The sequence below is a fragment of the Python bivittatus genome, unplaced genomic scaffold (genome assembly GCF_059951505.1).
Source record: "Python bivittatus isolate LINGU-HERP-01145 unplaced genomic scaffold, Pbiv_v1 ctg000350_np1212, whole genome shotgun sequence".
NCBI lineage: Eukaryota > Metazoa > Chordata > Lepidosauria > Squamata > Pythonidae > Python > Python bivittatus.
In genome coordinates this window covers 6,016,250-6,160,428 of record NW_028277074.1, presented here as the reverse complement: position 1 = coordinate 6,160,428, position 144,179 = coordinate 6,016,250, and the positions used below count along the sequence as shown (strand labels likewise).

The window sequence follows — 144,179 nt, the reverse complement described above, 5'->3', positions numbered from 1 at the left end:
AGGAAATTGCAAGTTATAGTCATGTGATGTTGCACTTAACAACCATGGGTGATTCATTTAATGACCACAGCCAGAACTGACAAACTGATGTCATAAGTTGGGCATGATCACATGATTTTTCACTTTATGACCATGTCGCTTAGTGATGGAGTTGCTGGCCCCAATTGTGTCTGGTAAGTGAGGACTACCTGTACATGATTTCTGATTGGAATTTCTGATTGGGACTCATTGGGACCTTTTTTGTGAAAATAATCCACATGCTCAAAATGTCAAGTGTAAACACAGCTTTTTCTTCAGAGGATGAATATGAACTATAGAGTTTTGTACTTTGTTCAAGTTAGATGATCAAGCAAGTTACAATTTTCTTATGGTCATAATTCTATCCCAACCCCCATCTAACATCCAATTCAGTGAACTGGTCATTTATATCGAGTCCAGTAAGCATACTATTCATCTAATCAGATTATTTTAAAAATAATTCTAGTCAAATAGACTATTTTCTACCCAAATAGGATTTCAAATATGATTAGAAGAATTGCAGCCTTAAACCTGATGAGTGGGAAAGGCCAAAGGGCATCTGATTTAGAAATTCATGTGTGACCTATCTTACCAACCAAGCAGAGATCCATGTTTGCCACTTAGACCTCAGTGGGACTCCAGATTAAAAATTATATTACCAAAGAACTTCCATTTCCCAACAAATTACAGTCAAAGATTAAGTCCTAAATTTTCTCAGTAATAGTGGTTGGATTAGACTTCAATTAAATTCATTACTGAAGATAAAGATTTTAAAGTAGGAAGTAGTTTTAAAAAGTTGGCAACTTGAATCCTGATGAATATTCTGTTCTTTTTTATATCTAACATGGGGAGCTCCCAAATGTGCTAAACATTTCTGTATATTTCTTTTATTTTTAGATTGAGCCACCAAAATGTTAATTTTCTCAGTAATTGACTAAAAATTATCTTTTTATCACCCTCCATAGAAAGCTTTGACAGCCAGACTCTTAGGATCAAACTAAAATAATTCAGATAAATTAAAAACAGCAACAGACACTTGTGGAAAGTTGGAATAAGAACTCAGGTTAAATTAATAATGTGAACCCATAACAAAGTAATATGCTTGCTCATATTTATAGAATTATATTTTTCTTTTGTTGTATCTCTTATGTAATATTTCTTAGGAATCGTTAAAAATTGTATTTTTATTATTGTGCCAATTTGTGCCTGTTAGGAATTCATACCTTCAAAGAAAGCAGAAGATTCAAGTATGCATACTGCTGTGTTTCCTTATTTCTGTTTCTGCAATAGAGTACAGTACATACAGCTTGTTAGAATACAGTTAGAGCCTTGGTACAACTTGTACATCAGACCTACAATGTTGCCTTTCAAGAAACATGTCTGTAATGTTCTCACACCATGCAGTATAATTGGGTCTCCACTTTCATTACCTTGTATCCTTATCAGTTATAGAAGGGATCTTTTATTAATGCTCAAGCTATCTTTAGATCAACATACTATATTGGATTGATGTAACATTGTAGCCTTTGCTCTCACGTCTTCTGGAGACCAGTAACTCATTGTAACCCACTAGCTTTGGAACTAATAAATGATCATTTGAATCCTCTACAGTTGTTGGTTTTGTTGAGTGAGTTTTTCACCACATACTGGAGGCAGAGATGATAAGGAAAGAGTATGTTCTTGCCCATCCAGTTCTTTATCATCTCTGAGACAGCTTTTTAAATACGTACTATATATATATATATATATATATATATATATATATATGTATATATTGTGTGTGTGTGTGTGTGTGTGTGTGTGTGTAGTCTCATCTAATTTAACCCTTACAGTTGCCTAGCTAAGAATTTCCTATGTCACCCTAATGCAATTTAAAAATGAAATATAATCTTTGAGATCAGACCCAAAGAACAAATGGCAAAAGAAATCATGCAACTCCCCACCCCCACCCCCTTCTGCCATGAATGGCAGTTCTGAAGCTGGCAAACATTTGCAGGACTCCATCCCACTTGGGGATTAGGAAATGAAAGAGAAAAGATGTAATTCTTGACTTGTGTCTTGTTACTTACTGGACAATCCATTCATCTTAATAGGTCTGTTGTTTGTTTATTTAAAAAATTTGTGGGAGGGGCAAGACTAGGTTCATCCACTGCTTTTATCAACAGTGTTCCAAGTTTTGGCAAAATAATAATGATGCAGTTAATGATCAAAAGATTTTGTGTCTGTTTTGCCTAACTCACTCAGCATCCCCCAACTGAACTGCTAAGCAGGTTGGCTAATGTATTGCCTCTTGGGATCTGCATTTCAAGGTCCATGATCCTCCAGCCAGCCCTCCAACACAGGATGGATACTACGTAAGTCAGGGAATACTGATCTAATCCCAAGATACCTTCAGAAATTCTTTAGTATGAGATCCAATCTCTTACAGTTAAGAAAACTTGGAGAAATAGTGCTGCCAATTTTTACAACATGGTTTAAATATATGAGCCTTAAACCAACAGATTGGATAGATTGGCTGAAGTCACATTTGCACTAAGTTATGGTTTCTTTAACCATGGTATAGTGAATAAATCACCACTGGCAGAGTTTGCACAATATATTAAGCCATAAACCATGGATGACAAACTATCATGGCAGGGTTCATATAAGAAGCTAAGCTGAAAATAAAATTACATTTTGGCATACCATGAACTCAGCAATGAATGGCGAAACAGGGAGAAAGATAGCTCTTTCTTCCCAGTATCCTGAAACCTATCAGATAAACATCCCTTGAAATCTGATCAGTCAGAATGCAAGAAAATGGATAATGGCTTTACTAAGGAAGATGAAAAATGTGACCTTATTTATATCAGTGGTTTGGAAGATATCCAATAACAAAGCCTCCAATATATGACAGAAAAAAGTAGTAGAATATGCATGTTATACCAGCCCAATGATTTTAGTGCAGCAGTGAGTAAATATGCTCTTTGGGAGTAGTCTAACAGCATGAGTCAAAATGTTAATTTTAAAGTATGCCACTTCCTCAAATGCACAGACTGTCTTTTAGCATTTAGATGCTACAGAACAGATGCCTGCTCTGGGGATTTAGAGAAAAGGAACCTCTGCCACAGTTGTAAGGTTCCAAGTGATTGTATCATCATTCCAATTGAGTGGGACCTTCCTAAGCTAGAAATTACAAGAATTTGGACTAAGGTGCATAACAAAGAAAGGGGGGAACCTCTTCTGTCTTGTTTGTCTGCTTTATAAGCTGTAAAGTATCTATATTTCAGCAGTCAGCAGCATCTATGGCCACATGAACATGGAAATAACAGTGTTAAAGATTATTACTTATGATTTCTTGAAACACAAACTAAATTTGGATAGTTTTCCACCAAGGCTGACATTGTTGCCCTTTCTGCCAATGTTCATCAAACCTGCCCACCACAGTAGTTTCAGCCCAACTGTCATCTAAACAAAAGCAGATATGAGAAATTTCATCTGCACCAAACCCCACAAATTCATCCAGGGAATCTGAAAGTGCCATGTCTCAACTATACTTCCCCAAAAAGGCTCCGGGTAATTCTAAAAAGGGCTTTGCAAACCCAATAAATGTGAAAAGGAACTGCTTCAACATTTTTATTGCCAAGGTTTGAAAATGAGCCCTTACTAGTGCTTGGTCATGTCCACTTCTGCTTTATTTCACTGTCACTCCAGGTGTCTTTTCAGCTGCTTCATTTCCCTTTGCTCCTCAGTTACCTGGAAACAGTACCTGACAATATGGTTCCTGTAATTTACTTCTTCCTATTGGCCATGTCACCTCTAGTGCCGGGCACAAATGGCGATAGAGTTTTCCACCAAATTCACAGGCATTTCGGTGGATGATTGTTGGAAAATTTCTTCTTCCACTATTCAACGTCTCAAAGTCAAGAAATTTCCCTTTAGTGCAGATAGTATAATCACTACTGAAATAGACCAATGGGAGGACTCTCTCATAATTTAATTGAAGCATATGAAGATAGAGAGACTGTAGACAACTGGAGTGACAGTTTACAGTGAAGACAGACAACTTAATCTTAGGAGCACCTCATTTCACAGATGAGAATTGTGATACATATGACATTGTAGTACAAGAACACATGAGAATTTCTACCTATTTACTCCTTTGAAAGAAGTTCTAAAGCAAATTATCTTGTATTAAATTGAATGAAAAATTGTAGAAAAAAATACAGACAAAATATTGCTTGGTAATAGCTTATGTCTCCACACGTCCGGTGGGTGCCAAATTGGGGAAAGCTATTTGACAGTCACCAAGAAAGCATTAGGTTAATGTCAGTTTTGACTGGGTAACAAGTTTCATGACATAATACAGCAATACTTAGAGAAATAATAATGAAAGAAAGATGAGAAGAAGAAGAAGAAGAAGAAGAAGAAGAAGAAGAAGAAGAAGAAGAAGAAGAAGAAGAAGAAGAAGAAGAAGAAGAAGAAGAAGAAGAAGAAGAAGAAGAAGAAGAAGAAGAAGAAAGTCTTGATTGTAGACCACCAGAAAGGAAACATAACTGAACTTAGGTGGGAAAGAGACATAAGTTTGTCAGGAACATCAGAAAATATGAAGGAAAATATGAAGGAAGAACATCAGAAAATATGAAGGAAACAAGCATTTGTCATATCCACTGAGAAAAGAAGTACTGTGTTTAGAAGTAAAGAATATACATTCAGATAGAATTTAACCTAAAGAAGGATGATGTTCCAAGGATTAATTTTTTTTAGAATACTGCCAAATGGCAGTAGGTGATTTCAGAATCTTTTCCTTCAAAATGACCCAACTCATTAGCAATTATGTAAGTGTGGAAGCAAAGCCCAGCAATAAAGATATTACCAGTCAGTTACAGATTTCTTATACCAAGAGAAGAGAATATATATAGCTCAGGGTTGAACTGTGGGATCCTTGGTGCTCTCTGACCTTGGTTGCTTGCTTGCTTGCTTCATTACCCAACTAGATAACATCATCAGTGTGAGCGAGTGTGGGGCTTGCTCCCTGTTTATATCCAGTAACTATCCAAAGAACTTACAAAATATCTTAGACATCTCACAGAAGATAGTGAATATTCTAACAACTCCCCACTACAGTACATCCAGCAAATCAAAGACCTAAAAATAGAAGATAATGAAATTATGGTTTCATTCAATAACACTCTTTACGTCCATAGATCTAGCAAAAACTAGCAAAAAAATCCATGGCAGCAATACTACACAACACACCCAACCTAGCCAAATACACTAAGATTAAAATACCCAGAATCATGTACCTCATCAACCTCTGCCTCACTACCTATTATCAGTTCGATGGACAAATATACCAACAAATTAGAGGAACACCCATGGGATCACCACTCTCAGGACTCATAGCAGAGACCATAATGTAGCATCTAGAAACTATAGCACTCCCACACATACAACAAAAAGTATGGATCTGGTATGTAGATGACAAATTATCTTGTTTTGACTTTCTATCAGAGTGTTAGACTTTTAGAATATGAAACAGAAATGTGGCCATCTATGATGCAATTCATACTAACAGCAAGGTGAGATGATAAACTTTTCCTAATTAGTACCATTTTAGACTGATCTTAACATGCGGTGGGGACATGTCAAAGCATGAACATTCTCCATTTACTAATTAGGTCATTAGAAAGAAGAACTGCCTCGCTTTATTCATAATATGATAGATTTTATATGAACAAAGGTTTTACCTTAAGCACAGCCACTTGTCAAATCAGCTTTCAGCCTTAGTACATTATACATACCTAATCAGATTTCTAATTGAAATGTTTGTAAATTGCCTCAAGCCTAACTTTAGCATCTAAATGTGGGTAAAAAAGTTAAAATCATAAAACATTGGGAGAAAATGTGAGGAATAATGGAGAAAGTGCAGGTATACGTTTAATATCCCTACAAATTCTATAATGGTCTAAACTCAGCCCATGCTATTCTTTTTGTTTAAAGGCAGACAGAAACATTAGTGGAATTAGACTTTCTGGCTGAATTAAGCTGAATATTAGTCAAGGTAGTAGCTTATAGTGGAATGTATATATATATGTCTCTCTCTGTGTATGTACAGTATGTGTGTGTGTGTGTGTGTGTGTGTATATATATATATATATATATATATATACACACACACACACACATACACACACACAAACACATACACAGAGAGAGAGAGAGAAAAAGAATTTAAGTCTACATAATACCACAAGATGAAGAGGCAACCATATTCCTCACCTATGTCACTTTAGGCTACATTCCACTGAGAATAGTTTGTAGTTCATTTTGTTGCTGTATTATACTTAAAGTACAACAAAGGTACTAAAAGTAGAAAAAATTGCTTAGCCTAGCCCTGATACAACCCAACAGCTAAAGTAAGTAAAAACAATACTCTACCTGAGACTTAATAATCTGTCTAAATATTTTCAGCTGAGTAAAAACAGTCCAACAGAGACTAGTCCAACATAAAATAGACATAACAGGTCCAACAAAAGCAATTATTTACTGGAAGAAGGATATAGTAAAAGCAATTAAGAAGCACAATATTAAGAACTGAGTCAATTTTTAAAATGTTGGTGAGCCATAAAGAGATGAAGACACAAGGAAGCCTTTAGAAACTGACCTTCTATCCTCTTACGCTATCAATTCTCTGGTTAATTATCTGGTAATCATCAACTACATTCATCTGTAAAATGAATACCCCATGTAAATTTAAATCTGCATGTAAATAGAGTAAGAGTTAATTAACATAACAGTAAACCACCCAGCCATCTGAGTATTCTGAAGACTACACTCACCATTAACAAGAAGATTCTATTAGTACTCAGTGCTCTCTGATTGAAATATCCTAGTCTAATGCATTTGTAGCAAAGGGAAATTATCACCATCACGAGCCAAGGAGTAAGTGGGTCAATTATCAAGTAACTCAGGCAAATGTAGGTCTTCCATTAATGAAACGTGAGTGTACTCTTATTCACCAAGCACTTAAACACTTAATTTTAAAATCTGTACTAATAACTGCAGTTACCTCAGTCAGATTTAAGGATATTCTTAAGTGTTTTACAAATAATTCTCTTTGCTAAGGCAATAGAAGATTCTCTTCTCCCTGGTTTTCTTATGTGAGTCTCTATAGAATTGAAAGTTGTTAACTAAGAAATAGCAGCTGAAGGCTTCATGGCTAAAGTTAGGTTTCCCCTAATGAGCATTAGCTGGCTTCTGATTGCCCTTCCAAAGATGAAAGTTATCCTAGAGGGAAGGGAATCAATAAAACAGTACCTTCATATATCATATTTTGATAAACTCATCATTTTCATATGGCACAACACTGTACCTAAAACATCTGGTTAGTTGACCTATGCTGTGAGGCCTAAATAGACAACATTCATTTTACCTTTTCACCACCAAAATCTAATCTCATATAATGTTTTTTATACCGTGGAATGACTGGTTAAAAACTATTTTAGTGTTCTTCAACCAAAAATCATTAGGATCAGATCCCAGCAGCTAGAGAATTTTCTGATTTGCTGTCTGGATCCATGACATCAGAAATGAAACATTTTGCTTAACTGAGCAGAGCAACAGTCAGAAAAGCTAGGACTGGCTTTTACTTATCCTCTTTTCTATAAAACTAAGAGCAATTTCCAGTAGTAATGTATGGCTGTGAGAGCTGGACCATAAAAAAGGCCGAGCGCCGAAGAATTGATGCCTTTGAACTGTGGTGCTGGAGAAGACTCTTGAGAGTCCCCTGGACTGCTAGGAGGTCAAACCAGTCAATCTTAAAGGAAATCAACCCTGATTGCTCATTGGAAGGATCGATAATGAAGCTCAAGCTCAGATATTTTGGTCACCTAATGCGAAGAGAGATCTCTTTGGAGAAGACCCTGATGCTGGGAAAGATTGAAGGCAAAAGGAGAAGAGGACGGCAGAGGATGAGATGGTTAGATAGCATCACTGAAGCAATGAGCATGAAACTGAGCAAACTCAGGGAGGCAGTGAAGGACAGGAAGGCCTGGCGCAATATGGTTCATGGGGTCACGAAGAGTCGGACACGACTTAACGACTAAACAACAACAACAACAAAGAGCAATGCTCAAGGAAAGAAATACAGTAGCAGCAAGGAGGACCTGCCAAATAACTTCTGAAGACCAGACAATCTCCTTCCAACCATCTTTTCTCCAATGGATTTGGAATGTGAACTGAAACCCAAAACCCTATTCAACCAGATAATAAATAATTCATTTAGCTAGGCTGACCTACATTGATTTTAGCTGGAATTCTGTATGGATGATTGCTGCCCTCCCTTATTTTTCCAACATTTCTCCTTTCCCAATAAACTTGGTCTTATATTAAGAATTTGGCTTCACTGAATTACAAAGGAATTGTCTCAATAAAACCTTCTCAACCTGGAAGACTGCTTGATTGTATAGCTCACCCCTTGTGTTTCAGGAAAGGCAGAAAGCTTGTTAAGTTCTGAACTGCTAGCTTTGGGCAGAAAGAGTCGAAGCGCTTTCATTTCAAATTTCCTAGAATTGGACCAAAGGAAAACGTCATTGGTAGAAGGACTAAGAACACCCCAGTAGACAAGCCTGATTTGAGGAAGCCTATCATAATTATCTTTTATTGGGGAAACCTTGAAGAAAACTTGAAAAAAGTGTCTGCTAATGGGGTTTAAACTAATTGTTTTTTTTTTAAATCAAAGTCACCCTTACAAATGAACATGGTAATCATGGTTTGCTTAGTCAATTCCTGGTTTGTTTACTTCTTTTTCAGTTTTTCTTGTATCTCTGTGATACATTTAAAAGCTTGGCTTTTAAATTAGAAATATATCAAGACCCACCCACCTCACCCAAAGAACCACCACTCAACCTATACATCTCTGCTCATTAATCACATTAATCTGTTATTTGTGTTTATATAATGTAGTTCGCTATTCCAAAAGCAAACTACATTATAGTTTAATGTGATGTGTGAACACAAACTAAAAGTGAAACCATATTTTAACATAACACACTTTCTGGAATTACAAGTCAAGCAATCTACTTTCTATGCCTTCTGCAAATCAGACCTTCCCTTAAAAGTCCTTATTGAGAAAACCCCTACACTTCTATTTTACAGTGTACTATTTAAAAAAAAAACATTAATACAAAAAAAAAGTCCTCCACTTTGTTTTATCAGACTGAAGCAAAGAAAACGTATTTAGTGATATTCTTACATCTGATGAAAGTAAATGCAGTTGAGATCACTTGTTCAAAATTAATGACTAAAAGGTAAGAGTATGCTCAGTATAAATTTTACCTAGAACCATGATCAGAAATCAAGAATGCATGGCTGGGAGTGAAAGTTAACTCCTTTTGCTAGTTCAACTACAACTTAAATGACAGTACAATATTTCTATTTGCTTTGTGAAGGAGAGAAATTCAAATCACACCATCCACAGCTCCTTTTAATGTTATTTAAGACTTACACAACATCTTGTTGCATACTTATATATTGTAAACCTCAACTAATATTGCAGAGTCTACAACCTACCTGCTCTAAAGGATTTATTGATGCCCCTGATTGTTCATTTGTGAACCAAATATAAGAGGGGATTAATTATAGGAATTTATAGAGAATAATCAGTGGATGGGAGAGAGTGATTTTATCTTTACAACAATTTTTGAGCTACATTCAACAACTGTTTTGTGAATGGCTTTTTGTGAATACCCTTATGGGTAAGTTTGACTACCTGCACCTCTTACATTTAATTTCTCTCTAATCTTTTCTTTTTTAAATAATTCCCTACTTCCATAGATTTATATCTAACACTCTGAAAAGGACTCTGTAATCCCAACAGCTGATTCTATGATATGCTACTTGATCTTTCAGGCAGGGATTGAGCATTGTTGGCAAGCCAAAAAAAAAATTTTTTTTTAAAGCCAAATGGTCTGAGATTTCAGCAGAACATATGTGTTTGTATTCATACATAAACACACACATACCGGAATACTGCAGGCATGTTACAAAACCTTACTCCAAAGGAAAACATTAATGCTCACAACATTTCTCTCCCTCAGCAGCCTGGGGACAGAACTTGCATCAGTCCTGCTTATTTTTGTGAGATTTTGATTGATGCTTCTTCTAGATAAATAAACTTTCTTATCAATCTGGAACATCTGCTTTCTCAGCTAACATGAAGGCTGATGCAATCTCTCCAGTATTGTTCCCATCTTTGCCCTTGCATCAACCCTCCCGCTACGCTGCTTATTCCTTCAGTAATCCTCTCTCCGAATTCCTGCCTCTGGTAACATTATCTAACTCAATTGCATGCCCCACTTCATTAAGCCTGTAATCCAGTGGTTGGATGGTTTCTTACTTGTATCTGTTTGCAATTTAAAGTAGGCACTTGCTTTAGATCAAAGCAGTGGCAGCAACAGCGGGAGGAGAAATTAGAATCTCCTGGCATTTCCATTTGATTTCATTGCCATTGCTTGTCTCATTTATTAGCAAGAGAAGGAAATCTCCTGCATTCAGGCATTCTCTGTCTTTTATCCTGTGGCCTCTGCACGATGCATTTTTGCCATATTTAACACAGATTGGTCATGGCCCTTGTCTTCTAAATTGGACAAAACTCCATACGCCAGTATTAAAGCTCCGTCAGAGGGACACAGTGCAGCCCCCAACACCCCCCCCCCCACCTCTTTAGTGTCTTTCCATCTGACTGGGTGTTATTACCAGTTCAGTCCCATGTGCTTTTAAACAAATTAACAAGCCTTTTCTCTGACTGAAGCTTCATGCTCAAATGTCAGCTTTAGAGACCACAGTGCTCACCGTCTTCCTTTTATTCTTTTTATCTGCATAAATGCAGCATTGTATCTGTCAGCTGGCTTTGTTGCTCTTTCTTGCTGTTGGCCTGCAGGAATCCCTTCTGACCAGAGGCAGTCTAAATCACTCCATTTAGGCTGCTTCTTCCATCTAATTCAGTGCTACCAACACCAATTTTATGGTGCTCACCCTGCCGTTAGGGGGAGCAAGGTGACCACCCTGCAACAGTTGATTTTTGTCACAAAGAGGCAGTAAATGGTTATTTAATAAATGATCATTACTGCAGAGGGCCAAGGAAGTTATTTGTGATATATTTCCTCCTCCCCCCCAGTACCTCAAATCAAATCTATATTACAGACATAGACCAGCATATCCCCAGGTACCTTAATTCCTGCTCAGGCAAGAGAATATCTTGGGCTTGATCCTTATCAGACCTGAAAGAACACCTCACCATCAGTAACATAATTGCATTGCAATTATACTAGAACAAGAGGCTGCAGTAAAAGGTTGCAATATCTTCCTACCATAACACTGGTGCCCTTTCCCAGCATGGTATAAAGGATGACAACATTCTACTTTCCAGCTCCAAATAGATAAATTCAGTTGCCAGCTACTTATTGCTAGTCATTTGGGTATCGAAGAAAATATTAACCCATTTTAGAGACTCATATTTCTCTCTTTTTCTCTCTTGGCACATCCATACACAGTCTTCTTTCCCTGTTTGAGGATGCCACACAACCCTTCCCTGAATATGTGTCTGCATGTCCCAGCCTGCACCCTGAGGTCAGCCAGAGGCTGAGGCGGTGTAAGGACAGACTCAGGTGAGCCGCTACTCAGTGGTGTCTTTCATCTGATCAGGGCTTGAGTCACACCATGCAACAACCTGGGTCTCACTGTTGTGAGTAGGAGAGGCACCTGCTGTGATGTATTCTGCATCAGTGATTGGGGTGCTCTGATTCGCCTTGTCACAGTAGTTCTGGACAGCCTCTCCTTCCAGGCCCTGGCCCTGGCCCTGGCCCATTTTTTGTTTGCCTGTGTAGAACACTGGACTATTGTGCCATTCTCCTTTTTTTCCAATATGATATTTTGAATGAGCAGTCCATGGGTTGACCGCTCAACCCTATGGGCTGTGCAATTGAAAATAATTCCCCAAAAATAAAATGGAAAAGCTGTCCAAACACCAATTGACAATAACCTTATGCAAGGCAGTGAATATCAGGTGGGGCTTAGAAACCAACTGTCAATCACATCCCTGGGACTTATGCACACTATGGATGTATGGGCAGCTACACTGAACACACTTGCTCCAGGTACGCAGCATATGTGCACTGTGGGGTCAGCCAAATTTAGGGCATGTTGGGTTCCTGCCGTCTCTGGCATGGGATGACAACAGGGCTACCTAGCTCTGGGGACTCACTCCCCTCTTCTCTCTCTTTCTCTTAACTTTCTCTTTCACACCCTCTCACGTGCTCTCACACACAGTCAATGTTCAGTCACTCAAAGAGACACAAGCCTAGGTCTCTTAAACTGAAACTAAAAGTAAAGCATCTAGATAACATATTTGCACATAAATAAATGCATAAATATCTCCTCTTTCTCACACAGTTATATATTTACTCACGTGCTTTCAATACATGCTTTCTCACATATATACCCACACATGCATCTGTATGAGAAGCTTACAGATCTGACCCAGAGACTCTTCTTCTTTTGTTCTCCCAGTCTCCACTCAGCAGATACCAGGCACACTTTTGCAGTTTCGCCCCAGTGTGGGAACTGTGCAACAAATAGGAGGTTGAACTAGATGGCACTGAAGATCCTTTCCAACTCTATAATTTTATGAAACAAAATTGAAATTGAAAGGCCAATATCACACATTATTTTCCTTTTAAAGAAGCACCCCTAATCTGGCAGAGAGCTCCCAAAAAGTACGGCCTGATCAAAATGTATCAGGTTGATAACCTCAGTTTTCGCACAAGTAAATGAGGACTTGTGTGAAAGTCATTAGCCAATCATCAGTCTGCAGCAGTCTTCTCCCTGTCAGATATTTTGGGATATAATTTCCAAAATTCCCACCTAAAATTGACAATAGCTGAGAATTCTGTGAACTGCAACCTAGGAATTTTAGGAGTTGTATACCTAATGCATCTGGAAGAAAAGTGAAGCAACATCCTTCCCATGACCTACTATGTTATGTCAATATTTAGGATATTGACCCCGTTCAGTAAGATTGGAGGGTATGTAATAGAACATCAGAGTTACTTAAGCAACGAGAATAGATGCCGGATTTCACCTATTCATTAAAAGTATGTTCTAGAATGCGGGATACTGTTATAGTTACAGCTGAAGTTCAGGCAGTGCAGCCAAAGCAATGACAAAGGAAGTAAAAGCTAAAGCCCCAAAGAAAAACAACAGAAGAGAACAGAGATACCTCCACACGAAGCAAAAGTCTCCCACTGATTTTGATAATTGCTGAAAATTAGACTCAGTCAAAGCAAACTTGTGAAGCTAATTTGTGCTGACCAAGAATCAGACAAAGGATCTGAAGAATAAAAGGCTGCAGAGTTCCAAATTAAAATTAGCAAAATAGGTATCCCCAGAATCTGGCCTAACAGTGTAAAGTTGTCTGCAAGAGAGTGAAAGAAATTTACAGCTATTCCTTTTAAAATGATGCTTGGAGTATATCTGTATGTCCTGAAAAATATATCTTTGTACTATATAACAGGATTTTATGGAAGACACAAAGATATAACGACATGAGTGCATGCTGCAGTTTGACAAATAAAAGCTGAGTAAACCAAAAGGATACAATTTAAGAGCTACTGAGAAGAAATTTCTGCAGTAAGAATGTCAGTCCCTATAAAAGCTATTACAAATAGTCAAAATGTATCAAAGGACTTGAGCACAAAAGAAAAATATTCCAGTAAAGTAATCCAACCTGTGGTTGACGCCAAACAAACAAGGACATGTCAGAAGCAACTAGCAATCAAAAAACACAGAAAACTACTTCAGGCAGGAATGGGTCCCTGAAATACAACATATCACTAGCAAGGCAAGCTAAGACACTTAGAATATGGTTTCTGAAGAAAAAGAGAAACGGTTAAATAATAATAAACAAAATGATCCAAACCGAAACAAGTAATAATGTCCAAAATAAAGTATAAAAATATTTAAGTAGTAATTAGCGGCTGGGGGAAGAAAGGGAGGGAGGGAGAAAGAAAGAGAGGGGGGCTACCAGAACTCCCTTTTACATTTTAAAAAATCTTTTAAAACTTTGCTTGCTTTGTTTTTTTAAATTTTTAAAAAATCTTTCACAACTATCATTTATGTAGGTATATGTATCTTTTTTCTTTGTTTTTGCTTTTTTGTTGCAGGTTTTCCTTAACTAATAAAAAAAAGTTTAAAAATGCTAAAAAATTCAGTATATTTTAGATGATGTCATTTTCAGCCAGAAAAATATTTTAGAAATGACCTTATTGCATTTATATAGAAAGGGTCTGAATAAATAACTATGTTGTTGGAGGTGAAGTGAAGTGAATACTTTATTTAATTAAGCTTCTACAGTGTCCAACAATTGTTCCATTTGGGAAATAAGTTATCACATACATTAACTCAAGTTGGAGATGCAATATTTCAGATGTCTGTATTCTTTTGAAGTTTATCCCTATCACATCGGAGTTGACATCTGGACAAAAAAATTGATTTTTTTGTACCTTACTTATAGCTGAAAACTTATTGTTCAGAATTGAAAAGACAAACATATGGCTTCAACTATTCAGTGGTCTGCAGAATTGATCAGTATATGTAGATTAGCTAGGGATGACTGAAATGAATTATGGCTTCCATTTATTGAAATATTTATTGAATATGATTTTTTGTATTATTTTCTTTTTTTAAATTTAGTTAATAACAATAAATGGAAAAAAGAACAGAAAACTACTACTGAGCAAGGAGGAATTTTAAAAGGATGATAGAAAATATATACTGTAGAAAAGTTGAAGGAATCTCATTATAGGGAAAAATCTGATACAAATTGGGAAAAGAAAATTATTTTGCACAGGTATGCATTGCAGAAAGAAACCTGAGATATGTCATAAATTCCAAGCAGGAGGCAACAAACAGAAGTGCAAGAAAGTGACAAAAACATCACAAGACTTTGCAACTTTGCAACATTAAAAAAATGGCTTCTTGCCCAAGGCTCTTTTACCAATCATCTTGATGGCATATGATGCAGCCAGTCTAATCTGGCTTCCTGACATTTCAAAGCCAATCACATTTACCTACATGGTGATATCACAAAATCAATTGAGAATGAGTGGACATTTTTTGCTCTATTTTTCAACATGCCCTTGATAAGGAACGACATTTTGCAGGAGATAATACCTCTGCAGGAATGGAGATGATTATATCAAAGCTTTTGCACATATATATGCATTGACAGAGGCACTTACAGTATTCCTGCAGACTATTGCATTCTAGACATAGCCATCAGAAAGCACTGTTAGTTGATGAATGCAGTGTCAGGGTTCTTACTACTGAGTGCCACCCCACATATCCTCATGTAAAAACTTCTGAATGGACCTAATTTTTCATGAAAATGCTCTCTTCGCTGTTTTGATTCAACCCAGTTTACTGTTGACTGAATAAATAATCACTAATAAGCCAGAAGGCAAAACAAAATAAAAAATTCTTGTGATTTAAGAAACGTTTTAGGGTATAAATATCATAGGACTCCGTGGGGCTTCTAAGGCATAAGATGGCTTTATTAAACAAAAGCAACTACTTTTAAAAAGTAGTAGAATTCAAGAATTTAGTAATATGTTGAACTCGTCAGGTAGCATAAAGCTGCCACTAACCTGGGTTACTTCCCTTGCCTGTTAGTGGCATTCCATTCTGTGTCCTACTGAAGAAAATAAAGTTTGAAAAGTTTGGAATATGTACAGCATTGAATGGCCTCGTCCATCAGTCCATTTCTTTAGTCTTAAGACCACTGGGTTCTCCATCTATGTGTTGCTACTGTGGTTGAAAAGAACTGGTGACATTTTCCCAGCTACTACATTTGAAGTCTCATTGTCTTTCAGGTGTATTTTTCCCTTGCAAACTAGCATGGGCAAGAACAGGAAAACAGTTATCATAATAAAGAAAAGGACAAAAGGGAAAAACAGAATAAAGTGCATTTGTCCACGTAGTCTCCAGGAGTCAAGAGTGACTCAAAGGATGGATGGAGGAATGGATACTACAGATAGAAAGGAAGACAGTGAGAGTGTATATATTTTGAAAAATAAATTTAACCTATTTGATTAAATCCAAGGCCACTCTCTTGTTCTTCAGATTTGCTGGCATTGTTTAGTTAGAACCTTTACAGATTCTTCTTCTGTTGCTTGCTATATTTCTGTAGATATTCCAGTAATTCCTGTGGCCTTCCAACTAGGTAATAACTGGAGCGCTGTTCTAACTTCATATTCTGGATTTCATATTACAAAGGTTCTTGTAAATAAGAATTTTTTGTAAGGTATCTTGGATGTTGACATCTCCACTGAGCAGAATTTCAGTATACTACTTCTATTTTGGTTTGATCTTCTTTGAATCGATTACTATCTGTCAATTGGCATCCTTTAGCATACAAATTTCAGGTTGGAAATCTTCTGAATTCAGAAATCTTTTGGAAGATTTTTTGTTTTTCCATGTCTATTTCCAGTTTCAGTGTGTTTACAGATGTTGTAATACTGCTTGTTCCTTCTATCACCTGAAAATTCCTTATTAAGTTATTTCCTGAGACTTTTCTCTTTCTTGGCTTTGGTTTCTCTTCCTAGCAATTTCCATAGTTTGTTCTGACATCCAGTTTGTTTTCTTCTGTTTCTTGATCTTTGGCACTCTCTTTTCATATTCATTTTTAACTTATTTGATTTCATTCCACAGTTCCTTTGGTTCCTTATCAATACGGTTCTAAACAATTCCTGATGCTCTTCTTGAAAATGGGGGGTATATGCTCAAGATCATATTGTAGAAACTGGTTGGCTTTGTTGTCCCACTTTAGCTTGACTTAGAATTTGCACATGAGCAGCTTGTGATCTGTTGCACAGTTAGCCCTTGGCCATGTCTTTACTGTTATAACTAAGCTCTTCCACTTCCTTCTACGAATAATGTGGTCAATTTAATTTCTGTATGCTCCATCTAGTCAGGCTCAAGTATTTAGGTATCACTTTGATGTTTGAAAACTTGGTGAGCAATAAAGAAAGCATTGGTTTGGCAGAAACTGGTAAATAATTGTCCTGCTTCATTTCAGTTTCCTACACCATACAGTCCAACTACATTTTCCTCCTTACTATTTTCAACTTTGGCATTCTAGTCTCCAACCACACACAGCATATTTTGCATGCATGTTCTGTCACGTTCAGATTGAACTTCAGCATAAAATTTGTCAACCTCCTTTTCTTCTTTATAAATGGTTGTAGGCTGTGGATAACCATCATATTAAAAGGCTACAAAGTTTTCTTGGTAAAATACAGGAGTGGTTTACCATTGCCTTCTTCTACACAATATGAAATGTTGCCTTTGCTGTTGTCACTAAAGTTATCATCTGCCTCCAGCACCTTCCTGCATGGCTGCTGTCCAATATAGGTGCTTTGATACTTTAGCTGGACAGTTGGGATGACCTAGACCATATGTAATGGTATGTGGAAATTAAACTGGGAGACAGGGCAAAGAGACATAACCAAGGGAATGATCAGGTAAAAGGCAGCTGAGCCTGAAGCAGGAATGTGGGCAGGGCAAGAGGCTCAGAAAAAACCCTCCCTAATTTCTTGGGCTGTAAAGGGGATGGGGACAGGGATTGGGGGAGAGATGTAGACTTGCAAGATTCTTTCAGACTTGCAAGATTCTGTTAATGTAGATTTACGATAATGTAGAATTAGCTCATCTTTCCTGCCTGATCTACCTCATAAGGCCGACGTTATATAGGCCCTTGATTGTTGAGTTCTGCAGTGCTTGACTCTCTTTCCTTTGCTATTTAGTATATGCCTGAAGCTCTTAGGAGAGGTTATCTGTTGATGAGGGGTCAGTATGCTGGTGATACTCAGTTGCACAGCTTGGCTCCAGACTGGAAAGAAGATGTGGTCAAGTGCTGCCCCCGTGCCTGGAGGCTATTAGGGTCTAGTTGAAAAGCAATAGACTCAGGCTCAATTCCACAAGATGGAGTAGCTCTGGCTTTAGATGCCAACTGTGTCTGGGGATATTCCATCATTGATTCAATTCTTTGTTTGGAACTGGATGGTTATCTAGGATCCACCTGGAATCACTCCTGCTTGATGAGTAGGTAGCATCTATGGCCAAGAACACTTTTGCACAACTAACTTTGTGCATTAGATACAGCCTTTTCTTGATCGGGAGACCTTGTGCACTTATCTTTAGGCTGGAATCTTGCAATGCATTCTACATAGGTCTGCCTTTGAAGACCATTTAGAAAATATATCTGGTCCAGAATGTAGCTCCTTGAATAGTTATGGGTGATTCTACTTTTGCCCATGTAACACCACTACTTTGAGTGCTGCACTTGGGTTTCTGGGTATGTTTCAAGATGTTGGTTGTCATCTTTAAAGCCCTATGTACATAGGAACTGGTATTTGTTTGTTTGTTTCCAGGCAAACTGCTTATAGCAGCATGTTATATAGTATGACCCAGTAAGATTGGAAAGCTGGGATCTCTTGGGTTCCCTCCTGCAAGAGGATGCCATCGCTATGCCATCTCTGTTGCCCCACTTCTATAGTATAGCATTCATTGCACAAGCAGAATAGCTCCAAATCTTATGGAATTCAGGAAACCATTAAGGCTTGGTTGTTCTGGAAGCCTTGGGGGAGGAAATGTAGATGTTCCCCTTGAAGGTGATGCTTGTTTTACTAGGAGATTATTTTCATGGCACATCAAGAAGTGAATTATTAAGTTTATTTTCTTATGCTTTATTACAAAAGCAGAATACTTGCTGCTCAGAATCAGCTACAATTGAAGTGCCTACAGCCAGAATAAATAGATACAGTAGATGATAGATAGATAGATAGATAGATAGATAGATAGATAGATAGATAGATAGATAGATATAATTACAATGTTTAACCCTTCCTGCATTCCAAGAACCTGGTTCACCATAGTAGTCATAGTAGTAATATCTAAGCAATAAGGAATTACAAGTGAATTTACCATAACATCTGTACGAAAGTTCCTTCAAATAAATTATATCACCTGAATATACAAGGGAGATTTGTAGATGTGTATGATTAGAATTATAACCTTAATCTGATCTACCAGCCAAATAATACATCATCATTTTTGGCAATCGTCCTTTCCTTTTTTAAACTGTCTCTTCTGCTTTTTGTTCACATTTTCTAATGTGACACAAGCATGGTTTCAGCAAAGGGTATAGAACTGCAGCAGCTAGAGTTTGGTATTGAATCTGCCAAGTATCAAGAAACCTGCTACTCAGGGATTCAACTCTGTTTAGCTGTCTCTGCTGAGAAGTGAAAGGCACTGCCCATCTGCTGCCCTGAAATGTGTCATTAAATTTGAAGCTCAACTTTGCTGGCTCATCTAGGTGATGAACTCTGAGCATCCTGAAATGAGCATGGGCTGGGGAGAGTTTTACAGTCTATATTGGCCTACAGAGAGTTCTCAGTCCTGCCCTTAGTGGCAAAGTAGCCTATGTCTTCTATATTAATATACAAAGGCTGTTTCCACTATTGAATGTTTTACAAATAACACTGCACTTTGTTTTGCTGGTTCTGAATATTTGGATGAGACATTGTAATCTAAAGAGTGTTTACAGCTCTTGCTCATATAACATTGTTTGTGAATCATTTGTAAAATTATTTACTTTTTGGTCTACCAGACAATTAGTCCATAACTTATCTTGACAGTGTTGACAGAAGTAAAAGAAAAATAAGTAATGTAGTGGCATGCTTTGTGCAAAAGTTCATAGAAAAGCACTCATATATTTTCTTCTTCCACTTATTCTTTTAAAAATCTCAAGCTGAGAGTGATTACAAATAAGGCCTTTGCAGTACAGCCTTCTCAGAAAAAAAAAATTCTCAAGAACAATCTTGCCTTCCAAGCAATGACTAGAAGCTGAAATAGCTTAGGGAATCCTTGTAACAAGAATAAATTTTATCTAACTCTAGGCACACATAAAATTAGATGTAAATTTAAATTGTAGGAAGTTTCCTTTTCGTTCACCATCTGATGTTTTGTATTTAATAATCTAACATGAATTAATTCTGGTGGAGTAACCAGACTTTTTTTTTTTAATGATGCTGAGCCTGTTGGGTGTCTGCAGAGGGGATTTAGGATGTTGTGAATGGTTGGTGGGATGTTTGATTGGAAGTTGCTCAGTTGTTCCGGGAGCTGGAAACCAGAGCTGTGGTGGCCAGTGGTTGCAAAGTCCAGAAAAAACATGGTGCTTCTAGGATAGCCTCCTGGAGGATCAAGGAGGTAGAACTGTCTGGTGGCTTGAAGGAGATCAAGAGCTGGCCAGGTCTGGGATTTGAAGAAGGTGATGGTGGCAGGAATGGTACAGAACTCTTTGGATGAGCTGTGCTTGCAGCCATTGGAGTTCATTTTGTTAGAAGGTGCAGCAACAGTAGATTTGGTGCTACTTCCCCAGACAGCAGCAGAGGCACTTGCAGTGAGCTTGATGAGGTCTGACCTAGCTTTCTGGTGGTCTTTGATCTCTAAGATTTGGCAAGGGATGGCAGTGGGAGTGGGAGCAGGCTGGTGGTCTTGACCACGTGGGCAGGGACTATTTTGTCAGTTTCATCTAATCTGCCAGTTTCATCCATCTTGTCAGACTGATATAGCAACTAGCTTACCAGACTGTTCTAACAACTAACTCCAAGGCTTTTCTTCCCTTGCATCTGCAGGGCTAATAATTATGGCATGTTGGACTTGCAGTTCTTGGACTGAAGGGTTTGTGGTGAGAGTAATTGGTAGGTAGATGCTAATCCAGGGCATTGCCATTGTTTTTCCTTGAGTGAGAGACAGGGGTTGCAGGGATACAAAATGGATTACTCTTGCCATGTAGATTGATTTGGTTTCTGACCCCATCCCAATAACAGCAGGATGGTTTGGGGTGGTGTGATATGGTGCTAAAGTGGGTTGGTGGGGTTGATATGTTGTCGGAAAAAGAGGGAGGCACATTAGCAGGCAACCTAAGTGATACTGAGTGCAAGACAGAAGCACCTAAGGCCAGTGCCCTCCCTCTGATGGTATGGCTGGAAATCTAGGTAGTTTGGGGCCCTTTGGCTGGGTGAAGAGCAGATTGCTTTGGGGAAACTGGGGTAGTGGGGGAAGGAGGGCAGTAAGGCCATTATGGTGTGATGGGCAGAAAGAAATATGGTGGTAGACTGTTTAGTGCCAATGTTGCCTTCCAGCTCCCAGTGCTGTGCTTCAAGACCTGAAAACTAGAGCTCATGGGTTCTGGCTGCTGCTGTTTAAGCTCTGTAATAAAGCTTGTTTTATCCATGACCTCATTGTGAATGAGGGAGATGACCCTGTTTGCATTAACAAAACCTGGCTGGGTCTTGGGGCAGGGGGAAGTTTCTCTTTTCAGAAATGGGCCCAAATGGGTTTCGTGTGGCATCAGCTACCAGTCCAGAGTTAGGGTGGAGTTTTTTATTATTATTATTATTATTATTATTATTATTATTATTATTATTATTATTATTACTTGAGAAACACTAATGGCCTTCAGGATAGGCTGTTGTGAGTCCCAGTTTCTGAAAGTGGGCTATATGGACGAGAGGAGACCGTTGCTTGTACCATTGCACAGCAACCTTCATGCAAGAGATACTTGAGACTACGGCTAGGCTGGTGGTGGAATTCCCCAGGGGTACTTCAGTCTGCTGTCTTTGGACATGGACTCAGTGGCAGTTCAGGAGTTCATGGCCACCAAGGCCCTGACCCAAGTTATCTCTGGCCAACTCATAGTGGGGGGTGCCACATATTAGACCTGGTTTTTATCTTAGGGTACTGGCAACATGATCTGGAATTTGGGGATATTACTATTAGTCCCATGTCATAGCTTTGGAGATGGTTTTGGAGTTCTCAGGTGCTGTAACTCACCACTGGGAGGCAGAGTAGAGGGTATAGGGAATTGCCCTGAATAAATGTTTTAGATGGGGCCCTTCCTAATTCACACAAAGATAAAGGGAGGGAGGGGGAAGCACATTCGGACTTGCAATATCCTGTTACTATAGCTGTTACAACAAAAGTAGTCATGACCTACAGTATATGGCATTGGTTCCTTAATATGATCTACCTCATAGGACTCCCAGATGGACCTATTTGATCAGTTGGCCCCAGGTACTTGTTGGACCCTATCAGGTTTTAAAATTCATAGAAGCATCTCAGACAGGTTAGATGACCATCCTTAGAAGCCAGCACTTAAGCCTTACTGGCTATCAAAATTTTCCACAAAGGCGAGGCCATTTTAAAGGAAGTTTCATTCAGTGTGGCACTAAACTAGCATTTAAAGCCTAAAGCCTAAACCCTACTGAATGCCTGGTCACACATTATACAAAGCAATAACAGGGTTAGTCTGATTTAAGCTTAGCCTGATTAGGGCCATTAGAGATTGTAAACCCTGTTTTATGGTTTAGCATGATGTGTGACCAGGCCATCACTGGTCACAAATTAAACTAAGACTTATTAGTTGTTGGAGCAACATGTAAGCAAAGCTTGACTAGCTCCTAGCTCTAATCTTACTGGAAGTGATTCCTGATTTCATCCACAGAATCTGGAGCAGCATTGTCCTGTAAATCTTTATCATTTTCTTTAGCTTTTTAGAGGCCCCCTCCACCCCCCAATTGCCTCTTTTAGGTTTTTCTGTCATCCTCTGTGGCCCTTCTCAAAAGAAATGACAAAAATGGAGAAATGAAAACCCACTAAGTTAATTAACTGAGTACAATTGCCAAATTTTCCTTTTGCTTTGAACAGGCCTGCTGCCACAGAAACTGAAATACCCAAAGAACTGAGCAGCTGCTTCATATTATATGCACAGTCTGTCAGTGTGCAGCTCTGCAAAACCCACTATCTACTCTCAGTGGACCCCAAAGTCATAGGATGAGTCATTTCAAAAATGCTAGAGCATTTCCACAGCAGTAATTTTGTTTCTTGTGGGTGGCTTTTCATTTCCCCTGTTCTCTTAGGTTACTACAAGCACAGGGTCAGCTTTCGAAGTGGAGTGTAAAGTTATATTTGCTTGATCAATGCTCCTTTGGTAACATTACCATGTAGCTTACTTTGATATTGACATGTGACCCCCATATGCAATAAATATAAGGTAATATATCCCATGGTCATTTCTAAGACGAATGCTTTCTTAATATTCTGAAGAGCATATTGTTGTATTCTTCCCATTCTTCTCATTTTCAGTATTGTGTAGTAGAATTCATATCCTGATGTTTTTTGCAAACTTAGGTCATTGTCATGCTGCCTTATGGTATTTAAAGTTACAAGGTTGCATAAATAGGAAATTTATGGATGTTTTTCACTATTTTGCAAAATGTTTGTTTACAAGAATAAATGCAGTGAGTACAGTCTCTCAAGTATATCATAAAAAGGTATCCATGCTAAACTATGTTACACAATACTTGTATTGTGAGAATATTGACTGTTTTGGACTTTTGAAGTTAAAATCTCAGGTACATTGAACAAAAATATTGACAGTGAATTCCTCTCAGATTGGGTTGATAATTTTACTTTTATTACCTCATTAAGCCAAGACCCAAAGGGAATCAAGCAATACTTGTGCCATAGCTGCTAAGGTCTCCCATAAGATCAGCTAAAATCTTTTGAAAATAATTTAAGATATATTTTATGGTCTATGCCAAATCATCCAGAAGTTAGCTTTGTGTCACTTGTGATGCATTTTTTATTATTAATATTATTTAGATTACTTTTCCATTAAGGGCACACGTTGCCCAAAAGATGAATATCTTCAAAATAGACTTCAAGTATGCTTGAATAAACAAATAAGTGAATAAAATAAATAAGTGGCACTGAATGAACTGAAGTTTACTTGTAAACAGATATAGCTTAGGATATATCTCTAAAAGATATTTGCCATGCATTTCTGTCAAAGATTAGTCAAAATGGAGCACCAGAACATGGATGGCAGTGCAGACAGAAGCTTTACAGTACCAGTCTTTCTCTGTGGAGTCCTTAGGGTTCTCTGAGCTTGGTTTTTTTCTTGCAAACATTTCATTACCTGGCTAGGTAACATCTTCAGTGCTAGAAGGGGGTTTGCTCTCTATTTATGTGCTATGGCATGCCCTGCCAGTGTTGGTGGGGGTGGGGGTTTTGTTTTGTTTGTCTGGTAGTTCCTTGATTAGGGTATTTTTCACTGCTTGATCGTGTGCCTGGTGGTAACCTCTGATTATCTGGGTGATGATTGCTGGTGAGGAGATGTTCTGGTCTTTTGTTTTCTTTTCTATTGTCTCTTTTGAATAGTGTGTAGATGCTGTTTATCTCTATGTGTCTGTTAATTGCTGCCTTGTCTGAATACCAAGTTTCCAAGAATTCCCTTGCATTTTTGGATTTAGCTTGGTCTAAAATCCTGACAGTTTCCCAGTTAAAACTATGGTTAAGTCTGTCCAAGTGTTGTGAGACTAAGGAATTTTCATCATGTCTTCTGACTGCTAGTTGGTGTTCATGGATGCGCTCTGCCAGCCTTCTGCCTGTCTGTCCTACATAATGATTGTTGCAGTCCTTATACTGTATGTTGTAGATGACTCCTTTTTTTCTTCTTGTGCTACTGGGTCTTTTGGTTTGCTTAAGATATTTTGGAGGGCTTTAGTTGGTTTGTGTGCTTCAGAGATGGCATGTGGTTGTAATGGTGGTTTCGGAGACATTTCTGATGTATGGCAATGTGATCCTTTTCATAGCTTGTGTTAGTTATGTTGTAGTAGTTTGAGTGGTCAGGCACTTTTTGATAAAGTTGCGTGGATATCTATTTTGTTGGAAGATGTTGTATAGGTGGTCTGTTTCCTTTTTCTGCTGTTCTGGGTTGCTGCAATGCGTTTGTGCTCACTTGAATAATGTTCTTACACAGCTTCTCTTATGGGAGGTTGGGTTGTTATTTTAGTAATGGAGTACTTGATTAGTGTGGGTTGTCTTCTGATAAACTTGGGTTTCTAATTTACTGTTGTTTCCTTTACTGATGAGGATATCCAGGAAGGGTAGCATGTTGTTGTTTTCTTCCTCTCTGGTGAATTTTATTCACCAGGAATTTTATTCCTTTGAAGATGTTGTTGTGTCTTCTCTAGTTGTTCCTTTTTATTATAACAAAAGTGTCATCTACATACCGGATCCATACTTTAGGTTGTATGTGTGGAAGTGCTATAGTTTCTAGGTGTTGCATTACAATCTCTGCTATGAGACCTGGCAGTGGTGATCCCATGGATGTGCCTCTGATTTGTTAGTATATTTGTCCATCAAACTGAAAATAGGTGGTGAGGCAGAGGTTGATGAGGTCCATGATTCTGGGTATTTTGATCTGGGTATATTTGGTTAGGTCGGGTGTGTTGTGTAGTACTGCTGATATGGATTCTTTCACTAGTTCTGGGTTTATGGATGTAAAGAGAGCTGTGACATCAAATGAGAGCATAATTTCATCTTCATCTATGCGTACATCTTTGATTTTCTGCAGGCATTGTAGTGAGGAGTTGATAGAATAGTCACTCTTCTCTGTGAGATGTCCAAGCTTTGTTGTTGGTTCTTTCACTATGTTTTATGTTGGAGTCCCCGGTAAAGATACAGTTGGTTGGATGGGTATGTCAGGTTTGTGTATTTTTGGTCATCCATAGAAGCGTGGGAGGATGGCACACGATCAAGCAGTGAACAATACCCTAGTCAAGGAACTACCAGAGGAAAAAACAAAACCCCACCCCCACCAACACTGGCAAGGCATGCCACAGTATGTAAACAGAGAGCAAACCCCATCCCATTCCAGCACTGAAGATGTTACCTAGCTGGGTAATGAAACGTTTGCAAGAAAAGAACCAAACTCAGAGAACCCCAAGGACTCCACAGTTCAACCCTGAGCTACACATATTCACCTCTATTAGTCTTTCTCTGGTCAAATATCTGCAGAAAGTGGTCATTTATTTCTAAGTGAGTGAGTGAGTGAATTCATTATATGTCATCATGTAAGGCTTGCCCCCTTGGAAATTACATTACAAATGTTTACCATCTACATCTACTCATACCAACTTACAGCTCTTCCAAGGACAGGCCTATAATTTCTTTGAACTTGTTTATTTATCTTATCCATTATTGTCATCATCTTTTACCTCCCTCAGTCTTACCAAGCATTTTTTCCAGGACATCATCCATTTGCATCATACATCTAAAGTAACAGAGTTTCTGTTTGCTGATTATCACCTCAAGGAAGCTATTTGGTTCAGGATGGGTTGTTTTTCTTGTGTTCTGTGTTACTTTCAGCAAGAATCTGTGCAACCATAATTTGAAGAAGTCTATTTCTATTGCTCTTTCTCAATGTCCTGTTTTCACAGCTGTATATGCTTTAACTATTCTGATTTTTGCTATTATAACAATATCCATAGCCTTCAAGTTCTTGTCCAAGTTTATTACCACCTTGCTTCCTAGAATTAATCTAGTACCCTGTAATGCTAACCAGCATACTTAAGTTCACTAAGCATGCTGGTTAGCATTACCTTTGTTTTCTTATTATTTAACATTAATCAGGATTTTCCATTTTTACTTTCCTAATGAAGTCTTCTTTTGGCTAACAAAGTGGTATTATCACCATATCTCAAATTATTAGTGGTCCTATTTTGATTCCAACCATAGTCTCTTGAAATCTTGCCAGGCTGATAATGCACTGTTGTATACTTTAAACAGGTAATTGAAGGAGAACAATTCCCCATGACCCAATTTACAAGTGCAGACCACACAGTCTGCTTGACCCAAGTTTATACCAACAGCACTGGGGACAGACCATGAGGTTCTGTCCACTTAAGGAGGGTACAAATAACCTTTATATAGTTGTATAATAAATGCTGACCAGTAATGATGTCAAATGCCAATCATCTTATTTTTTATAACTTGGGTTAGATTTTCCACTTATAATGAGAGTACACCATTAATGAAATACAGGTTAGTCAACTTTTGTGGTTAGTCACTACTTAGTTCTCATTTAAAAATAGAAGTGCTGATTTAAGATAATTCATGAGTCAGCATCCACAAAAGCCTAAGCAAGCTATTAAGGTGGCTTACTTCAGTTCAGGGGCCTTGGTAGTTTGGAGGTTTTGGTTCAGGTATTTCTTTTACTCTTTCATAATGGGGCAACATGCATCTTTACAATTGTCAACCATTCCGTTTCTTCAAATTGTGCTTTACAGTAACTTATTGTTCATTTTTAAAAATAATAAGAATAAAAGAATAATCAAATGTTCTGGCATATTTGTTAGCTTTAATAAATTTTCCACTGGCATGGTCTGCACAACTAAGGGCTTTGCTGTAGCTAATAAAACAAAGGTAAACTTCCTTATTTTCACTTGCCTTCCCCATTATCTTTCTTGTATTAGCTGTCTGATCCCACATACTTCTGCATTTTCTGAAAGCTGCCTTGTGTAAAATTTTAACAAAACTATACTATGTTCGGATGAGTAATTAGTGCAATGGTTTGATAACTGCCATCTTTTCATGCCCTCTCTTCTCCCCAATCACTTAATATTCTGTTGTCATTGCTGAGTCTTTGTTGAAATGTATTGTGTGCATGGCTATGTATACGTGTCCATTTAGTATACTCCCCACCACCAAGCCACAGTATTTATACTTCTGGTTTTGAATCCTTCTGAGAATACTGATAGTTCTTTCTTATACTGTGATGGTTGACTTTGGTTGCAGCCTAGTCAACACATCCAGATTATTTTGCAGTTGAAAGGACTTAGAGTTGCATGTAAAAGTTCAGGTCTGCTGGTGATATCGAACATTTCAATGAATCCCTAAGTGAACAGAAGCTGAAATAACCTCTACATAGAACAAAATTATATGTAACATCTTAAAATATGCATTCAAGAAAGTATGCATAAGTAGTAAGTATGCTTTTAAATTTTCAGAAAGATGTCATATTTAACTTCGTACCATTAAGTTGAATATTAAAATTAAATTAATTTTATTAATAATTATAATTATAATTAATTATAAAAATTAAATGTTAAAAAATTAACATTAAGGTTGTGCTAGCCTTTATTTTGTATGCAACTGTGTTTGGTTTAATGTATGATATTCAGAAGTTAGAGGCTTTTTCTCCTTATTCCAAAGCCCATAATCCATTCCCTTGCTTTGGGACACTTGTTGTTCTTGTTTTGGTGCAATCTGCTTTATTTTTACCCACCATTTTAAAATAAATTTGCACAGTTATTTCCATCCATCCATTTATTTATTTATTGTATATATTCTCACAATTCTTAAATTCATTTAAATTCATAAAAACGTCTGAGAGTGATTTTGCCTACAGAATGTGAGCGGCTCTGGCAAATTTTGAATGAATACATTTGCCCCACATAACAGCAGGCTACAATCTATCAGTTATGAACGTTAGTTTTACACTTGATGGCAAAAGCCACATTTTATCAGTCACTCCCAACTCTGTATTATGTATAGAAAAAAATAACCTAGCTTGATTGACCTTAAGACTTCATATTTATACTGATGCCGGATGGATGGTATTTTCTGTTTCAGAAGCCTTACAGCTCTATGTGCCTTTGTCTGTCAGTTCCACCTGACTTATCACAAGAATATGCTTGTCGTTGCTTTGTTGCTGCCCTAGAAGATTTCTCATGCTAGCTCTTGCCTCACTGTAATTTTGGAAGGATAAGGCCAAGTAATGATCAGTACTAACCACCACCCCATCATGATGGAGCCAACCCACACAGAACTATGGATATTTTGGGTTTCCACCGAGCAGCTTAAGGGGCATTCTTTTCCATTCGGAGCCGAATCTTTGACAGCAGGTTTATTCATATTCAATTTTTTATCTGCAGAAATAAAAATAAATACACACAGTGAACATACAAGTTCAACTGACTGAACCATGAAGTTGAATGAAGGAGTTGTCTCAGATCACAGGCAATTTGGCAGCTTGTTGGAGTGTTATTAAATCATTCATAAGTTGCTTTGTTTTTTGTTTTTGTTTTCCCTCTCTCTGCCAGGTATGGGAGAAGTATCTGTGGGTTTTCTCAGTGTAATATACCAAGATAATGTAGATGATTTTAAGTACCATGAAGCATAATTTGTATCTTGAGGACTAACTATTTTCTACTTTGTTTCAGCAAAATACATTTGGCCACCCCTGGATATTTATCTAGTGATACATCCATTGCAAACATTTTCAGTATGGATGGCCCAAGGAAAATGAAGGGGCTAAAATGCTTTATGAAATACTGGACAACAAGATAAGCATTTGTTCACTGCTGCTAAAAGCACCCATCCCATCCCATCCCATCCCATCCTTACCCCCATGGTCTTCCTAGAAACACTGAAATCGTCACTTAGTCCTAGTGCACGGGTAAGGAACTTAGGGTCCCTCAGGTATGGTAGGACTGTAGCTCTCAGGATTCCTCACCACTGGCCATGCCCGCTAAGACTCATGGGAATGAATTCAAGCACATCGGGGGAGCTGCACATTGTCCTTTTCTGGCACAGCCAGTGAAGTTGTGTATATTGGGCATATGATGACATTAATTCCAGTCCAAGAAGCAGAGTTAACTTTCCTCCAAATTGAGCATGATGACTGAGTGTTTCATGAGGGATGCATAGCCTGATTTAGCCCACTGTGTCTTTTGATATATAGAATGAGGGTTGGATAGGTGAAATAAAGAAGAAATGAACAGATTATATTAAAATGATCTGATGTGGGAATTATAGATGAATAAATCCTCTAAACTTCTGCAACAAATCAAAATGGAATAGAATAATGGAATAAAACAGTGCCTTTGTTTTCTCATATCAGTGTTAATTGTCAGCATAAAAAGAGGAATATATTCTTGTCAAAGATGTATTTCTGAAGCATTTTTCCATCAACTTTCCAGTATGTTGGGAGGAAAGGCATCTATAGTTCTAGATGCTACAGCTAATAGCAACACTCATTTATTGCTTACCTCCCCAAAATTATCATCATACTGAACCTGGTTCATCAATAACACAGAACAGAAATCCTGCATAATTGTTTTCCATTGAGAAATATTTGTTGAATCTTTTTATATGTAACTTTAAACTGTGTTGTTCCAATCCAGAAATGCATTAAAATGCATTAAAAAGCATTTCGTTAAGTGTATATAGTGCTTTAAGCACTTTATATTTCAAAACTAGAATGTTGATAAATACACTAAATGCACGAATATACAAAACTGATGTATTGCTACCCTGATGTCACAAGACAGAGAATTTTATCACAGAAGTCAATCAGGGGAACTCATAGCCCACCATTATACAAATAAATTTTTAAAAAAAAAAAAAAGGCCATTATCTAGGCCTCCCTTTCACCCTAGTATAAAATTTGATGTGAGCTACAGAAGTCATCAACATCAGTGCATAGATATAGAAGCCACTGTCTGTTTGGTTATGGATTTGATGTTCTTTCCATCTTGGGCTGAAATTTGGTATGATTTTTCTTAATGCTAAACGTCAACTGTGTCACAGCAAAGCTGTCTAAAAACAAGCAAGACATTCTCAACTAGCTTTCCTTTTCTTCTCCCCCCTCCTCCCAAGTTTGGCTCAGGATCACATTCAGTCCAGAGCAGGGCATGGAATAGCTCAGCTCTAGCAAATGCAACAATGAAATAATAGACATCACCATGCATTCTTTCTCCACTATTTTCAGTCACTGCTTGAATTATATGGATGTGCTTCACAAGTATCTGCTTCCCTGGTCCTCCTAAACTGATGTTTTTTATATCTGTATCTGACCATGACAACTATTATGTTCTCTTGTGTATAAGGCTTACTTTCTCTTTCATAATTTTCCTGAATTTGATATGACAGGACCCCAGAGCAACAGAATTTTTCAAATATTTTTCTTTTTAAGAAAAACCAGACCCTACTGAGTAGCTGATTATGTAGAGAGGAGTTAATGATCTGGTGAATGGAGAGTCCAGGTTAATTTATACATAAGGCTTTTTTTAATCACTTCAGCTATGTGCAAATAAGTTTTTTGTTATAAAATTTAGTCACCTTTTAAACTTCCTGACTTTATCAGTGAGTATAGAAAAGTTGGAATCATAAAATAAACTAATGTTTGTGGGAGACACATAAACAGTTCTCCCACAGATTCTTTACCAGCTGCTACTGTACATTTTCTATAAAAGGCACATAAATTAGTTTAAGAAAAGTTTACCTCGGCGTTTAACGGTCAGTGATATTCTACTTGTCTGTTTCTGGACAATATCTTTCCAAGTTCCATCAGGATCTTGAATCCACTCCACTGCTTCACAGTACACTTCCCCTTGATCTGAATGTTGAAGTTTGACAATGGAAAATTTATATTCAGTGTCCCCAATTTTCACTAGCCTGATGTCTCCTGAGGCGAACCTCTCAATGTAGGAAGGGCCTGGAAGCATAACACAATCTTTGGACAGGGAAAGGATCTTCTGGGCATCTCTGTCCCCTCCTTCTGGTATAATATACCAAGCAACAGAAATGTGGGTGTGTTGTGCTGTTGCCACTGATACTTGGCAAATGAGATCTAAAGAATCTCCTTCATTCTGGATGAGAATCTGTGTCTTCATGGTGACAGAGAATGTGTCCGGAATTACTAAACAGAAAGGAAGACAAATTGCAATTTAAATTCCTTCTGTGAGAAACCCCTTGTTGTAGAGGGCATTGTGGTGTACTACCCAAAGACAAGGATAACAATATACTGTTCCTGAGGGGATTGTGACACTTGGATTCAAACAACTGTGGTTGAGATGAATGAGGAGGAAATGCTAGCATGCTTAGATAATACTTGGTGCTTCTGGCCCTCATGTTTTCTGAAAGGAAACATGGGAAAAACCAACAGTTACGAGTAGATTTTGTTTAATGAGAAAAGGGGGAAGAAGCAAGATGAGCTCTAGGAGGTATATACTTGGAAGTTTGTTTCTAAGTAGTTAAACAAGAGTGAATGGAGGCCAAAACACAGGTGAACATTTGGTGCAGTTTCTCACTGAACAACTTTTTTTTTTCTTCCTAGCATTTTTTCCCACATCTGCAGGGTTTGGTTTTTTTCAGATCAAACTAATGTTGATCCGTTGGTTGTGACAGGAATTGAATTCTCACTGAACTCAGTGAATTCAGTGAACTCAGTGAATTCTCACTGAACAACTGTGGGGTGCAAATTTACATCTCAGATTCTGTCATTTGACAGTAGTGACTAAATGATACTTTTTGAGCACAGAAAATGGCTGCTGCTTTTCCCTCTACAGCTTTCTCTAGATTATTTCCTTTTTTACCACCTTCCTTTTTGTACTTTCTTTAGTCTGTTCTCTCTCAAATTTTTAAATTCCCTTTCAAATCTCTTACATCCCCCCCCCCACAAATCTGCTTCAAGAGCACTTAAAGATAAAAAAATATATTTTGCTGGCTGGGGAATTCTGGGAGTTGAAGTTCACATGCCTTAAAGTTGCCAAGGTTGAGAAACGCTGGCCTACAAACACAGATTTAGTACAGGTAGTCCTTAGGTTATGATAGTAAATAGGACTGGAATTTCCATCACTAAGCAATGCGGTTGTAAAGGGGAGAGGGAGGGTGGGGGGATCTGAAGTGTCCCTCAGGTTGTGTGGGCAGGCTGCCAAGTGCCCAAATTTTGATCACGTGACCATGGGGGCACTGCAACAGCTGTAACTTCAGGGACCATGTATAAGTAACATTCATTCAGAGCTGCTGTAACTTCAAATGGTCACTAAACAAATGATCATTAAGCAAGGATTACCTGTATAATCATTGAAGCATTTGGAACAGCACATTGCTTGCATGTGCAGAAGCTGGTTATATATCTTTTGGGTCATTTATAGGAGATGCTATTTAGTGTTTCTATGACTGATCTGGTTCAATAACTCAGCTCTTCTGGTATTGTGCAGTTCCAATGATATTAAGCCTGTACAAAAAAGAGTCACATCCAAATTCTAATACAAATTCTGAATGAACTGTGGATGTGGCTTTGGGATAATTTCTTCCAGCCTAACCTGTGCGTGACCATGGCTTTTTGGAGAAAGGGCAAGATTGAAGTTATTGGTCAATTTCAATGAAGTACAATCAATCATTCCAATTGTATGACCAAGGCACCCCCACATTGTGTCTTTTCCCAGGTAAAGTTGAAACAGAATTAATTCTTTAACTTTGTCTGAAAGTTAGAGGGTCTAGTTAAAGGTGATTAAGTGTTGACCACTAGTCTGATTGTAAACTAGCCAGATAGCAATGTATAGGGTCCTACAAATAGTAATTGGTTGTAGAAGTCATTGATAGTACCCCACATATAAAGTTGACACTGAAGTGGAACTAATTACCTAGTTTGATCTGAAAATTGGTGCATCTGTTATAGGTTTGAACGACTTTTGATCACTAAGCTGAACCTAGCTAAGCAGACATGTATAGTGTCTCACAAGTAGTTTTGTACATTTCTCTCTTCATGTGGATTAGAAAAATCTAGTAGAGTAAATCAAACATCTGGCAGAGAAGAGTTGTGAAGGGCTGTGTAGGCTTATAAGTGAACAGGGATCCCATGCTTCATCATACCTGAGAGGTTTGTTTTGGCGCCATAGGTCCCCAAGTAAATGTCTTCTGTGTTGGGTGTGTAGCATTCATATGTGCCAGCATCATTCTCCTTGAGATCTGTGATATGCAGGAGGACAGAATCTTCCTTGATCCTTTCGATGTAGATTTCCCCACTACTGATACGGCTGGAGTAGAAAGCATAAGAGTAGGTGCTATCTCTAGTGCTGATGATCTGCATCTGTGTGTGTGGAGCTGATGGCAGATAAACGGACCACATAAAATTCTGCTCCATTGACTTCTGGTAGCCACTGATGTTACACCAAATAGTGATGTGTGTGCCTCTTACTCGGTAAAGAGGTCCTTTCTGAATGGACACCATTCTTTCTCCCACATAGAGGTCTATATACAAATCATTAAAAGGTAGTAGAATTAGTCCAGATTATAAAAAAGAAGTTGTCCAGAGCCTTGAAGTGGTGGATGAGAGCAAGACAGTTTGCACTTTCCAACAACTATTGTAAGACAGTAATAATCAAATGCAAAATAGAACATTTTTGATATTCAAAAATCTTGCATTAGAATTCACAAACACTATGAATTCTGCTTTAGTTTTATTAAATAAATCCTATTATTCTGATGTATTTGTATTGTGCTTTAATTTTGTTCCATATATTCGGTCTGTTTCTTTCTGTGCACAATCAAGCAACATTTTAGCTTTTGAAATGTGATGTTATCATGTTTACAACCAGTAGTAAGATATACTGAAATAATGATTTAAAAATTAATATTTATAAGAAATAATGTAATTAAAGCTAATATTCTAGAAATTTGTAATTATTATGAAAGGCAATGTGCATAGTTTCTTTCTAGAATCCAACCAAGCACTTCTTATTAATTTTGTGAAAACAAATTCATTCTAATTCAGGAAAAAAAAAAGGAAAGTGAATTAAAACAAAGTACTGTACATCATTTTAGGATAGTTATATGTAATACAGAATAAGGAATGTGACAATTCTCATTAATATCGATCAAGATTGGTTTTATTTCCAAGGAAACAAAAAAATCAACAAAAATTCTAAGCTTCATACAAGAACGAACAATTGGATTGAATTATATTGACTAAGAGAAAATGTTTCAGGACCTGAAACTCATTAATTACAAAAAACTCACAAGCTACTTTGCATATATATTTCTGTAAAATTGACTGTGAAAAATATGTTTAAATATTTGTGGCCCTTAATGTGATAAAAATATGGCATTCTTTTTCCTGTTGCATTGTTTAAGCCAGGAGCACAACATTGTTTCAAGATCAAGGGCTTCAGTCCCATAATAGTGGATGAGATCAATAAAAACATTGATTTGTTTGGCTATCATAACTGATATTTTGACATATATTATGGCACTAGCTGCACATCTCATGTAATCAGATGTCCTGAGCTGTCACCCTAACCTATGCAAAGGGCTTCCTTTGGCAGCTGAAAGGTATGTAGATACAAGTAGATACCATGGCCACTTCGACGATGTTCTGAGAGTTAGGGCAGCTAGAATTTAATGAGCACGCCCCCTTCTATTATCAGTTTTATTGGGAACTCAACCGAGTCCTAATTATTCTGCTTCTGAATAATATTACAGATTTACCACCCAACAATATGCAGAGTTCCCACTATTTCACACCAATCCTGAGACATTGTTAACACAGCTAGTGTGTGGTGGCATATAATAAGGTTCATAGTAACTAAAAACAGCTGAAGCCACTTAAACAGCTGCATAGGACTAACTCCTAGATCTAAGACTAGGACTGATGTTTTATTAAACAACATTTATTGCATTGTTAAAATTACTTTTTTATACTTACCATCTCTCATGTCATTTAACTTTTTTAGCTTTATCTTTAGGCCTAGTGTTATATTTGTTTTGTTGGGTCTTATTAAAAATTATTAAAACATCAAAACAACTTGTAAGCTCCTGGAGGCTGTTCTCACATAATAAACCTTTGATTTATCTCCCGTAATTGTAAATTTAATTTAATTTCAGAACTGGAAAAAGAAGCAACTTCTGTAAAAGATTTTAGACGGTATGAACAATCTGTAGGCCCTGAATCAGTCTGTTGTTTTTCCAGGAATCCATTCTGATCGAGCCACTAAGCACTGATGCATTTTCTGCTTATATTGATCTGGGAAATATGCAAAAACTAGTATAAGTCCTAAAGTCAAAGAACAGTCTCCCATTTATTTATTTTTTTAAAATGGTCCCACCTGCATGTACTTAATCTATCCTTAATCTGATTGTGAACTTCAGCATCTCTAAAACATTGTTTGGTTACTACTAATTTAAGAGAAGAAAGCACAAGATCAATAATCAGCAAAGAATAGGATTCATTAAATATTAAGAGTATAGACTCATCCTGATAGCATAAACACATAAGCCATTATAGATAGGATATGAAGTGCAGATAATAGTGGTGCCTGCGCTTTCCTAAAATTGTGAAATAACTGAAGAGATCTCTTCAAACACTACATAAATTTTATTTTTTAAATGTTTTTTATATGTTAACTGTTTTATAGTCTTATTGTACGCTGCCCAGAGTCATTTTTTAGTGAGTTGGGCAGCCATATAAATTTGATAAATAAATAAAAAATAAATAACTAATCTTAAACGGAAAGAGACCTGTATACATAAGTTAATTACTACCTCTTAGGATCATTAAATGCAACTTTTATAGACAGATGTGATATTCCCTGAATATCAGAAACTGGAGATTGGGGAAAAACAATAACTTTTGTACCTTTAGGGGAGTATACAAAGATATCTGGTTGACTGATACTAGAATAGACTTACATTGGCCTGAAATAGTGAAGCTGAACTTAGAATTCTATGAAAAGAAACCACGCTACATGACACTCACCAAGCAGCAAGAGTAGCACAGCTGGCAAGTACAAAGGAGGTCCCATGAGTACTAAGGTCAGCCTTCCTTCTCCTGCAAGGAACATATATGTCTTTAACTGCTGAGCTCCGGCAATCAGATGTACCTAATAATGATGGGGAAACTACCACCTCTTTTTTGTGGTTTCTCAATCTCACCGTGGAAATACAGAAGAAAGAGTTTTTCTCAGAAAAGCTGGAGAGGTCACAGACAACAAATACTGTAGACAAATACAATGGTGGTTTATTAACAAGGCAGTCCCACTGAATCCCAACCCTCTATATACAACAGTCTCCAGGCTTTATTATTCTCAGTAACCATAAGCATTTTTTCCCCCTTCACTCATTCAGTGATGTATTATAGTTGCTCAGATATGTGACATGAAAACTAACACTAAAACTTCAGAGACAAATAGTCTTTCAGAATATAAGATGTCAAATGTGTTTGTGCCTTCATATATCTTGATGCTTTCTTATTCCTTCTTAGTTCTTTCTTTCTTGATAACTTCAATCTTTATCCAAATCTCAGTTTTTCTTGGCCTGTGGAAGAGATGGTCCAGTTTTCCTTCACAGTGATGATCTGATGATGATACAACAGTTCTGAAGTCCATATAGTACATTTTCTTCTTCATGAAGAGTAATATGGAAAGAATTTCTCATATTTTTCTAATAATAGAATGCAAAGCAATACATTTGCAATTATGAAAAATTTTATATCATGTGTTTATTTAAAATAAGTGGAATTGATGCATGTATATGTGCATCATGACACAATAGAAAAACTTTGATGTATCAGTCAATTGGTAATTCAAAAGTCCTGTACAGTCTGATTACCCAGAAATAGTTCTATAAATTGGGAGGACTGAGTAATGAGCACAGCTAAACATCTTACTTTTTTTTTCTTTGAAGAATTAAGTATTCTTACCTAACAGAGTTACACCGCAGGTCTAAACCTGTAGTGCTAAAATATCTAGCTGCTCATGAATGACAAAATGAATTTACATAATTAGAGTCCCCCATAATCTGAAATGTAAAGGATGGGAGGGACATAGGTCAATGGTTAAGAGCATACTTTCCATGCATGATGATGATCTTGGGATCAGTTCCAGACAGCTCCATCTATAAAGGATCAGGTAGCAGGTGTAGGGAAACAACTTTAGCTAAAATCCAGAAAACCTACAGGGAGTCAGAGTAGATATTACATAAGGTAATATTTAAGAACTTAGGGGAAAAACTACTGGATCAGTTCAAAGGTATTCTGTGTCATACAGGGGCTGGCTAGCTGCATCTTCGAAGCTCACAAACATGAAGGTGTCAGCCTTTTTCCATTGTTGATCCCTAACAAATTGCCATTTGGGATATATTACCTTGGATTTAGTTAGATGGCTGGATTAATTCATTTTATTTACTAGGTTTATATGTTGTTCCAATTGCTGACCACCTTTGAGCAGCTTACAATCCCATTATGCATAAACCATGGTTGGTAGCCATTGACAGAATTACAAAAATGAATTTAAAATGTTTTATATTGATGGCTGTAAATCCCAGTTTATATTCTATAAAGAAGTATTATTCATATATCTGTTTTTGTGCCTCAGTTTTGACTTCTGGTGACTGCCTAGACTAGTCCCTGCAGTTTTCTTGCAAGGTTTTTTAGAAGTGGTTTGCCATTGCCTTCTTCCTAGGCTGAGAGAGTGTGACTGGCCCAAGGTCCCTCAGCATCTGGTTTCTAGTTTGATGCCTTAACCACAACACAATATAGCTTGGTTTTATATCCATGATTTTATGTTTCTGTTGGAACTCTGCTTACCTTTCTTTGAAGCTAAAAGGCTTCACATGCTATTTTTTAACTTGTTAGGGAGTTGGTCTCTCCCACAAAGAATTTTACCTTTTCTTCACCCCTTCAGTAGTGCCCAGAATTGTATGTAATTATAAACGTTATTTCAAATATCGTTACACCAAAGATTTATGTAAGCAAATTATATCAGATTTATTTTTAATCCCTTGTCAAGGGTTTCTAGAATGCAGTTAACCTTCTGTACGACTTCCACATACTAGGTTCATATTTTCATTATAAGTAGTGACTTAGATGGACAAATATCATTATGGATGTAAATGAAACTTTGTACATTCTTATGATAAAATAGCATAAAGATTGTGACCCACTTATAGGTAGTCCTCGCTTAATGATGCTAATTGGGAGCAGAAACTCCACTGTTAAGTGATGCAGTTGTAAGTCGAAAAACCATGTGACCATGCTGCTTAGCAACTGCAGTTCCAGAAATCCCAGTTGCTGTCATTAAGGAAGGACCACGCAGGTCATTAAGCAAGGACCTCATGTGACCATGACTTGTCTTTCTGCTGGCTTCCCCATTGACTTTGCTTTGCCCCAGAAGCCAGCAGAAGAGGTTACAAAACACAATTATGTGATTGCAGAGACACTGCAATGGCTGTAAGTATGAGGACCTGCTGTAAGTTCAAACAGTCACTGAACAAATGGTCATTAAATGAGGACCACCTGTATTTTTCAGGCTGAAGAGGCTACCATACTTGATCTCAATATCAAATTAGTAATGAAAAGCACCCCCCACTCCAGAGCTCACATGGAAGAACCATTTTATTTCTTACAATGAATAAGTCCAGGAAAATTACAAGCATGATTGGCTGATTATTAGTCTAGTCCTGTACGGACTATTAGAAGCTAATTATCATTTTGACACATGCTTACACAATATATTGCATATATATTACATTGGCTTTTAGTGGTTGCAGGTAAGGCCACCTTCAGAACATATCACTGCTTTTGATCTTGACATACTCTGGATTCTAGAACAATTTTTATAGCATGGGCTATCCATTGTACTTCTCCTCTTACACAGAATCAAAACTACTGTTCCACATAGAGAACAGTCAAGCAAGGAGTTTTAATAGAAAAGCAGAGAGCCTGCCCTGTAGTATCTATTACCTCATTAGAGTCCATGTTCCACAAATAGGCTTTGGATTCAATTAACTTTTATGGCTATGCTGTCTGAATTTCTCAACTGGCCTCTTATTTGATAAGCTTTTGGGACTCCTTTGCTGAAAGAGCAGTAACGCTAAAGTATAGAATAGCATAAAGAGGTCCTTTGCATGTATGTATGTATGCATGTGTATATACACATATACACACAAAGGACACTCCTATTCTATTCTGCCTTCTGAACTTATATACATATACGTATCTGTCTGTTTCCACAAATGAGATTGGGGAAAATAATCACTCCTTTCTATGTTTTATAGAGATTTAGCAAGCAGGAAAGATGGGCATATAGTGATACTTAACCTGCAGTAGCGGAGCTGTAATTACAATTATGGACAGTCATATTAGGGCTTTCTGGGAACTGAATGCTGCTTCTGTGTTAATTTAACAAGCAAATCTAGAGTGTAACATTCTCCCTTACCTCTCTCTGTAGTAATTTCCTGTCTCTCTGAATTGCTTCTGGTTACTAGTCACGCATATTGGTCCAAAAAACAAAATGAAACAAAACTGAATGGCATCAAATGGGTTGTTTAACCCTGGGAACTATTATAATACTCTTTTCAGCCTAACAACTCTGTGATTAACATGCACATATGGTTTGAATTAGATGGATTAATGAAAACAAAAACAATGTGTTAAATGACAGTGATCAACCCCACCCCCCGCAAAAAACCCAAGGCTTGCTTCACCTGCATAATTCCACAGTGTTACACAACTTCTAGCTGGAAGGGGAAATCCTTTAAATAACTCAAAACTGGAACACAGCTTGTAAGTGAAGTCTATTTTCTGAATTTCGTCAAAAGAAAAATGTATCAAAGCACAAAAACAAGTATTTGTAGAGACTTTAAAACTGAGCTTTGCCACATGGTTTGAAAATTAAAATGAGGATTAGGTGAAGAGACGTGGCTTCAATAGCACAATGCTATTCCAGAAAATTCTACAACAAAATCCTACCAGAATAGAAGTATAGCTAGAATGTATGCAATATATTTAACTGTGGATGACACTGGAAAACTGAAGACAGAGAAATTTATCTTCCTCTCACATCTATTGAAGCTGAACATGAGACTAAGAAAAAGAAGTACTTCTTTATTCAATATATGAGGTACGGCATTTGGTGCTTTCTGATGTGATACTGACATTGGCTACTAATTTAGAAGGGAGCAGGACTGTCGGTGACTACTAACCTTGATGTTACTTTATTTAGTCTGAAGCCAAGGCAGCATATCAATACCAGTTGCTAAAGAGTGGAAGGGAATGATGAACTTGTGACTTTCCTGCATGTATCTGATCATCCACGATGATGTGACAGAGAATGCAGGGCTACCTAGGCCTTTTGTCTGATATAGGAGGGCTGTCACTGACAATATATTCCTGGTTGATTTGCTAATTTCCACATACACAAATCTAGTAGCTGTAAATGTATTTGGATTTGGGGGTGCTGAGTGCATTTTAATATTCTCTTGGCATTCCGTCACAAACTTGACAAGGATCTGCCTGCCAATTCCAAGCTCTGCCATGGAAATGTTGGTAATTGATAACATTTATTAAAAGTTAAAACTTTCATTCTCCAATAATAGGTTGTGAGTTACCATCTGCCATTCAGTCTTGTAATCTTACCCCAAGATTTTGCATTTGTGTATATTGCCTCACAGTAGAAAATATAGAACTAATAACTTTTTATGACAGAATCATATATTTGTATGGTGCTTCAGGAGCACAACCAAATTATAATGCGTCTGATGATTTTGAATTTGTGCACTTACTTATATCCATTGAATTCCTGAGTGACAATTATGAACCTTATTGATGTATGAAGCCATTTTAAAAGGTTCATTGTTGGAAACTATTATAGTTTTAAACTACGATTGCTTTTTCTGATGTTTCATTGTTGGAAACTCTTGACCTTAAAGATCTAAGTTGTGATCCACTTTCCAATAAAATGATTATATGCCTTTACCTTCTCCTCATGAAACAATACATAGTCATATTCAGGTGACTTGTTGCTGGTCAGTCTGGCACAGCTCTATGACCTTGTTTTGTATTTAGTTCTGTAGCTTAGCTTAATGGCTTCTGTCTTTCCCAGGTGCATGAGTTCCTGTTTTGTCCAATGTTATTTACTGCCCCATAGAATAATGTAAGCTATACGTCTTCTTGTGGTTTTGCTTCTGTATGCTTCATCTGTTTATTTTTGGCTATTTTTATTTAGATTTAGGGCTACAGTTTCATTTTCTCCATGTGATTGACAGCACATACACAACAGTGAAAGGTTTTATCATTACTATATTGAGGTTATAGAAATAGAAACAACTACAACAGTAGCATTATATATATGTCATTATAGTGAGAAAAGAACATACATCCATTGTGATTTAAATAAATACCCCCCCCCAAAAAAAGAAATGGAAGGAAAAAAATAACTGAAGAAAAATAATTAAAAAGGGAAAAGATCCGTATGATATCCATTTAGTATCAATATAGGATTAATTAAATTATTAAGCTTATCATTAAACCTAGACCATATGATGACTTGTTGCTTCAGCTTCATAAAGAGTTTTAAAAAATAGATAATGCTCATATCCTGAATCCATCCCTTAATTTTAGGAGTATAAGTTTCTTTCCATTTATTATAAGATTATCCTCTTTGCTAAGCCCCAAGTTCAATAGAACCAAAGCTCTAAATATAATGAAAAATTCCATATTTGAGAACACAGTTTAACATCATATTTACATATTTAACTATTATATTTCTTTTCAACTTTATATTAACATATGCTGTGATTTGAAACCAAAACAAAGCTATTGATGGACAAGACTAAATCTTATGAATTAAAAAACTCAAATGTCTTTCAATGCCAGAAGTCCGACCCTTTTTAAACACTTTTTGAGAGGTCCAATATGTATGAAATAATATTTTCTTATGAATTAATTTCATTCTTAAATCATAGGTTTGTTTTGTTTCCTACAAACCTGAATCTATTGATTTTTCAAGACTGGACATTCCAATTCTGCATTCCATAGTTCATTTAACTACAGTAAGGCTAACCTTAATTCTGTTTTTTAATTCCTAACAAAATTGAATCATTGGTTTCACTTCAAGTGTTTCATGTTTTAAGGATCTTAGGATTGCAGGTATTTCTGCCAAAGCAGCTGGACACTGCTTAGTCAACTTTATATATTGCCAAGCTGACATTATATGTAAATCATTTTTAGAAGTCAATCTCTCAAAGTTTTTAAAATAGCCATTATCAACTAACTGATTTAAGATATTTATCCCTTGTTTGGCCTCAGTGTTCCAGTAGAACATCTTTCAATAGAAAATCTTCAAATCTGGGTTATTCCACAGCATCAGTTTCCTCTGGGCAAAAAGTGCTGAAATATTTCTTAAGTCCAGAATAATGAGATAACATTTGAAAGCAGCTCAGGCAGAAATCTCCCTAATTCACTGAATTATTAGCAAGAGGAGGTATAGTACAGATATGCACCATTCTGTTATTATAGCCAATTTCAATAAAAGAAGTTTTAGCCTACCTGTGGAGCTGATTTCCTGGTCTGGTCTACCTAGTGGGGCTGACATGACATAATTATCCATATGCCATAAAAAATGCCATATTTATATTCAGTCAAATGCCACCACAGCCTTAACAACTTTAGACTGCCCAATAAAAGAAGGTAAGAATTCAAGGACCAAATTAAAGATTAAGGAAGACAAGGCCCATTCTTGATGAGTGCCAAATAATATAATTTGATGGATAAAGAAACAAATCCATTTGTGATGTATCCAGCCATATCTTCTTAGAACACAGTTCAAATATTCAATTTGAACCATATCAGAGGTATTTTCACATCCAACAAAATTAAATCATATGGTTCTAATTTAACTGCCATGATGTTTAAAATATCAGTCACCCAATGGAATTTATCAGATGCTTATCTATTTTTTTATAAATCCAGACTGAGATGGGTGAATTATCAGTGGTAATTTGATGTGTGGACAGTCTACATATAACATAGAGTAGTACAGTAAAGAAGTGTGATAAATTCCTAGTTTTTAGTATGGCACAATAGTAGCCTTTGAAATGTCTGATAAATTCATCTCAAAGGAAGTGACCTTAGTCTCCCAACTTCTTAGCTAAAGATTCAGAAGACATTGAATAAATACTTAACTTTTATCAACATCCTACTGCTTCATTGTGGTAAGTTGGAGTTGGGTGGCCAGTAAATTTAAATAAATAAAATAAAATAAAATAAAAGTGGGCCCTTACTTTGCTGAATTATTGGTGCTATTGGATTTTAACCTCCAACAGAAGAGGGACATCCTTAATAGAAAGGCTAAAAACTCCCCAGCAGATAGTCTGGGGGTATCAAATTGTTCAGTCTGACTAGCAGCAGCCAATCAGGTAAACAGGTAACTGTGGATTACTGTGGCAAAATCTGCTTTCTCCAAAAAATCAAATTTAATTTTAGTTTGTATATCAATCGAGATTAAATAAAAGTGTCCCTCCTGGTCCCAGCACCATGTGCTTCTGTAAATTTAGAATGTATATAGCCAATTGAAAAATATATCTAAAAATAATTACATACTTATTTTATTTGTAGCTCAGGTTATGTGAACAAATTAGAAGCACTAATGAGGGAAAGAGCAGGACGCTTGTATGCTTACACAGATTTGGAGAAGAAAAAATTCTGGCAGATATTAGTTGTTTTGCAAGTTTAAAATATTCACAAATGCTGAATTTCTTCTCTCAACACTGCTAAAGGGACAGGAGCTTTTTTGTTTTTCTCATCTGGACCTTTCAGCAGGAAATAACTCGACCAGCCAGATCTGGAATGCAAAACCTAAGCAACTACTAGATGGTAGCAAAGAGATGGAGGGAACCCTGGTTCTCTTCTGCCATCTTATGACCATTGGTTTTTGTTGCCCATATTTGACAGCTCTAGAAATAAGAAACAGAGCAGGAATTGAGCAGCCACACAAAAACTGTGCCACATTATTAAATGACCTCTCAAGAGTATTATGTGACTTAACATTGCTTATTTGAACTCTAGTTTTTTAAAAAAAAAAAATCCAAAAGCAAAAATCAATCAAACAAACTACCCTCCCCCAACACACACAACTACAGTAAAGTAGTGCTAACTTACAAGCATTACTCTAGCACCCTCTAGGGGTATACGAATTTATTCTTAACACCAAACTGTTCATTAAAAAATAAATCATGAAACCTTTCAATACAACAATTGGCTAAATTTGAGAATTCTAAAATGAGACAAATTATATAAAAATATTGGGAAATGCTGCTTGCACCCGAGAAGCAGCATGAAACGCTGGGTGCTCTACAGATTTAAAAGCACCTCTGTCTTTTCCAACAAGAAATGTTCAGCTCTTTTGTGTAGGTTATACGTAGTTTTGGTTATAATGTAAACCTTATTAGAGATGAGCCTGCTAATGGGGCAAAGTATAGACTGGTAGCTGCACTGCTAATACAGTGGTACCTCAGGTTACGAACTTAATTCGTTCCGTGACTCTGGTCGCGACCCGAATTGGTCGCAACCCGAAGCAAATTCAGTTTCTTTGGAGCCATGCTAACAAGCACACCAAAAACCTTCCAAAACGCCACGAAACACACCACAAGCCTCACCAAACATCTCCTTGCTACCGCGATCTTGCCCACAGGAAGCCGCAACCGCGTGTCAGCAGGGAAAATGGCCACGTATCCTGTTCGTACCCCGAGGTGGAGTTCGCAAACCGAAGCAAAATTTTGCAGCCGGAGCTGGTTGTAACCCGAAAAGTTCGTTAATAGAAACGTTCGTAACCTGAGGTTCCACTGTATCTGCAATTTGCCCCAAGTGGATGCTCTGCAGACTGTAATCCCAGAATTCCCAGAGGAAAGCTAGGCAGTCTGAAAATTTTGGGATTGTGGTCTCAGAACATTTGGAGGATACCAAATTCAGAAAAGGGAAAAAAGAGGTAGGCTTTATCTATTCCAATAGCATCTTAACTTCCTTTTTAATAGGGTTATCCCACCATACAGTACTGTTTTAATAGTATATGGTGCTGCTTTTCACACCAGATCTGTATGTTTTCTTCTGCCATGTGGAAATATTCCACACCCATATGATTATGGAAAGAATATAAACAATCATCTTCTTTGTCATGAACTTGCTAGGTGCCCTTAGGCAAACAGCTCTGTCTCAGACTTAATCCCCACAACTGCAGTAGGAGAACAATAATGCTGATGTATTTTATAGGACTGTAATTAAAAAATGCACCTGAAAACACTATATATAGTGAACACTAGTAGTCACAGCTTCAGCCACAGCAGTTGCAGCAGAACATTATATGTTCAAGAACTGCTACTTGGCTAGCTATAAAACTCTGTGGGACGTACATCCTTTGTTGCTCTATATGGTGACACTTCTGTATTTGCATAAATTTGCCTGTTTGCCCCAATTGAGGAAGTGTACCAACAGCTGGCATTTCTGGGCAATGACTCAAGATCTTCAAGTTCCTAGGAGAAGCTCAGGGTTATTCCTCTTCCTCTACTTTCTGGAAATGCCTTCTCAGACTTAAGAAGAGTGAGGAAAAGGTGGTAGGAAGCTTTGGTGTTGTAAGTGCAGAATTTAGGCAGAGAAGTCAAGACTCCACCTAGCAGGAAGACAAGCAGAAAGTATTGGATTGTGTTTACAATTACATTTCAAAGTTAATTATATTACATATATTACTTTAAAGGAGGGGAGACACCATAAATCAATTGGCCCAACTTTTCACAAGGGAAATCCAATGATGCAAAAAGCATGACCAAAACCATGACTGCCATCAAATATTAATTCCACGTGGTTTTGTCATTATTCTACATGGATGTTCCCAGTTGCTATGATCAAACTGTTGGCGATTCACTTCATGGCAACTAACCAGATCTTCTGCCCCATGGAACTTCATAGAATTTGATGAATTCCTGAGTATTGTTGATTTTTTAAAATTAAAGCTATAATAACAAATTCCCTATAATAACAAATTACTGTGAAATAATGAGATAATAATCCCATAATAATGGGATGAGATAGACTATTGTTATAATAGTTTCTGAATACCCTCACGATGGATAACTGGTAGATCATAACTGACATAGAATTTGATGTGAGACCTGGCTGACCATATATTAGAGCACATAATCATGCCACAGTGTGGTTGTGAGAACAGGAAAGGAAGCATACTGTGTTGATTTCATAATATCCTTGAGTATTCATCCAATGGAACTCTCCCTTGCCTTTTATTTTTACAGGATTACCTAGCACCCTGCAAAAACATTATTTTCCAGCATTCAGAAATCTGTTAGGACACATAAACAGGCACTTCAAGGATAAAATTGCTTCTCTCTCTTTCAACCCATTGCTACAGACCCTAACGAGACTGGCCAATTTTGTAAGATCAAGTTTCAGCTTCAGTGACATAAGAATGGGAAAAGAAGCTTGTGGCAATTTGTTCCACCAATTCTTCTCTTCACCTTTTCTTATGACTGATTTCAGTTGGCCACCACTAACAGGCTCATTAAGGTACAGTGAATGCATCACTATGTGAACAGGTGGTGGTCCCTTAGGAAAGAAGTGATACCATCACTTCAAGAAATTCAAAGGATTCAGAGAATTATAACAACTAATAACTTGCTTATTTGCCAAGATGTTCAAGACACTGGCATTAGTCCAGCCATAAGTGCTCTTACAAGATACTAATTATATAGATCAATTTCAATCTGATTTCTCATTTTAATAATCTTCTTTGACCTAGCCTTGAAATGGTAGGTAAAGAGACATAAGAAATAACAGTAATAAAATGCTGCTGTTTATTCATAGAACCAAGATGTTCAGCTGCTTTTTTTTTTTTTTTTTTTAACATGGCAGTGAAAACAGCAGCGTTTGGAAAGTAACATTCTGTATAGCTGTATAATCTATTCCAGGCCTTCAAGGCCTCTTTTAAAAGCTGAACTGTCAAGTGTACACACTTGGAGCTAAATTAAAAAAATCTGTTTTTCATCTTGTATTAAAGTCCAAACCTTTAAAACAATCCAGGACAGATCAGTTATTGAACAAACACTGAATAATTGTTTGAATCCAGCTCTGGAACTCTCTATCTTGACCTCTTCTCTATGAGCTCCATGGAAGCAACTCAACAGGATAAAAGGTATGAGAAAGAATGCATTACTTACCTGCCACTGAAGTTCTATGAATTTTCACATATACACCACAGTACCATTTGGAAACTTCAGAACTGTTTGATGGGAGTTCTGGTCTTGCACCTGCCACACAACCAGCCCAAACCCTTCACTTTCTAAAATTGACATAGCAGATCTAAAGAAAGAAGGAGATGTGAGAATAGATTATAGAAAAGTCTGGCCTTTATATGAGCATTGGAAAGCTAGGAATAATCATCTCTTCCAGTGCTGCAAAAAACAGGCAAAACTAAAAGCATGCCAGATACTCAAAGAATTCATCAATGTTTTTAATTATGTTGAGAGCTGGGGGAAAAGGTAGGAAGTATAATTTCTTAGTTCAAATGGAAAGCTGAGACTGACTTTGGGAGATGAGCGAAGTAATCACAGGGCAATTTGGCATCAAGGTTACCATACTGAATCTGAGGCAAGATTCAGTATGGTAACCTTGTGAAATAGTGGTTTGTTGTGGAAGCCCACATAACTTGAAGGCGAACCAGATAATCTCCAAATGGCTTATATGAAGTAATATCTAACTCAGAAATGCTACTTGGTGTTTTGGGTTGGCATCTACAGTTCTGTGGTGTATATGTAGTTAGTGCTGATGTTCAGTGAGAGCCCCTAGACATCAGAATCGCAAAAAAAAAAAAAAAGATTGGTGGCCTTTAGTTGAGACATACCTAGGATAATGTATTGGTTATTTATCTACTTAATCAGCAACATATAGGCCAACTCAATCACAATCAGTAAAGTTGCTGCAGCAAAAAAAGTCATATCAAGAAAGTAGAGTTTATATTTGCAGTTTATATTTGCATGAGTGCATGGTTTTCTTAGGGCTGTACCATTGCTGACAGCTAATTTAAAGCCATCACTGGCAGCTATTATATGAACCAAAATGAAATGAAGGCACAAAATGTACAAAGCATTTTGATATTATGAGAATTGATACAAAGACCACTTTTTGAGATGTTTTGAAAAAGCTGTTGCCTTCACTGGACAAATATACCAACAAATCAGAGGAACACCATCTTCTTTCCTTGTGAATTTTATTCCTTTGAGCATGTTGTTGATAGTTCCATGTGTATTCTCTAGTTGTTCCTTTTTTATTATGATGGTGTCATCTACATACCAGATCCATACTTCTGGTTATATGCATGGGCATGAAATAGTTTCTAGATGCTGCATTACAGTCTCTGCTATGTGTTCTGAGAATGGTGATTCCATGGGTGTACCTCTGATTTGTTGGTATATTTGTCCAACAGCTAAAAAAGCTAAGAAGGAAACAAAAAGACCAGAACACCTTTCCAGCAGCCAACACCCAGATATGCAGGGATTAACACCAGACAATCAATCAAGCAGAAAACAATACTCTAATCAAGGAACCACCAAGGAGAAAGGCACACCCCCACCAACACTGGCATATTAACAGGGAGCAAACTCCACACTCACAAGCACTGATGACATTACCTAGTCAGATAATGAACCATCTGCAATCAAACAACCAAGCTCAGAGAGCAGTAAGGACTCCACAGTTCAGCCCTGAGCTACATATATTCTCTTCTATTGGTACAGAATGTAATAGCAGGATATCTGCAATGGCTTATTTACATATAAGTAAATTGTTACTTTTAAAGTTACAATAATCAAGTAAGGAATTTGCAAATACAAACAAGTCCTGCTGATCTTTTAAAAATAATATTCCTTTCTATCAATATCACATTAATAGGATACTTCTATGAGCAATTCGTTTTACTCTTTAAATATTGCATTATTATTTCCTTAAACTTATATTTTGCCATTTCTCTTGCCTTAAGTTGGTGTCCATAGAATTTTCTCCCCATTTTATTTCCAGATCACCAGTGACGAGAGTTATGCAGTAAACCTGAATGTGCATCTCCTCACAACTGGTCTAATATCTGAACCACTATACCATAGAGTTCTCATTTAGGTTGTTAATAAAGAAACTTTATCTTTTGTTGCTGCTTTGTATTTTTAAATGTAGTTTAGTTAGGCAAGATTTTCATAGAGGACTGTTTCCATTTCACAAGGTCTGTATGATTCAGAACAGTTTGGATGAAAACCCTGGATGTTTTTCCTTCTGAAAATGATACTATTGATTGCATAAACTCATGGATGCAGTTTCTGAAAGGAGACCAATTTGGGGGGGAAGGGATGAAGGGAGGAAAACACAGCTTTCAGCTGCATAATCAGACATGTAATAGTATAGAATTTAAATCTCATCTGAAATAATGTTTTATACAATGTTCAAACAATGTTTGAAGCAGAGCCTTCAATATATACCATAGCTTCTTCACTCCATAGTACAACTAAATTTCACTAGAGTTTATTTCAGACCCTCCCAAAAGTTGAGAATGACTTAAGAGTCAAAAGTTTAGTGGAACAGAAGTTTCTTTGTTCCTCTTCTGCCCCCAACTCTGCTTGGCATCTGACTATATTTAGCCATATTTTCAATAGTGTCAATAAGTTATACTGAAAGGGGGCTTTGAAAAGCTCAGAACTCTGAGAAAATCCTACATTGCAGTTATCTAAAAAATTATATAGCAGCATATGATCAAGCATAAATATTAGGTTCCAAATAACCTTACAGTGCACATTCAGCTGCAATAACCATTTGTATTGTAGGGTCTAGTGAACATCTTAATAATATGGGGTGGAGGAATAGAATAGCCTCCCAACCACAAAAGTTTTATAGGTTTAGCTTCCTTATCACAAGAAAAGCCAAAGCCTATAATTGGACTTCAGCATCATTCCATCTTAGGAACTCATAATTTACTATTTACCCATGAAGAGAATTTATTTCAATTCATGTGGCTGCCAAAACTTAGAAAACAGGCTTCTAGATCAGTTTATTGGTGCCATGATTAATTTATAAGACTTAATGGCATAAGAGAGTTCTCTGCACAAACATAAGGAAGGAAGGCAGGCAGGCAGGCAGGCAGGCAGTTCTAGACTGCACACATAGGGATTATTCCTTCTTGGTAAGGAAATACCATTGCAGTGTTATTAACATAATTAATAGAGGGTTAGGACTATTAATAAATTTTTAGCACAATCCTAAGTACTCCACAGGAAGAAATGCACCTCAGTAGCAAAAACACTTCTTTTAAATCTATCATTTTGAATTAAAATAGCTATAAAACATAATTCAGATAATCTGTAGTTCAACACAATAACCACAGAAATAGATTTTATAAAAAGACCATTTATTTTCATATAAAAAACACACATTACACAGCATCATTATAACTGTCCAATTCTTATTCTTCAAAGCTGTTCTGAAAACATTTTAAAAATCATCCAGAACTGTGCTTGAACCTTACTTTTTAAAATGAACAAAAGATATTCCATTTCCTTTATGCAAGATACTTCGGAAAACAAGTCCATTTCACATTCCAAATGTCCTCAGTTTCCAACTGTAAGTTGAAAACACCAAAAATGACAAACAATATCAACGGAAGCCCTTAGGATACTTGACTATTCAACCCATGACTACAGCTTTGACAAATATAATGAACATTTAATTGAGTCCCAAACAATTCTTTACCCATCAAGAAACAGAGTAAGTGATCATAACATAGGAGCAAAACAATTATTTTGGAGATAAAAAATCTGCTTGAGGAATAATATAAAACTGGCACAGTTGGAAAAAGACTGTACTACTTCAAGGTGTAGTTAAGAACAGGGCATGAAGCATCACCTCAAATCCAAAGGGAACAACTATGTCCTATTGGTCAATTTATATTTGGAAGGAACTGCCTTCTTTTTCCGGTCCAGAAGAATGGGCAAAACTAGAGAGACAGGGAATCTGCAATGAATGACAAGAAATCCCTGATCCAAAACAACCCTGAGTTTCTTTCCACAGAGAGACAATGTTTATGTGCAACAAGTGCTTGAGTAAATTCAAGCACTTTCTTGGGCTCAACTATTCCATAATTATTGCATTTAAACATGTTTTTGTTTCTTCCTCAAAATGTGAGAACAAAAAGACACAGGAAATAAAAATATGCATGAAAGTATCATTTGTGCTTAACATAAGAGTTTCCTTACTCTAGAATTTTTAGAGTAAGGAAACAATTCGTACTCTAGAAATACGATGTTTCAATGTGGGGGTGGAAAACAATCTCAAAAATTATCTTGTAATATGAAACGTTAAAGACACAGAGGGTTGTCAAGTGGTGTGGTTTGTCAATTTAATTAATATCTAGGGTCATGTCCTAAATGTCAACCGTGAAGCAGTTTGTTATGAAGAAGCCTTTCTGAAAGGAAGATTAGTCAGCTAGCCAAATAATTTGCTAAGTCTCCTAAATAGCTCCAAACTCCAACCATAATGACTCTATATACTGCAAGTCACAGATTTACAGAGAGATCTTAAAAGTCTCGAGGTGTAAATCCTTCCAGGAGCATCCATTTGGATATCCCAAAATTACAGCTGCAATCTTATGCCCACTTGATTAGGACTGGGCAGTGCAAATCAGGACCATAACATAGCAAAGAGCAACCAAATCAATCTCCAGATGATATTGTGTAGTTAAAATGGGACAGTTCTAATACTGCTTGAAGCTCCCATGAGAGATGTTTCCAATTAGACTTAGCCTGAAGCTCTAATACCTGTGTTTAAAACCATAAGTGGATTTTCAAAAAATTATAAATATGCACCAAAGTCAATGCAAGCTGAGTGGGTATTTATGCACAATGAGTGATCTGTACACATTCTCCCATGTTTTAGAGGAATGTACAGAAAGGACAACAATATTCATTGTTCAATCTATATGCATGTCTTCAACATGTGTACAATGTCCATTCAACTCACATTATACCAGTATATTTGGAAGATAACTAACATTTGATATTCAACTTGAAGCATTTTTTTAAAAAAATGGTTCATATGTCTTTACTTCAGTATAATCATTTAACTTGATTCAAATCATGTTTTGTTTAAAGCATAATGTTTTTCTTATACTTTTATTCAGACTTATTGCTTAAAAATACTAGCTGTGCTTGAAGATGGACTGTCCTAAATTACAGACAACTTCATGGAACTGGGATAACAGTATGTGGAAGACAAGACCTAGGTCTCTCTGTACTACAGCACCAAGAAAAGCTCCATGGAAAAAATTTTAACCATCCTAGTGAGTACACAAAGGATACACTGAAGGGCACAGCCCTTGGCATTGTGTCATGCATAAAGAAACATCTGGGAAATAGGCATTTTCCCTTACGCCTATCCAATCCTTTTCATCCATCCTTTTCATCCTTACCCTGAATTCAAGTTGCAGTGTCAGAGTCTGGCTGAAGCGACAACCTGGGAATCTGATCATTTGTTTGCTGACCAAAAAGGATCCATGGCAGGGTGTCCTTGACTTTATTACAGTTCATTCCACATTACTGTTGTGATCAATCAGGTTTTTTGCCTCAAATTAACCATGTGTGGATAAAGAGGATTTCTAGACATTTGGGCCACAGAAATAGACAACAATATAGTTTTCATAAGAACATTTAGCAGTCCCCATCCAGTTTCTGAGGTGTAAGTACACATTATGTAAAACCCACCAGCACAGTGAGAAGAAACAGGAATTCTGATGGTACTCTTTCTAGAGACTTAAGATGCAGGGCAGTAAGCCTGAAGCATATCCAACTGACAGAGAAGAACAATTGTGCTATAAATCAGAACGGAGTGGACACTGTAAGAGCAGGTTTGTACAACAGTACATTTTCTAAGAAATCAGTCTGTAAGGCTGCTAAAGCAGCATCATTTTTTAAAAAATAAAAAAAGCTGAATTCCAACCTCACCTGTAAGGGACAAGAGGGATTTTCCATTAGATATATCTAAACCACAGAAACATTTCCTTCCTTCTCTAGAGATGTTAGCTAGAGGTCACTTAGTTATAAGGCAGACTTTTTAATTTATGCAATTTCAATTCCACCCTCCTATTAAACAAGAAAAGTTTTTTGTTTTAAATCACAACTCTTGGTAGTAAATCTTGTTTAAATAACTGCTGGAAAAGAATCTGTGCAACAGTTTTCTTTTGAAATAGCTATCCCCATAAAAAGTGCCATTAGAAAAAGAGCTAAATGCTGACAAACACAACATGTGTTCTCAATGTGAAACATTGGTAGAAAAAGCAGATCCAGATCCAGAACAAGATCAGATGGTTCTGTTGTCAGGGCATTTTGGTTCAGCACACTCAAGTCTGAGTAATTCTGGGCCTCCCAAAATCCCTCCCTTCCAAAAATAAGGCCATCCGTCTTTCCTGTTTGTTCAGTCCATTTCCATAGACATAAGGCGCCGGCGCTCCCGCCTAGTTTCTTGAACTTCCTTCTTGCAACACCAACGGGAACTGCAATAGCCAATTAGACAGGATAAAAGTCCAATAATTGTAGATAGGCCAATACCAATCAATAGTGGAAACTTGAAAGCATTCAGCACTGAGAGTGAGAGAAGGAGAAAAAAGTAACGTTATAGACAAATCATGTGGACCAACATTTGTTTTTGTATGAAAAGAAAAGGAAGATATTTCTAATGTAATAAGAATTTGATTTTTTGTATTATTTGTTGAAAGGATCTCTCTTTATTTCTTCTTTTATTATTTATCTAGACTAAGGCCGTGAGGAACATTCATAAGGGTATTAATAGAGTTTAGCTTTTAGCTAAAAATGCTGTCAGTTATCCATCCTTACTTAAAGCCTGTGACAAAACCTTAAAGCAAGATTCAAAGAAACTTTCTTCCAATTGAGCCCTTGGATACTTCCAAATGCCATGAAGAAAAGCATAAACAGGTCAGTTAAAATTAACAGGCTACAATGTCTATAATGAAAATTTATTTAGAAAATGGAATATGCACTGCTCTAGATATTTCATATTCAATATGACTGAACAGCTGTTTACTGCAGACTAATTATGAAATTATCAAGCAAGAGATATACAATGACAGTATTTGTAACATTGGCCATCTACCACTAAGAATGAAAACTGTATACCACCATACGACCAGCTCTATCTAAAACTGTGGAAATGTCTATTCCATTTGTTTTGTTCTGTAAAAGAGGCTTCTGTTTTTCTATGTCACCTGGGGGAGTTTTTGAATTAATTTCTGTAGTATTTTTGAAGTTATTTTATTATTACAAGATACTGTGGAGGGTACTGATATTGCTATTATTTCTCTTACACATCTGTCCCGGATTCTTTATCACACCTCCCTACTTCCCAATTTGAATAGTCTTATGGTAGAAATTGTATACTGCCTTGGAATTTTACTGAGTTATGGGAAATCATGGACACTGGATACTTATTAGTGGAGAGATGATTGCACAAGGAAAGGCACATATAGCTTGTCTACCTTGCAAATAAAGATTGAGGGTAGGGAATTCTTAATAAAAAGATAAGAATTCTGCCCCTCATGTAACCACACTCAATCGTTTTTCTTCTTAGAAAAAAAAATAGGCATTTTTTCTTTATCTAATTGCAAAATATAGTAAAACAAAAACATAGAGGAAAGTTCTGACATGGCCTTCTTTCTACTAGATCATATTTGTTTCTGCTACATGAAGAAGAAAATCGTGGCAGAAAATTAAGGATACATTTTCAGTGAGAACCCTTACCATCCATCTTCACAGTTACAAGAATTGGTTTAGATTTGATTTCCTTCTCCCGTTGCCAAACACCTGCAGCTGACCGCACCCAAGGAGTTACCAAGCAGAAGTGGTTGCCAAAATCATTGTCTTCACAGCCATGGACTCTAAGCCGGAACTCCAGAAGGGAAATTCTCTCTAAGCTGATATCACTGCTCCCATTTCTTCTTGCCTGCATCACTAACCCTTTCCGATCTAATGAAGCTAGGAAAACAGGTTCTTTGTCCATTGCAAAAGAGCGCGTGGCAAACCAGGAGACATCAAATGACATGTCATCTGGAATTGAAAATACAAAAGCAAACCCCAAAATAAGAGCAGATATAGTAGCCCCAGTTCTTAACTGAATTCTTATACAATTTTAGGAAGGTACAGACATTCCTTTTTTTTCTTTCAAAGAGCTAACTCTACTGAATTGTACAAGCTTAGTTGAATTCAGTGTATGGTAGACAATCTGTAGGGTCTTTTAAGCAATAACCTCAATTCTAAACTTCCTGCATATAGAATAAAGGATTAAGATGATTTGTATAAAGAACTCTTTCAGGACCAATGTTTTTAGGCAAAGTATCATAGAGAATAGCATCTGAGCCATTATTTCATAACTAAATTTCACTGCACTTATTGCTCCACCACACAAAAGTCAACTTGATGTCACCACCACCACAATTACTTTGTTCCTGCCCCTTGAAAGGTTAGGCCCTTTCCTCAACATTCCAGTAGACTGTATAGTTTCTATTATGATCTTTCCCTACTACCCTTATTACTACCCTTTTTTCTTGTAGGATAAAAATATTAGGAGATGACAGAACAATCTGTAAGTAGTTAAAGATAGCATGTCCACACCATGAGCAAGAATTTAACTCAAGCTGGTTCATCAGAAGCTAAACCCTGTATGAAGGGTACTTTAGTAAGACCTTAATATTTGTATAACACTTTCAAATGTTTAAAGTGTTTCACATGCACTATCTAGCTAGAATCCTTACAGCCAATCTGTAAGGTAAGTAAGTTTCATTATCCACCTGTGCAGATGTGTCAGGAATGGGACTAAGAGAGTTGGCTTATCAAAGGCTACCAATTAAACTGATGATATTTGAATTGGTAAATTCAAAGACCCACACTTCAATATATTCAGGATAAAATATATTACTTCTTGCAATTTAAGAAGTCAGTTTCCACATCCAATGTTGTTGTATAATGTTGTTTATCCTCCAAAGCCATTGGTTTAAGTTACCTGTAAGAACACCTTATTTCATATGTACCTGTCCAAACTTCTTCAGAGGCTTTACCAAGAACGTTCTACCAAATGTACTGAAGTGCATGTGGTTTTGGAAAAGTCTTTCCAGAGGTACACCTGGAATTGTCTTTGTAATTTTTTCAGCATCAAGTAAAAACCTTTTGTTAAGTCAGTGGTTTTAAATTACTGTGTTTGAAATCTCAATTTTAATATTTAGAGTTTTTTTTTAATGTATCTTTATGAGTTCTATTTTTTATATTTCTGCTGCTCCTGACTTTGTGCTTATTTTTAATAAATATTTATAATTTATTTATAATTTATAAATTTTAATAAATTTTTTATTATATTAATTAAAATTTATAATTTTATTATATTAAATATATATTTATTTGAATATATATTTTAAAAAATATATATTTTTTATTTTTAAAATGTGTTATTTTTAAAATGTATTGTTTTTATAAGAACCCATGCAAAATATATGTAACTCAGAGGTATACAAATGTCATAAATACATCATTTCAGTGACAGAGTATTTTCTCCATAAATTAGCACTTTAGTTACTTGCTTGATCATCAAAAACAGAAGCAGCCTTCTCCTTAAATGAAGGTTATTTCAGAGTTAGCATGTCCCATTATGCACTAATAGCTTCCTGTACCATTGACCCAGTTCAGATAACCTTTTACTTTCATATGTACATAAAGTATGTGTCACTATATATGCCAATTTTACTATGGAATAAGCTCCCAGGAGTCTACACTGACTTCTACCTCTAACATAGGATGACAGCTAGTCAGAACCCATCAGTTTCTTGTATTTTCAATATGAAATATTTTAACAAATCCACAAGCAGATCTGTACTTTCAACTTCATTAGGCTGGTAGCCTGTTGCTGGCAGTTTAATTGTTGCATTCAATGTAGAATATCTTGGTGCATCCCACTGTAAGGTGGAAATCAAATGTGGGAGTTATTCTGAACAGATTTGCCACACTCATTCCTACAGCATTTGTAACACTGTCTTAGAGCTTAGAGGTCATTATCACAATTTGTGAATACAAAGATGTGGATTGGATATGTCCTTGACAGCAGAACGGCTTCAACTGCATTTGATCCATTGTGTATGTGAGAGCCTTATCAGGAATATACTGAAATTGCATGTTATTCAAATACTTTAAAAGCTCCTCAATAGGTGAAGGGTGCTTAATGCTTATTTTATTTTTATTAAATTTCCTACTTTTTCATCCTTCAAGTGGCTAACTACAAATTATATAGTATACTATTAAAAATAACTTTAAAATGCAGTATAACAATTAGGACTATGCAATATTTTGGTTTTGACAGGGAAAAGGTCTTTTGCAATGTGCAGCACTGTAAATGCAGTACAGCTCATTAAAGCAGCCAAACCTGTTTCCAGCATTGTGAGGATGTTTTAATGAGTCACAAGCACAGGCTGTGCTCCCACAGCTGTGTGTTCCAAAGCAGCACTTCCCAACTGAATTTGGAGAACTGCACAGCCTAATAACTATCAAATAAGAGCAGTTACAAGAAGGGATTAATTCCATTTGTACAGTATTAAAGTGCAGGGGAGTAGGTTTACTGAAAATATAAAACTTCCTCTATCCTAAGAACATGCTTTCAGAAGTGCTCTTACTCTAGACGGCTGTACTAAAAGATCCCCAATTAGAAATTCCTCCATTCACTTGGAGAACCAGGAATTATTTAGTTATTTAATGATCTAGTTGCAATTATAGCATATTTGTTCACAAAGAATAACAAAGACCACAGATGAAGTTTTTATGAACTACGTAAGGATTATGGAGATAGACAGACAAGACAGATATCAAAGAAGAAACCTGGACCTAAGATATTCACATAGTTTACACTGCTTGATTCCCCCCCACCAACCTCATGATATTCCCACAAACAAACAAAAACCTTTTAGTCTTATTCTATGTTTAGTACAAATTGATGTTAGATGTTCTTTCATTCTATGAAACACTGCAATTGGTCCTATGCAATATTGGCATAGTATATGGTAATTATGCCATCTGCCACTGATCAAAAAACGTATAAAGATTCCCAGTGCTTCCATTCCAATCAAACCATAGGACCCAGTTATTTGAGTGACCGCCTGTCTCCAATTTCTTCTGCCTATCTGGTGCAATCAGGCAGAGTGGTGTGCTCCAGGTCCCACTGCTTAAGCAGTGTCATCTTGTGGGGCCCAGGAAGCATGCCTTCTTTGTCACATTACCTGCCCTCTGGAATAATATCCCCTCAGAGATCTGGATGGCTCCCACCCTGATAATGTTCAGGAAACTATTAAAGATCTAGTTATTCTCTGGTTGAGCCCCTGTAGGATGGACTTTCTTTGGCTTTATGTTGTTTATGGGGCTGTTCATGACTTTTTATTTTTTATTTTTTATTTTTAATTCTAAGCTGCCCAGAGTGATTGGGTTTCAAGTGGCCTATAAATTTATGAATAAATATTGTAATACATGAAAACTGAGTTAATATTAATTCATTATTGTACTACAATGCAGTCTTATGCATATCTGCTTGGGAATAAGGTTCTTGACTATACTAGGATTTAACTCTAAGTAAACATGAATATCATTGTGTTGCAAGAATTTATGCTGGTAAAGGATCTTGAAAGTGTGATGTGAGAGTACAATCAGGCTAAGATTTCAATGTATCTGCAACTGTTTCTGGCAAACCTCCTAGATATTTATTTATGCCACTTTAAACATAACTGACTAAGTGGTGGATAGTCAAGAAGATACGTAATAAACAGATAATACAGTAACAATAAAACAACTGATTGTAATAAACTCAACAACAACAACATTAATGGTGTTACATCTTACCCAGATGAACACTTCTGTTTACATAAGGCCTTCTGGAATAATAATTTTTAAACATTTTTAACAAAAGACTGTAAAGGAAGGAGCCACTCTCATCTCTGGAAACAAGCTATTCCATAGGACAGGAGACTCTCCAGATAATAAATGCTTCCATGCCCCCCTCCTGCTGGATATTCCAATAAGGACAGACCCTTAGCAGGCATTCTTTGTACTGTGCATTGGACAGCAAATTGTACACAGAACAGGTGGCCTCTAGATACCCAAGGCACAAGCCATATTGGGCTTTGTGGGTGATAACCACCATTTGAATTTCACTCAGAAAGAAACTAATAGCCAGCTCCGCCCCTGTAATAGTGATATAATACAGCAATAGTGGGCCTGGTCTGTTATTATTTTGAAGCTGATGTTTCCGGTGCTCTTCCAGACAGCTCCATGTAAAGCAAATGATACTGCAATCCAGTTTAGAGGTGACAAGGCATGACTGACTGACTGTATTCAGCACTTCCTTTTCCTGTAATGGCTACATATGGTCCACCAGCTGAATCTGGGTAAAGGCTTTCCCAGCCATGGCATCCATCTGGTCTTTCAGACTCAGCCCATTCTTTAAGAAGGAATGCAACCCCTCCCGAGCCCAAGTTGTAAAGTCCAAGGATTAGCAAATGTGAAAAACTTAAGTACAAGGAACTTTTACAAATAATGGGCAAGTGGAACAAAGTATTTTCCAGCATGAATACAAGAGATACTTTAAAAGTAGCCTTCAAAATACCTGTCTTTATCAGAATTATCTCAACAGGTATTTGAATTTACCATTTTCAGTTGCAGCCTGTACTGCCTCATAAAGCAGAATTTATCAGAGATGTGTCTAAGCCACACTCTCCACTAACCACATCCTTGTATTAACAACCCCCCCCCCCCCTTAAGAATAGAGGATTAGAATGGCAGGGTTTTTTTTAGGTTAAAAATCCTTCAAATATTTATTATACAGCCATATAGTTTTTATGACATTTTCATACATTTTGTAGGCATCCGGAAATGTAGACATAATAAAAACAGATGCAACAATAAAAACATAAATCAAAACAAGATGTAACGAGTATTCAGGAAAGGACTTGCTGTATTTGATATAATTCTTATACTAATGGACTTTGAAAGAGATGGCTAGAGCAGTTTCTATTTTAAGATGTTCAAGTCTGTAATACTCTGGAACTGCTCTTGCTAATGTGTTGCTAAAGACAAAGGAAAAGTGTCATATGCAACCATTTAAGTCTCAAAATGATATGTATAGGACAAACTATAGTACTAGAAAGCTTCTTTATGTAAGGGACACTGGAGTGATCAATGGAAAGCATATGTTTATTTAACATGCAAATTTAAACTTCCTAGTCAGGCTTTATAATTATGAGGCCCATTTCCATTAGCACCTTGCACATTCTAGTTGTCACTGCTGAATCATAATATGGAGATCATTTACATTTCAACATTAAAGGATGTATCAATGTTTTATATAAGACGTCTGATGGAAAGCAAATGAGGAAAAAAAGAATTGATTCTCTTGTACAAATTGCTCCTGCAGTAGATTAAATTCCTAAATATGGTTTAAACCGCTGCAATCAATGGAAACAACTATTTGATGTCCAAGTATAACAGGGCCATATAAAAATGTTTTATAAGGTCCGGAACAGATAATTCTAGTCACCAAATAGTATTAAAAAAAACAGATGAAAACTCAATCCTACTGTTTCAGGAGATCAATCCTCAGAATAAAAGGACAGATGAATAGTGGATACATATAGACTACAAAGGCTAAAGGTGAAGGGCAGTCAAACCATGCTATCTGTGAACTCATTTGTTGGGGTCACACATCTACATATGCCAGATCAGACTCCCAACCTGTTTCTCTTCAGGCATGATGCAAATACAACCAGTACAGGAATTGTAATCCCAGCACAGGAACTGTAGTCCCAACGCATCAAAGGAAAATTCAGTGGCTCAGACTAAAGAGTGAGCTCAAATTTAGTTAACTACATCTTTTGTGCCTTTTGTCAACTTTGTGCTTACATGTGTGTGAGTGGGTATATATACACATGTACACACACACATAACAAGCACATGTACAAATATAGTGGTACCTCGGGTTACGAAAGCCTCTGTTAACGAACTTTTCGGGTTACGACCAGCTCCGGCTGCAAAAATTTACGTCGGTTTGCGAACTCTGCCCCGGGTTACGAACTGGATCTGCGGCCATTTTCCCTCCCATGACACATGGTCCGCAGCCATTTTCCCGCCCCTGACACGTGGTCCGCGGCCATTTTTCCACCCCTGACACGTGGTCCGCGGCCATTTTTCCGCCCCTGACACGTGGTCTGCGGCCATTTTTCCGCCTGACACGTGGTCCGCGGCCATTTTCCGCCCCTGACACGTGGTCCGCGGCCATTTTTCCGCCCCTGACACGTGGTCCGCGGCCATTTTTCCGCCCGACACATGGTCCGCGGCCATTTTTCCGCCCCTGACACGTGGTCCGCAGCCATTTTTCCGCCCCTGACACGTGGTCCGCGGCCATTTTTCCGCCCGACACATGGTCCGCGGCCATTTTCCACCCCTGACACGTGGTCGTAGGGAGGGGGACTCTCCCTCCAAGCAATAACCGCCTCCCTGTCCTCCACACCAGAACGGATTAACGGTAATTACATTGAACCTTATGGGGAAATTTGCTTCGGGTTGCAACCAATTCGGGCTGCGACCAGAGTCACGGAACGAATTAAGTTCGTAACCCGAGGTACCACTGTATATTGTTTTGAAAGAAAATGCTGTATATTATGCTGTTTTTTAAAAACAAGATAAAATCCAAGAATGGAAAAAGTCTGCTAAGCCATTAATACTCTCAAATGAATCAAGAAAATTAGACATTGATGAACACCATGTTTAACATATTAATGTGAATTTTATGTAGATTATTAAAAATACAGATACAATGGTACTTAAAAGTTTGTGAACCATACTGAATTTTCAATATTTCTGCATAAATATGACCTAAAATGTGATCTGTTCTCCACACAACTCCTGAAACTAGATAAAGAGAAGACAATTAAATACATGAGTCAAAAACATTATACTTGTTCATTTATTTATTCAAAAGGGTTCACAAAGTTTTAAGCACCACTGTAGATATGGAAAGAAGATGGAGTGGATATCTGGGAAAACACATGTGAACCTGATATGAACCACTGACCTTGGCTGATCTCACAAAAGCTAAGCAGGGTCAGACTTGGCTAATAGTAGGATGGTAGAGCACGAGGAAATCCTAGTGCTATGGGCTTGATTGTGATGTTGGAAAAACAACCCAGAAGACGGCAATAGCAAAAACCCTTCTGTATTGTTGCCAAGAAATCAACATGGATGTGTCTATATAGTCACCAGAAGTCAAGCTTGATTCAAGAGAGACTTTAAATAGGTAAAGGCAATCACATTTAGTGCAGAGCTTTAAATTTAATTATCAAATTGTAGATTTTTGCACTTTATTAATTACACTAATATTTATTACTTTTATTAGACATTAACAGCGGAATTAATTTACTAATTTTGCTGCAAACTGAACTAGGCTTATCAACTGTATGTACTGACCTCAACATTTCAGGAACGGCTCACATACAAAAGAGCATTTCAATTCTCTCAACACAGCAAGATTTTTGAAAATTTTCAGTGAAGCAAATATTAAGGATTAAGGAAGAATAGTTAGATTGTCCAAGATGTGTCCTCAACATACTGCAAAACATATCCAATTTGTAGAGATGAGCAATATAGCTTATACTAAAATAGCTAAGCCCATATTTGTGTGTTGAACACCTACTAGAACTAGACAGTTCATTCAGAGAAACATCCTCTGAAGTATACTGAATTTTGCATGATCACAAGTATGATGATGATTAAAGAAAAACCTTAAAGTTTAAACCCTTTAAACCCTTATATAGAAAAATGTAAATTTTTATATTGGACTTGGTATTGGATTTTTATAATGGACTTGGTATTCAGGAAAACTGTACTAATTAAAGTAATATTTTGTGTCCAGATGCAGTGTTCAGCTAGATTATATATTCAAAACTCACTGAACAGTTACTCTGAGAAGTCCCATACTAACAGAAAAATATTACTTCAATTGGTCCTCTCACAGTAAAGTAAAACTTTAGCTTTTTGATTTAGTTGTAAAACTGATACTCCACCTACCACTACTAGTTTGCACAAACAGCTTCTGATTACAGTCCAATGTGAACCACAAGACACTTGGTTATGGGATATAGGCTAGAAAATATTCCACAAAATTTCCTGATAAAGAAATCAACTGTTTAAAAATGCAAAAGAGATTCAAATCATACCTGGATCAAGTACTGTTGTTTCAATGGTGATGATGCAAAGCAAATTTACCAGTTCACCTCGATAAATGGTTGGACTATCTGAATGCACCGAAACATTAAAAACAGGTCCTAGAAAGAAGAAGAAGAAAAAAAACCCCAAGTATTTAACATACTTTGCTATGGAATTTTTAATGTGTTATATTTTGTACATGCAAACTTGTAAAAATTCTTTGGAATCAAATACGGACATAAAAGTTACGTCTGATCAAAAGCTCACAGAAACAGTTCTTCATGCTTAATAACAAAGTATATTTTATGCTGATGATAAACAAGCACTGCCTAGAAGATTTCTGAGCCTTCAAACAGAAATAGCTGCGGGTTTTCTAGACATTAATAAACAAAGGTATCTATTCCTATTACAGATACTTCAGGCTGGCTGCAGTGGGGCATGGAAACAAAGGGGGCAGAAAAAGATGCTCTGGAGAACAAATCTTCGATAAAGAAGAAATATGTAGCAAAGAGTTGTTAGCCCAGGAACAAGAGGCAGCAGGTTGGGGAGGGGCAGGACCAATTAATGAATTAGGTACAATAGGCACAGTGCCTTGGGCCCACAAAAATGTTTAATCAGAAAGAATAAAAATGAAGTACAAATTTTATTTTCATGCCTTTAATAAAAAACAGGCAAGAAATGCACAAAATGTGAACATCAAATTGATGAATTTCTCTGTGAAAATATGAATGAAATATTGAAAATTATATGAAGTATAATTTTTAGCACTATTCTTTTTATGGAGGATGGGGCCTATGAAGGCAAAAGTACCTAGGGCCCACAAAAACTACAGTGCAAACCCAGGAGGTGGAGAATGGAAGGAGAGAGATGGAAATATTTGGGGCAACATGTAACTTTTAAACGGCTGCTTATTGTGATGAAGTAAATGTCATGGGCAGAGATATACAGTATCAGGATATAAGTGAGTGAGTTAAGGATGCAAGATTCTGAAGGACTGAGCCAAATCTGGGACTGGACAGGAAACTAATGTTAGAATTTAAGAGTATGTATCAGGAAGTCGAGAGAATAACATTGACTTAAGAGTTCTAGACAGTGATGTAAAACCAAATGTAAAACAGTGAAAAATCAGTGAGGAGAATGTAACAGTAATCAAAGATTTATAATCAGTATTTTTGCTGAGGACAAAGAAGAGACATATATAAATGAAGTTTTGTATACAGAAATGTGAAAATCATCTTGTGATATACCAAAATTAGAAGGAGAGAAGAATGGGGCAAAGAAAAACTAAAAAGTATCATGCCTGTTCAGTAGGGCAGATGGTATTTTCAACTGCTAAAAAGTGCACAGGGAAAATAAAATTTGAGAGAAAAAGTAAGATGTGCAGCCTTAGAAAGATAACTGATATGGCCTTTGGCATGCAATGAAACACCATAAAGTTAAGATTTTATGCAAATTCTCAGATAGGTGTGCCAGACACTAATCACCTTGATTCAGTCATTTTTCATTATAGAATCATCATTACTATGTTTGGCATAAAAGGATACCACTCAGTTTTAGTTCATCTTCTTTAAGAAACCTCTGTTCCATTAATTAACATTTTAATAGGAATGCATAGAGGACATGATTAAAAATTATTGTCTATAATTTCCCACATGGAGCAGGAAACATATATAGGACATGGTTTGAAAATTTGAGTGGAAAAGTGTTTGACAATAGGAAAAAGTCCAACCCACTTGAAACTACATCACTCTTACAATTCACAGTCTCCTAAGTAGCTATTGGTTAAAGAAAGAAAAACGAAGACAAGAAGTTTGCTTTTTATTTTCAATAAAAATAAATCTTGGTAATCTCTTTACGCCAACCCCTTTATGCCATCCCTTTACGCTGCCTGTCTTTCTCCTTAGGGAACCGCAGTCTAAAATAGTGGGAGGACAACTGCTGCTCTTAGCTCCTTCATGCTTCACAAGTTGGGGTTTCTGCTATAGCCGAGTCAAGTCAGTATTCTCAGAGGACACATTCAGGGACAGAGCAAGTTTCTATTAAGAATGTTATTGGTTTGCAAACTACATTACTTTTTTTGGTCAATGCTGAATCAGCTCCAGGAATCAAGCCTATGTATTGCAAAGTGAAGTGTAGCTGTGTTTTTTTAAACAAAAAAAAAAAAACAAGAAAAAAAAAACAAGGAAAATTTAATGCACATTTTCCTCTCACCTACAAAGACACTGTACAGTCCTATGACTAAATTTGACTACAGTGGAAACAATTACTGCCAAATTATTACTACCAAATAATTCCTATTCAAAATTAACATTTAATATTTTTTTGTCTTAATTGCATATTTATAAGGTAGGGTATGAGACTTTCTAAGCAGCTAGGGTGAGAGATAAGGAGGATACAAAACAAAAGATCCAGAATGTTTTTTGTTCTTTGCTTTTAGAAAATAAAATCACAAAATGAACATAGGATACAGCAAATAATCAGAATTATTTCATTCATTCACATATCTATAAGAGATGGACATCTCTCCTTTAGTGTAGCTGAAATGTCTGTACAGATTTAGCAACTCCTACACAAGCAGAGTATCACAATAAATATGTATATAAATTAAAATTGTTCTATGTACTCTCTAGTTCACTTAAAAATAGTTCTATTTAAATTAATCCTGTATTAAGTTCAGAGGGAATTACTGCATTTTCCAATGCCTTACTAGCCTATAAATGGAGATGAGGAAAACCAAATGTAAGGTCCTGATAAGAGTATTTCCCCAGAGGTTACTGGCAATATTTAAAGCAAGACTGATGGAATTTGTCTTTCCTATTCAGTATCACTTGTACTTAGAACCTCTTACACATAAACCTCTTAGTTCTGCAAATGTACAAACAGGAGAAAGTGGAAAGTATAATGAATAACTATTACAAAAATGTTTTAAAAAGGAGAAAGAATAACCATAGCACTATCAGTTTAACAGGCATTTGCTAATATCTGGTTCTTAAATACGAACCATCTGTTACCTTCCAAATTGACAGATGTATGTGTCAATTTAATTATCAATTATATGAATTTTAGAAAGATCATTTGGGTTTTTCTTCGGAACTCACTTTGGACAGATACAGTAATCTTGGGGTTGATGGCCATGCAGCCATTTTCCTTAAGGAAAAATAATAACAGATCACCTGGCAGTGATGGCTGGTTCAAATCCCAAAGTAGGTAGTTTCTTTTCCTTTTACTATCAAACCCTCCCCACAGCAATTTGTCCAACATCTTAAAAAGGTATACTTTCCATCTATAACCTCATTTCCCACCTTGCTCTATATAATCTCCTTCTTCCTATCATCTTTTAGGTGATTAACCTTTTGAGCAATGAGAATGAGAGGATGAATGTTGTCTTCTCCCAGCCTAACTGGGAAGGAAAAGTGGAGGGAAGGCTGTAAAGTTCAGTAGTGGGAGGTGAACTTTAGTGGTCAGGTGGTCAGGCTTCCCAGGAAACCTCTAACTATTCCAGGCCTGTTTAGGTGTCCCTAACCTTCCAAAACAGAAGCACAATTATTAACCTTCAGTAAATTATCAGTTTTGGAAGAATATTTTATCTTTCAGTCAAATCCTTATCTTAGAGCAGTAGGGATGGGAAGCTTTTTAAAAAAAAAAAAATCCAAGGGCCGTGTTCCAACAGAACCAATCTGTTGTGGGTACATAAAGGATGATGATAAAGAAATTGATGGGGCCAGAATAAAAAATGAATGAGACGCCTACTTTGATTCCCTTTTATTTCCTATACTTTCCCTTCATTATTTTCTGTTTCTGCCTCTCCGAAGATTTTAGAAATCTTTATTGTCATTGTACTTACTTGTACAACGAAATTAAATGCCACCCAGTGCAGCAGGGAAGAGATAGTGTCTTACCTGAGATCTGATAAAGTCTGGGGACCAAATGAAGTTAGGACCCCAAGTTGCCCACCCTGAAACCGGCAGAGTTTATTAGAATAGTAGGTAACAATATAAAACAATAAAGGAGTTTAAGGAACTGGAAAGTTTGATATTTTGGCACTTTGGTGCTACATGTATAACAAGTAATACAACATATATTCATCCTGCTAAATATCAGGCTGCTTTAACTGTTTGTCCCCAGTTAGTTTGCCACTTTATTATAGTATATGTTCTAAATATATATTTTTTTAGCTTATAAAAAAAACCTGATTTATAAAGGACAGCAAAACTCTTTTAATAGGAACAAATTTTTCTAATATTCAAAAACCTAAAAACAGTTCTGATGGCTATGTAACAACTCATTCATTTGGCTCAGGAAATATGTTTTACCCAAAGAAAAAAGAGTGTCACTGAAGGTAAAGCATTGCAACTACTGTAATCCTTTAGTGCTAGAGTGGATTAGATAGCCTAAAAGACTTCCTCCAGCTCTGGTTTTAATAAGGTTGTTCTAAACTTTGTCAATAACTATTTATGTTTTTTTTTAAACATAAAAATGAAAGTTCAAGGATTGTGTGATAATGTTTCACTCTACAAATCTTCCTACAAATCAAAAATAAAACATAAATTACGTCTATATTCAAAAATTTGTCACAGATTGATGTGTAATGCATTATTGCTTATAGGCAAAGCCTAACATACTCGTCAGTCTGAGTTCAGGGACAGTGAACTCTCCAATAACTCCTCTTGTAAGACTTACTGAAAAGAAGGAAATGCTGCAAGGGAAACATCTTGTCACACATTGTAAATCAAATGAAAGAAGGACATACAGATATGACCCATCCAACTATCTCCTCAAAGGAAGAAAATAATGAAAGCCCAGGGTAAATAAAAATTTGTTGCATTTTTAAAAATAAAAATTGCCTTAAAGACATTGAAATATTTTATTAAATAATTTGAATATAATTAGTTAATTTGAATATAAGCATGATAACCCTACAGTCAACCACTTAGACATTCGGAGCCATTGTAGAGCTTATTCTGTATATAAAAACTATTTAATCACTTATCAGTTGTGAATAGTTACTCTCTATCGAACATAAAGATAGTTCATTTTCGCAAAAATAAACTCCTCTATACTGTATATGTCTAGCAGCAAGTCATAATTAAAGTAACAAAAAAGCAATACTAGAAAAAAAGGAGACAAAATTACAGTCACTAGGAGTCAGACAGCACATAAATTTAATAAATAATTATTAAAATTGATGATTGTATAAATTCAGATATCACTCCACAGACTACAAGGGTTTGTTAAGAATCACCATATACTGAAACATTTTAAAGATTTTTTTTTTCACTAAAGAAACAAGACTGAGATAGAGAAAGAAAGAAGTGTGTGTGTTGGGGGGAACTATGCAAACTATGCACAGTGTCACAGAGGGAGGCCTAGTTAGCAATAAACAATATAAATGAAATGTTTGCAAGAGAAGCCAATAGAGAGAAAGAGCCTTTCCTTTAGCTTTGCTAAAGGCCAGCTCCAGCTTCTTTTTTAGCTGAACACTGTAAGAATGAATTATTTTTAGAATTCATGCTTATGTATGCTCCCCTCCCTTTTTTTTTTTTAGTTTTAAGCTTATCTTCCATAGTTTTAAGCAAACCTTCCATTTCCTTCCTTCTTTCCTTCCTTCCTTCCGCAAAAAACCTCACCCCTATTTAATTGCAAATCAATATGATTTAGAAGCCAGATTTACAACATTGTTTAGGAAATAAAGTATTAGTATAAACCAAATAAGGGAAATATGGCAGTGATATCTATCTGTCTATTATATGTTATAGTGAAATTTAACAAAAATAAGAAGTTTGATTTGGCTAATTTGGCTGGGTAGGCAGGCATCCTAAATCATCCTCATTGTCACATGCATACTTCCAAAGCTCTGCAGAAGATGGAAGTGGACACCGATGTTTAGTCAAAGATACAGAATCTCAAAACAAATTCAAAATCAAGAAACAAATTAAATATTGCTTCCAGTGGGACATACATAAGTATCCTGACAATTTATTGCTAAAGATACTTGCAGTTGGCATCTATCTGAACATACCACATTCATAAGAATGTGACTTGTAATGCTTCACTTAATGGAATATAACCATCTGTCTTTCCTATGGCTGCTGTTAATCTACATGCCTTCCCCAATCCATAATATTTATCTTGGTATCAGGCTTTGAAATGTAAAAATGAAGCAATTAGCATCTTGTCATTTAATATATCCATGATCCTTTTTTTTTACGTGATTCCATCAATAACTGTTTTTTGTGCATGCATTGTTTTTATTCAACATTAATCATACCACCAGGGGGGACGTGGTGGTACAGTGGCTTAATGACGCTGAAAGTTGCCGGCCAGAAATGGTTGACACTTCAGCGGTTCGAGCACAGCTCCGTGCGGTAGAGTGAGTTCCTGTCTCATCCCCAGCTTCTGCCAACCCAGCAGCTCGAAAGCATCCGCAAGTAGATAAATGGGTACTCTCACCCCGGTGGGAGGAAAAACGGTGGCGGTGCCTTGCATGGGAGACGGGACTGGTTGCCGGTAACACGGAAGCCGCATACACCCAAAAAAGGCGCAAAGCAATGGAAACCCCGCCTCCTGCGCTTGCCAGCTGGGCTCCGCTCTAGGAAGGAGGCAATGGCAAACCACTTCCGAAACACTTGCCTTGAAATCTTCAGGGACTTGTCCAGGCAGTCACCACAGAATCGCCCACGATTGAGTGCGGATAAAAAGAAAAAAAATCCTACCACCAAACATTATTTTAAAAATGTCTGTGCTTTAACTGTGGTCATCAGCTGACAAAGGGCCATATAAAAATTACTGAAGCACCCTCTGTCTAAAGGGTAAGAAAGTAGAGATAGTTTTTAATGTTTTGACTCAAGAGGAGGAGGAAAACAGCAAAAGAACAGTCTTGTGAACATAACACCAGGCAAGGCTTGCCTATGTAGTTCAGCAACATATACTTTGCCAGAGAGGCCATACAGATGGCGGAGGACCAAAACATGTAACCAACTTCTCTCTCAGCAACTACTACTCACAACATATGTTGCCCTGAACCACGGAGCTGCAATATAATCATAATAGGATTTTCTTATAAAAATAAACTCACTTTATACAACTGCCTTACCTAGTGACTATCACCTCATCTTATGGGTAAAAACATGTTTACTACATATGTTGAAATACTTTCCTTGTTACTGCAGGGGTAACTCGGGGAAGGGGCACATTTGTAATATTAAAAGTAAGTTCCAGGAGCTTTGGCCAAATGTGTAATGTGAGACCTGCATGTTCATAAAAGAGTTGACATGGAGACATAACCAATTACAAATCGGTAATTTGTACCAACCCTCCCTAGCCATCTGCAGACCTTTGGCCTATTCTGTGAAGCTAAAATGTGAGAAGCCTGCCATTATCATGGCTTTGGTGATGGCTGGTCATGTATACTCACATCATAGAGACTCTGAAGGAACCAATGGAAGAAAGGAGGGTAGCCCAAATTGTACTCTGCTTTGCTAATAAAATGCTGGGAACAGATGGTAGTTAACTTCTCATAGGAAATGAGACATGGGACTTCTCATAGTTCTTATAGGAGAAGGAAGGGCAGTTATGGAACGGGCAAAAAAAAAAATGGTAAAGTCTTAAATGCTGTGAAGATTGGAAAGGATTCTGGGAAGAAGTAGCTAAGTAATGGAAAATCTGGCTGGGAGCTAAAAGTGCCACAGCAGATAATATGGATTAGATAGTTCCAGTGGGAGTTAAAGGGAACTGAAGGTTGTTGGTTTCTATGTAGAATAATGCTAGCTTATAAAACATGCTAAGCAATGATTTATAAATTGTAGTGCTTAGATATACATAGCAAGGCAAACTGAAACCAAAGAACCTACATCATGCTTAATACAGCGTCTGAATACAAAAAGTTCACGTATCGTCTTACCTTTTAATTACAGTACTAAAAAACCAAAATCTTTTAATAAAAATTATAAAGTTCAACAAAAAATGTCAGTTTGAAATCAAATTTGTTCTCTTTCCTCATCTCATCTTCATTTACACCTTCATGGTGGCAAAATTTGCTAAACAGATTGCTTTTAGAGAAGTTCATTAGGACAATTTATACAGCCATTTCTGTATCTATAATCTTTCTGTCCAAATATTTCTTCTTACAGTGGTTTCTAGAAGCCACATTCAATGATGAAGCCAGAAGGTTCTTGCTAGTATTTGCCTGACCATCAACCACATTTATTCTTGCCCTTTATGGCTTTTGAAGGCAAGCTAGTCAGAGCAACAGGGTGGAACAAGAAAATGGCGATTGCCCCATTAATGTACAGAGTAATGCGAACAAACTTCAAATGTCAGTAATTTGAATCTTCTTGAAGAGGACCTCTGTGAACCAAGCAATATTATCATAGTCCAACTTTCCATTGCTAATATCCCCTTCTGTGGCAAGATTATTGGAAGAATGATGGCTGAACAGCTGCACAATCACTGAATGAAACTGATGTTATGTACTATTGCAAACCAGTTTTAGGCACAGAAACTGCCTAGGTCATTCTGATAGATGATGTTTCATGAGAGAGAAAGACAGGATGTTTCACCCTACTAATCCCTCTCAAATTGTCAACAACTTTCAGTATCACGAACCATGGTATCTGATTTTTTAAGATTTTTATCCCACCTTTTTTTTCATATACAACTCGAGGCGACAAACATACCAATACTCCTTCCTCCTATTTTCCCCACAACAACAACCCTGTGAGGCGAGTTGGGCTGAGAGAGAGTGACTGGCCCAAAGTCACTCAGCCAGTCTTTTATGCCTAAGGTGGGACTAGAACTCACAGTCTCCTGCTTTCTAGACCAACATTTTAACCACTACGCCATATTGGCTCTAGATTTCATGACCTGAAGGCACTATGGTGCTGTGATGCTATTCCTACCTGCAGGGCCATTCCCAAAAAGAAAAGCTGGGGGATTTCTGTTCAGCCCATAGCTATCATGTTGCCAAGTTCCACAGAGTTCAGTATTCTTTGTAAAATTGTTTACAGTCTGTATGAAGATGCAGGGAGCGGTCATCCAGAGGCTTGGAATGAGATGTCATCAATATGCAGATGACACCCAATTTTATTGTTTCTTTTCATCTAAACTGAAAAAGAGTGGAATTGCTGAACTGATACCTGTCTCCACCTTTGAATTTGTAAAGGTGACTGGGACTATCCAAGCAACTGCACCATGATCTCTGACATCCCCAAAGTTGTGAAGAAGACTAGAGATTGCTTGGCAGCTCTGCAGAGAATCTTTAAAAATGTAACGGTGCAAAGCAAACTGGCTACTTTTCAGCCCACTCATTTTTCCTTTTGTGGACCATGAAAGTTGGATGGTGTGAAGTGATAGATGATTTTGCATGAAAACTTTCTGTGCATTTTTACTCAAAAGAGTAATAACTCAGTTGCGATTGTTGATTCCAATCTTGTGCTCTCAAAGCTCAGACTTCTGCCCAACCATTATTTCTTGCCCAAACATAGTCATTCTTTTTATTTGCTTGTGTGTGTGTGTGGGGGGGGGGGGGGGTTATACAATTCATTTATTACCTTAGGGTGTTATGACCCACAAAGTTTTAAACCCCTTGGTGTAGGCATCATGTAATCCTGCTAATATGCACTAATTAACAGCCTAGCTAACACATTTTGCAGCAACTGAAACTTCCATACACTTTTTAGGGTGGAAGCTCTACCAGGAGGACACTGTAACAGATATATCAAAATATGCTCAAGGCATGGATCACTGTTGCCAAATCTGACTGGCTTGAAAAGTATTCTAGTATTTTACCAATAACTGTACAAATGTGCTTCTTTCCAGCCTCCTGATTAAAGACCACTCCCAGGCTTCATACCTATTTTTCTATTAATATAGAACAAACTGTACCTCAGTCACTGAGTCAATGTTCTTTGGACCAACAACTCCATTCTGTCTGGATTAATATATTTTATCAAGAATGAGCCACTTCTGGTCATGAGACCATATGAAAAAATAGAAAGGCAATGATACTCAAAAAGACACTGCTAATATGTGTTTCAGCATAATCTAATAAACAGTCATATCTGTTAGCATTATTGGACATCCAGAAAATAGCACTGTTATACAAGCATATGTACCTACTATAGATATATATACAAAAGATAGTGAATATTACACAGTGTAAGACATCTGTAAGATATGCCAAATGCAGCTACTAGAAAGCACACAGTATTAGGAACGGGTCATGGGACATGGGAATGCAAAAGAAATATTTGGAGCAGATTAGGGTTACCAGACATATCCTCCTTTTTGTCCTCATATCTTCTGTCTGGCAGGCATAGCCTTAAAATCAAATATTGTCTGACGTTTTGAGTATCTAACAAGCTCCCTGAGCAGCTTTTCTCTCCATTTGTCCTCCTGTCCAACTGTCTGTGTCCTCCTTTGCCTGTTCAGATACCTGGTAATCCTGGATCAGACAATTGTAATAATGTAGGAGATAGGCTAAAAGAATTTTGAGAAGACAATTTTTTTTTGCCAGCAAGATCTGACCTGGAGGATGTATACTTGGAATATAAGATTGATGTAAGTAACCGATTCAGTACATTTAGATTGCACAAAAGATAACCTGAAGAGCTACAGGAAGAGATAAAGACACTGTAAAAACTATAGTTAAAAAAAAAAACCAACATTTCTAACTGGTTTTCAGAACAAGGTATCATGATAGCCAAGCAAAAGCAAAGCATGAAGAGCCTTAAGCAGCAACAGGGATGCGCAATTGAACACAGACTTTAAATGTCAAGCAAGAAAGGCAAGATAGTATAGCTAAGATGTCAGTGAATTCAGGAAAACAAGAAGAAATTGAAAATAAGATATTTTTAAAAGAGAAATCACAGAAAATGTAATGGCAAAGATAGAACTATTCAAAAGCAATCTTGAAACACATCTAGTAGAGGCACATGAGATTAAAGGAAAATGGAAAGACTGTACTTGAAATATTTTACAATTGGGATTACAGAATGATAGAAACATCTTTAGACAGAGAATATATTCAGGAACCAATTAGAAACTGAGATGTAACAGGCAATAGACGAACTGTTAAATAGAAAAGCAACAGATGTAAATGAAAAACTGAACAATTTAAAGCTGCAAGAGAACAGCCAGTTAAAGTGCCAACAGTTCTATGTCAACAAATATGGAACAAGATTGCATAGCCTAGAGATTGGAAGAGATTGATATATCACATATCACAGAAGGCAGATGCAATACAGCATGCAATGCAATGATCTATTACACTAATATCTTACGCAAACAAACTTTTGCTTAAAATCTGACAAAGAGGAGCAGAATCATACATGGAGAAGATATGACAGATGAATGGACATGTTTCAGAAAGGGAAGAAGAACTAAGATTAGAGAGTTCTCATACAAGGAAACACGTTTTTGCTTTATGGACTAAGGCAAAGATTATGTTAGAAAATGGAACATATTACATCTAACGGGTGTGCCAAAACATCTGATTATTCTTCTGAGTGATCTTTACAATGATCAAGAAACTATTTTAAGAACTGAATTTGGAGATACAGAACTTCAGAATAAAGAAGTTATACATATTATCTCCATATTGTTTAACTTGTAGATTAAACAGTTGTAAGAATATCAGGGTTGGAATAAATTGGAGATCTAACATTAGTATTAACAATTTGAAAGTTGCAGATAACACCACTTTGTAAGACTTGTAAAAAAAAAAAATGTAGAAATGGACAGTAAAAAAATCATGAAGGTTCAGGTATGACCTGATTGATCTAACTAATCTTCACTGAAATAGTACTACAAGCAATTTACAAAGAGAATGGGGAAAAAAACCCACATGCAGTTCATCTTGACTACGCATTTGTAAGGATGAAGAACTTTTCTTGAAACATGAAATCATTCAGGAAAACTGATGTTTTGAAACAACTATGGAAGGAAACCAAATTAATTATTTTTATAGTGCCAACAAGTCCTTTCAACTTCAAATAAAAATCATTATACAACACAAAACTTACTCAAAAACTATGAAAAGGCTTTTATTTGAAATATTGGACTTCTTTTAACAATTCCTACACTTACTCATTCCTAAATTGCAGGCTATTGCCTGAGTTGGGAATACTACAGAATGAAACTTCAAGCTGAATTAATTAATTAATCGAATAAAGTATTGCTTTAAATGACACTAAAACAAAACAGAAAAGATAAACTAATTCAGTGCTGTAAAACAATGCTCTAACCCAAGAATGGGAAATGTGCTAGAGCCACTTGACAGTTTATTTCAGGTACAGCAAACAGCATTTATTGAAGGAAGACAAAAAGTTAAAGAAGCATCCATGGACCATAAGGATCTGCAGCTGGTTGTCAATTCTTGATTTATGGAGTTCCTTCTTGGTTTCCATGTTTATTACTTGTTGTTGTTGTTTAGTCGTTAAGTCGTGTCCGACTCTTCGTGACCCCATGAACCATATTGCGCCAGGCCTTCCTGTCCTTCACTGCCTCCCTGAGTTTGCTCAGTTTCATGCTCATTGCTTCAGTGATGCTATCTAACCATCTCATCCTCTGCCGTCCTCTTCTCCTTTTGCCTTCAATCTTTCCCAGCATCAGGGTCTTCTCCAAAGAGATCTCTCTTCGCATTAGGTGACCAAAGTATCTGAGCTTGAGCTTCATTATCGATCCTTCCAATGAGCAATCAGGGTTGATTTCCTTTCAGATTGACTGGTTTGACCTCCTAGCAGTCCAGGGGACTCTCAAGAGTCTTCTCCAGCACCACAGTTCAAAGGCATCAATTCTTCGGCGCTCAGCCTTCTTTATGGTCCAGCTCTCACAGCCATACATTACTACTGGAAAAACCATAGCTTTGACTATGCGGATCTTTGTCGGCAAGGTGACGTCTCTGCTTTTTAATATGCTATCTAGGCTTGCCATAGCTTTCCTCCCAAGGAGCAAGCGTCTTTTAATTTCATGGCTGCAGTCTCCGTCTGCGGTGATCTTGGAGCCCAAATAAATGAAGTCTGTTACTGCTTCCATTTCTACCCCTTCTATTTGCCAGGAATTGATGGGTCCAGATGCCATGATCTTAGTTTTTTTAATGTTGAGTTTCAAGCCAGCTTTTGCACTCTCCTCTTTCACCCTCATCAAGAGGCTCTTTAGTTCTTCTTCACTTTCTGCCATTAGGGTGGTATCGTCCGCATATCTGAGGTTGTTGATGATTCTCCCTGCAATCTTAATTCCGGCTTGTGATTCTTCCAGCCTGGCATTTCTCATGATGTACTCTGCATATAGGTTAAATAAGCAGGGTGACAGTATACAGCCTTGTCGTACACCTTTCCCTATTTTGAACCAATCGGTTGTTCCATGACCGGTTCTAACTGTTGCTTCTTGGCCCGCATACAGATTTCTCAGGAGACAGGTAAGGTGGTCTGGTACTCCCATCTCTTTAAGAACTTGCCACAGTTTGTTGTGATCCACACAATCAAAGGCTTTTGCATAGTCAATGAAGCAGAAGTAGATATTTTTCTGGAACTCTTGTGCTTTCTCCATGATCCAGCGAATGTTGGCGATTTGATCTCTAGTTCCTCTGCCTCTTCGAAACCCAGCTTGTACATCCGGTAGTTCTCGGTTCATGTATTGCTGAAGCCTAGCTTGTAGGATTTTGAGCATAACCTTGCTAGCATGTGAAATGAGTGCAATTGTGCGATAAGTTTGAGCATTCTTTGGCATTGCCCTTCTTTGGAATTGGAACATAAACTGACCTTTTCCAATCCCGTGGCCACTGTTGCGTTTTCCAAACTTGCTGGCATATTGAGTGCAGCACTAACACCATCATCTTTTAGTATTTTAAATAACTCAGCTGGAGTACTGTCATCTCCACTAGCTTTGTTGTTAGCAATGCTTTGTTGTTAGCAATGCTTCCTAAGGCCCACTTGACTTCACTCTCTAGGATGTCTGGCTCAAGGTCAGTGATCACACCAGCGTGGACATCAGGGACATTAAGATCTTTCTTGTATAGTTCTTCTGTGTATTCTTGCCACCTCTTCTTAATCTCTTCTGCTTCTGTTAGGTCCCTGCCTTTTTTGTCCTTTATCATGCCCATCTTTGCACTAAACGTTCCTTTGATATCTCCACTTTTCTTGAAGAGATCTCTAGTCTTCCCCATTCTATTGTTTTCCTCGATTTCTTTGCATTGTTCATTTAAGAAGGCCTTCTTATCTCTCCTTGCTATTCTCTGGAAATCTGCATTCAGTTGCTTATATCTTTCCCTTTCACCCTTGCTTTTCGCATTCCTTCTTTCCACAGCTATTTGTAAAGCCTCATCAGACAGCCATTTTGCTTTCTTGCATTTCTTTTTCTTTGGGATGGTTTTAGTTGCTGCCTCCTGTACAATGTTACGGACCTCCGTCCATAGTTCTTCAGGCACTCTGTCTACCAAATCTAATCCTCTAAATCTATTCATCACCTTCACTGTGTACTCACAAGGAATATGATCTAAGTCATACCTGAGTGGTCTAGTGGTTTTCCCTACATTCTTCAATTTAACCCTAAATTTTGCAGTAAGAAGCTCATGATCTGAGCCACAGTCAGCTCCTGGTCTTGTTTTTGCTGTCTGTATAGAGCTTCTCCATCTTTGGCTGCAAAGTATATAATCAATCTGGTTTCGGTATTGACCATCTGGTGATGTCCATGTGTAGAGTCGTCTCTTGTGTTGTTGGAAAAGAGTGTTTGCTATGACTAGCTTGTTCTCTTGACAGAATTCTATTAGCCTTTGCCCTGCTTCATTTTGTACTCCAAGGCCAAACTTGCCTGTTATTCCGATTACTCCTTGACTTCCTACTTTAGCATTCCAATCCCCTATGATGAAAAGGACATCTTTTTGGTGCTAGTTCTAGAAGGTGTTGTAGGTCTTCATAGAAGCAGTCAACTTCAGCTTCTTCAGCATCAGTGGTTGGGGCATAGACTTGGATTACTGTGATATTGAATGGTTTGCCTTGGATACGCACTGAGATCATTCTGTCATTTTTGAGGTTGTACCCCATTACTGCCTTTCCCACTCTCTTATTGACTATGAGTGCAACTCCATTTCTTCTAAGAGTTTCTTGCCCACAGTAGTAGATATAATGGTCACCCGAATTAAATTCACCCATTCCCGTCCATTTCAGTTCGCTGATTCCCAAGATGTCGATGTTCAATCTTGTCATCTCATGTTTGACCACATCCAGCTTGCCTTGGTTCATAGATCTTACATTCCAGGTACCTATACAATATTGTTCTTTACAGCATCGGACCTTCTTTTCGCTTCCAGATACATCCACAGCTGAACGTCCTTTCGGCTTTGGCCCAGCCGCTTCACTCTTTCTGGAGCTACTTGGAATTGCCCTCCGCTCTTCCCCAGTAGCATATTGGACACCTTCCGACCTGAGGGGCTCATCTTCCGGCATCATATCTTTTAGCCTTTTAACATTGTCCATGGGGTTTTCTTGGCAAGGATACTGGAGTGGGTTGCCATTTCCTTCTCCAGTGGACCACATTGTGTCAGAACTCTCTTTTCATGACCTGTCCGTCTTGGGTGGCCCTGCACGGTATAGCTCATGGCTTCACTGAGTTATGCAAGCCCCTTCGCCACGACAAGGCAATGATCCATGAAGGGGTGTTTATTACTACTAAAGTCTAAATACCAGACTTTAGTGTTGCGTGTTACGTTAGATAGCTTTTACTTGCCTCCAGGCCTACAGTGACCCACACATCTGAGAGAAGGTAAAACAGCAGGCAGGAAAGCTGCTTCATTAAACAAAAGGAGGATGTCTTAGGCTGGAAGTAACAAAGGAAGGAGAAAATGGAGACATTTTTGTATCCTATTTTCACAGCTGAAAGTTTATGGCTCTGAACTTCCAATGCTTGCTAAAATTCTACTGCAATTAAGACACTGCTTGCCATTTTGCTACTGTATGGGAAACTTACATCTTTCCTCCCTTAAATCTCACAGTACACCTAGCACAAATAATATTTTTGAAGGCATGATCAATGCCTATTTTCCCATACACAGCATGGATAAATTCAGTTTGCATGTGATCTCTATTTCTTTCCATAGGTAAAATGCAATTTTTAAAAGTATCACCATTATCAGCTCTTCATACAAAAGTGATGTTGTAGTTTGGAATGGGAAGTGATACAGGCACAAGTGATGAGTAATGGTCAGTATCTATAAATTGTGCCATTAGTCACCAGAAAAATCTACAGGCTTTTCCACAATTTCTGGGAGATAAATGAATCTCTCGGAGTTTAGTAGAAAAGGAAGTTAGCAAAGATAAGCACCTGCAGTTAAATCAAAGCTATGCATAGTTATTTCATTCTGAATGACCTTATCAGCAGTTGGATAGGAGTACTTGCTGATAGCTACAGCTGCAATGAACATTGTAGATACTCCTGAAAGAACAGGGTATGTTGCTCCCATCAGGCAATTCTGGTGGAAGAGGAATTAAAAGTATCACATCAAATTCACACACTGACATTTCCCCATATAGCTCCAGAATGCATCAGTAATGTTCAAGTAACATTTGACAAAATTCTGGGACAGAACTATTGTCAAAGTTCTGAGTTAGAGCTCTCATAGAACTCCCCATCCTATCTTTAATGGTAGTAAAACAACAAAGATATAGGCATATTTTCCAAACTGTTCACCATACTGGGCTTGTACTGACCTGAAGTCTGGAAGTCTATCTGGATAGGATTGGAGAAACCATCAACTGCCTTTTGCCATCTGCCTCCACCCCCCGGCGACCATGCAGTCACCTCACAGCGATATAGTCCGGCATCGGAAATCTGAGTCTGGTACATCCTGTAGCGGAACTCATTTTCCTGGACCTTTTCCAAGACTACACCATCCACCCGGTGCTGATCTGTCCAGTCTTCCCGTCTAACCACTGAATCTTGATTGAGAGAAATGATACGAGTAGTCCCATTCGGTCTGGTCTGATCACTCAGAGGCTTCACTGCTGTAATGAGGACTGAGTAACGAGGAGTCTTGATATTCTGGGATGACACCTTGCATGTCATTTCAAATGTGTGCCCTGCCATGAAGAATGGTTTCAGCTTCACAGCCTCTACAGTCAGTGTGTAATCTGAGAAGAGCAAAGGAATCACAGTCATAAGCAGCAAGCAAACAGTAGACAAACATTATGCAGTAAACAAGGGATTATGCTGTTAATATCCTACAGACTATTTCAAGTTTTTTTTTAAAATGAAGGGCTGCACCATAGTTGGTTAGATGCAGACATAACAAAGCATCACAGGACAGTGTGCACCTCTGCAGTTTCCCCGTACTCAGCAGTGCTTATTGCCGAGTTAGCATATACAAAGCTTTAGAGCAAATTAACAGCACGTTTTGACAATGCATGAAAACAAAATCAATAGGAAATGGGGAGTATGCAGAATAATTACATACTGATAGTTTCAACACATTCTTGAGTGAAATCCTAACTGAGATTTAATCAGATATTATTAAAACTTTGGTTGAAAAAACTGGACAAACGAGCACACAGAGTCAGAAACTTTTCTGAGCTAACAATACTTTCTATTATAAATGGTTTAGGGAATAATTTGCCAAATCTGAAAGTAATTCATGACATGGTGGTTATTCATCTGTAAAACACATCTCAGAATAACAGAACACTGGATGTTTAGAATTTCTCACTCTTGCAATTTTTTTTTTTAAAATCCAAGTCTTCTATTTGAATGGCTTTTGCATTACTAACAGTTATTCTATGCTACAACTACTGTGAAACAGGATAGATTTTATTACATCTATTCTTACTTTTCAGCAGTTACCAACCTGGAATCAATTTACTGACTAGCATAATGTCACCTCTTTATATAATCCCTCCTGTTTAAAAGGCAGTTTGATTTATAAGACAGACTGGAAATGTCCCATGTGAACAGACAAAAAATGGTACTAGTCATAGTGCATAGTAGTTAATTTGTCACTTTGTGGAGGATAAAACGATCTTGAAGATACATTCAGCAATGTTGCCAACTGCACTTGACAAATGGAAGATCATTCTGGTAAAATGAAATAGTTGTTACGTCACTGATTGTGTGGACCAGAGAAAGAGGCGAACCTAAGGGGGGGGGGATACTTATCCCCTGCACAGGCATTCCCTTGGTATAATCATATAATCTACAATGCAATCCGATCAAACAACAGCAACAACAATAACAATAATAATACTTTTAAGAAGCTGAAAGTACTTAATTGGACTGTTGTGGGACATTAATATAACAAATAAATAAATATATTACTACAGTTAGTCTGAATAAGCATTGGAGATGGCATATGTGGAAACTGAGCTCTCCCATTAGACGTAGCAGATTTTGGAAGATTTTAAAAACAGGATTGGTCATCTAATAAGCTATAAATGATCACCTTTTCAGTTGCATGGTTCAAAGTTGAGTAGTCATTTCAATACTTATACAAGTATTAATCATGATTAAGTTCTACGTACAATGTAAACAGACATGATTCTAGATAGCAATAATAAAATGTAAAAAAAAAAAAAGAAGTAGCTCAGGACAATTTACTGCAGAGCACCAGTGCATACAAATTATTCTATAAATCATAATATTGTGGCCAAATAAACACAATAGAATAAATAAAACCATTTGAACCAGTAATTCCAATTCTATTTGCTTCTGGTCCTTGACATTTGATGTCACAGGTCATACGATGTACAATGACAATACACATCTGCAGACTTTCAATTTCTCACATTTGAACAAAAGAAATATTTTTTCACAAAGGAAAAGTTAATGACAGCAAAGTTAAGCCACATTCTGATGGTATATTACTGCAGCTAGAAGAAACAATAAAAGGAAGCTTATTTTTCCCCCACAAATAATTTATTTTTAAAATTGCAGGATCATCTTAGAATCACGAAAAATATAGTAATGTAGGCAGCTGATTTTTTTTTCCTGTAATAATCTTCCTTTCAGATTGATCATCTTAAATTCAGAGTTGCTTCCTATATATACTGTATAACTACTTTCCCCACCATACCATGTGACAAGTTTCTTAATAGGTACACATCACTGGGAAATTTCTTATAGTGCAAGAAGGAATTTATATTATGAGACTTCTTTTAGAATATAAATCTATAAAAACAAATGTATATCAAATTGGTGGCATAGTTCTCATGTACAAATCAGGAAATTGATGTAAATCCCCTTACCTATCATGATACAATAATCAGACTGAACTAAATATCTGCATTGGTAAGTAAATGAATTCAAGAGATTTTTCTTGTTTGAACTTACAAAAGGTTCTATCCAAATTTAATTACCCAATAACTAATTTTAAAAAAACTTTGCCAATACTGAGCATACATAATAGCAGAAAATAAATTGCATATGTGGTAGTTCAGATAATTATAGGAAGGCATTTTATCTGCTTTCCCAAAGAAGTCAGATCAACTACTTCCATCACTAGGGGACAAATATTTAGGTATAGATGTTGACTCAATCAGTATCTTAGTTTCTTCCAATTTCTGCAAGAGGCCATCAATCCAAAAATTTATAGCCTGTTGCTGCTACCTGTTAAGAAATTGGGATTAAAAAAGTATATGTGCATTTCTGATACTTGCCCACTGTTGTTTCTTTTTTCCCTTAATATGTTCTACAATCACATGTTTTAGCTTTGCAGCCCAAAGAAGGCAGATCATATATTGTGGAAGCAGAATTCTTATTACAGAAGTGAACTAGCTTGGCATTCAGAACTGTTTATACAACAATGCATTGTCTTCTAATAAAAAAAAAATACCCTGAATATCAAACACAAGGTGAATCTTTTACAAGGCAACAGGGAAATTAGTTATTCCAAGCTCACAACACACTTCACAAAATTAAAAACTACATACTACTCATACCCTCCCCAAGAGATACACAAGGTAGTTATGATTACATTTTGCTGTGTTTGCCTTCAAGCAGCAGTTTTCACAACAAGTAAACACTAGAAGATGAGAACACGGAGTATGACAACTATATTAGCACCAGACAAAGGAGGAACAGTACAATGCTACACAAAGGCAATAGTAAAACAGAACAAATCAATATACTAACAGAAGAAGACTAAGCCTTCAATTTCAAGTGTTAAACATGCTTTCAGGATTGCAAAATTAATTTCTTAATGAAGCAGAACAATATGTTTCTTAAATGGGCATTTTCTGCTTCTTTACTATCCTTAATTCTTATAAAGTATTTGACCCTAAGTTAATTAGTATGGTCTACGTCATTAATGTCCAAAAAAGGATTTAAGCATACTTTTAAGCATCTTCTTTGCCTATTGAGAGTAGCATTAGGCAAAATTGGAAAAGGTGAAACATCTGTCATCCAATGACTAAAGAAACAGCATTATACTTGAAAAGAACTCACAGGTACAAAGGACAAATTAAATGTAATGTGGAAGATCTATAAACGCAAGTCCTTTTCCCTTTCATACACATTCCAGAGAATTCAAACATATATAGTCAGAAATGGCTACATTAATTTGTTAGTTCATCATAAATTTTTGGTATAATATTTCATTCCAACCTAACTGCATTTTTTCTATGTTTTGTCCACAAAACACACATTTCTATATGATTATTTTAACCTACAAGAAGCATTTTGTATATATTTGACAATGTTTCTAAGCTCAGAACTACCATGTTTACTTGAAAGACGACAGTCTCCACCTCCAAAGACCCAGTAAATATACATACACATGGGCATGTGAAAACACACCAGAGAAAAAATTCTGTGCAATGCCCAGCTTCCCCATCTGCCAGCTCCAACTAAATGCAATCCTAGAGATTTTCATCTCAGCAACAAGTATGACCCATCTGTATATCCATACATCCATGTATGTAAATGTATCTCCCAGAAGCTATATTCCAAAGGACAGGGCCTTGACAAAATTAATAATTACTTACTATAATTAATTGCCAGTAAAGTAAGATACATTATTTAATCTCTGCCTGCCAATACCAATCATTCTCCTTCAAACATTGAAAGCATATGCACCACTTCCACTCCCTCGTTCCAGCAGAAACAACAAAAAGAAGAAGATGGGGAAGGAGGAGGAGGAGAATGAGAGGAAAAAAGGAAGGGCGGGCAGACAGGATGGAAATGAGTGAGAGGAAAGGAAGGGAGGAGGAAGCAAAACTGGATGGAGATGAATCAAGAGGAAAGGTAACTAAATAGGAAAAAGGGAAAAAGAGTGAAATCTTATTTAGGTATTACAAAACAAATTAACATTCATCAAGCCAGCAGCCCTTCAGAAGTGACAACCCGTTTCCAATCTAAGTCTCCTATATTGGATTTTTGCAGCTAATTACACCTCTTACCTATTTACTTACATTTGACAGGATAGCCTCAGAGAACCCTCTAAATTCATGAGGAAGTTCTTGGGAGGGTAATGTCATCAGTGTAAGTGCCATGACTTAATACATTTGCATCAGATGACATTTGCATGTTGCATGTATCATAATTTGGGTTTGTTACAGGTACTACTAATTCACAGGTAATTGTTTGGAGAAAGAACCCTCATACAGCTATTGGGTAAACAGAGTCTATTGCAAGATTTGCAAAAATGTAAAAGTATCCTATTCTAGGCACAGATTGGGTCATGTTTCTGCAAATGTGCCTGCACAAAATTCTTCCGGATCTTCTGTATCATATCTAGGTTGTCTGTAAGAGTAAAGCCTGAGATACACTGAAAAGCAGACTTTTATTTCCAGAAATCTAATGAGAAAAGGTCAAGGATTATAGTTGGCAATTCAGGTGGAAAAAATTGAGTTCTTACATATGTTCGCTATCTATTTACTATTTATTTTTTTATTGAACTGTGATCACAGAACTGTGATGTAGCCTTTGCACAATTGGAGCAAAGATGCTTGTATATCTTACAATTTCAATTCTTCTTACTTTCTCCACATCATCACCAACATTTCTAATGTTTTATATATACTAACTTCATGCAATTCCATTCTATGAGAAAAAAAATGCTGTATGTAATGGTATCTGAGGGGGGAAAATATTTTTTCTTTTGTCTTCCAACACAGCAGAGCCTCATATGGCTTAATCAGATGTATGGTGGACTGATATCCACAAAAGCTTATGCAATAATACATGCGTTAGTATTTAAAGCCATATGACTATTGTTTTTTTGCTGAAAAAGATTAACACAGCTCTCTTTCTGGAAACTGTTTTATTTCCCCCAGACTTTGTTACCAGGGATATTATCAGTAAGGATTATTTTGGTCCACACATCAAAGTATTATTACCTTTTGCAAGAAATTAAAAATAACTACAAGGTTTTTCTACTTTGCCTAACTTCAGTCATCCTTCGTCTGTCAAAAGGTGCAATGAGTAGTGGAGTAGAAAAGATAAACAAGACAGTTTTGTGGAAATTTTAAACTTGCTAACAAATGAGAGAAACCAACTGATTTCCTCCTCATAACAACTAAGGCTGAACAATTCCCCACATAGATAAATCTAGTTTGCATGTGCTAACAATGCAAGTTCTTTTCCCTAAAAACTGATATAAGCATTTTACCCATGATCTTAAACATGTCTTAAGCTAATCAACACTATTACCACACACTCCTGGGAATTCCTGTCTAGGAGGACTTGTACTTGCTTTACTGTTATATGAGGAAGAAAGAAGAAGGAGGGGGGAAAATTACCATTTTCTATTCTGCCCTGTTTTACTAAGCTAGAAGCTTTCAAAAGATATCTAATTAACATATAATAGTATTTTTAGAATTTTAATATTTTTCTAGGAATATTTTATGGCCACTGGAATTATAAAAAGTTATATAAAATATCTGAAGTAAAATATTTTTCAAGATGCCCATATCTGGATAACTCTTTTAATGTAATTGTTCCCTATTTATAGAAGGATCTGTCACTGGCTTTTATAAATAGGAGTAAAAATATTGCTCACCAATTACTGTCTTAATATATTTACTGTATTAAATAGAACAACTACATTTGTTATTGCAAGAGAAACTGTTCCAGGGGGTTTACCATGGAACCTTATTCATGAATAATTAAAAAATTTAGCAGCAATCTGGATTCAAAGGGGAAGAGATAATTTAAAGAAGTGAGATAACAACAAGTAGTACATTAGTGCTTCTTCATTCGTAGTACATATTTTCTCCTTTTAAACTGGACCACTACACTGTCTTATAAAATATGATAAAAAATCTGAACCACTGGCAGTGCAATATTTTCTACATTAACAAAAATATAGACTATACCAGTCATATGGCTATGCTGAGCATATAAGATGCTTCAAAGTTGCTCTTAGATGTTGCTCTTTTTAAAATATAGGATAAATAGGGGAATCAGAGTTCAAAGTAATCTTTGAGATCAATCCATTCCTCTGCTAAGTGCAATGCAATCCTCATAAATGATCTCCCAGACTCTATTTATATTATCTCCAGGGCAGGATAGCCCATTGCTTATTAAGGCAATCTGTGTCACTGTGAAACATCTGTTAATTTTTGACATAGGAAGATATCTCCTTCCTTTGAATATATGTCACTGATTCTATTCCTACTCTATGGAGGAGCAATCTTCTGTATTATGGTCCTTTGGCACCACTCTCTTGCCTTCTTTTAACTATTTAGGAAATAAAACTGCAGCCCAAGAAAATACATTATGTACCTCAACAGCTAAAACCTGATCAAAGCCTGGATTCCTAAATTAGCCAGAGCACATGGCTGAGCCTCTAGTGTTAGCATGGGTTCTGGCATCAATTTCTAAAAACATGAAGAACAAAATCATAATGGGCTACAGAATACTAGAAAAAGGGACAACCTGATGACTGAATGAATCAATGAATGATAATTTATTACAAAGGACCCAGGAACAAACATAATTAAAAAAGAAAACAACATAATTTTGACATTCCATGGGAAACAGGTCCCATGGAATAGTTCAACAAATAGTTTCTTCCTTAGTCTAATCATGGCAGGCAAAAATTTGGCTACTGCTAGAGTCACATTGGGCCTAGAGTCAGATAAAATAAAATTTACATATGCATGGTTTAAACGGCATGGCTGAAAAATCAATAAAGGGGAAATAATGTCACAAGGGCAGATTCTTTGTATAAGATGTATACCCTGCAATCTTCCCAGCAGGACCTGTGACGGAAGGTGACACGAGATGCCTAAATGAACTGAAGAACAGGGTGAGTTAGCTTTACTAAATTTGCAAGACCCTTCAGATGTGTTGGATTGCAATTCCCATCATTCCCAGCCAGCATGATACAAATACCACATTGGCTGGAATAACAGGAATTGTAATTCCACACATTGGGTAAGCATCAAGCTAGGAAAAGGTGACATTTAGTTTTATTTTTCCTTGATTAAATGGAGTCCATTATCCCTGAACAAAGTCTCAAGGAAGACTTTTACATAGTATCTGCATAGTTTTAGCAATCACTAAATCTTTTAGGACTCAATATACTGATCTCTGTGCTGTTCTAAGGCTTTCTTAGTCATTGTTTGTTATTATTGTTGTTTTTGTTATACTGGTTGTTCCTTCCCTTTCTAAAAACTAAGAAATAAATTGTTATGAAAATGCTTGTCTTCATAGCCTCAAACTTTCTCAGAACATTGTTATTACAAGCACACTTCTTGTTTCAATATTTTGACTAATCATTTAAGTAGGAATACTCCTTCACATGCTTTCCATATGAAATGTCCTTGTCTATTTTTATAATAAAAACAAATAGACTTAACAAAACTGGAGGCAATTCAAGCTATTAAACTCTTTAGCAGCTCTAAGCTGTTTACACAGCTTTTACTTGCTCAGTGTAGATTTTATATATCCAATTATACATTAGCAAGGCAAAAAGCTGAAAAATATCCCATAAACTAACATTAAGATCTGTTAGTAGTTAAATGAAAAGTATTTTATTGTACTTAGCCCTAATAGCATAGATTTACAATTATGTATAATAATGAGAAACCTATTAAGAATAGTTCCTAAAAATCATTACTGTTATAATTAAATTCTGCAATGAAAGAATGTTGTGGAAGTTACTTGTAAAGGTTGTTGCAAATATATTTGCTTTCATTTGAAAATAAAATATATTTAGACAGAATGTGGTTTTCCAGGCTCTTCTTTTCTTTAAGTTTCACTGAGCACTGAAAAGATGAAAAAAGAACTAAATTATATTATTGTTAGGTATGTATATGACAGGTAAAGTTAGTTTGCAGAAGCTGCATTGGTTGCCAATAGGTTTCTGGGCCCAATTCAAGGCGCAGATGATTGGCCCTTGAGGACCATCTTCTCCAAACAGATTTTGCCTGCCCTACCAATTATAACAGAAGATGCTTTGCCTACCCTGCAAAAGACTGTAAAAGCTGGGACTTGGACAACTTTCTGAGCAGTAGCCTCTTATCTTTGGAACAGCGTTCCTCCTTAGATCAGGTCAGTCCCCACACTTTCAGTTTTTAGGAAACTGTTGAAGATGGCTTTCCTTTGGAGGGTGTTTGGATAAGAAGGTCAATTGAGAGCAATAACTATATTAATTTTTATTTATGATAATGTATTTTATGGATGTTCTTAGGTTTTTTTATTGTAAGCCATCCAGAATTGCTTGAGGAGGCAGTATATACATACTGATAAATATGTTTTAATTCCTTCTAGCTTTTAATGGTATTTTAAGATATTCTTTATTATATATTTTAACTATTTAGTTTAATACTGTCATTCTTTTTTATATGCAATTTACTATTTAAATTAATTGTGCATATAACAAATATTTCAACAAACACCATGCTAATTTACTGCTACCTAACACTGAAAGATGGAGATGTGAATTAAGATCAGTATTATCTTTATAACAAGCACTTCAGCTGTAGTATTTGTGATACATGCTAGCAAACTGAAGTACACATTAAATGGCTTAATTATACTCAAGAGATTAAGAAATGAAGATTTCTTTTTGCATAATGCTTACATTTCTGAATGTTCAAATAGTTTGAAAGTAACTGGTATACTGTATGTTTTCAACTCTCATAACCTTAAACTATTAAGCAGAGAACTGAGAGCATTTTTGGCTGCTGCATTTCGGCCAAAGAATATTGACTTGAGTTGGAATAACTACAAGTATCTTGGAAAAACTGACTTATTCCATGTGAATTTCTTCAGAGTGCATTTTTTAGGGTAGCTCTGCCATATAATATCTGTCTTTTCATATAAATCAATTTCATGGCTGTAAATGAGGATAACTATATATTTTTGTAGAATGCTTCTTAAAAATTCTGTTCCAGAAATACAAAAGCAAGAAAATCATTTAATTTTAAACACCAGCACTAGGATGTACATTATCACTATTCATTTCTCATTTTCCTTGCCTTACCATACCTCTCAAAACCAATAATTCTTGGGATATTTAGGCTGTATATTTCTTTGAAAACAGTTTAATAGATGTTCCTAATATGCTGCTGATTTCTTGTCCCAGAACAAAAAGATAAAAGCATGTTTTGCAGAATTCATGAGGCAACAGAAGTATCTGTTCTTGAACTGCTTGTGCAATGAAGTATAGCCCTCTGCCAACAAATATGGGGAAAAAACAATATGGCCCTATCTATTTCCCAATACCTAAAAGGAGAGATTTAAAGGACAATACCACATGCCAGCAAGATACTGTGAGATAGCAGTGAGGTGTACTGATTAAGGAGTTGGACTAGGAATGGGAAGAGCCAGGTTCTAGTCCAACCTGAGCCACAGAAGCTCACTGGCTGACTCTGGGTCAGTCACTCTCTCTCAGTCCAACTTACTTTACAGGAAAGTTGTGGGGAAAAAACAGGAGGAAAAAGCACAATAGATACTGCCCTGAGCTCCTGTTACAAAAGGGACAATATAGCTCTAATGAGTAATAAAAAATACTATTGAGAATCCTTCAGAAGAGATCAAAGCCTTATACAAAGAAAGAAGTGGCAACTGAATAGAAGGAACAGGGGAACATGAGATCACGTAGCAAGTATAGGGTGGATGATGGTAACAGCAAGAGAATATTAAAGAGAGGTCTACTTTTAATAGACTATTCCAAAGTTTTTGATTAAGTTGATCATTCAAGAGTTTGGAAATCTCTCAAAGCAGGCAGAAGACTAGTGTCAAAATTAGCAGAAGGAATGTCAGAGATATGCAAATGACACTACCTCAATTGCAGAACTGAATAAGACTAAAAAATTATCATTCTAAAATTAAACAGGAAATCAAAAAGGCTAAGATTTCTTTGAACTTCAAGAAAACAAAGTTCATGTCCACAATATCCACAATGTCAGTAATGATGTCTGCTTCTATGGATAGACTATGTCCAAAGGATGTCATTGAAGAAATGTCAGATGTAGAACAAATTTTATCTGACAAGATAGAGATGGTATCGAAAATAGATTTACAACTGACAGGCCAAGAGAATGATTTAGAAAAGGATGCTTCACTGGATCTACAAAAGAAATTGCCTGAGGTTTTAAAATTTAAAAAGGAAGTACAAATGACAAATTAAGACAGTGATCTAGATAATTTTTTCCTACTGTATTTACAAAAGAGGCTTGTTAAAGCCTTAAAGGACTCTCTGCAATGGAACAAAGAAGATATGAAGACAAATTAAATCCTATGACAATATTGAATGAACTAAAGATTAAGATTGTTAGAAAGAAAAGAAAGGAATATAAAGTTGGTTTATTCTATCAAGGTTAAAACAATATATGTTGCTATTTCTGGCAACCCTTTATGGACTTTCTGCTGATACCAGGACTGAAAAGGTGATGTTTTATGGATTTGTTTATAAATATGAGATGGGATATGGGATGAAGAGATAAATGTTTGTAACATTAGAGAGGGTGAAGAGTTACTAAATTTGTTTATACTTGTTGTGATGAAGGTTGGAAGTCTATATATTTCATTTCTCTTTATTATATTCTTACTTTTCTTTCTTTTTGTTTTCTTTCTTATTTCCTTGTACTTTATACTCCTCTCTATTCTATTTTCTTTCTTTAAATTTAGTTTGTATTAAATTTCACTATTATAACCAAAATTCTTAATAAAAATTATACATATATATACGTTTGTATGTATATATAAAAGATAACTAAGGGAAGTATAATGGTGGCATTGGGAGGCCTATACAAACTCATGAAATATTATAACGTTTTAATTAAGACAAAAGTTAGAATGGTCCACTCTCTGGTCTTTTCTGTTATGATGTATAGCTACAAGGGAAGGACTCTGCACAAGAGCGAGAAGAAAGATTGACTCCTTTGAACTATTTTGTTGGAAGAAGCTGCTTCTCTCCTTGGACAGCTAACCATTTAGTACTAGAGGAAATCAAACCTGATCCATTAAATCATGGATCACAAAATAAAAACTATTGTACATCACGCCAGGCAAGGTAAATGAAAGAAGCAGCCGCCGACAGTACATGAGGTGATTAGATATACTAGAAGCTCCAGGAATGTACCTCCAAGAATTGCATTATGGGGAGAGTCAGAACAGCTTGTGTATCTTTTATTTACACAATTACCAGGAGTCAGCTTCAATTCAACAGATCATAACAACAGTAACCTACAGAACAGCCTTTTCCAACCACTGCCTTTAAAAACTGCTGGAACTACAACTCATAGGCTTTCCATGAATTCTATAATTTTCAATTCTAACATATCTGGACAGTCTGAGATTGTGGAACAACTAATTGTAAACGTCTGTATGTTTCAAGGTTGTTTGGATTTTATGAGTCACATATGTGAACCAATTTAACACAGGGGTCTTTTAAAAAGAACTTGTGTTTTGCAAACTATGCCTAATAATTACAATCCACATGACTATGAGTCTCCTTTCAGACTGGAATACTGCTTTCAAATTAAAGTTATTACAGTAACTTGATATTTTGAGTGATTTTAACTCAGTCAATTTTAACTGTACAATGCTAAGAGCCCTTGGAAAATATGGCAGTATTAAAATACTGAGTAAATAAAAATAGAATAAACCTTGATTGCTAACCAATTTTTAATTAGTATAAGGTTCATGGCATTGAATTTTCATTGAACTATTGTTTAATATCCAGTTCAGAAATGGTAAATTTTGATCTGCTGTAATTTTTCCTAAGCAAGAAAAATACATTTTTCCCTCCCCCAAACAGGATAAAATAACTGCTTATAAAAAGTAATCAGAGATAAGCAATGCATGCAGTTGTTTGGCTTTAAAATAGTTTGGTTAACTGGTTTGAAATCCTTTTGAACCCATCCTCCAATTTCTATTCTTTTTTCTCTGACCCTCTAAACACTTGTCAATGTTTGTCAAAAGACATAAAATATGATTAAGAGATAGCAGAAGTTTAGCAGTAGAAACTATGACACTCATTTCTGGAAGCAAGCTTGTTCTTAAGATATAGTCTCAATTCACCATTTAGTTCTCAGGTTTATATGCGATCAGTCCCCTGACAAGAACTAAGTATCTACAGTACTTTTGACTTGTCAGTTGAGCATATTACTTTGCATCTCATGGAGCTTTTCATCTCCCAGATGCGGCAAGGCTACCCTTCAAAAATTCCAAGCTTCAGCCCTCAAAATGCACAGTAGCCAAACAGAGAGAAAGTATTCAAAGGGTAGCTGTTTTACTAGCTTAGTGCAATGATGTTAAAACGTCTACTGTTGAGCGTTCCCTTTTAAAAAGATTGTTATAAATATGCAATATACATGAGCTAATGGTAATGTTACTGCTCAGTTGTTCTTTTACTGATTGTCTGTCAATTAGCTGTTTCATGTAAATATTCACATATTTCCCTGATCTGAAATTGTATTTTGCAGTTTGCTGTTTGGTTTGGATGAAAGAATGGGTGCTGCTAAGAAATAGAAGGCTCTTGAAGTTAGAAGGACACAACCTGAGATTTGGGTGACATGGATATTTGTGGTACGATAAAGTCAAGGTTAATGTGGATTTTAAAAATCATTATGTCAGACGTGCCATATTGAGAATATGGAAGAGATACAAATCCAGGCTGTGCCCAAGAACACCTTTGTGGCTCTCAGCACAAGAAGTATTTTATAGATGAGAAATAATAGGCAAAATTTTGTCAAGCGGAATGTAAAATAAAATCAAGAGAAGAACCGGTGGCAGAGGGATATAGTTGTCAATGGTTTTCTTATTTATAGTTACCAGAAAGATTTAAAGTAGATAAAAGAGTTTATAGTTTTGAACACTGTAAGACTAAGTTTGAAACAGAATTGTGGACAACTGATGAACATGTAATTGCTAAAATGCATAAACTTTTATTGAAATTTGAAACAGGAGAATAAGTGAAAAATTGTATGATAAAGTGGGCTAAAATTTTGATTATAATATACAGATGGAAAATGGGAAAATACGTGGTTGAAAGGATTGAAATTTACACTATGTTATAATCTTAAAGAGATTTTTTAATAAAAAATATACAATTGGTATATGTCACCAGAGAAATTGTCTAGAGTGTATAAAGGTGCTTCATATTTATGTTGGAAATGTGAACTAAAGGGACATTTTATCATGTTTGGTGGATGTGTAAAAAAGCTAGAAAATTCTGGATTCAAATACATACACTGATTCAGAGGATTTTAAAGATTAATATACAATTGAAACCAGAGGTTTTTATTTTGGGATTGATGGATAAACAATTGGAAAAAAGTCATGTAACTTTGTTTTTGTACACAATAATTGCAGCGAGATTATCGTCTGCACAAAGATGGAAAGATTTGGCACTACCCACAATGGAGGAATGGTTAGTGAAGATGATGGAACTTACTGAGATGGCTAAATTAACTTCTTTGATCAGAGAAAAGACAAACTCTACATTTATTGCTGACTGGAAACCCGTTATAGGCTTTTTGCATGGAACAGGAAAAAATGATCTTATGAGTTATGGTTCTGATGATTAGATAGGATTGATGAGCTTAGGAGTTATGCTGTAACCATATAGTAAGAGGTAAATTTACAATTGTACTTATAACTGCTGTAAAGATTGGAACCTACTTCTTTGTATCTTTTTCTTTCTTTTTTAGCTTTCTCTTTTATTTCTTTTTCTTTTCTTTTTATTACTTTATTAGTTTGTATTAGTTTTTATCTTCCTTTTAAATTTTTTAAATAAAATTATATTAAAAAATATTCATATTTCTGCACCTTTGTATCAAGTCGACCTATATAAAAGTTCATGCAATTTCTTTATTCACTGTATAAGAGCCTTGTTGTACAGCAAAGTTTATAATGTACCATTTGTTAGAAAATTGTTATTAAAATAGCATTTTCCCTTCATATTGTTTCCAGAATTAGACATTTTTGTCATCTAATTTTTAACTGTGCAAATGCATGCTTGTTCACAAGGAAACCCACATTGTTCTTTACGGGCTAGTAAACAGATGATTGTGTCTTGAACATTATATTATGGTATTCAAACATTAGTCTTCCTTTTCCCCATGACAGCAGTGCCCATTAGTCTCACTTTTCAACTACATAAAAGCTTCTATCCCTTAGCTGATTTAGCTAATAGAAAAATAAGAGCTGATAGCTGTGAAATAAAAAATAGTAAAAAACCTAAAATAAAGATAAAAATTAACCAGTCTAATTTCCAAAAGAAATCTAATATAATACAGGGCAACTGAAAAACACTGTCTGCTAGACCCTACCTGCTTCATCTCATATACCAGGGAGCCCATTAAAAGATTGTCTTGTAAGTATGTCAGTGCTACGCTAAATAGGGCTTTATAGATTAAAAGCAGCACTTTGACTGCAACTGGAAACTTACTGGTAACCAGTGCAGCAACTACAGAACAGGTATTATATACTTACCGAAACTCTGGTTCACTGATATATGGGTAATCACATTCTGAAACAGCTAAAGTTTCCAAATGGCCTGCACAGGCAACCCCATGTCTAGTTCACTGCAGTTATCTAAACAAGTAGTGATAAGTGTATGAGTTACTGTGGCAAGTTACTTTGCATACAGAACGCTTATGTTGGAATATAATATTTAGCGCTCACTTGCATCCATGTAGGAAGGATATCAGAAGCACTTGCTTTAATTTTCAATTTCATTTATCCAAAGCAGGACAGGCTGTAGTCTATGTACGGAAAATCAACTTTTGCAACTTAAAGCTGCAAAAAGCAATTCTGGCTTATTAGGATTAAATATAGTTTGAAATATTATATCTCTTTTTTAAAAACTACCTTATTTTTATTAAGCAACTTGAACTCCTAGAAGGAAATACTTTTTTTCAAAGGAGCTCAAGTTAGCTAATAAAAAAATAACACTTTTAAATAAAAATCCAGCATTTCCTAAAAAAGGAAGACAACTACCAGATGACACTGCAAAGAAGCTTATAGCTGTGCCTTGCTGTTCATATCATCTTGACATCTTGACTCATTCATTATTCTGAAAACACAGAAGAGCTTAAAGCTTGTAAGACTGATAAGAATTCAAATAATGCTTTGAAGTAGTTTAAAGGAGGTCAGAGCCAAAATTCTCAATTGATTAGATTACAGAGCTGTTCACAGGACATGCAGATATGTGCATATACTTTTAATATTGAGTTTTAACCTAAGACACGAAGGTATTCGTAAATTTGGCTAATATACATTTGGCTAAAAAGTGGTACAATCCTAAATTTCTCACCTACAAGGCAGATCAACTCCTCAAGAATCTTTGGATGATGATAATGATGATGATGATGATCCATCAAGTTGGTATAAACAATGATGATGATGATCCATCAAGTTGATATAAACCTAGATAGATTTTCTCCAGGATAACCTTTCCCAACTTGTTCTTCAGGTCGTACAATAGTGTACCCATAAATGCTGTAAATGAGTCCATGCTACTAGTTATCTTTTTTTTCTTTCTTTTAATCATTGCCTATTATTTATTTACATTTATTTAATAAGTTTTAACTTAACCAAATAGCTGCAAAACTTCCTGAAGTTTTCTTTCATTTCACAAGATGAAGCCACTGATCTTTATCCTACCTTATCCTGAACAAAATTTTAATGGCTGTATGTATATATGTATGTATGTATTTTTATATGGGCACTCATCTGGGTGTCAAACAAGGATAAAACATAATTATAAAATCCATATAAAAACAAGAAAAAAGAAAAAAAATTCATTTTTTATGAACCCTATAATTGTCCTCTAATCCCAACATCTGCTGTGTGCATTTGTGTGTGTATTTCTTTTAATTTTTTGGTACCCACACATTCCTGAGTTTCAACACAGCTCAAGTTTACTCCAAGATTTGCCTGGTCTCTTGCTTCTATTAGATCCCTTAGCAGACCTCATTATCATAGATCATGGCACCCTTCTGGACCATTTGTGAAAACAGGGATGAGGAAAACTGTTCTCCTTCCTGACTGGGCCATACCACTCAGTGATGGAGAGGTGGAGCCTTGCGTACTCTGTTGTACAGTGTCAGAGGACTCAGCTCTCTCTCTTCCTCACTGTTCAACATCTACAGGAAACCAACTGAATTCAGAGAGAGAATTCATCTCTTGCCAGGGGATTGTACCCAGTTTACATTGTCACCCTGAGGTGAGCAGGACATGTAATCAAAGTTCTGTTAGGGTCTGGATGGGGAGAGACAAGCTTAGGCTAGGACCCAGCAAGTTAGACCATCTGTTGAATCAGAAGCCTCTGAATTCTCTGAAGAGTAAGTCCATCTTGACTCTAAATAGGATTGTGCTCTCAATAAACAGCAGGCACACAATATGGAGGTTCTAATAGACCCAGAGTTCCTGCTAGAAGAACAGGTGGAAGTTATGGCCAAAAACCTTTGCATAGCTTAGCCTATGTACCAGTAGCAGCCTTTGCTGGAAAAAGCAGCTTTACTGATTTCCAGCTGTGTTCTTTTCACCTCTCATCTAGATTTCTGTAACATGCTCTACATCAAGCTGCAGAATGCTGGTAACTGCATGGGTTCCAGTAATCTTTTGGGTTTGAGTCAAGGTGCCAGTTATTACATGTAAAGCTCTACATGACTCAGGACCTTAGACTTTGTTTTGTTCCTGTCCCCAGTGCTTTTTGTAACATTTTGCCTAATAAAGAATTCTGAGGAACTCAAAATCTTGCAGATTGTACTCAGAATGACTGTAAAACGATGTCCAAAGTTACAATCAGGCAAATATCCCCATGCATATCTCAGAAATTCAGCTACCATTGCTAACGTGTTTAAAAGCCTGCACCGAAGCATAAAATCAGATAAGTGTCAAAATTAGTTCATTCTAGATGCAAATCTTTAGATTAAATGGGAATAGTTTAGTCAAGATTTGCATTTTAACTAGCTGCCTTTACGTCTTTTTAAATGTTAAAACCCGTTCTCTCAGTTTCTTCAGGAACCTCAATGTATTCCCTGAAAGCACAGATAATGTAACTGGTTCAGATTAGATTGCTGTAATCACTTTACAACATGACATATTGAGGGATTGCTACTGAAATATGCAAGTTTATAAAAGCCAATGTTAAGATTCATGAGCAAATAAATAAGGGAAAGGTGAGGAGAAACCTAAAATTGATAAATACTATTACATTTTGAGTAAAATATTCATGGAGGATTTAAGAGTTAATGTTCATCATCCTGTTTGGGCGCTTTGCCCCTTTCTCATATTGTAGAAGTTGGGGGTCCAACACATTGTCCTTTTCTAGTGACACCACCCAGGTGCTCAACTCATTTCATCAAATATTTAGCTCCATGGATATAATGATGTGCTACATGTCCTTAGAGATGAAAAAACTCACTGCGATCAAGTCTCTCCTTTTGTACTTCTTCACACCACAAACTTTGAAGTTTTGTATTACCAGCTATAAGTATACAGTGATTTATCCAATGAAGTATTTTAGCAAACACCCCAAATTTTAACAATTTAAATGATATATGGTACTAATCCAGCATGCAAATCTCTAGGCTTTTGAAGGAAAATTACCACATGCTGGTGCACATGGATATCAACAGCAGATAAGAGAACATGACAGTGCAGGTCAGATAGAAATTTAGACAGTGAATCAAACTTGGGGTCTGTGGCACAAAATATTGGAAGAATTATAATAGGGCTAGCAAACTTTAAGATAGATTATTAACTCTACTCAAAGCCTGGAATATTCAGGGAGCTTCAGAGTATTCCAGTTTAATCATTTTAGCTTCTTTCATCCACTGAAAAAGCAACACATATGTGACTGTGTTAAACAGTACTTCTGATAATTAGAAACATAGTGTGACACAATAAAAGAGCACTTCTAGCAATGTGTTTTCTACTGTTTTGGTTAGTCTGGGATATTTCTTAGCACCAGGGAAATTTTCAAAGAGGAAAGAATAGGTGACCATTCGTAATCTCCAGAACCCACCAAAGAGATGCTTTATTTGGACACAAAGTTTCAAATGAATCATCTCTTCGAAAATGCTTCACAAAGTAACAGTACTATTTCCCCATTTTCAAGACTCAAAGGAAGCAACCATACAGCTTGGCTTCAGCCTATGTCAGAACCTCTCTCTGCCTTCTCCACCTGAGCTTGAATCATACAAGATGCATTGGTAAAGAGTCTCCCAAAATGGGTTGTGGGGAATCCTTCTCTAGACCACTTACCACTTACAAGAGAGGCCTGTAGTGTAGAGAACATTTGTTTATGATACTAGGTTTTCCCAAATGTTCCCCAATTGATAAAAAGGTGAGATAGGCCAGTGGCAGGAAAGGTCAGATCCTTTCATGCAGCTTGTCTTTTCCCCACTATTGTCAGTGGATAAGAGAGACAAATCTTTTCATGCCACTGGTCTCTTGTCACCAGGTTGATGCCAATGGCAAAAAATAACTTTAAAATGATCATCTTCAATAAAAAGCAGGGTTCCTTCCTTTTGTATTTTTTTTTTGTTGTTGAAGAACTTCTAAGGCACAGCCCAAGAGGAAAAAATAAAGAATTTATATATGCAAATGTCTATAAATATTTTTACGCTGGATTACTTGCTATGTGCACTTGGATACCTGAACATACTGCTTGTACTCAGTAGCTTAAGTATTTGTCTTGAATTACTTTACTATGTAACAGGAAATATACCATTCAGCTGCTGCTTCAAAATAATATATGTCCAAAAATAATTTGCAATGTATGGCTTTATCCTAATCTATTTTGTGTAATAGGTAGTTGCTAAAAACTAAAAACATGGTTATGACTGGGGGTTTTCTTTTGCTTCCCAAACTCATTGTGCTCCAAATATCAACTTCTCTGACCTCTTATTAAACACTGTTTATTTATCATTCTTACTCCACTATTCAGGAAAAAAAAAATGCTCTCAAAATACATTACAAGATCAATAGTAATGCAGCCCTTGCCTCAGGCTTACTCTTAAGATGTGATACACAAACAAGAGAGATATGACTGGAGAAAGAAAAAAGGCTTGTTTTACTGAGAGACTGCATTTCAAAATTGTGACAACCTACCCTTCTGAAAGTTGAGAGGTAAAATTCCTTACTCAAAGAGGTAGGTGACAAAATGGGAGATGTGGACGGTTGTCTGTGTGACACAAACACAACAGAATCCAGTGTGACAGTAGCAATTCTTATGAACCATTGTTAGTAAGGCACTAAATAGAGACTTACCACTAGTTCCTGATCTATGACCTTGGTCTAAAAACAAAGATAGATGGAAAGTATATCAGGATATACTTGTAGAATTAGTGATGATTTTCAGAAGACTGGGGTTTGTCAGCAAAATTGGTTATTAAATACCCCTGAAGGTAGAAAACTTAGATAACAGGCAATAGCTTTATGCATACAGAGACTGCATGGAATTGAAATTACTGGGGTTAGAACTGTTCATTTCTATGTGAATATTTTTTAAAAACACTCTGATTGGTGGATTCTAGTAAATATCAAAGCACAGTAGACTGTTAAAAAGCAGAAATCAACCATGCTGTTCTAGAATGCTACATTCTCCTCAACATGCATTATTTATTAGACAAAAAAAATCCCTCCCACAAAGATTTATTTTTGTATCTTCCAGTGCTAAAAATCAAGTAAAAGTATGATAAGGCTGTTTTTAATTATGAAAGGCTATCTGTTCCTCACAAGAGCTCCATGAATGAAGCTCCTCCAGCACACATACTATCACCAATGACATGGGAAGGAGAAAATAACAATAAATAATTAAGTGAACAAGGGCTGAGAAACATGCAAAGGAGGCTCAGTGAAAGGACGAGAAAGAAGCCAGGGAGTTCTTGCACTTTTTTTGGTTATGGGGTTATTTTTATTTCACCTCAGAAGAACACTAACTAGGACATGTAGCAGATTTGTAAGTCACACCTACCTCCTCAAAATTAAGGAGAATACAGTAAAATGTTTACCTCATAGAAATACACCAGGGTTACAAAAGAGAACTTGCCTCCTTTCCTGGCCAAATCTGTTTAGTTTCTGGGTGTACTGTGTACAGGAAGAAGCTTTGTTTTCTGCATGGCTAACACAGAAGGCAGCCAACTGGCCACGGAGGGATAGAGTTACTGGCAAGTCTGGCCATGGAAGGATGAAGATGCCTTAGCTTCTTCCATGTCCAACGCACAAACAGGTGGACTAGAAGAGGAGGCTTAAATATAAAGCTGAAATGTTGTGTTATAGCCTCATTGAACATTTCAGTACTCCAAAATATGACTGTAATTGGCACATAAAACGCAGCATCTTCTGTAAATTTCTAAACAGTACTTGCTTGTACTGTTAAAATGGGGCCAGGTTAGAAGCAAAAAATAGACTTACAAATTTTTTGTTGACATATTACACACTTTACAACTCCGGTTCTCAATTAATGAGAAATTAGCATGATAAATTCACAGCACAAACTCAGGTTCATTTATCTATATGTAAACCCTGGATATACATGGAATGGATAAATATTCAACTTCTGAGATAAGGCCCTTTCCACACCATCGCTGTTTTTACTCCCCAAATCTCCAGAAGTAGTTACAGACTGATACACAGAATCACAGAGATTCTGTCGCTAATATCAAAACACTGGGAATAAGAAGCAAAGAATTTCAATCACTGCCCTAGTTTCTGGTTTAGAAAAGTCCCTCACCCTCACTTCATAGAAGAGGAAACATACATTGCAAGCATTTTATATGCTCTTCCTTCATGTTGCGTGTGCTTGGTTGCATGGCAAAAATCTGAGCTGTTGAACTACAAAGTGATCAAGCCATTTTATGGAAATACTAGTTTGACCAAAACCAGATGTCTTGAAGTGAGATGAGACAGAAATTCTCTCCAGTGACAAAATTCAGCATCCCAAGTTCCAAGTTGTCAAAATGCTTCAAAACATTGCAAAAGACAATACTAGTTTCCCTGAAGTTTCAACTACACCACATCCGAGACAAAAATAAATCTGCTCAACTCTTTAACACTGCTGACACTGGACTTCCGGGGGAGGAATGGTGGACTGAAGACATCTCTGTGAAAGTGGAGTCTATGACCAAGGAACTGGTGAGTAGACTAGTTCCTTGGAACCTCTCTGCATAAGGAGAGGAGGGGAGATTGCCCACATGTGCTCTAGAAAATAGCCATCTTACTCACAACTGCAGTCAGAACCTTTTAAAGGATATTAAGTTTGCTAACCTCACTTTCTAATCACTTTTTGAAATTGCTTATTAGCTACTATTAAGCTATTAGAGACCTTCAGACTGACAAGTTTGAAAACATCAGGTAAGTTTGCCTTCAACCCTGAATGAAAGAAAATTTTAATCATGAGCCTAAGAATTTAAAGAATTTGAAATAAATAGCAAAAAGCTAAATAAGATTTTGATCTTAGAAAGTTATAAGCAGACTAAGGATCCGTATAAATTTGGAATATAGAAACTTTTACAATAAGATTTTGGAATTAATTATAAATAAAAAACAGCTTCTCATGGGAATAGATTTGTTTGGTTTTTGCAAAACGTAACAAAGATAAGTATAAAATTTTAAAAACTGGACATGAGAGGGGACTAAAGATTCTAGGCAGAGGGGGAAAAAGCACAGGTTTACCTTTTGTGTTAATTAACTGGGACCTACAAAATGATACAAAATGTTATAACATTGAAAATATTAAAGGAGTCTTTTGAAGAATGGAGCCAGAAATTAGTAGCCACAATATCAGCAGTGTCAACCATGATATCTGCCTCTATAGACAGACTATGTCCAAAAGATGTTATTGAAGAAATGACAGATGTGGAACAAATGTTATCTGATAAGATAGAGATGGTACCGAAAGTGGATTTACAAATGACAAGCCAAGAGAATGACTTGGAAAAGGATGTCTCCCTGGATATACAAAAGAAACTGGCTGATGTTCTAAAAATCAAAAGGGAAATACAAATGATAAACCAAGAAGTGACCTGGATAAGTTTTTCTCATTGGATTTACAAAACAGGCTTGTTAAAGGCCTGAAGAACTCTGTGTAACGGAATAAAGAAATGAAGAGAAATCAAATCATATAACAATATTTGAATGAATTAAAGATTAAGACTGTTAGAAGGAAAAGGAAGGAATATAAAGTTGGTTTATTTGATCAAGATTAAAACAAGATATGTTGTTCCTTCTAGCACTTTCTGCTGACACCAGGACTGGAAATATGATGTTTCATGGATTGATAAGAGATGGAATACTAAGCCTATTAGTATCAATAAGCCTATTGATAAGAGATGGAATACTGGATGAAGAGATAATTAATTGTAACGTTAGAGGGGGCGAAGAGTCACTAAATTTGTTTATATTTGTTGTAACAAAGACTGGAACTTACTTCTTTACATATTTGCTTTCTCTCTATTATATTCTTACTTTTCTCTTTTTCTTTCCTTTTTACTCTTTCGCTTTTCTTCTCTTTAACTTTAGTTTGTAATAGATTAGGGTTAGGGTTAATATTTATTATTAACATATAAATTATGTTTCAAATTATGTACTTTCAAACTGATACCTGTGGAAGTATCCATAATGAATAGAGAAATCTCATCTTCTTCTTTTCAGTTGCAGGCTATCCAAATGCATTAAAATATATATGTGAGTTGCTTTAAACTGGATTATTCTGTTGCTTAAATTAGAATCACTTAACTTAGTGTCAACGCTCCAAAGTCTTACACTTGTGCTTGAGCTATTCAAATAGAGAAGTACAGAAGGGAATCAGAGACTATTGAATAAAAACTTATATTTTCTTCTTCTGATTTTTTATCAGAAGATTGTAACTAATCTTCTGAAAGAAAAAAGATGGGTTGTAAGTTGTGTATTCAATATGAATACTTTTTAGATAACTAAAACTACCTGGAATACAATAGCACTTTGTTTTCTGCCAGTTAACATGCTATTAGATCAGCTGAAATGTTAAGGAAGGCAAATCACATAACAGAGGCTAGGTTATAATTTTGGTGCTAGGCAAAGGACTTTTATTTCTCTTCAAGAGTCTGCAACAAAAGTAAATTTGCTTTAGCTCTTGAATTTAAGTCTTCACTTTCAGATTTTTCACACTTTAAATCAACAAATGTAACGTTTTAAAAGTTGAAGGAAAAATAGCTGTGTTAGTCTTTTTGAAGCAAAAACAATTGTAATTCTTTAAAGTGTATAAGACTCTCAATCAAATGCATTATACATTTTGTGAACCATTATCAACAAGAGTTTAGATGATCACTATGTTAGTGTTTAAAAAGCTACAAGACTTTATCCTATGTGTCCAGTCTGCTGAATGAGCCTTTTGATATCTAAAAAGAACAAGCATACACTTTTGTCTTGTCCCAATTCTTGTAACACCAGGACATAAGAATTACCTCAAGGCCACTATGTTCTCCAGACTACACAGTCTCCTTAGATATACTTCATGCTGCTTCTCGGTCACTGCTGTAAGATGGTTAAAGAAACAAGGCTTGTATGCTCCTGTATGCTCCTAATAAACTTACCTTAGCTATTTATTATTCTTATTGAATAGCATCCTGCTGGTCATTTGTAAATTTGGCTATTCTGCCTTCTTCATTTCAAAGCTGGCTATGGAAAATGCATATAGAGCTATCGAAAATCTTTATAATTTATTTTTCATTTGAAAATTCCTATAAAGCCACTGAATCATCACCAAGTTGCACTACATGTTAAAAGTCAGAGTTGCAGAAATCCTACCTTGTGTAGACCATAAAATGCTTACAGGCATGGAAGCCACATCCTTGATCTTTATCCAGCTGTTGTTGCGCTGTCTGCTCCATGAAGAAATTACACAATAATAATCTCCTCGATCTGTTTCAGAAGTCCACTGGATTCGTAAGCGGAAGGTGTCTACCCTTGGTTTAGAGAAAATAATTTCTCCATTCTGAGCACGTTGTTTGCTTCTCTCCCCAAGTACTAGTGTCCAATCTGCATCCATAGTGGCCAGAAGTTCATATTCTACCACTTCATCACTGCGTGTGGGCATCCTATAGTACCAGGACACAGTGAAACGAACATTTGTCTCGGTGTTTTGTACCTCCATGATCATACATTCAAGCTCTGTGGGATCCTCTGAAAACAGGGGTGTTTTAGAAGCGTTCAAAAACACATAGTAATTTGGCTCTGTGTAGGTTTTGGAAAAACAGAAAGAAAGCCGAAGTAACAATTAAAAGTATGAAATAGAACCAATACAGAATACAGATCATATTTTCACATACAGCATTATTTTAAACTGCAAAGGTTCTTTAGTATTTCTCTAGTCATTGCATAGTATTTGGATAGAGCCATCAGCTAGCGATGTCAAATTCTTCATGGCATTATTTGGTAGGGACAAACAGAAGGCAGATTCTATAGTACAATTTTATTAATCTGGTTATTTTTTAAAATAATCACACACAAATGCATAAAACATCCTTTCATTTTGGTCAAGAGAAGAAAAAATAAAAATCTGTTTAGAGGCAATTCCTTTATTAAGCCAACTGTCTGTTTCAAAACTGTATACATTTTTAGTTTCCAATTAATTAAGGAGTTGGTGATTAAGTTTGCTATGGAACTTTAAAGCTTTAACACTATCTTGTAAACCTTCAGTTGATTTAATAAATATATTGATTCAATATGTGCAAAAACTTCCATAAAATTCAAAATATTCTGAACTTTGCATTTCAAAATGAGAAATCTGTCTGGGCATTGTATGATACATGCAAGGTAAGAAATCAACATTATGGATTATTATGCCCAGAGTGTATCAGATTTTTTTGCAGAGTTTTAATTTTGCTGTTGACTTCCAATGCCATATTAACAGAGGAAAATACCAACCACACAAGTAAATGTTAGACAGTAGCACACCTTGACTTACTCATGATGCTGAATAGCTCTGAAATAATATGAAGATGCACTAAGTGAATCTAACAACTTTTAAAGTTGAAGTATGTCTGAAATATTGTGGTGATCATATGTTTAAAGGAATTTTGATTCCTCCTACTCTTAGCAACTAAATTCAGATATTAAAGTGGACAAATATGTATGAGGCTCTGGTATAAATCACTAGAGTTGTTGCAGACAATGTTGGAGTTTACTGAACCAGATAGTTTCCAACATGGAAACATGAATAACTGCTTTCTGCTCTGATAAGAATGAGAATAAAGTTGTAGGGAAATGAAGTTTTAGTTAACCGCATCAATATTTGGAAGGTCTATAGAGGTGGATTGCTAGGCAAAGTTTTGACTTTGAGAGTAAAGCTCCAGCTATGCTCTTAACACTGACTCTCCGACTGAGGATTTAGAAGGAAGGAATAAAAGCTTGCTGGATAAGCCTCATTCCTGCACTCTGTCAACTGTCAAAGAACAGCCTTGCTGACAGTTCAGTGACTTAATACCCTGCCAAGCTCTCAAACTTCAATCAAGGAAGAGCAGGAGGCTGCTGATGAAATTTGGATACAATTTATGTATCTCAGATGATGAGAATTCCTCTCCCACTTTACTCACCCCCAGGCAATACAAGGTCATTAAAAAAATACTTTTATCCTTTACCTTCACCTAAACCCAAGTAATAATTGTGATATAAAGAAGCAGAAGTTCCCACTGGCTGTAGACAACATTTCAACAGCAGAATAGAAGTCTCCTGTTTAAGCCAGCTTGAGAGTAAGGAGACTACAAGATAATATTGGAAAGAGAATTATACTGGAAAATAGTTGTACCTCTTTTTAAAAAAAAAAAACTTTTTTTTTTAGATTTTTTATCTCGCCTTTCTTATTTTTTACAAATAACTCAAGGTGGCAAACTTACATAATACTCCTTCCTCCTATTTTTCATACAACAACCCTGTGAGGTGAGTTGGGCTGAGAGAGAGTAACCCCGTTGTATGCAGCCAAGTGGATTAGCCAGCAGAGAGAGAGCATGAAATGCTCCATCTTTCCACTGTGCCCACACAGAAACCAGCAGACCTCCAGAGAAGTTTCCTTCTTTTCTGTGCACTACTAAAATGTGGAGAGTTGCTGCATAAAGGCTAGAATGCCTTGCTTCTCCAACTGTCAGTAAGACAGCAAGGCTACCTCTGTTTTAAGAATTTGCAGTCTTCATATGATAGCCTCTAAGTACTGTTGTATTTAGTGTGAAGTATGCCTTCTACATGAGAAAAGAGGGACAAACTTATTCTCTTATCTCCATGTACATTAAAAAAAAGAGAGAGGGAAATTAGGTCATTTTCCTTTTTGGATCTCTCCTTCAAATCTTATTTATTTATTTATCATTTCAGTTTCAAGATTCTGAGAGGCTTACAATTAAATATCAAAAAGAGTACAACATATATCAAAGAAAAAGAATACAGTGGACAGTGGACTGAAAGACAGAACCAAAACCTAAATTTTAAAATTTGCTTAACTCATTTTTCTTTCACTAACCTTAAACCTATTAGATAGTAGAAGGATTTGCACATAATGTGGCTAGTTATTTTGGCATTTATTTATTTGTTAGATTTACATCCTGCCTTCCTTCCAGAAAATGAAGATAACATACATAATACTCCATATATATAACACTCCATCAACCAATTTTTCCCATAATATTTTCTGAGGTAGGTTGAACTAAAAGAAGGTTGCTGGCCAAAAGCTGCCAGTGAGCTTCTATGGCTGAAAGTGGACTTGAACCTGGGTCTCCCCACTCCTAGTCCAACATCTTAATCACTGCACCAGACTAGTGCAGTATTATATGCAAAGCTATTCCTAGAAATAAGATATAACATACAAATCCTGGATGAGTTCATCAGACACCATGCTAAATCAGAATCAACTACCCACATTACAATTTAGCATCACAAATCTTAGTGAACTTAAATGAGATGTTCTTACAAGTAAATACAACTAATTACACAAATACTACTGGACTGTCTTAAGGTATCTTGGACATTAGTGCAAGAGCCAGTCCAGTCCAGCTTTGTCCTTTCACTGTTTCAAAAGTTGTCAGGAATCATCTGGCTTATAACTGCAAAGTAAAAATGAAGAAACTTGATTTTTTAAATTATTCTAGAAGAAATGCTGGTATATCAAGGAAAACTTTACAGAACCACATGGTCTTTACTAAAGTATGTATGCGTTTCAGTATTTCTTCTGCTTGAATGTTATTTTTTTAGAATATTTGCAGAAAAAAGCAGGATTTCAGCAGCTTAACAGTCCAGTTCAGGAAGTATAATAAAAATTATTAAAAACACAGTATTCGTATAGTTACAGCAAAATACTGAAACTAGAAAAGTAAAAACAATGGAGGTTTTTGGCTATACAAGTTTGAGATTCACCCAATTTTCTTTTTATACTGTGTAATACCACTTTGCATTTCTGTTTCATCAAATATCAGAAACAGATTTCAAGAACTATATGAATTGGAATGAAAACGTAGTTTCATTCCAAGATGAAAACCCCTAATGGAAGACTAAATTGGAAAATAATATCTGCCTTTTCTTACACTATGTTTCATTATCCAAGGATAAAATAACATATAAGCAACTTAGAGACAGGAAAGTGTCAAGACAAACAATTGACTAGACTGGTTGAGATCTAGTCTACCATGTGAAATTGGCACAAGATACTATCTACTGTTGAATAATTTGCAGATATTCTATAATCTTGGTCTCTCTAAACATGAATTAGTAAAATTGAACTCCAAACATTTGAAAAATACAAGATGCTGATTGTGATAAAGATACAAATGAAACTAAATGAATAACTTTTACTCCCAAATATCTCTGAACCTGAACTGAAAAAATGCTGCTGAGAACAGCATAAATGAGAAACAGAAGGAAACAGCTATCATTCATTCATTCATATGTATATATGTATGAAATAAATAATCTCTTTCCCAGCTACATTGCTATAAAGGTGTGATTAAATTAACTATTGAAATATGTGTCTCCAAAACATGGCCTAACCTATCGTTCCTTTGTTTGTAGAGAGGTTTTTAATGCTGTTGATTCAAAGACAAAGAGCACTAAGTGATAGTAAGAGTTAATCAATTTCAAAAGGTAGAGATGTAATTCAAGCAAAAAATGTAATTTAGATGCATTTATGTGCTGCTTTCTATATCACAGTAATAGTTAAGTGACTGTTGATTATGAACTGCTAGAAAATTTCAATAGTTTAAAACATTATTACAATTATTCATTTTCAGATCTCCCACCTCAATTGGACATCTCTAGGCAGCTTATAAACCCAAATTGTAAAACAATAAAAATTAAAAAAAACCCATAACTCCTCATCATAACACTCATAAAAGAAATCAATACAAAATTAAAATAAACATAACCAATGAGATGCAAGCAAAGCACAGATGTTTATCTTCAAATGTTTCTCATATCATCCATGTTTTGATATGGACACCTTTTTTCCAATCTAAACATTAGAAAAAAAACTGTCACCACTGAATGGCCTATCTTTTTTAAAACTGTGAAATGAACACAGAAAAAGAAATTAATCAATTATTATAGCATAATGGTTGGCCAGCTAATACCTCCAGATGTTTAATTCCCATTAAAATCAAATAATAACTCTGTCATCATTTTCCACAGAAGGTACACCCCAATATTCAGAGAGCATCCAAATGAATATAGGCCAGATATGAATCAAAAAGAAAACATCTAGGAATAATGAAAGCTACTTCCAAGCTGTTGCCAAGAACAAGAACTTCTATGCAGTACCCATACAGAGACCAGTAGCTAAGCTTAACTCAAAAGCTTGTTTACCTTCATATCCAATTACTCACCCAATGTCACCACTTCCACAGTGACTGGTACTGATGTCTTCTCTACTACCTTGTGCCAGCTGCCATTGTGTTGTGGCACCCAAAGAGCTGCTTGACAGTAGTAGTAGCCAGAGTTTTCAGTGCCTACATCATGCACCAATAGGTGGTAATTGCTTCGATCTACATGACTGGGGCTGATGAAGGTAGAATCACTAATTACCAAATCACGGTCTGCACTCAGCAAAACCTGAGCCTCTGCCATGGTGTCATCTGGAGATTCACTGAAGTACCATGTGATTTCTGTTTGGAAAATACCACTTCTATCTGTTGTAAAGTTGCAGGTAAGTTCAAAGGAATCTCGTTCCATCACAGATATATTGCTTTTGGTAATGAACACATCTAAAGCTGAAGAATTGGAGTAGGGGATAGAGGAGACAAGACCAAGGATTACTGTTAACTTCCAAGTGTTACTCGACTTCTAGTTCAGCAACTGTATTCCTGTCAGTTTGTACAAGTGCATATAATTAGTGACATACACATTAGTATTCATAGGCAAACAGATATGTATTGCTTGTCTAGAGTATACAAAAGGCAATCTTGATTGAGCCTGAAGCAACCTGATGAAACACAAATTGATCAGTTTGCCACAACCACAAATGCATGTGTAAAAAATGGATGAAATACTGAAGAAAAGAGCCACCTTGCCAACCATTAACCACAGGGGTGGCTTTGCAGTTTTGTGGCAATCTCTGACCCATGAAATATTTTGCACATAGAAATAATTCAACTGATTCAACTAAATACCAACTTATCTTATAACCTGAGAGTCTTCAATCAGTGAAAAAATTGAAACTGAAAAGAAGTTGGCTATTTCAAGAAAACAACAATTTGAAATGTTTCTCCAAATCAACCACAAAAGTACTTACAAAAAATAAAAGTCCCCAGATGTGAATATTATTGAAAATCTGTGGAGAGGTTCAAACATAGTGTGCATGCAAAGAGACTGAAGAATATTTCTGAACTAAAAGAATGAGAAATAATGCCAAAAGCAAGAATAGACGTCTCAGTTAGCTACAGGAAATATCTGGAACCTGTTATTTCTACAAAAAGGTTTAGGCTTTTGTACTTACTGTATTCACAGTTTTAGTCTGAATCTGTAAACAACTGTATATAAACACTAAGCATGCATTCCAAGTTGCATAAAAAATTGTGTTTAACTTTGTACCATGTAGAGGCTGTATCAGCTTCTGTTCATTTAGTGATTCATGAAACATTTAATTTTATCAGGGTGCCTAAACGTTTGCATGAAACTGAATGAGCTTGGAGGACAACAATGCAAATTTTGCAAACATCATCATTAAACCAAACCTGTACTTGAAATCATAAATGTTCTATGATATTTAAAAGATTACAACCATTTTCTGTGCATACTTCTAAATATGTCATCATCTGACTTGCCAAGAAACCAACTTGCTTAATTCTTCACCACACAAAATGAAAGCTGTCTATTGTTCCATGTTGCTGTTTGAATCATGGAAGACTGTATTGGCCCTTTATTACAGTACTGAATGTATACACTAACCTCCTGACCAAGAACAATGCTTAAATTATTTATGAAGAAATATAGTACCAAATAAAAAAGTTAAAAACAGAAAAAATGTAATTAAGATACCACTAAAATATCGGCATAGTAGACCTCACCCAAAATAATTAAAAGTTCAGCCCAGCAGCCAGTCCTGTTAGTCATAGAATGTCTGCCTAGATACAAATGCCTCCCAGGGAAGGATAAAATAAAAGCAGCTAGCCTGAACTCTTTTAGGGCGGAGTCCCAAAGCTTAGTAAATTTCGTAACAGAGATTATTCTCCTGCAGCTCTTAAAATATGAAACAGTTAATCTCAATTGAACTTTTAGGTAAAATATTTTTTGGAGAAAAACAGAATTAAACTCAAAGTGAGGACATTTTGAATTTGTGCCATACCAATTCACAGAATTATACAGTCACGGGGTTGTAAGGGACCCCAGACGTCTTCTAGACCAGCCCCCTGCCCAAGGCAGGAATCCTCAGCACATCCCAAGCAAAAGGCTGCCCAACCTGTGTTTAAAAACCTCCAGTGATTGAGCACCCATGCTCTTTTACTGTTTAACAACAATTGCAGTCAAGAAATCCTTCCCTATATCCTTCGAAAGTCTTTTTATATCTTTTTCCTTATACAGTCAGGTCCAGAAATATTGGGACATCGACACAATTCTAACATCTTTGGCTCTATACACCACCACAATGGATTTGGAATGAAACAAACACAATGTGCGTTAACTGCAGACTGTCAGCTTTAATTTGAGGGTATGTACATCCAACTCAGGTGAACGGTGTAGGAATTACAACAGTTTGCATATGTGCCTCCCACTTGTTAAGGGACCAAAATTAATGGGACAATTGGCTTCTCAGCTGTTCCATGGCCAGGTGTGTGATATCCCCTCAGTACCCCAATTACAATGTGCAGATAAAAGGCCCAGAGTTCGTTTCAAGTGTGCTATTTGCATTTGGAATCTGTTGCTGTCAACTCTCAAGATGAGATCCAAAGAGCTGTCACTATCAGTGAAGCAAGCCATCATTAGGCTGAAGAAACAAAACAAACCCATCAGAGAGGTAGCAAGAACATTAGGCGTGGCCAAAACAACTGTTTGGAACATTCTCAAAAAGAAGGAACGCACCGGTGAGCTCAGCAACACCAAAAGACCCAGGAGACAACGGAAAACAACTGTGGTGGATGACCGAAGAATCCTTTCCCTGGTGAAGAAAACACCCTTCACAACAGGTGGCCAGATCAAGAACACTCTCCAGGAGGTAGGTGTATGTGTGTCAAAGTCAACAATCAAAAGAAGACTTAACCAGAGTGAATACAGAGGGTTCACCACAAGATGTAAACCATTGGTGAGCCTCAAAAACAGGAAGGCCAGATTAGAGTTTGCCAAATGACATCTAAAAAAGCCTTCACAGTTCTGGAACAACATCCTATGGACAGATGAGACCAAGATCAACTTGTACCAGAGTGATGGGAAGAGAAGAGTATGGAGAAGTAAAGGAACTGCTCATGATCCTAAGCATACCACCTCATCAGTGAAGCATGGTGGTGGTAGTGTCATGGCATGGGAATGTATGGCTGCCAATGGAACTGGTTCTCTTGTATTTATTGATGATGTGACTGCTGACAAAAGCAGCAGGATGAATTCTGCAGTGTTTTGGGCAATATTATTTGCTCACATTCAGCCAAATGCTGCAGAATGCATTGGACGGCGCTTCACAGTACAGATGGACAATGACCCAAAGCATACTGCAAAAGCAACCAAAGAGTTTTTGAAGGGTCAGAAGTGGAATGTTATGCAATGGCCAAGTCAATCACCTGACCTGAATCCCACTGAGCATGCATTTCACTTGCTGAAGACAAAACTGAAGGGAAAATGCCCCAAGAACAAGCAGGAACTGAAGACAGTTGCAGTAGAGGCCTGGCAGAGCATCACCAGGGATGAAACCCAGCGTCTGGTGATGTCTATGCGTTCCAGACTTCAGGCTGTGATTGACTGCAACAGATTTGCAACCAAGTATTAAAATGGGAAAGTTTGATGTATGATTATTATTCTGTCCCATTACTTTTGGTCCCTTAACAAGTGGGAGGCACATATGCAAACTGTTGTAATTCCTACACCGTTCACCTGAGTTGGATGTACATACCCTCAAATTAAAGCTGACAGTCTGCAGTTAACGCACATTGTGTTTGTTTCATTCCAAATCCATTGTGGTGGTGTATAGAGCCAAAGATGTTAGAATTGTGTCGATGTCCCAATATTTCTGGACCTGACTGTATATTCCTCTATAGGAAAAGTAAAAAACCTAACTTAACAGCAAGTAAGACTTACAATAAAAATGTGATCATAAAGTAAAATGAATCAAAGAACATTCCAATATGTTATTTTTTTTCCTACTGTGTATCCTTCATGTTTAATATTCAGTTTGGACTGCGATTTCATGGCACATGAAACACCAATAAGACAGTGAGCACTATTAGTACATTACACCATCCTAAGCTATGCAGGAAGCAGTCGTCATGACTTTTCAATCAGTGCCAATTTTTCATCCTGTGACTGTATATTATATACCATATCTATTGTATTACTACAGCAAAAATGAGTATTGCACTTACATGTTGGTTTCACTACCAAATTTACTACATCAGCAGTCTTCTCTTGGATCTTTTGCCATGAACCATCTGCACCTTTAACCCACTCACTCACTCGACACCTATAGGCACCTTCATCTGTTGGAAGAGCTTGGGACACAGACAGGCTGTAAATGTCATTAGCCATAGCATCTAAGCGCACGTCCCCATTGATATAGCGGTCATTGTACTCTAAGCCAGTCCGGAACTTGCCCTCATGTGTCAGGGAAAGGATTTCTTGCCAGGCATGGTCACTCTTGAATTCCCAAGACACTTGCAGATGGGTGTGTTCGGTTGAATTGGTAGAAGCTGAGCAACGTAACTGAAATGCATCTCCTTCTGATATGTTCCAAGTTGATGAAGAGTAGAGGTTTGATCCACTAACACTTAAGCCATCTGCAATCACTATTTAGAAAAAAAGAGAATCATCAAGCATGCAGATTATAATAGATGGCTTTCCATAAAAATTATTCTGAAACTGTCAAGCTGTGGATAGCTTGTCATAAAAGGAATGACTAATTGCGCTAATGAATATGCTGAAACCAAACAAATAAGTCATGTCACAAAACATAAACAAGATGGAGTTTCAAATACCACACTCTTCTCCTCCATTCAATCTTTTGAGCACTACAAATGCCACAAATTCCATTTCCAAGTACCAATTTCAAGTATGTGGACATTTATTTATTCATTTGATTTATATAGTCGCCCATCTCAGTTTTACATGACTCTAGGCAGAGTCACTGGATATGCTGCATGGCACTGACAGTGTAGTATATTGGTTAAAGTGCTGTATTAAGGACAACACTAATTAACTGAGTTCAGTGGATGAATTTGGGCCAGTCACACAAAGAACAATCACATAGTTACTGTTGTAGGAATAAAATGAGGGGAAGCCCTACATACATTGCCTTAGACTCCTGAAAAAGATAGTTGCTGTATTCATATGTTTTAAATGTTAAAATATCTTGGCCATTTAATGTTATTAGAGCTTCATGTGGGTCCTGCTAATGTATAAAGAGAATCTGAGTGTACAAGTAACACTGAACTTCTCTACCTGTTTCATTTATTTCATTAACAAACTTATCCAACATAAGTTGTCTCAGTGAGAAAAAGTAATTGCTCCCCTCCCACAATTCAGTAACCAGTTCTATGACCTTAATCTGCAATAACTGCATCAAAACACTTCCTATAACTGGTGAACAGTCTCTTGCATTGTTGGATAGGAATTGTGGCCTATTCCTCCATGAGGAACTGCTTCAACTTTGTAACATTTGGAGATTTATTAGTGTGAAAAAATAATTCTCTCTCTAGTTCAATCAATACAGTTTAAGGGATAATTAGGCCCAGAGTTAGGGTTGTGTGAATGCTTCATTAAACATTCAGGGATGATTTGGGCCAGCCCTACCCTATAAAAATTTCACAGATTTTGGCTCACCTCATCACAGTGAGTTTCTTACGACTCATACTCTAGAGGAATAGCATGTCCAAGTAAAAAAACATTTATGAAGACCTCTGTAAAATATCATTGATACTATGACATTAAAAACCATTCCTAAATATCTGGGATTATATTGATCCATAGCAGCAAGAGTCCATTTGGGTCAATAGTGAATCTTCCCAAGAGTGCCTGTCAAAATTATCTGAAAGCACAATATGAAATTATCCAGGAAGTCACAGCATCCAGAGATTTGCAGACCTCTGTTGCCTTTGCTAAAGTCAGTGTTCATGACTTCAGAAAAACACAAAGTAAAAATGAGATTTATCAGAGAATTAAAAGCAGAGGGCATGCGTCACTAATAACACTGATGTTCACATCTCAAGCATGCCAAGAAACACCTGGATGACCCTCCAAGACTTCTAAATATTTTATGGACAGGTGAACTAAACATGGAAGTTTTCAGCTATGAGGATATTGCTATGTCTAGTGGAAATCAAATACTGCATTCCACAATAAGAAAATCATGCCAAGTGTCAAACACCGGTAGTGTTAAGGCTTGGGGAAGCTTTGCTGCCTTGGGACCTGGGTGTCTACCCATCACTGAAGGAAGAAGGAATTCTGTTTCGTATTGAGAATTCTACAGATGAATAACAGAACACTTGCCTGACAACTGAAATGCAGTGGGCCATGTAGCGATTATCCCAAGTATAAAACAAGTCTACAAGAAAATAGATGAAGAACAAATTCACTGTTTCAGGGGAACCAAACCAAGGCCTATATATATACATAAATGAGGAGGACTTGAAATGAACAGTTCATGATATAAATTGAGGTTGAAGAGGTTTGCCATGAAAGAATGGCTCAAAATATTTATTCCATGATGGGACAGACTGATAACCAATCACAGGAAGCATTTGGTTACAACCATTTATTGAATCTAAGGAGGCAATCACTTTTCCATACCGGCACATTGCATAATAGATTACTCTGTATATGACATAAATCAAACAAGCACCATATTTTGTGTTATTTATATACTAGGACTGCCGTTTATACATATAATTGTATTCAAACCTTTAGGCAACCATGGGCAAAGGTTGCTGAATGAATGAATCCCTAAGTAAACAAAGACACAACTTCTACATAGTACAAAGCTAAACGTGACATCTTTTTGCAAATCTGATTGCACACTTCCTATTTATATATAGTACTAAGCATAAACATTTGGAGAAAGATGTCCTGTTTAATTTTGCACCATGTAGAGGTCATTAGCTTCTGTTGACTTTGGTATTCCTTGTGGAATACTGTGTGAAATGTCTTGGGTATAAAATATAAATGGTCTATGAAGAGATTTTAAATTTATATACGGTATATGCTTTATAAATGTACACATCACCATCCAAAAAGTGATATTTTTTAAAATTACACTAAACTCGCTACCAATTGTAAATACCCTCACCCTGTAGAAGTACCTTTAACTTCAACTACGTCATTGTAATTTCCCTGGAAGACAGCGTCTGTGCTTGGTGTAGTGCATCGATACATCCCTTGATCAGTAGGACGAATATTTCCAATCACAAATTCCACAGCACTGTTGCTATTTCGCCTTAATGTGATTTCTTTTCTACTAACCCGATCTTGATATTCCTGAGACATAAACCAAGGGTCCCAGGTACTCAATATATGTACAAACTTAGAGTCCTGACCAAGATTTGTAGAGAACTCCCAATCAAAGTTCTGCTCACTAGGTCCATCGTACTGACTAACATTACATGGAATCACCACTTCAGTTCCCTCAACTCGTATTAGTGGTCCTTCAGGCACCTTCACAATACGACCATGGCAGGAAACTGAAAGAAAAAAAAATTGTGAATTAAAAAATTAACATTTAAGAAGATGCAGAAAAGTAAAATAAATACTACTGCATGACATCTAACAGAGGTCATACATTTGTTGGAGAACTGGGAGACAAAGAGTGTCAGGATGTATGCATGCATACATAAGTACACACACACACCCCAATATAACAATCAGGAAAGCTTTAATAAGTATATATATTTTTATGTGATTTGTAAACGCACATGAAGCGCAAAAAAGGACAAAAAATGAAGTTGAAAAGGTTATCCTGAAAGATATAATCCTTCATTGCAGTAATTTAAGTTAAATTTTAAGCATTTTAAGGGTTTAAGTCTATAAATGGACAGTTACACTAGGCATATAAAGCTGCAGTATTAATTAAAGCTGAACAGCAGAAAGCCATACAGACTGCAGAATTGCTTAGCTTTAACTTGGTTTCAGTGTTTAAGAAATGTACAACTCATTCCAAGTACCTTCATCCTGAACTGGTAGAAACTGGTCTTTTGAAATGAATTTAAGATTACATAGACATTTAGGGTAACAATCTAGGACACCATACATAAAATCTCTATTTTTATTTATTTATTAAATCAATTTATAGCTACCCATCTCACCACAGGCAACTCTGGGTGGCATACAACAAAGCTAAAAACAGTAAAATACATTTAAAATGTATAAAACAAAATAAAACAGAGAATAAAAGGAAGTTAAAAATAAGGGAGCCATCTCACTAATTCCCCCGTCCCCTGGAGTTCCCAGGCCTGCTGGCATAAGCAAGTCTTAAGGGACCTCCTGAGCATTTTGCTCCATTGCTCAAGGGTTCTCCTTTCACATCCATTCTTCCTATGTCAAAAATTGTCAAAAAATGGAAGATTTATTATAACATGGAAATACAGGGAATGTACATAACTTTCATTATCTTTGCTAGACACCAAAGTTGTTTTAAATAGCTATTTCTGGTTAGGATAGGCAAGACTCAATCTATATTACAGTCTACTTGTTCTGAAGACTAGGTATCTTCAGGAGCTACCAACTGACTTTGGCAGGCTCTCTTATTTCCTAAGAATGCTAAGCAAGCATTGCCTTTATTTACAGCTTAAGGTTTTCCATAAAAGGAAAGAAGTATTCCAGCTGCAGAGACTCTGTTCAATTTCAACTTCTAAACAAAATCATTTAAACAAGTGATCCCACTCCATCATAAATCCATTCCTAATATACATTTAGCTTAGCTTTCCATAATGTTGGAGCACCAGTAGGAACCCCAAATGCTGAAAGAATCTTTTTTAAAAAATATAGATTTCAGCATTAAAGTATGCAGTAGTCACTGGCCTCTCCCCTTAAACCATAACTCAAAACAGGCTGAAGCAGATATAAACTCTTGGATTTGTACAGGAAAACTATATAATGAAAATATGGCAGGCCAATATGACACCACATTTTTTCAACCTCATGAAATGAAAAGACAGCCCTGTTAAATGAGAAGAAAAAAAATCTATATTGAAGCAATACCTTTAATCAGCCAATTGAATGTTTACAAAATAGTTTCAAACACTCACATTTCCAACAATTCAGCATCAAATGTTTTATTTATCTGAAAGGAAAATTAGTTCCCCTCCCCTCTTCCAACAACTCTGCCTTTCTGAATTTTAACCATTTTGCATTCTAAAGAGAACCGGTTTGGTTTAGTGGTTAAACAAAGTGAGTGGGGTGACTTTGGCCCAATCATTCTTTCGCAGCCCAATCCACATCACAGAGTCACAGAACTGTTGTGGGGCAAATAGGTGGGAGCATTATGCACGCTGCCTTAGGTTGTACAAAATAAAATTGGGACATACATATACACATCTACTGCATTGTGAATTTATAAATTGTTTCAGTCAGAAGCCTCTAAGCACATACGACAGCAACAGCAAAGCTAATACAATAACATTATCTTGATCATTATCTAATTTCATACACTATCATCAGCAGACCTCCTAATATTCTCCTAAATCTTCTTTAAATTCAATAAAAGTCCAGTTTCTGATCAGCTTACATAACTTTATATACAGTATCTTTGAGAGTAAAGCTTTTGCGTTCTCTTCAAATTGTAAAATTAATTTCTCTATTATCAATAACTGTTTACTTGTCATTTGACTCTGGCTTAGAAACTAAATGTATTTGACTCTGGGCTTAGAAACTAAATGATGGTTCTAAAACCATTTTTAATTGTGTCTCTAGATTTTTAATTAATTGTTTCCCTGTCCTTTACTTCTTTATAGATTATAGATCCCTTAATTTATAAAGACCTACTCTATCCCAGTCTTTAAACTGAATACTCATGTCTTTACCAAAACTATAAAAGTTGGTAAATAAACAGTATCAGTGGAACAAACAGAACTTATTTCTGTGTCAGTGCTGCACAAGATATTTTGACTTACAACTTACATCAGTATAGCCCACTTGGTCATTGACCAAGCACTGTGGTAGCTGTTGTCCAAAGAGTGCAGAGGGGATAACTAATCAAGTGCATTACTACTGAATGACATCAGTTCTCAGTCAGGAATTCTGAGTCAGGGAACTTTGGCGTCTCTTTATGGCTGTCTTATGTGGTGAACCACTGAATTTGGATGTTGCAACATCTACTGAGCCATCTTAATACCTAAAACTCCAATTTAACTCTCCCTACATAGGCCAGTCTTTGGATCATCTCGTTAGGAAAAACTATAAGTGCACTTCAAGCTGAAGTTGTGCCTTCCTAAGAAGAAAAGTTCTCCTGAGTGTGTCTTGCTCTCCTGTCCAAAATCTCCTGGTTTATTCCTATGACTTATCCTTTTCTTCTCAGCCCCTGACATGCAAGCATAGGAGTAGTCCCAACCCTGATAACAAATATCCTTTTAATCAGAAATGTCAACCAATTGACTCCAAGACATTCAAATATGCACAGCATATGCTTCATTGCTAAGTACTGTACCTGTTGCAAACAGTATTTGACAATGACCCTTAATTCTTTCCATTCTGTAATTCATAAATTGCATCATCCATGGATCTCAATTACAGCCTCAATTTCACTGACAATAACAATGCAAGTCATGTATGATCAAGTTCCCATTCTGCTTGCCATCAGCAAAATATGCCAATATTGAAAAAACAAGAGAGTTTTCTGTAACTAATAAAACAAATTGCTACATCATCTTCACAACTGTATTTTTGTAATATTCTTTCCTAAGGGAACATCCAGCCAGTCACAAAGGTACATTTCATGAGGACATTTATTTCTACTGTGTATCTGTACAGAGCAGCAGAGTTAATGCTGTGGGAGTCTGAGGTAACTTCACAGTTCATGTTATACAGACAGCACTCTACTTACAAACTTTCGAGTTACGAACTTTCACCAATACAAACAAACCTGTTTAGAATTCCAACACCAAAAAGAAGAGAAGGCAGGAGAGCGATGTGGGAAGAGGTGCCCTATCTTCTGCTGCCAATGCAAGGAGTGATAGCCCACAGATTGTGGAAAGCACAGTGGGATGAGCCAGTGGAGCACAGTGTGCTCTGTCGCCAGGAGAGCAGGTGGTGGCTCTCTGGGAGAAGGTGGTGGCTGTATGGGAGGTGCTGTTCAGGGTGGTGGAACAACTGAGGGAAGCAGAGGGATGAGCACTTCCTGGAAGGCACAGGATGCACTCTGCAGTTCACATTGGAAACTGCTGGCACTTGGCGAGGCCTGAAGATTGCAACCTCCCAATGTGCACTGGAAACTAACACTTTCCTGCCTTCTCCCATCTTCCTGGTACTATAATATAATAGTTCTTGATTATAATGAATAAATATGAAAACATTAAGCCTATAACATGTTTCTGAAGAAAGTTGTAAGAAATACGTCGCAGTCCAATTCATGGCTATTCAGGGGGGAAAAACCCACTATATTCAATAGTACCAACATCTCTAATACTTTTCAGGGTATTTATATAGTATCTTGCTGACAGTGTCCAAACATTTAATTTATGGGGTCCTCAGACAAATGCTTTACAATCTGCATGTATTTGAGAGAGAGGGAGGGAGGATGGATGGATGGAGACAGACAGACAGACAGGGACTGGATTACATTGGGCGGGGATGTCTTGGTAACACAACTGGAAAAAAAAAAAACAGAAGCATAGTTCTTTAGTACAGTATTAAAGTTTGTACTGCCAGGAATATCCAAGCACTCCCAGGTCAGATATGTACCTTAAATCTTGACTTTCACAATATTTTCCAACCATTCTTCCCCAAAATTGAAATAATAAAAACCCCATGCATTTTAAAGTCTTTTTTGCGTTATTGAAAGCAGTAATTATTCCTACAGAATCATTTATGAGAGGAATCTATCCAACAAGCTTAATCTCCTCCTGTGTTTTTAATTCAGACAAGAAGTAAATTATGTGGTGTGAGTGGAATTTCAGAGTGCAAATCCTGCTAATTATTTCAATTTTTTTTTTTTTTAATCTGTGCTCAGTCGTTACCGACTCTGCAGTGACTGCTTGGACGAGTCCTTTTGCAGTTTTCAAGGCAAGGTGTTTCGGAAGTGGTTTGCCAGTGCCTCCTTCCTAGAGCAGAGCCCAGCTGGCGAGCACAGGAGGCGGGGTTTCCGTTGCTTCACGCCCTTTTCGGGCGTACACGGTTTTTCGCGCTTACCAGCAACTGCTCCCGACTCCTTTTTTGCAAGGCGCTGCCAGCATTTTTCCTCCCACCGGAGTGAGAGTACCCATTTATCTACTCATGTGAGTTTTTGACCTGTTGGGTTGACAGGAACTGGGGAGGAAACAGGAGCTCACCCTGCTAACGCAAAGGCTGGACTCGAACCGCTGAAGCATCGACCATTTCTGGCCGGCAACTTTCAGTGTCATTAAGCTGCTGCGCCACCGCGTCCCCCTAATTATTTCAAATATAAGTATTAAAATAGATCCTCATCTTACATCAGCCCTGTACATGCCTTCCATTTCTCTGCTTTTAAATGTTTACATCCTTCCCTTTGGCAGACAGCTTTAGCATGCATTAGAATACCTATTATTTAAATGTGGCAAGGTTTTTCAGCATTTTAATTGCCTTGTCCTGTCAATACTTCCAAGGAAATATGATATGCCTCTGTAGAAAAGTCCAAATTATAATCTTTATGGATAAACCATAATGATCTTAAAAGTAGTGAAGTCTTAACTTTGATCATGCTGCAAACTCATTCACTTACCTACAGTTTTCTAGTAGATTCAGATACATTTTTATGGCTGATGAGAATAATCATCCCACAATAATTATAAAGGGAAAAATCTTCCATTAATGTATTCTCCAACAACAGAGAGGTTATTTCAAAGTATCATGCAAAGCACTTATGAAAGAGAATTAGCCTGAGAATAATTACTTAAAACCTATTTTTCCATCAGCCTGAAATAATACCAATTGCATTTTAAGCAAAATCTCAGAAATGTGATCATAGACTAATAGTATTAGATTGAAGCTGTACTTGGATTAGAGCAATTAAGGAAAAACAGGTAAGGAGATTCCCACTCTCATCTGTTCTCATCCTTCCTATGAGAACCATTCTGACTACTCCAATATGTGGCTAAGTTAGTGTTTGATATTATTCTCTTAACTCCCATAGTTGAAAAAAAGAGATAATTATCAGGCTGTTCACAGAGCAGTTATATGACTTATTGATGATGATGGCAAAATGTTTTGGCAAGTATCAATGACAGTGTAGTAAGAGACTGAAATAAACAGAGTATTGCCATTAAAATAAAAATCCCTAACCCCTCTTTTTTAGAAGTTGTTTCTTCAGAGTCTTACCCTCTTTGTCCTATCCATATACTTATGCACGTGCATGCTAACTGCTCAAGCTATATTATTTCAGTCATATTTGTGCAGATGCAATGATAGAATTGCAAGTTGTATGTGCTACAAGGTTACACATTAAGCATTGGATATTGATAGCCAGTGGACTACTTTTGGCAGAAAAATTACAAAAGATTAAAATTAACAGAAAAGCACACACTAGAACATGTGCATTTTTCATGTTAATAGCTTTACATTAACAATTTTGCAAACCAGAGAGGCAAATACATACAATCATTATAAACCTGCTTCTTCAGTATTATCTCAAAAAGGGAAAACATGCACAGGTTCTAGTCATTGGCCAAACAAAACAAAACCACAACTTAACTTCTAAATAGAATACTGCTGTTTTAACAAGGAGATATAGTTGGGCCTTGTAATCCACAATGTCATCATCCATAGTTTCACATACCTGGGATTGATAGAGGCCACACATCAATATATGTCTAAAGGTTTTTGTATATACACAATTTTGGCCTTGTTTTTATTATATTGTTCATGAACAAAATGGCAGATGGGATTTTGGCTATTCATCAAGTACATATTTTAAGGGTTACGGTTATATTGTTTGCTCAGTGTACCTGTGTTGCTCCTCTTTCTCTTTCAGCCATCTGGTCAGCCATCTGGGTCAGCCTCGATATGAGGCTCTACAAGGCCTCCTTGCAGCAATCTGACTTCTTTAAACTGGCTTGCCTCATAGTAATGGAGGGATTTACCCTGTTCACAGCATGCAACTCAGGCTGGCTTCTGCACTATGTGTGGGCCTCAGTTTAGGGGCATCTCAGTCACACTGAAAAAGCTATGCAGAGTAGAGAAGCCAGTTGAACAATGTAGTAAGAGTAAGTGACACTGCATCATGAACTGAGTAAGTATCTCCAAAGAAGGTAGCCAGTTGCTAAGAAAGCACATAAAGCCATGCAACCAGATTGACCAGCAAGATTCCCACAACTGAACAAGGAGGAGGAGCACACATACAGTGGGGCAAAAAAGTATTTAGTCAGCCACCAATTGTGCAAGTTCTCCCACTTAAAAAGATGAGAGAGGCCTGTAATTTTCATCATAGGTATACCTCAACTATGAGAGACAAAATGAGAAAAAAAATCCAGAAAATCACATTGTCTGATTTTTAAAGAATTTATTTGCAAATCATGGTGGAAAATAAGTATTTGGTCAATATCAAAAGTTCATCTCAATACTTTGTTATATATCCTTTGTTGGCAATGACAGGTCAAACGTTTTCTGTAAGTCTTCACAAGGTTTTGTTGCTGGTATTTTGGCCCATTCCTCCATGCAGATCTCCTCTAGAGCAGTGATGTTTTGGGGCTGTCGCTGGGCGACACGGACTTTCAACTTCCTCCAAAGTTTTTCCATGGGGTTGAGATCTGGAGACTGGCTAGGCCACTCCAGGACCTTGAAATGCTTCTTACAATGCCACTCCTTTGTTGCCCGGGCAGTGTGTTTGGGATAATTGTCATGCTGAAAGACCCAGCCATGTTGCATCTTCAGTGCCCTTGCTGATGGAAGGAGGTGTTCACTCAAAATCTCACGATACATGGCCCCATTCATTCTTTCCTTTACACAGATCAGTTGTCCTGGTCCCTTTGCAGAAAACCAGCCCCAAAGCATGATGTTTCCACCCCCATGCTTCACAGTAGGTATGGTGTTCTTTGGATGCAACTCAGCATTCTCTCTCCTCCAAACACGAGTTGAGTTTAGACCAAAACGTTCTACTTTGGTTTCATCTGACCATATGACATTCTCCCAATCCTCTTCTGGATCATCCAAATGCTCTCTAGCAAACTTCAGACGGGCCCGGACATGTACTGGCTTAAGCAGGGGGACACATCTGGCACTGCAGGATTTGAGTCCCTGGCAGCATAGTGTGTTACTGATGGTAGCCTTTGTTACTTTGGTCCCAGCTCTCTGCAGGTCATTCACTAGGTCCCCCATGTGGTTCTGGGATTTTTGCTCACCGTTCTTGTGATCATTTTGACCCCACAGGGTGAGATCTTGCATGGAGCCCCAGATCGAGGGAGATTATCAGTGGTCTTGTATGTCTTCCATTTTCTAATTATTGCTCCCACAGTTGATTTCTTCACACCAAGCTGCTTGCCTATTGCAGATTCAGTCTTCCCAGCCTGATGCAGGTCTACAATTTTGTTTCTGGTGTCCTTCAACAGCTCCTTGGTCTTGGCCATAGTGGAGTTTGGAGTGTGACTGTTTGAGGTTGTGGACAGGTGTCTTTTATACTGATAAGGTCAAACAGGTGCCATTACTACAGGTAACGAGTGGAGGACAGAGGAGCCTCTTAAAGAAGTAGTTACAGGTCTGTGAGAGCCAGACATCTTGCTTGTTTGTAGGTGACCAAATACTTATTTTCCACCATGATTTCCAAATAAATTCTTTAAAAATCAGACAATGTGATTTTCTGGATTTTTTTTCTCATTTTGTCTCTCATAGTTGAGGTATACCTATGATGAAAATTACAGGCCTCTCTCATCTTTTTAAGTGGGAGAACTTGCACAATTGGTGGCTGACTAAATACTTTTTTGCCCCACTGTAGGTACTTAGTACAGATGACAACTATGGGAGGAAGAATAATGAAGTGATTATATATGGAAGAAAATTATCACAGTCTCTGGAATCTACACTCCCACCATTCCTATAGATTCAAGATCTAATTTTTAGTGATTTCATTACCTGTGGGTTTATACTGCAACAGATCATGAGGATCATCTGTATATAACTGTTCACAAATATTTCAGAAAAATATGAATATTCAGATATTTTATTTTAAAATTTTCAACCAGAAAAGAATCATATAGGTTGTATGATTTCTGCTAAGAATCTTTTTACATGTTGTCACTGTTCTTATGTTCACTGGGCTAGTTTTAAATTCTACAGCAGCCTATATAACAGCAGCTTCGTCTTTTTCTTCCTCTTCTATGAAACTTAATTATAAACATACAGGCATTCTCCAAGCTGATAATAAATAATATAGAGTATAGGTACAGAAAAGTGAAACACAAACTAATTCTTTCCCCCAATGTGTTAGATTATAATTTCTGGCTTCATATCAGTTTCCTTCATAGAGAATTCCAGGTAAATAACAAAATCAGTCCATAGATATAACATTTATCCAGTAACGGATACACTATTAAAAAGTTAGCCGATTACAATGCTCATGCAAACAAAAATAAAAAGACTTCAATTTTTTTTCTATGGGGTTCAATTTGATGGATTTCCCTAGAAGTGAGTTACATAGCTGCAGGTCAACAGTTGTTTTTTTAAAAAATGACCATGTGGCATTTTTCAATATTATAGAAGTAGTCCTAGTTAACTCTCTATCTATTCTATTCCAAGACTATTTTAAAATAGGTAGCATGTTTTGGGTGAGACTGAATTAAACTGTCCATATTTAAAGTCAGTGATTTACCCCTCTTCTTGATATATGTACATACAGTGAAACCATCTGCAGGAAGCAGTTTTAAATGTGTACAGCTGTACAAGAGAATGCTTGTGCATATGAGCAAGAGCCACAAATAGCTCAAGGTTCATGTTCACATATATACTGTAAGATGGAAGGTCCATCCATAGAGATGTTCAGGCTTTATAAACACCAGACATAGACATGTGCATAGCATCAGGGTGAAGGCTATTTAAGCTATAGCAACATTCAGAAAGAGTCTAAGTTCTCATGGAAAAAGTCATAAAATATATAGTCATTGCCTCAATACTTAGTACATATGTAAGCTTAATCTTACATTTGGACTCTTGAGAAAATATAAAATTGGAGTAAAATTTAAGCTTTAGCAAATTACTTTGATAAAAGAATTACAATCCTGATGGATGTAACAAGGAGCCAGCCATTCTTCCTCCAATCTTTTAGGCTAGCCACAAAGTTTGCCAAGGCCAACCTAAGAACTGCACTGAGGCAGTGTACACAACTCAATACAATTTCCAATATATTGACAAAATGAATGACAGGAAAATATAAAATATGCAGCCCTAACTAGTTGAGACACGATCAAATTCAAAATTGTTTTTCCATATCTAAATTTCAATTGCCCTACATTAAAAGTTCACAGAAAATTACTATTTTTCAATTTTTAATTTATACTTCCTGAAAACTAGAAAAATAACTTGCATCGTAACACATAATTAAGCAAATCTTAATTCTAAAACTCCTTATGAACTGGGACTACTTCCTCCTTGTTTAGTCTCAAGTGCCCAATTTCTGAAACTTGTATAGTGTTATTTCTCAGATAACAGATGGCTAGCACTTCTGACAGTTGCTCTACTTAATGCCTCATCTCAAGGTGAACCCACCATGTCACTTTCCACAGCACAGCTCAAATGGAGAGTTTAATTTTAAACAAAAGTATAGTTCATTTATCTGAAATGAGAAACACAAACAGAACTCAGAAGAGCAAAAATCCAGACACTAAATCATCACGTCAGCATTTTTTTAAAAAAATACATTTCATTCCTACCCAACTTTTCAGTTTAAGCAGATATACTCATCTTGGGACAAAAGGGAATATTGTTCATCTTAGGAGCAGATTGGCCAGGTCCAGCACCCAAAACTTCTCCAATGGCCTAAATCACCCTATGTTTCAGTTACAGCATCCAATACTCAATCTTAAATTCCACATAAATATTTTATGGAAAATGTCTAGAACCAAAGAAATAAAAAACAAACACACAACGAAGTCTAAGATCTGCAAGTGTTTTGACTTCTAATGCTTAACAACAGCAAATCAAACTGTAATTAAAAAAAATAATTTTTGATCTTGTGCTAATTTGTTGTCTTTTGACTTAATGACAGATATTTAATTGGTCACTTTTGCCAAAGACATTATTCAACTTTGCTTGCCAGTTTTAGTTAAAATTGATAATTCATGTGAATAGATTTCTCAGCAGATTCACAGCATCCAGCACCACCAATTCCAAGAGGTCATCACAAAACAAATCCTAGGAAAGCATTCCAAAAAGGTTAGCTGAAAGCAGAAAATGCCAGTCAACACACATTTCTAGTAGACTCTCTACTTTCAAAGAATTTGCATACAGTAATACACAACTCATCTTTTATTTCTTTATACATAGAAGACTCAGGGATATATAATCATAATGCAAACTAGAAACAAATCCACTGAGTCACATAAGGATAGAGACCATAACAGCAATATAAAAGTGACAATTAGCAGTGCCTGAAGAGGCTACTCAAACTGGCAGTTTGTATTAGTTCTGTCCATGTATCACTGTCAATGAATAGTTTTCAGATTCTTACAGCACAGACAGCCACCTGATATCAAAGAGCTGACATCTGAGGCTACATTCAACCTTTTTTATTCTAACTACCATAAAAAGTAAGCAACCTGTAACTCTCAGCAGCCCAAATTCACACTTCCATTGAAGTAGGACTACTTAAATACTGGATGAGATTTCCAAGAAGAAGAAATTAATATTCTAATTCTGGCTTTAGGATATGCATAAATCAAGGGAAGCAAAAGAATTTCAACAGTTCTGCTTAGACTACCAGCCAAGGGCATGACCCACCCTTGAGTAGGGCAAATCACAATGTTGTGACCTAACTGGCTCCATATCCCTGGTCCAGGCTTAGCAGCATCACTCCAAAGACCCCAGAAACAAAGGAAAAAATTACCTAGAATCAGGCCTAGAAAGAATATATTTCTGGGATAAGCATAAATATACTTGATTAGCATTTGTTAGTTGAGCACACCTTAAGGGCAACAATTGGAGAAGACTGCACTAACACATACATCGAGGGGGAAAACCATCTCTGTGAAGTCACATTTTCTCACCAAATTGTTGGAGTTTTTGATTTGTTTCTATGTTTCTTCATTTTATCACATCTTAAGTGTTCCCTGATTGATCAGTGCCATGATCAGATATAGCAAGGCCACCAAAATTAGTATCAACTCCCATTATTTATTTGTTGGAATAATTACTTTTAGGATAACATCACATAATGTGGGGGCGGGGAGGGAGGATATCAGAAATGGGGTTGGCTGGCCCCTTAGCGGCCTGGTGTGGCCTCTATCGGCCTCTTGGATTTTTTAGCCTTTTTATCTTTGTAAGTCTGGTTTTTATAACTTTTAATTACGTATTTCTGATTTTAGTTTGTTGTAAGCCACCCAAAGTCCCCCGTTGTGGGGAGATGGGTGGGGACAAGTCTATTAAATAAATAAATAAATAAAATAAATAATATCATCCATTTATTGGAAGATTCTTCTAAAATCTACCTTTTTTTTTTTTTTTTTTTACAAAACATTCACTCCAGTTGACTATATAAAGATTGACACTGCTGTAAATAGAGAATAGAACCTGGTTTTCAACCAGCAAGTTGGCATTCTATTTGATTATATGTCCCTTGGGATCATTTCACAAAAACAAAGACTATTTTGTTTTACATAAGTAAACACAACTATTCTTAGTAAATACTTACATGAACAATACTAGTCTGACAATGCATTCATATAGCTAGTCAAGGTATTGAGATAACAATAGTTTCTGCATCTGATCCATCACTTCTTATATTTCACTTATACACATAAAAATTGTCAGGATTAGGCCTGCTCACATGTAAAGAACCTGGTTTTAATTGAGCCAACTCTCAGGAGCATGATTCTCAAAACACTTAACAAGCCTTTATACAGATGTAGGGAAAGTCACTAGGGCAGGCTCAAACAATTTCGAAGAGGAGGAAGTGATTCTAAGCAATACAGAAAGAACATTTAGAAGAAAGAATAAAAGGAAATCCTTCTTGATGGCATAAAATTACCATTTCCTATTATGAGATTTCTATATTTATTCCTACCAGAAATCTCATTATTTTTGACAGGTACTCAAAGGAATTGAATTCTGGTTATTTAATACAGCTTTCTTCTTTGCTGCCCCTTTATCTCAGAAATATCAAGAAGTTGAGGATAGTCTCTTTCCCCAAATCTGGTTACGCCTTTTGTTTTCCCAAACCAAGAACAACCTTCCCACAGTAAAAGATAATTTTTTAAAATCAAATCTAGCAACTTGTGGCATTTCAGATACTGCTGAGCAAAATTACTAGCATCCCTCACACTGGTCATATTTCTCAGGGAATAATAGGAATTATAGTTTTTCTACCTACATATGCAGGTTTACTTTTTTTTTTTTTTTAATTTTCCAACATTCTCACATTTATGACTTCCTTTACCTCATTTTATTTCTGAGAGGCAAACATTTATAGCATTGATTTCAACTCTGCTCTTCAACCTATCACTATAATTCCCATACAAATCTCTAGAATACTTCCCTCACTTCAGATTAATCTCAAATCAATTTTTAATTCCATTTACTCTGCTAGAGGCTCTTTGTTTAGCCCTCTTTGCCCACTCCCAAAACAAGGGTTTATTAGCATCAAAATTATTTTGCATTTTCTCTGCCTCTTTAATCATAAATGGGCCTTACTGTGATTACATTTTCTGTAACTTATCTTTTCCTTTATATGTATTGTACTTCCATATTTTTGCAGCAATCATTTTTATATGCATTGTTTTCAGCAGCCACATCCTTTTTCACCCTTCACTTCATCATTCAACCAAGTACTTCTCTTTCATATTGCCCATTAATGAAACCACACACATTTCTATGGCATTGGATTATTACAATGGATAACTTTCAGTATAGTCTGCCCTCAGCACATTTTCAGTCAATCCCTATATCCAGATCAGAGCAAGCGCACACACCACTCAGTTCAAAAAATACAGCTTGATGTTTGTTTGTTAAACGTTAGCAAACACTGAAAAACAGTTAACTGAAAAAAACGAGGGAAAAGGCAGGCAAGAAAAGGGAGGAAGAGATGTGAACAGGCAAGAATTTACATTATCTATATCTCTATATCTGAAGGGCAGAACTTTCCAGAGTTACTGGAAAAAATGCTCTGGGTAGTTATAGATTATACCAAAGGGAATGACCTTTAGTTATTCCAGCTTTCAGTCTTTTACATATAAAGCAGGAGCAGAATATAGATGGAAAATAGCACACCAGATGATCGCTCCTCTATTCTGCACCCTGAAGGAAACAATTTGGAAACAGAATGATATAGCCCGCATTCCCCATCTCATCAGCTCTGTGCACCAAACTGTGTGTCGCAATTGGTGCACCACGTGTATCATTTCATGCTTCTCTAGAGCCTAAGGAAGGAGTCTGTGGGCAGTAGCTTAGTAGTTGCATTTACCACAGTATCATCTGAGAGCAGTACATCAGTTTTACTTGCACCTTTTTTTCCCATGTACTTCACATAGTGCGACTCAACATCTCTGGTTCATATTGTGTATGGACTATAGTTCTTATACAACCCATGTTGTCCTCGAATAATGTGGTTGGGACTGCTTCTTTTATTATGAAATCTAGCAGTTATTTGCGTAGCCATGCAAATTCCCTGTCTGCTTGTTTTGCAGCACATTATTCAGCCTCTGTAGATAACAAGGTTACAAAGCTTTGTTTCTCACTGCACAAGGTGATAAGTATGCCCCCATAAAAGTATATGTACACAGTGGTTGATTTCCTATCAGATTTATCTCCAGCTGAATCTGAAACTCTATACCCAATAGGTTTCGGATCATTAGTTATAGGCAATTTTAAATTAAAGTCCATAGTTGCTTCTAAGTATCTGACAACTCCTTTTACCACTATCCATTCTTCTTCTGTTGGCTCACTGACATTTCTACTGAGCAATCCAACAGCATTGGTTATGTTATATACAGATGCAGTGTATGCTAGTTTTCCCACAGCTGCCCTGTACTGTTGATTTCTTGCCAATTTGTTTTGGTTTCCTCCTTTGTTCAGGTATCCAACTTCCATGGATGTACTTGACTCCTTTGCCTCAGAAACTTGGTTTGATTTATTTTTTATTTTTATTTTGTCCATTTTTATTTCAGTTGAAAGTTGGGGCTAATATCTCTTTCACTTCAACTTGATTATGTGCCATTAAGATATGTTCAACTTCTAGTGGCCACATAGATTTTCTCCATGACAATCTATCCCTAACCTGGTCTTCCACTACTTTCTTCTACTACTTTCTACCACACACTTCTACTACTTTAAATTGTTCACTATCTCCAAGCTGCCTCTTTCGTTCTTTACACATACAATTAGATCATCAACATAAAAAATAAAGGATGTTTGTACATTCTTAACTCTTCTAAATAAGTATGGGTTAGCATTTCCTGTTCAAAGTCCATGTTTTGCAACATATAATTAGTTTATTAGACCATGCTTTGGCTGCTTGCTTTAGCCCATATATGGATTTTTGCAATTTACAGACCAGGTTTTCTTTCCTTGGTTCTTCAAAATCTAGTGGTTGGTGCATGTAAATCTTCTCTTTCAGATCATTGTGAAGAAAGACTATTTTTATATCTAAATACTCCACATGCAATTTCCTAAATGCTTGTATGCTTAGAATTCTGATACTTGCATGTTTATAGTGCAAAAACTTCATCATAACCCTCATCATACTTTTGCATGTAGCTCTTTGCTATATGGTACTGTACATTTCCATGAGCATCATGTTTTGTTTTGAAAACTTAGTTATAGCTTTCTTGATCTTGGTAGTTCTGTTAGAATTCATGATCTATTTTTGTGCAAGGATTGCATTTTTATGCCTGAGCTGCTGACAATCCTGGACAGGTAGTCCTCACTTACCTACCACAATTGGGATCGGCAGCTCTGATGCCAAGCAATGTGATCATTAAGCAAGACATCATGTGACCATGACAGACTTATGAGCTTACATTTCTATTGCAGTTGCTAAGTGAGTCACTGTGGGTCGTTAAGTGAGACATCACATGGCTGCAACTTGCAATTTTATTGCCAGCTTCTCCATCGACTCTGCTCGTCGGAAGCTGGCTGTGAAGTGTGCAAATCGTGAGCATGGGACGCTGTGATGGTAATAAATGGCTGCCAGTTGCAAAGTGCATGAATCTTGATCATGTGACCACAGGGATGCTGCAATGGTCATAAGTGTGAGGACTATTCATAAAGTTACTTTTTCAGTGCCATTGCAACTTTGAATGTCGTTAAACAGGGCAGTCATTAAGCAAGGACTACTTGTATTCTTTCTTTGAATTGGGATCAGGAATTCCCTTTATCTGGTTGTATATCACATTTTCTCAGGTGGGATTCCTTTATTAGATATTTGAGATCTTCTTGACTCTAATTCTGGACCAGGGTCTGATTATGTGTCAGCAGTGCTTTCTGAATCTGATGCTATTTCAGATTTCTCAGACTGAGTTTCAGTAATCCCTTCTAACTGTGCAATGTCATTTTTCTTATCGTTATTTGCTGCTTCCCTTTGTGAGCTTCCCGGACAGATTCAGGCGCTGTTGGTAAAACTAGGCTGATCTGCACTAATATGTAAATATTAGAGGTTACCTGGGCTTATTCTTTATTATTCATTAAAATGAGCAACAATGCATGTGTTTGCTTTTCCGGTTTTTATGTCCAAAACTCATAGCCTTTTGTTCCTATTTGATAGCCCAGCATTATTCATAATTGAGTTCTATAACTTATTTTTTCTTTAGGGACATAAGAATAAGCTTTGCAAACCAAATACCTTTAGTTGTAACAGATTGGGGCTTTTAGCTTTTGCAGGTAAACAGTTCTACAGATAATAGCTGTGAGTGCTTTTCTCCAAAAACTATCTTGTATCAACCAGAAGACACCTTATCATGCTTAACAGGCTTTTTTTCTGCAACTTTGTTTTGCTCAGGGCTATAACTTAATGTTTTCACAAATTTTATGCCTTTATTGTTGAAATATTTTTCATATGGTATTTTTAGAACTTAATACAGAGATCCCAAAATTTCTTGGCTTAGTGTCTCAGCAAGTTGTTCATGGTGCCCCTAGGCCAAAAGACTGCTGAAAACCCAACTTCACAAATTGATGTTGCAAAAATTTAAAATATCTCACAGTACCCCACATGGCCACAGCAGAGTTTGGGAACTGTGAATTCATAGAGCCACAGCACACTGCTTGGGAACTGTAGCCCTATTCTCTTCATTTTTATTCTGAACTTGTTTTCTATATAAGTACAGTACAATTTGAATTTCTCAAATACCTCACTGTTATTGGTTAAGAGATAGATGTGAGCATACTTTGAAAACAGCCCATGAATGTTACAAAGCAGTATTTCCCACCCTTTGTTCTGATTGACATTGGACTACAAACATCTCAAAAAATAAATTCCAGTGATTGGCTGGCTAAGTAGTTGAATACAAGCTTGGGAAAACCTTTCCTTTTTTCTTTTGTTTGTAAACAACAGGCACTTTGATTTCCTTCCACTTTTCTTGCTAGGACAAACATTCAATTCAATTGTTATGCCCTCATTCTTTATTTTCTTAATAACAGACCAAATCTTGTATCCATTACAGTAATATTATTATGCATACATCCAGCTATTCTGTTTGCTTTAGACTACATAAGTTCCAGCAAATTAGCTTCACTGTGCTTTCCTTTCAACATTACTTGGTGGTCTCTTGTAACAGCGCAAATTTCATTTTTAAGCACATTTCTAAAACCACGTTGCATAAGGTAACACAGACTTATGTAATTTGCCTCCAACTCAGGTACATTATATGGTTCTTCAATTATTGTATTCCTGCTTTCATTATAATTAGACCTTTTCAATTTAATGCTACCTTTTCCACATACAACTATCCGCATTGCATTTGCTAAATCAAGTTTTCCTTAGTAAGATTCATCAAGTCCCATAAACATATCTTTCTAACAGATATATTGATTTGATACACCACTATTCAGCAAAAATATGTTAATCTTTTCAGAATCCAGGCCATTTTCAAGTAAGTATTTATTTGTTAACATAACTACTATTTCTTTGTCTGCGCCTAGTTGATTCTGCAATTCCTGTGCAGGCTTGATATTTCTTTTAGGACATTTGATCTCATTGTCTCTCCTGTTGTATGGGTCTTAGCTCTGTAAAGTCAGCATTCTTTTTTTTTTTAATATATCCTCTTTTAGTACAGCAATGACAGATTACATTTCTCCCTTTTATTCCCATTGCAACCAACAGATCAACATTTGGTTGATCCAGAAAAAAAAGTGAACCCTGTCCATGTGGGAAAAATGCTAGGATAAAAAATATATATTTTTAAGAGAATTCTATTCAGTAAGTTAAAATCTTCCTGATATGCCTCCAATTTCATAATTATATTTTTAAGGGAAATTTTATAATGAAATGTGATTAACTCTACTATATATTTATAGTTTTCTGGTAATGGCCTTAATAACATTTCCTTGATTAAATCATCAGAATGGTTTACACTATTTTTGTTTTAGTGTCTTGAATAAATACACTGACACATGTTCCATTTCACTTCCATTTCCTGACAATCTTCATATATAATTTTTTTTTTAATATTAACATGTTACTCATTTCTGAGTGTGCATATTGTCCCAGATTGCCTTTATGACACACAATTTTGATTTTAACTTAATTTGTCAAGTTCAACCTCAAAATTATTGCAGTTATAACTAATCATTTTTTTATCCAGCTTTTTCTGGACATGGCATCTCCAAGATCTCTGAGGTCTAGCTTTTCAAACAGTGCCTCCATCTTTATATTCCAGATACTGTATTATTCAAGCATGAAATTTCCCAGTCCCAATGTCACTGCCATTTTCAAAAACTTTGTGCTAGCTTTGTAGGCATGTTAAAAAAGGGAGGGGGGGGGCTGTTTGTGACTGGTGCTTTGGGTTGCTGATCTTGAAGTTGTAAATTCAATGCTCAAAGTCACTGAGAGTTGGGTGGCATACAAGCATAATTATAGAATAAATTATCATTATTGCAATGTATCTTTGCAACCATTGCCCACATTTATGACCTTGCAGCATCTTTCTCTCAGGCATGTGTTTGCCATTACAATCAGTTAATACGCATTATCCTGTGGCTGATTTTTTTTTCCTTCCCACTCTGCAGAGTTGAGAAAGTGCCTAAACAAGTTGCTTTTCTCTGCAGCCCAGAGCATGGCAAATTAACGAGCTCAGCTGTGACCTTAATTAGCCAAATCACAGCTGCTGCCTGACATTGAAAAGACTTTAATCAGTTTCACACCTTTGGCTTTTGCTTGCCTCCTAAATAGCTTGGGGCTCCCAGCTGAAAGCACTCTAGGCAAACAGCCAGAGCTAGCACATTCCTTCCTATGTATATTCCCCATTAAGTGCCTGCTTACTCTCTTTTAATCCCCTCCTTTTCAATGGATGTAAATATTCTTGCTAATATCCCAACGCTGGGGTAAGCATTCCAAATGGCAGGGTAGTGGGGAAAAAGAACCCCACTATTTGCTCACCATTTGCCCTTTTACTCAGCTTCCTCATGAGTCAAGTTCCAGAAACCTTCCCCACTGCTTGGGCTCACCCACCTCTTTGGGGCTGTATACTTCTGATGCTAAAAAGCAAAGAAAAGCTAAAGTAAAATCATAAGCACAGTCAACATCATGTGATTTCCACTTAGTGACTGTATCACTTAGCAACCAAGTTGCTGATCCCAACTATGGTCACTAAACAAGGACTACCTGTACTTCCATTATCCCCATTCACTGAAGTGTAACATTCATCTACACTAGCCTAGATGAAACCAATTCATGCTTTTTGACATACATTTTAGGCCTTTTATGAATAATTAAACCTATCCCTTAAGACCCTGCATGTATTCATCAATCCCATTTCATAAGATCAGAGAAGTCTTATTCAGATGTATTACATCCTTTTACTTTCTTTCGGTTTCACATCCATACACCTTAGCAAGCCAACATACAGTTGTCAATATCCCACCAACTATAAGGTATGTGTAATGTACTGATGTACACACTCAGAATGAAAAAGGAAAGATTATAAAAAAATTCTACGGAGAACTACATACCACACTTTATTAAGATAGCATTGAAGAAAAATTCATCATATTCAGATCATACAACAAAATAAAAATTTTAAAAATGCACAAATCAGGTATTATGCAGATTCACAAATAATTTCACAACATGAACCTAACAAATGTAAAAAGATATTTGAAAAAACAAAGTTCAGGTTATAGGATCAGTTTAGTTCAAATTCACAAACCATGAAAACAATAGTGTTTCTCTCCTGAGATATTAAAATGACTAAATTTCATGTAGCATGCCAAATATTAAGATAAATGTGATCTTTATTAAAGTATGGGCATTTTAATCATGCAAAGAGAAGTTACAATACCTTTGCAGAAATTCTCAGATGCTTTCATTGTAAACATTGTCACAAAGATTGCAGGCTAAATACAGGTAAGTCCCCAGTTTAAGAACAAGTTCCGTTCCCAAGGTCTATCCTTAAGTCAGATTTGTATGTAAGTCAGAACAGTATTATTGTATAATACTGCCTAAGTAGTATTGTGTAATTAAATCAAACCATTGTGTATTTAACTCAAATTTTGCTACAGTAGATTCCATTCTTAACTATGGGTCATCTATATCCTGATTGTTCTTAACCCAGGGACTACCTCTACAACTTACTTTAAATAAAGAATGCACACTTGTATGAATTCCTAAGCAAACAGAAGCTGACACAACCTCTAAATAGTACAAACGTAAACATACTAACTTTGTGTAAATTTGTGCATACTTACTATTTATGTACAGTTGTTCACAAATTCAAGATAATAAAAAGTGAATATGATAAGGGGATCCACATTTCTACACTTAAGTCAATACTTGTAACATCTCCTTCCTAGCAGCATTTCTGAGCTAGAAGAGTTTTGCAAGGAACAATTTGGGGGGGGGGGGTGTCCAAAAGCAAGAATAGAAAGGAATTTAGCTGGCTACAGGAAATGTTTGAAAGCTATTTCTTCCAAAGGAGGAGATATGAAGTACCAGCTGAAGGGTTTCCATATTTCTGCACGTTTCATGTTTTTTGTATCGTAATGGAGGTTGTGTCAACCCCTATTCGCTTAGTAATTTGTTAAAACATAGAATTTGACTAGGATTGCCAAAACTTGTGCATACAATTCTATATAATCCCAAAGTTTACAAATACCATATTTTCCATAACTTCACATAAACTCATCAATCCATGGAATCGTAAAACAAAAGCAGCTTTAAAAATGCTACCTCAGGCTAAACCACTCTCTCACTTTACTTCCTGGCATCAGTCTTCTTACACAGCTGCTTTGTGAGCATAAGGCAGAAGTGGGAATCTGACTTCCAAGTGCTCAACTACCTCTGTCCCACAAAGCCCAGCAAATGCCCATTTCATAAAATGGAAACTGCTGATCCTCAGAAAAATATGCACAGGCAACACACACACAGATACTATATAAAAACCACAATCATCTTTCAAAATCCTCACAAATGCCAGGCTCTTTAAGACAAACACAAACAATATCCCCACCTTCTCGGCTCAAACAATCTTCCTCAGACACACACTTAAGAAACATTAAACATACTACAGCTTTGCAGACAAACCTGATTTTTACTGTTATGTTTGGGATACCATCTAGTATTGGAACAAGAAAAGAAAACCAAACCAGAAATTGGAAAAACAAGTGTGGTTGCCATATAAAGTATATCCTTTCATAAGCCTTAAATCTCTTCACATTTAGTTTCAATGAATGACCCAGAATTCTATTACCAAAGAAGAAACAAAAATTTCTATCATGTTTTTCACATATAATGCACATTTTTATATGCTTCTATTATGTCTCCCAATACATATCTTCACTCTCATTTTAAGAGCCCAAAATGCTGTAATCATTCTTTATAGCAGAATTTTTCTCAACTTAGAACCATTTTGGTTACTCTCGACTCTCTTTTTGGACTCTGCTGAACCCTAGAAATATCTGTTTCAAAGTAGTTGTTTTTTTTAATTCAAGACAATTAATGTAGATTTCTAGCAGAAAAGAAAAAAAAACCAAACCCAGACATATTCTCTTCTTAACCATTTGGACAAGCAGGGTTTCCCCATATTTATTTTTGCACATCTATTTTTATTAATGATCTGCTAAATAGGATATCTAATGAACAAACCCCTTTATGCTCTCTTGTTTTGTTGCCTTACCATAATTGCATTGTAAAGGACACTGCTTCATGAGGTTCATGATTACAAGCAGACAAGCAACTAATTACTGGAAGCCTTTAACGGCAGGATTTGAATTAAACCTTGATTCAAATTACTAACTGTTGTAGCATCAAAGAAATCAAACAGCTGGAAATGCAAGCAATGGCAAAGAACAATGGACATGAAATGAAGTCTCTGAAAGATCCCTAATGCTAGCCAAAAACTGAAGATTAGGCAGAAAAAAGAAGGGCCTCTGAAGCATGGAAGACGAATATTGATTACCTGGAGATTTTACAAGTTGATGGTGAGTTTTCTTACAGAGGTATAACATGAGTCACCTGCTTCCCTCAAGCCTTTCCCACCAAAAGAAAGCAGCAGGTTTTTAAATTAAACTGATCTACTTATCTTAATTAGGACTGGAGAGCTTGACATTTGCTCAGGCTACAGACTGATCACATACAATTTGCAAGAACTTTCTATGTTGCAATTAAATGGTAAAGGATAGTGAAGCATTTACCTACTGAGTTTAACACCATATGTGCAATCAGAGAAACTGGTTTCTTAAGGCAAGTGCCTCTATTTGTTTCACTGTGAAATTATTTTAATAGGTACCTTCTTCTGAAACCAGCAACAGTATCACACTTCCTGGTATACTTAGTAAATATATAACTGCTACATTTCTAATCACATACCACATGTCACAGTGCATCATGCCTCTCTATATGGTATAAATTAGTCAAACATTTCACTGAATATCCATTTTCTTTACTTTTTATAGATACAAATTTTATCTAATTATGTGGAATACTTGTGTCCCTTTAAAGACACAATTCTCAACACGTGGGGGAAGCAAATCTCAAACTCTTTACTGTCTTGCTTTTTCTGTGGATTATATTTTGACATTCCTCAAAGGTGGAAAGATGAGAGAAAGCTAAAAACTAGACTGCCTATAATCTTTTTGGATATTTTGGTCTTTTTTTATGCTGGTAATTCTGAGCAAAGAGCCAATCTAGGGTAGTAGTTAAATGGACCAGCTTTTAAACTTTAAATTCTAAACTGGGAGACCATGAGTTTAAGTCCTGACTTAGGCATGAAGACAAGCTGGGTGAACTTAGGCCAGCCATTCTTTCTCACCCCCAAGAAGAAAGCAATGGCAAGCTACTTCTGAAAATATTGCCAAGAAAATTGCAAGGACTAGTTCAGGAAGTTGCCAGGAGTCAACACTGACTTGAAGGCACCAAAAAAAAAAAAAAAAAAAACCCTAAACAAACAAAACTAATGGTATTTTTAAGAACGCATCCTCCCCAGGCATCTGCAGCAAACCAAGATCCTATCAAACTGAGGGCATGCAAGATGACATCATTATGCAAAGCCTACCAGTATGTATTTACATGCCAATATCTGTTACAAGCATAGAAATCATATTTTTGCATCTTGACATACATTTTGTCACTTGCTACCCTTCCTTCTTCCCCCACCTCACCTTCATAGACACCTATGCAACTTCTAAGCAATATCATCACAACTATGTTGAAACTTGTTTTTTCAGACTCCACTTATGATGGTGGCAACGCACCATTTGCTTTATAGACAATTTAAGAATAAATATTGTGGTACTATAATTTTTGGAACAAGATAAAAAAAAATTCATGCCTGTAGGTTACCTAGTCCCTCCTCATTTCTAATACTGGAAACAAGCCAGAGAATCATAAATTGGGTGACATTACCAGCAAATTAATACAGGAAGAAAAGTACAGCATGAGCCCTTTTAGCTTCAAAAAGTGGGACCTTACCTTTTCAATTCAGGGTTAACATAGAAATTGCAGTGCAAATCTGTTCTTGCATGTAGTTCAGGAAAGACACTTTACTGAAGGACAAGAGCTCCTGATTTTGTGTTTAATGATCATCAGCAATGGGCTTCACTAAATATCTCTGTGGATTTAAATTACTCACCTTTAAGATAAAGGAACTGCAGGAACATGACACATTGCCATTCCTGAAATCCAGTATCTTGTAAATGAAAATACTTATTAGGTAAGAACTGATGAAATTTGAAATCTAGTAACACTTCAGTTTAATGAACCACATGGAGGGAAGGAATGTCACTAAATCCTCAATGTCTATGAAATCCAAGTTTATGTAAATTACACAAAATGTATTCAATGTTGTAATAACTTACATATAAATTAATGCAAATCATCTAGACTGATTCACCAGCAATGAACTTTTCTGTTCTTTATGAGTAAAGTCCAAAGTCAGATTATATTTGTTGCATCTGATGTCTTCTGAATGGGTCCTTCAAACTGAGGTTTATTGTACTCCAAAGATAATGTTATATTATGATTATATTTAATAAAATCTATCCTTCCATTATGCCCCAAGGCATAAATTCCAATTATATTTAACCCAATAAAATTCTTCTGAACTCTATAATTTTAAAAATGGAAATACTCTTGTAATATTCAATTCTAACTGACACGTTACTGCTTAATTACAGAAGTTCTGAAATATTTTTCCATATGTTACAAATCACCAATAGTCTACTTCAAAATTCCTTTGAACATATTACATGTCTAAATTTGTCCATTCTCTTATACATAGTTATAATTTTAAACTGCACTAAAGGCCAAAACACAACACAAAACACACCTTTACTTGTCTAGCACCAGAATCCACACCAAGACAGCTCTTTCCAGAGACTACAACTTTAGAGGTGCCATTCATTAATTAGAACATGAGAGAGAGAACACAAATTAACAAATCTAAAATTAGTGTTGGAGCACCTCTGATGCTGGAATTCTAGCAAGATATGCATAATAAGTAAGTTCACTGCTCCCTAAGTGAACTCTGACATCATCATAAAATGAACTATTAAGCGATTACTGGGGAGATACTACCAAAACAGGACATGAACAAAAAAGATTATATTCCCTCCCTCCCCAAAATCTTTCAACTGGAAAGTTCACAATAATTATAGGCACTAACCTCCTAAAGGAGCCACTGCAAAAAACAGTTTTTACTAACTCTGAAATGTGAGAACTCAAGGTAAACATTTTTAATTCATCGCTAATGAGGGGAGCTGAGAAAAAACTAGGGGTCCTGAGCTATGGAAAGAATTGTATAGATTATCTACCTCTACTACAGTCAGGAAATAAAGATTAAGAAGACAAAGGTATCTCTTCCAACATACACAAATCAGAGATTTAGACCTGATTTTTAAATTCAGAGTAAGAGAAAGATGGTAATGGCACTTAGCACAATTTTTTTTTCCATGAGGATAGCGCTACGTTCCCCAGTTAGAAAAACCATATGCCCCAGATGCACGAGGCTTAAGGTGTATTAGGGGTGTTTCCTTCAAAAGACAACTGTGCGATCAGAAGAAAGCAAAGAAACGGGTTTCTGAGCGTGAAGAGAGTGCCTTGCCCACTACGAAGTCATGACTTATCTGGTCACAGTAAGGATTAGAGAGAGAGACTCCTAGGAAAGACAATATGGCTCGCGAGCAAGCCCGACACCCATTTTTTCTCCCTCCCCATTTCTTTTCTTTTTTGGCACCGCACCCGTCTCGCTACAATACCTGTATCGGCTTAATGAACGCAGAGAAATTAGTTTATTTAGGGATCAAGACCATCACCCTCTTGCTCGCAACAGCATTATCTCACACCCACCAATCTCTCCCCCCCCCTCCCCAATGCATACAGGCATAATTCCTTTCCGCCGCCACTTCGCCTCCCTCCCCAAGACTCACCCGCCAGCAGTAAGAGGAGCAGGGGAAGAGGCGTCTTCTCCGCGCGGTGCCCCATGCTGCCGCGTCCAGATTGGGAGCGAAGAGGGAGGAAGCGCGCCGAAAGCCAGCCGGAACCCCCAAATCGGCCGGTTAATGAGCTTCACCGCCTCAGTCAAGTGGAGAAGAGCCAATCCAACCCGAGCACCAGCCAACAGCCGTCGCTCGCTCCCCGCTGGCGCTGGATTGTCCTGGGAACCGGCGGGCGCGAGGAAGGGAGGGTGGGAGCCGCCCGCTTTTTCTCCGCCGCCGCCGCCTAAGTCCGGCCGCGCAGCCAACCACAGACCCAAACTTTCCCTGCCCCCGCCCCGCCCCGCTCCCCCTCCCACAGGTGCCGAGGGGAGGCCAGCCCGGCCCCCACCCCTTAAAGGGGAGGAGGAGGAGGAGGAGGAGGAAGGTGAAGCGATGACGCGCCTCCAGGCAGCTGGTGTGTGTCCTCCGACAGTGTGTTCGAGAGAGTCCTCGCGTCGCCTCTCCCGCGCTGAGGAAAGCCATCGATTAGGGCTCGGGGTACAAGGAAACCTCCGTACCTATCCAGTCACGCCCTCTGCCCGAGGCTGGCGCGCGAGGCACTGCCGTTGAGCAGCCCTCGTCCTCCCTCTTCTCGGCGCGGAGACCGACCCTAAAGGGAAACCAAGTGCCTCCAACTCAACGGCGGGAAACTGATCGTGGGGCAAGGCAAGAATGGAGACCCCTGTTCTCGCCTCCGCCTGTCCCCGCCCAGTTCCACGAGTGAATGAGAAAGGAGGGGAGGGAGAAGGTCTGCCCGCGTATCGGGCGACTTTCAAGCAAAAGAAAGCGGGAAGTGAATCGAAGACCGCGGGTACCCCGCTCTTTCGAAAACGGGGGTGGGAGGAAGGGAAAGTAGGAAGCTCTCTCAAGAATAAACT

At 36.7% G+C, this 144,179-nt stretch overlaps 2 protein-coding genes across 2 annotated transcripts; both read right to left on the bottom strand.

The window, feature by feature from the left end:
- Positions 1 to 28,285: 28,285 nt before the first annotated feature.
- CD101 (CD101 molecule) lies at positions 28,286 to 36,629 on the bottom strand. The gene is made up of 4 exons (XM_025167034.2): positions 36,506 to 36,629; positions 33,625 to 34,002; positions 31,250 to 31,666; positions 28,286 to 28,892 (listed from the first exon to the last, which is right to left on the bottom strand). The coding sequence occupies exons 1-4, from the start codon at positions 36,588 to 36,590 to the stop codon at positions 28,693 to 28,695; spliced, it is 1,080 nt and encodes a 359-aa protein (XP_025022802.1). The 5' UTR covers positions 36,591 to 36,629; the 3' UTR covers positions 28,286 to 28,692.
- A 14,341-nt stretch (positions 36,630 to 50,970) lies between these two features.
- On the bottom strand, positions 50,971 to 143,567 carry PTGFRN (prostaglandin F2 receptor inhibitor). The gene is made up of 9 exons (XM_088144542.1): positions 143,254 to 143,567; positions 117,180 to 117,557; positions 114,252 to 114,671; positions 110,073 to 110,456; positions 105,022 to 105,447; positions 80,550 to 80,969; positions 63,861 to 63,968; positions 55,369 to 55,674; positions 50,971 to 54,195 (listed from the first exon to the last, which is right to left on the bottom strand). The coding sequence occupies exons 1-9, from the start codon at positions 143,306 to 143,308 to the stop codon at positions 54,029 to 54,031; spliced, it is 2,664 nt and encodes an 887-aa protein (XP_088000668.1). The 5' UTR covers positions 143,309 to 143,567; the 3' UTR covers positions 50,971 to 54,028.
- Positions 143,568 to 144,179: the final 612 nt, after the last annotated feature.

Excerpts from the sequence above, each read along its gene's own strand:
- CD101 (XM_025167034.2), bottom strand. The coding sequence starts at position 36,590 with ATGTTCCTTGCAGGAGAAGGAAGGCTGACCTTAGTACTCATGGGACCT. Across the intron at positions 34,003-36,505 it reads TGTGCTACTCTTGCTGCTTG|ACCTCTATGTGGGAGAAAGA; the intron begins GTGAGTGTCATG and ends ATTTGTATATAG. Across the intron at positions 31,667-33,624 it reads CGCCAAAACAAACCTCTCAG|TAATTCCGGACACATTCTCT; the intron begins GTATGATGAAGC and ends CTTTCTGTTTAG.
- PTGFRN (XM_088144542.1), bottom strand. The coding sequence starts at position 143,308 with ATGGGGCACCGCGCGGAGAAGACGCCTCTTCCCCTGCTCCTCTTACTG. Across the intron at positions 55,675-63,860 it reads AACAACAGTACTTGATCCAG|ATGACATGTCATTTGATGTC; the intron begins GTATGATTTGAA and ends TTTCAATTCCAG. Across the intron at positions 54,196-55,368 it reads TGTAACTGTGAAGATGGATG|TGCTGAATGCTTTCAAGTTT; the intron begins GTAAGGGTTCTC and ends TCTCACTCTCAG.